A 144,179-nucleotide genomic window follows, 5' to 3' on the forward strand; every position below is an offset into this window, starting at 1 on the left:
TAAATACATAACTTTTAGTTTTTAAGTTAGCTCATTATTAAGTTGGTAATGAGATCCTTCTTGCTTCGCATTTTGTTTATACTTACCTGAAGTGACAAAACTATTAGTTATACAAGTTTAAATCAAATCTATTTCTACCATATATATATACATAGGCACTATTAAGTCACCAGCTGTATGCCAAATGGTTAAGTATGTTTACCAGTCAATTTTTTAGGTACACAGCTGCTGCAGATTTGTCAGCTGCACATTTATGAAGGAATCTCCCGTTCCACCAGATCCCAATGACGCTTATTAGATTAAGATGTGGTGACCGGGAAGGCCATTTGATTACAGTGAAGTCATCGTCATGATGAAAAAAACAGTTTGAGAAACCTATTTGAACAACTAAAGGGATGGAAATGGTCAGCAACAATACTCGGGTCGGCTGTGTGGGCCTAATTTAGTTAGTGCTAAATCAAAGTGTGCCAAAAAAAATATCCCCCACATCATTACAGAAACAGTAGCAGCAGCCTGAACTGTCTATACAATCAAGGATTAATGCATGGTTTAATGTTATTTAAATCCACTTCAGTTCCTACCAGCCAAATGTTACTGCAGAAATGGAGGTAACATTTTTTCAATGTTCTGTCAATTTTGGTGAACCCATGTGAGCTACAGCTTTAGTTTGATGATGAACATTTGAACAAGCGTACCTAATGAAGTGTCCAGTGAGTGCATATCATATCACATAACCATAAAAAACTTAACAAAGGGTAACTGTATAACTAAGAAATCCTAAGAGATCACAGTTCAACTTGCACCAGAGTTGGACTCATTGAACGTTTCAGCTTGAGAGCATTTTAAAGAGAAAAGATTAAATAATATTTTTGCATCAAATTAAAGACACAATTCTTTGCAATACATCAGCGAATCTCTCATTGCGATCTCTTCTTTCTTTTTTTAGAAAGTTGCAATAATACAAAAACTTTTGTGTTAATGTAAATTAAACTGAGGTGAAGCTGAAATTTAACATTTTGCAAAAACTTTAGTAGCCTAAATAGCTTAATTATGACAGGTTTTATCATTTTCTCTATGAGATGATACTGTTTTAGCCTTCAGCGGTAGGTGTGATCTCACTGAGCTTCATGGGTAAGTAGTTGATTTCACTTTCTGAATGACTGTATGGTGATTAGTTCATGATTGTAGAGCTTTACCACACTGCAATGTCTCCCTTCACTGTGGATGAACTCAGGTGGAGGTCACAGAGGGGACACCTGACTTGGGGGTGACTTCATATTGGACTGATGAAGAGGGAAATGTAGTGTTTGGCTCAAACACACCAAAGGAAAAGATGAAAACCACACTTACTGGAACTAAAATGCAGAAGCGAAAGGGTGAGGAGTTTTCGTTTGTTGTTTAAACACTGGCAAAATTACAGAATGGTGCAATTTTCCCATGACGGGCTGAAATGCTTACTAATAAATATTTCCTTACAGAATCTGTTTCAAAGGCATCGACTGTGAAAAATGTGGAAGACAGAGAGCAGGGCAAAAAAAGCGAGGCACAAAATGTGGGGGACCCTGCAGAAGTTCCTGCTTTAGATTCAGATCAAACTAAAGAGGCAAAAGTAGATTTGATCAACCAAACACTGCCTGTTGACCAATCAGAAGCTTCTGAGCAACCTGCAGACAGTGCAGAGAAGCCTGAAGCAGTGGCTGAAACAACCTGAAATCACTGAATGAATATAAACCCATTATATACTTTGCTGTGGGCTTATCATAACATATTAATAATAACAATATTCCACTTTACACTAAATGAAATGGGATGGTAGTATTTTAATAACCACATACTGTTTTTCAATATGCTGTGTGTATCTTTTTGCTGTATCTGCCTAAATAAAGGAGCTGTTATACTTCTTTGTACTCCATATTGTACTCTTAAGAATATACAGAGTGATGCAGGCTTTCCAGCTTAAAGAGGCGCCTCTCTAGTTTGCACGGACGAATAAAGCAAACATGAGAAATTCTTGTTGTGAAACAGAGCAGAAATGATCCAGATGAACAAGAGTAAAATTTGCAGAGGTCGATTAAGGCAAGGCAAATTTATTTGTATAGCACAATTCAACAACAAGGTGATTCAAAGTGCTTTACAGAGACATTAGAAACAAAAACAAATAAAAAGCATGATTTAAAATTGATTAAAGCAAGCAAACAAACAAACTAACTAAATAACAAACAAACAAACAAAACAGTATATAAAATCAAAACACATAAAATCACAACAGTAGATAAAATCAGTAGTTAAATGTAAGTTTTGAAATTTAAGCTTAAAAGTGTGGATTTGGTGCTTTATTCAAATGCAGCTGAGAATAGGTGAGTCTTCAACCTGGATTTAAATAAACTGAGTGTTTCAGCTGATCTGAGGCTTTCTGGGAGTTTGTTAGAGATGTATGGAGCATGAAAGCTGAATGCAGCTTCTCCGTGTCTGGTTCTGACTCTGGGAACTGATAAAAAAACCGGATCCAGATGACCTGAGGGATCTGGAAGGTTCATACTGGGTCAGGAGGTCACTGATGTATTTTGGTCCTAAACCATTCAGAGCTTTATAGGCCAGCATCGGAACTTTAAAGTCTATCCTCTGACGGACAGGCAGCCAGTGTAAAGACCTCAGAGCTGGACTGATGTGGTCCACTTTTTTGGTCTTAGTGAGGACTCGAGCAGCAGAGTTCTGAATGAGCTGCAGCTGTCTGACTGATTTTTTAGGTAGACCTGTAAAGATGCTGTTACAGTAATCAAGCCTACTAAAGATGAATGCATGGACTAGTTTTTCCAGGTCCTGTTGAGACATCAGATCTTTTATCCTTGATATATTCTTGAGGTGATAGTAAGCTGACTTTGTTATTGTCTTAATGTGTTTTTCTAAGTTTAGGTCTGCATCCATCACTACACCCAAATTTCTCGCCTGGTTTGTGGTTTTTAGGTGTATAGACTGTCTCTGGTGACCTGTAATCGTTTTTCTTTGGCACCAAAGACTATTACTTCATAACCAGTCGTTAATTTCCTCAATGCATTTACCAAGAGCCTGTACAGGGCCTTGGTCTCCTGGTGACATTGTGATATATATTTGTGTGTCATCTGCAAAGCTATGATAGTTTATTTTGTTGTTCTTTATAATCTGTGCCAGTGGGAGCATGTAAATGTTAAACAGAAGGGGTCCCAAGATGGAACCTTGGGGAACTCCACATGTGATGCTTGTCTGCTCAGATGTGAAGTTACCTATTGATACAAAGTATTTCCTGTTTTCTAAGTATGTTTTGAACCAGTTTAGTACAGTTCCTGAAAGACCTGCCCAGTTCTCCAGTCGTTTGAGTAATATGTTGTGGTCAACTGTATCAAATGCTGCACTGAGATCCAGTAAAACTAAGACTGACATTTTTCCACTGTCTGTATTCAGACATATGTCATTAAACACTTTGGTCAGAGCGGTTTCAGTGCTGTGGTTCTGTCTAAAACCTGACTGGAAGGCATCGTAGCAGTTATTCTGTTTTAAGAAGTAACTAAGCTGTTGAGAAACTGCTTTTTCAATGATCTTACTTAAAAACGGGAGATTTGAGATCGGCCTGTAGTTGTTCATTTGTGTCTTGTCAAGATTGTCCTTTTTCAGTATAGGTTTGATTACAGCAGTTTTTAGTGATTCTGGAAACACACCTGATAATAAAGAAAAGTTGACGATCTGTAACAGGTCTGACTCTAAAGTCTTTGAGACCTTTTTGAAAAAACTTGTTGGCAGGACATCTAAACAGCAGGAGGAGGAGTTCAGTTGACCTAAGATGTCCTCCAGGTCTTTGCTGTTAATCGGGTGAAACTGTTTCATGGTGTTTAAACAGTTTTTTGGTGGACACAGTACATATCCCGGATCTGCTGTTGATGTACCAATTGCTTGTCTAATTTTTTGGATTTTTTCTGTGAAGAATTTGGCGAAGTCATTGCAGGCCATGGTTGAATGAAGTTCAGCTGCCACTGGCACAGGAGGGTTTGTTAGCCTGTTTTGGCTTCCCTTCATTGGCTTCCTGTTAAATCCAGAATTGAATTCAAAATCCTGCTCCTCACATACAAGGTCCTAAATAATCAGGCCCCATCGTATCTTAATGACCTTGTAGTACCATATCACCCTATTAGAGCACTTCGCTCTCGCTCTGCAGGCCTACTTGTTGTTCCTAGAGTATTTAAAAGTAGAATGGGAGGGAGAGCCTTCAGTTTTCAGTTTTCAGGCCCCTCTTCTGTGGAACCAGCTTCCAGTTTGGATTCGGGAGACAGACACTATCTCTACTTTTAAGATTAGGCTTAAAGCTTTCCTTTTTGCTAAAGCATATAGTTAGGGCTGGACCAGGTGACCCTGAATCCTCCCTTAGTTATGCTGCAATAGACATAGGCTGCTGGGGGATTCCCATGATGCATTGAGTTTTTCCTTTCCAGTCACCTTTCTCACTCACTATGTATTAACAGACCTCTCTGCATTGAATCATATCTGTTATTAACCTCTGTCTCTCTTCCACAGCATGTCTTTTATCCTGTCTTCCTTCTCTCACCCCAACCGGTCGCAGCAGATGGTCGCCCCTCCCTGAGCCTGGTTCTGCCGGAGGTTTCTTCCTGTTAAAAGGGAGTTTTTCCTTCCCACTGTTGCCAAAGTGCTTGCTCATAGGGGGTCATATGATTGTTGGGTTTTTCTCTGTATCGCCTTGAGGCGACTTATGTTGTGATTTGGCGCTATATAAATAAAATTGAATTGAATTGAATTCAACTGTAGAAAATAAGACCCGAGCATTATGACTGTTTTTAGTGATGATGTCAGAGAAGTAGGACCTCCTTGCACTCCTCAGTTGTAAATTATAATTGTGAAGTTTCTCTTTATAGATGTCATAATGAACCTGGAGGTTTGTTTTTCTCCATCTGTGCTCAGCTTTCCTACACTCTCTTTTTTCATTTTTCACTAGTGTGGAGTTTCTCCATGGAGACTTTTTCCTTCCAGAGATAACCTTCACCTTAATGGGAGCAATAGTGTCCATTACATTTAACATGTTAGCATTGAAGCTATTGACGAGCTCATTGACTGACCCTCTGGACAGGTCAGCTGTTAATGGGAAGACCTGGTTAAAAATTGCACTACTGTGTTCAGTTATACACCGTTTTGTGATCACTGTTGTTGATATATTTATGTGGGCTGAGATTTTACTTTCAAAGAAAACACAGTAATGATCAGACAGGCCCACATCAGACACAGTAACCTCTGAAATGCTCAGGCCCTTGGAGATCAGTAGGTCAAGAGTGTGTCCTCTATTATGTGTGGCCTCTGTTACATGCTGAGTCAGCCCAAAGTTGCCCAGAGTGTTACTCAGGTCTTTAGTCCCTTTGTCCTGAGGGTTGTCCACATGGATGTTAAAATCCCCAGCAATAATTACACAGTCAAAATCAACACAGATCACAGACAGCAGTTCACTGAGGTCATTAAAAAAGTCTGTGCAGTATTTGGGAGGCCTGTAAACATTAAGAAACACAACTTTGGATGGGGCCTTCAGCTGTAAAGCCACATATTCAAAAGACTGAAAACTTCCAGGAGATAGCTGCTTACATTGAAATGATTCATTAAAGACAGCGACCCCCCCTCCTCTCCTGCTCACCCTGGCCTCACTGATAAAACTGTAGTTAGGAGGGGTCGTCTCGATGAGAACAGCTCCACTGTTACTTTGGTCCAACCAAGTTTCAGTTAAAAACATAAAATCAAGGCTGTGCTCAGTGATTAAATCATTAATTAAAAATGTTTTCCCAGCTAGAGATCTAATGTTTAATAAAGCCAACTTAAGTGTTTTAGAGGTCCCTCGTGTTTGGGAGCAGTCTGTGGCACACAAGGTATGTTTACTATGTCTAAAGATCTTTTAGAGTGCAGCTCTCTGTGTTTTGACCAGGCCACATGTCTCCTGTCACCTAAAAGTACAGAAATTTTAAAACCTTCTAGTAAACAGGGTCCCAGCTTCTCCTGGGAAAAGTCACCACTGCCATAATCCTCGCAGCCCGGACCCTTCACACATCACACATCAGACTGCGGAGACAGGGCATGAAGGTGGTAAGGAGGAACTAAGGGGGGCGAGGCTGGGCAATGTGACTTCGATTGCTCTGTTGAGGGTGGGGCTCGATGGCGAACCTTTGGCCGCTCTGGTGGGGGGTTTATGGGGGATTGGGACGGGGGGTAGATCTGAGCCCAGCATTGACCCACTCCATCATCTCCTCAGTGAATTTCAGGTGTGGGGAGGAGGGAGAAAGGGAGGGGGAGGAGGGTGATGGCCTGTCAGGGGTTTGGGGGACTGGGATTGATGATGACAACACAAACAGAATGACACTACTATAAATGTATCTTCTAAAAACTGGACTTTTACTGAGGCTGGAATTAACTTGGCTTATTTATTCAAATTTCCTTCAGGAAATGTAAAGCAGCTCTTTTACATAACAGACACATCAGTTCTGGAAATCCTTGTGTAAAAAGTGAAGCAAACTGCCTGGTGTTTTATGGGGAAGTGAAACTTGCCACTTCCTTTTCTCGAGCCAGTGGATGCTAGACTAAATTTGTTCCTCCTTAAAATTCATTTATAGAACAGTCTGATGGCACAGGGCCATTGAAATGAGTCTTCACATTCAGTCCAACTTGTGTTGCTTAATATGTATCCTGCTGATGTGTCCTGGAGCAAATCTTTGCTCTGTTGTGACCTCTGACCCCAGAACATAAATTATGGAGAATTGATTTTCCTAACATTTGATCTTTGAAGTATCCACTGAAGAAGAAGTATTAACCTTTAGAAATTAAAATATAACCCGTATGACTGTGCAGATCATCTACACTGATCATGCCTTGTACATTTTTGAAACAGTTTCATATGGATTGACTGTTGTTCTATTGAGTGCAGTGTCTCCAGAAATACCGTAGAAACCTCATAAAGTGGAGATTTGATTTTTATGCATCTTTATCCATAGCTTTCTCATTAAAATATGTTTTTTTCTTTAAAATACCTTCAGAAGCTTACGTTCAGAAGACAGATTAAAACTTGAATATTCTTAATTAAGCTGCTTAACATAAAATTTAAGTTAATTTATGTTACCTCTCTGGGGGTACACAGCAAACTGAGGACATTATACTTCAATGCTGTGCTCTTGAGTTATTGTATTACTGTCTAATCCTATAGCAGCTAAGGGATGGATCAAAATAAAACGGTCCATTAACTTCACCAAAAAAGAAAGATTTAAGCCTGATTTTAAAAGCAGAGAGGCTCCCTGTGTCCCCAGCCAAAACTATAGTCTGCACATTTTCTATAACAAGAAATCTAAAATATGGTGTTTCCAGGATTTTTTAATGGGGTAAAAAAGGTGGGAACTGAGAACAAGGTGGGAACATTCATGTAGAAATTGCTGAGCACAATTTTCAGGTTTATTTGTAACCCAGTGTCTTATTGCAGATTTATTGCATAAAAAGAAGTATAACCAAACAGTTTAAACAGAATTCGGTGTGGGTTAATTGTTTTGCAGAGTTGGAAGTTTGGACTTTTTTACTTAATTAAAGGTTCATATACAAATGTCCTAAAGTAAACATGCTCATTATATAGAATGGCACTTTTCAGTCATAAACATTACATTGGATTATCATTCTTAATTTATTGACGTGTATGTCACTTTAATGTTGCAGCTGTTGATCACTTTAATGGATAGATTTATAATAATACAGTTATTACAATAATGCAAACATAGAAACTCATAAATAAAGTACAAGTGCATTAAACCTGTACCTTTGTAAAATACTAGCTACATAACTGCTGGTCCTATCCATGACTTCGCCCAATATTGTAGGGCATTGGAGATTGCCAGTCACATTTCAGGGGTGACCTGTGCCACCACATGCCACTCTCTGGACACACCCCTGACCTAAAAGTCATATTCTGGCTATTTTGACAAAATATGGTTGCATTTCTTTTTAGGTTGGGCAGCATAGGCCTATTCTGATACCAAACCTTAATTAAAAAGTATGTGACTTCATTTTGAATCCTTTTGATATTTCTCTAAAAAAAAAAGTTGAGGCTGTGCACACCACATTTTACGCAAACTCTCCATTTTACCTCTAAACCTTCTTCCTCTAAACGGACTTCGCTAACCTAATCACCTGACCACCTGCGCTGAAATCACGTGCGGCCTCATGGTCACGTGGTGTGCTCCTTCTCCACTTAGCGGCTGTAGAGGCGGAGAGACTCGGCAAACTGCCGGCGGAGAGGCTGAGTGACGGTGTGTCTCCCTGCGGTGAGCCGGTACTCCAGCAGGTAGGATGATTTAACCGCTCGCTGTCCTCACTGCGCTCATTTAAGAGCTGGGGGAGAATTTAAAGAGGCACAACCTGACTTCCCGAGTTTAAATATTGCCCCGCTGCTGCGGAGTGGTTGAAGGAGACATTTAGCTTGCTTGTATGTAACTAATGAGTCCTGTTTGATTCTGAGTGTCGCTTGTGGACAGTTGATATATCGAGTAGAAGTCAGCCTGTGCAGGATAATGAAGGTTTGTGACGCTAACGCGTTTTGTTAAATTATAATAAGCGCCGGTTTTGTCAGGTTAACCGTCAGCTGTGTCCTTAAACGCCTCATAGGTTTCACTACAGAAATACTAAACTAAAGCTGGGTATTTAGAGACCAGAATTTGAATGTAATCTACAGGTGCACGGAGCCTACTGCTTGGAGTGACTAAATGTCAAACATAATTATTTACAGCTACTTAAACGTGGGAAATTACTAAATTAAAAACAAACAAACAGTTAAAATCATTATTTAATTGAAATAAAGCCCTATTTGAATTTTCAGCTTCAGAAAGTCAAGTGAAAAACACCCATACAGTGTTGCTATGTTTCTTTTATGAATAGGTGAAAGGTTTTAATGAAAACAGATCTTTAACACGACCTTGGTCAAAACAACACCTGGCTGACTCACAATCACGTTGGACAGTTGGATGTAGTGAGCAGTAGGAACGTGCCAAGACAGGGAAAGCTAGATTTGTCCTAATCTTGTAAACAGGATTAACACCTCTTTAAGTCCTGTCACCCCATACAGAGAGACGGGCCAGGATGAGTCCTGGATGTGTATCCAGCCATTTTTGTAATCAACCAAAAAAGTAAAGCTTTTTATTATATTATTGTGTTATATTTGTATTGTGCCATAAGTTACATCATATTAATACAAATTGATTCCTTTGAATGAGGAAGACGCCCACACAAATGCTGACATTTGAGGCAAAAGCCTGTTGGTCTGCTGACTAATTTGCTGATGAGCTGTTTACCATCGTTACCAGTTAGTTTTTATTTAATTATTTTTGGATTTTTGCTGAAAAAGTTAATCATTATATTATATTTTAATTGACATTTCTGATAAGTGACTCATCATTTAGCATTTATGTTACCAATCCTAAGTATTTTATAGTGTTAGCTGTGTGTTTTTGACTCTTTTGGTGGACAAACATGTGTGGCAACGTGGACATTTTATTAATCAAAATGGGTAATCCCTTATTCACAAGGGATTCCACACTGGGTAGTTTCCATATGTTTGATTTGGGGGATTTGTTTGTTACACATCCTGACACAAGCGATTTATGTCTCATCCCAGAATGGAACCAGAGACCTTTTGCTTGGTTGGTTAATTTGTAAACCTCTGCACTTGATTAATGGTATATTAAATTAAATTAAAGGTATATTTAAAAAATGATAAAGAGATGAATAAATATGAAAATAATTTAGTTCCAGCCCACCTGGAGGTGTAGATTTTTGTACTTGACATTATTCTTAGCATTTTCGCATGTTAAGACCATTTTTTTTTTTTTAAATTAAATGTGTATACGTGATTAGTTGTCCTGAATAGTCTTTCTGTTGTTTTTAAATGTCTCCCACTGGCAGAATAGCAGAGGTGTAAAGATTGTGAAACTGTGACTGAAATTGTGTTAATAAAAATATCAGAATGATGCTACTCTGTTTGTGCAAAGACTTCCTGCTAAGTTGAGGTTTTCTTACGTGACATGCGCACACGTGCTGTCTGCTCAAGAGCTGTCTGCCATATTGGATGAGATACGATCACTGGTTGCTAAGGAAATGCGTATTCCTCAACTGGTTGGCAGTGGTTACTGGAGGCGTCTGGCTGTTGCTTTGGTTGCTAGCAAATTGTTATGGTTATGTTTGTTTCTTTGTCTGCAAATACTCTCAAACAACTAGCCCAGTGGTAGCAAAATTTGGAAAAAGTACGACACAGATGAGAAATGGAGAAAGTTCCCCTAGTAGACAAGTTCGTCACTTACATTAAACTATGACCGCAGCAGTACGCTAGCGACCAAACCAATCACAAGGAGCTTTTTGGCCAACTTGTTGGGAAATACAGGTTTTTCCCTATCGACAGGTGGTTGCAAGGGAGTCACTAACCAGTCTAACTAACCAGGGCTTGCGTGACTGGAATGTTAGCGTTTTCCAAGTGGCTGCCATCAACCTCTGGGAACCATGGTTAGCGAATACAATTTTTCCATCATGACCAGTGGTTGCAAGATGATTGCAGACCAGTCTAGGCCTGTGTGTTCATTTACATATGATTTGGCACGTGCAGTGCTGCTCTCTGAAATCCATTCATTTCTATTGCTTGCGCTGCACAATGATGGTTTCTTGCTGCGCAGTGCCAGCGTGGCGTACTCAGGGATGTGTGGTCAAAGTTTGACCTAGTTCGACTGTACCTTTGCCTGACCAATTAAAAACAAGTCTAGAAGACTATGAAGAAAGCATGTGCGTATCCGAGTTTGGTGAACTTTTTGACACACATTTACGTGGATAGATAGATAGATTGATTTAATACAACACAAACTCTTGTAGAGGATACAAAGTCAAAGAGAGACATGTTTTGAAATGACAAGGACCAGGTGTATCTAGTACACGTAGAGCAGCCGCAAAAAATGACATACAAGCAGAGCGCAGCGGCCAGCGCAACACAAACTGTCCTTCGCTCTAGCTAGTGGTCAGCGCAGCACATGCCCTCTGCCCTCTCGCTCTTTCATGTCTGTAAACACTCTCCTGATGACTTTATGGACTCAATCTCTAGTTTCACATCATAGTGAATAAAATGTTAAGTCCATATTGAAAATTATGTTTTAGTTTTGTTTTTTTGGTTGTATCTGACAAGTTGTTGGGCAACAACTTATCAGTTACAAGCTGAAATGAGTGTACAGTTTCACATCCTCGTTCACCTCTTGCTTGCCACATCTAGTTTTAGAACATATGTGTATTCATAAAGGCACTTTGTAGAACAATAGAGGATGTCCATCTTTTATGCTGTTGGTAGGTATGAAGCAAATCATGAGTTTGGGTAGTTTTTTAATCACCTCCTAGTGGAAAATAAGGCTCCATATTGTTTTTGATTTGTATATTCTTGTTATGTTCTGGATGAATTCAGTTAATTTCAAGTCTGCACACTTTGGCCCCCCAGCTGTACAGAACATCATACCATTCTATCTTTAATGTGGGAACCTATGAGCTAGTCTGCGGCCAAATTCTCTGGGGATATCAGCCAGTATTTTCAGACTTTCAGTGCAGCCTGGGGATATCTGGGCCAAGACTTAACTTTCTGTCTGCAGGGAGAAAGCTTAGAGAAAAACTAATAAAGAGCTAGAGTATGGTGGCCAGTAAAGTAAATTGACAGTTTACCTACATGCAACCAGAGCCTGTTTAAATGTCACTAGGCTTTTGTACTTTTAATACATACCAGAATAATCAAATGTCTTGCCCCATATCTACATTCTGCAAATTCACATGCACATGTCTGTTTATAGAGCTTATGATGTGTGTGACGGAAGTGCTGTGGGAGTTGAACTCATTCTAAATTTGGTCATGTGCATTGCAGATAAAGCAGACTGTGGTCAACAGCACTCAACAGGGAGCTCTGATTGTTGTTTTTGTGTTCTCATCTAGACACTTCTGTTTTGAACACAACACGAGCGTTGCAGTTTTCAGGGTACAGCTTGCTTTGGTTGACAGTAGGACAGGAAGTCACAGGATATTACAGGAACTCTGTGCACACAGTGTAATGCTGTTATCGTATCATTAAACACCACGCAACATTCAGTAACCTTTGTGGTCTTCTCAGCACTGAACACCCAAGTTTGAGATACATTGCTGGTATTCTATATACATTCATGGTTTCCATAGAATGAGTAACGGCTATCTATGTCTTGTGCCAACAGATCAGATTTAGTTTAGTCCATGACCTACATTTGCATTCTTAAATATGAAATATTTGGATGGTGATGTGCTCTGGCACCTGTTGTTCTGCATAGTTTTTCACATTTTGTAGAGTAAATTATTATTCAAACCAAAATCCATTGGATCAAAGTGTTCCCTGAGGGTGTTTTGCACTGCTTGTAGACACATTTCAAGCACAGGTTGTCTGTGACTGGGGGCCTGGTGCTGGATTATGTAAGCGTTTTAGCTAAGGCCTGGGGTAATTTTTCCCTCAGTGCATGTAGAAAGGTCAGAGGAGCTGTGCTGCATGGCACAAACCAGGAGCAGGCTGCTTGAGGAGGACAAGGGGGGTAAAGGAGGAGGGAGCACATGGAGTCCTCAGGAAGGACACCTGTAGAGCAGCGGGACCAGCGTCTGCACCTGAAGTCCCTCTGGACTCTAGTGAGTTGGGGTGCTGCTTTGACTTCTGTCTTACTGAATAGTATGAGCAAAGGTGGACTTTTTCACCTTTACTCATTTTATAATAAGAGTAAAGGTTGGTGTTTGTGTTTTTGTGGTCATTTATTTAAGAAATGCAGGAGAGAAACTGATGGATCTGTGAATGATACTGTGTTTATTTATTGGTCAGTCTGTATATCATTATTTCACTTGACTGTTGAGTCAGTGGAAAGGGAGAGTGAGGAAAATTTGTGTAAGACAACAGAAATGTATTGAATTTTCATTGATAACGAGGAATATTAGAAGGTGAAATTAGATTCTATAGAAAAATTAGTTGATTAAGAAAAGGGATTAAGTTTTCCTTCCTTGCTTTTTCCAGCCAGTTCACTGTGTGATCAGCTTCCCAGTAGGTATCTTATCTAATGTGAATATATCTACTCTTGTAAACCTGCTCCAGTCCTTTAATCCTAACTTCATTTTACTTTCTGCTGCAATCACTAAACATCTTTACGCTATCTTTAGGTTAGGTTCATGATACTGATGAAAAGGTCCTGATGTGCAGAATTAATGGCTGTAGATATGACTGGATCTCCAAAGGACCACATTTTGCGTATTCATCATTTTCAGCTATTATCAGCAGATTGTAGTTCGCTGAGTATGTTTTTGGTCTAATGTCTAATCGCATTAGAGTTTAATTGGAACACTGGCTGCTGGTCTTAGAGGCTGAATGGTTTCAAAGTCCAAGCAGCTGGTAAGCAGCTCGCATCTAGTCTCTTAATTGTTGTCCCAAACACAACACAATAACACATTTTTTTTTTTTTTTTTTTTTTACCATTTAGGCCACACAAATATGAGAACTCCTTATCTGCATGTCATGTTTCCTGTTGCAAACCCATACATTAAAGCATCTGAACTCACATTAAACCGCAGTAATTGTAGGTGCTGAGCAACATGAGAACATATAATGACAATTGTATGACTTCGACTTACGTCCTGAAGGGATGAAATAAGGTTCAGTAAATACAAATTTGAGCTCTGAAAACATGGCCTTTGTTTGCTGTGGTGTTACGAACGTACATGAGAAAAGCAGGAAACCCCAAAACTGCATTAGCCGGAGTAATGACGTAATGTAACCTGGAAGTGTAATGTGATAGCTTGTGTACGAGGGACGCATGAGACAGTTCTGATAAATGTAACCACAACTGATTTTGTCAGTGATCTGAGTCAATGACATTGTATTTTTACATTGTCGTAGTGTTGTGTGTTGTTGTGTAAGAAGTTTCTTTTATTCATTGTTTACTCAATCTAGATTTAAAACTTACACACCGCTTAAAATGTTTAAATCAAAGGCATTAACCCTATTTTACAGTAAATGCAATAAAATAAAATTAGTGTTGAAATCACTGCATATTATTTAAGTTAGAAATATCCTTAAAATGCATTTGGTGGGTTTTTCTGAAGTGACTTTTGTGATTATAAACAGCATAGGCCAGAGTTCACCTTCAAACCTTTTAACCTAATCCACTTGGGTGTGAACTCTTTGTCCATATACACATCATGTTTGAGCTACGATGAGTCCATAAATTGTAAATTTTATGCTTTTATTTTAAACTTTTAAACCATCACAGTACAAGAATTGTGTACTGCAGTGGTGGTAAGTTGCAGTTCTTACTTAGTTGTAATATATCCGACTGTCCACAGTACAGAGTCCTATTACACTGACTGACTTGTGCTTTATTATGCAAGCTAATACAGGGGTTGTGTTCATGGAAGACCTCGACTGAGAAATATCTTATTACATTTGGATTCAGGGATAATGTTGTTGTATGAATACCAGTAGAAAAGGGATCCCGCTGTGTTAACAGTTTACAGTTGACACAGTTTGGACTCGTGCTGCACTGCCTCTGTATTGGGTTATCTTTCAGCACCAGTAGATAGAAAACCATCAGGTCACAAATCAAATTCATCTAATGCAAAAAGGTTTTGCCTCATCTGGCCGTCTCTCCTGCCACAGCAAATGATATTGAATCGTCAGCCGGATGGACTATGTCAATGATCTTTGGGTTGTGTTTCAAATTAGATTCCCCAAACTTTACCAGCTCATGAGTACCACCTTTTCACATCTTATTATTATTGTTATTCTCTTTCAGAGGTCCTTATTGTAATAAGGGACGCGTTGTAGTGTCCTTTCGACTATTCTTTGAGATTCATAGCACAAAATGAAAACAAAGAACAAAAAAAGAATGATTTTACTTTGCTTAGCTTTGAGTCAGCAGACATGAATGACCTGAAACATTCAGAGAAGATTAATAATATGGCTGTTAATGACATGTCATTATAGCATTGATAAACTCTGGTAGAAATAAAAATGACTGCTTAACCACTGAGTCAAAATACCAGAAATGTTTTTCTAAAGTGATCTGTGACTAATATAAAATGCATTCCTCATGTCCCCTTCAACAATAAAAGGTGATGAAGCAGACATGAGGATTTAAAGATGAGAGAATAATATAATTATATGTATTTAAGGCTTCAGTGCTGGTGATGATTAGTGAGTATGATGTGCATAAAAAGTACAGAAATGTTAGTAAAAATAAAAAAGTTATGAATATCAATAAAAATACAATTGTGCTACCAGTGTGTAACAATGCATTTTATTTTCATTGTAGCATTTTTTTGAATTCTTAATTAACCTAAATTTGAGGTTTTATCACTCCTTTTTCCTCTAACAAAGTCAGGCTGACATGTCAGACAGGTTTCGCTTGTTTATGTAAAACTGTACATAAAACTATCACAGATTTATTGCTAGCTGTACAAACTGTACAAAGGTCTTTTCTAACTGCTTAGGATTGTTATGTTGTTAACACTCAAACTGGTTACAGAGAGATTAACTAGATGTGACCCAAGTTGGGTCCCATTGATTGTAACTTCTGCTCCTTGTGGACACAGAAACACTTTCAAAAACGTGCTCTCTGGTCAATTCTACATCAGCTGCCTCGGTGCTGTATCTGAGGCACTGATTAAGTCTCGATCGCCTAGGACTCTTTAAGAAAATGGGACAGAGCCACTGTGTTTAGGGACTGGCATGCATTTCCTTTGCAGGCTATTCTGAACAACAGGGGCCTCACGACAGGAACCATGTCCTAGAAAGACACAAAAATGACCTCATGATTTTATTCTGCTGTTAATCCAGACAATATAAGGGGTTGGAAGGTAAAGTGTAAATTAACGAAAGCTATTTTTGCTGACAGGTGAACACCATGAACTATGTGGGGCAGCTGGCAGGCCAGGTGCTGGTGACAGTAAAGGAGCTCTATAAAGGGATCAATCAGGCCACTCTCTCAGGCTGCATTGACGTGATTGTGGTCCGACAGCCCGATGGGACGTTCCAGTGCTCTCCTTTCCACGTCCGCTTTGGAAAACTGGGGGTGCTGCGCTCCAGGGAGAAAGTAGTGAGTGTCTGCTTCAAGTAGAAGTGCACAGGTGTAAAAATCTGCAAATGTGTGCGGTGAATTTAAATGAAAGCGTGCTTGCTCTGCTCTGAAGGAAATATTTGAACCTAAACATTTCGGTATCCTGGAGCAGATTTTAAAATAAATGTAAAACATGTCTGTTTAAATGTTAACAAAAACGACCATAGAAATGTTTTTAGATAGATCATAATGGCTAATTTTATATTATGTGGGGTGTCCAAGGTTGCACAATGAACCTGTGTGTTATCAAGAAGCTGCACAATAGATTTTCTGGTCATCTGACTGCTCTTTGCCTCTCTCTTTCCATCTCAACCACATTATCATCCAATCCACTCTCTGCTTCTAACAAGAGCACACTGCACTCTCTCTATTTATAGCCTCTGTATAGTGGGTAACTGAGGATGGAGACAGAATACATAGACTAAAGCTCAATTCAGCCTCTTATTCCCAGCTGATCGAGCTTCATCCTCTTCAAAAACCTTGTCTTACATATAGAATAAGCCCGTCTGTTGTAGACTTGCAGGAAGGACTGACAGGAACAGGAAGTAGTCTGTGGTTGACTGAAGATGTTTTCACTTACTCTGTAAATCACAGAGAGGTTTAAAACATTTCTTACTACAAACCAAGCAGGAAAAAATAGAACACAGGTGTTAAATGCCCTGCACCGTGTGACAATTTAAAGGTGCTGGGAGTCACTTAATCAGCACAGCTGAGTTTAAAGTAGAAGAGAATTATGAAAAACATTTTTTTCATGGTTTAAAGAACAGGTTATTTCCAGTATTGGAGCAGATCAATGGAAAATTAAAAAATGAAAACCTTTATTTGAGTCCCTGGGTTCCTTCTGGAATTCCATGCATTTGTTTATGAGATCATCAGTGCCTCTGCTGATTCCCTGCACTGAGCACCAATACTTGAAGATGGCTTAAAAATGGAGGCCAATAATCACTAAAATCAGCAGATGACTGGATACCAGGAAAACACAGCTAACATTAACATTAGCAGGAGAAACACAGTTGTTTTTTCTTTAGTCTGACCAACTTTTGGTGAATGCGTGAAACAGAGCACTTACTGTACTTCACTGAACACACTTGGGTGTTAATACCAATAATTTGGGGGATTTAATGCTGAGAGCCTTTATGGCTTGTTTGTTTTAAATAATAGGCAGAAGTCATGGCGAGTAGTTTTCTCTGTGGCTTAACTCTAAAGCTTCTGTGACGACATACATATTGTGCTTTTCTCATTAGGGTTTGGTAAAAAAAATCTGAGGCCATCTGAGGAGAACAGAGTTTAAGCATCTTTTGAAATGTTGTTTGACTGCAGATTGATATAGAGATCAATGGAGAACCTGTGGAGCTACACATGAAGCTTGGAGACAATGGAGAGGCCTTCTTTGTCCAGGAGACGGAGCAGAACAATGTGAATTTTACCCACATAATATGAATAAAATTGAGCTGAATTATCTATCGTTGCTCTTTGTACATGTATTTATTTTTTTCTCTGAAACAGGAGATTGTTCCAGCCCATTTGGTGACCTCACCTATCCCTACAGAAGAGCCTCTGTTCAGGAGCAGAGAATCCAGATGTGGGGGAACAACAGCAGAGACCAGCCAGCCCCTCAGTCTGGAAGAGCCAGTCTCTGTAAACCTCCACCCCTGCTCCAATTCAGCTGGTAAAAAGAAGAAGAGACGCAGGAGAAAGCACAAAGCTGAGCCACGTAAGGAGGAGCAAACGACGGCGTCTGCAGCCGGGGAGCTGGAGCTGTGTGATCTCAGTTCAGATGAAGAGCAAAATGCACAGAGTGGACGGTGAGGAGACATGTTTACTCTGAAAATTGAAATTTGACCTGTTCTTCAATGTAACTAAATTATTCATTTGTTGTTTCCTGTCCTCAGAGCATCTTCACTGTCTGCAATGAAGGAAAATATGGACCACAGACAGCATTCCCCACTCACCGCCCTTGAATGGGACAGCTACCCATTCTCTGATGGCGACTGGTCGCCCTGCACTACGTATGGCCTTTTCTGTTTCGTCCATTCAGATGTTTACAGAGTTCCTACAAGCAGAAAGATCAAACACTTACACATTAAATCAGACTGGGCTGAATAAAACAAATTATTCCTACAGCATCATTAGAGCTTTTATTTTTCTTATATCAGGGAGGTGCCTGAGCCCATGTCACCGAAGAGTGACTCTGAGCTGATGGTGAAGCCGTCAGAGAGCATGCTCAGGACTGAGTCGCACATGCAGTGGACCTGGGGGGAATTTCCAGAATCTACCAGGGTAAGAGTCTAAAACTTGGACTAGTGCTAGTTCATATCATTCAGAATTCTAAAAGCTATTTATTGTGTTCAGGTCAACAAAAAGGAAAAATGGGAGCCAAAGACTTTGACCATCACTCCCTCAGAGAACACACACTTCAGGGTTATTTTGAGCTCTGAAGCTATGGAGGAAGAGTCCAGAGGAGGACGGGGAACAACAGATCCCGTTTGCAGTATTGTAAAACCTGAGCCCCGAACCATCAAACCTGATGAATGTAGCTGCAAAGCGCAGCCCCCTGCTGCTTCATCACATGGTGCAAACAATACAGAACCCAAGCCAGACCTTTCAAGTTTGATATCGAGCAGCTTTACACCAGAGCCCTGCCCAAGCAATGCTGACCTCAGTGCAAAAAATGCAAGCAAGGCCAGGTGGACATCTTCATCTCCCAGCCGCCAGGACAGCAGCTCGACTGCCAGCGCAGGTAGTAACCAGACCGGAGACTCTGCAGCTGTTTGTCCTGATCCAAGTGCCAATTCAAAAGCCACCGACTCACCCATCAAGAGAAGGGGTAACACTTTTACCTTAATCTGAAAATGTCATATATACTAAAGGAATTTGTTTAAACCTACAGATTTAATATAGAAAAGTTTAAACAAATCATTAGCAGGAGAAAGCTTTCCTGCAATTTCTGATGCAGAAGCATGTCTTCTTAGAAGTGTGGGAGAATTGTTTAGATGAGGAGGAGGGAGGCTTTGAATCTTTCATTTCATTTTATTACAAAGAGAGGTCCTCCCTTACTTGATCCCCCTGGCACAGTATAATATTAATCACAAGGATAAGAAAAGACTACAAAAAGAGACCCAGCAGTTCCCTGTTTTTGAGAGAAGAGCTACTAATAAACTGTTAAATCGGTCCCTGAAAATGTAAAGCAAATATCATAAGAAACAATCCATACAAATAAGTCCAAGATGAGGAAAAAGTTGAGAATTTTTCAGAGACACTCTTTCTGACTTGAACCCATTCAGAGTATGTGAATGCTGACAGGAAGGATGTGGTTTCTGTTCCGGCCTGAGTTCATACTCTGTCTGGGGCTGCATTTTGTACGCGAAAGTGAAGTGAAAAAAAAAAAGTCAGCAATTTCAAAGAAGTCAACCCTTTGTTTTCATTTCACAAAGTTGTGAGGAAGAGGAGCCAACATCAGGGACCAGAAGATATTTACCTGGAAGACCTCACCGCACTCGAGCCTGACGTTGCTGCCCGGTACTTCCCAAAAAGGTACATACCTGGAAACCCTTTCAGCTACCCTGTTCTGTCCTGCACCCTTAGACATGGTGAAATAAACACTGTATACTTTTGAAACACAAATATGAAAACTACTTTCTGATTTTAGTGTCTAAACCTGCACTCTTGTTTCAGTGAGTCAGAACAGGTCAATAAACACTGGGTGGAGACAGGACAACGCTCTGGATCCCAGTCACCCCAGTCAGTGGGGAGTGCAGCAGCAGACAGTGGCACTGAGTGTCTGTCTGACTCTGCTGGAGACCTGCCTGATGTCACACTGTCACTGTGTGGAGGCGTCGGTGAGAACTCGGAGATCTCTAAAGGTAGCTGTAGCTTTCCCTCCCTGGAAGTCTGACTCTGACACCTTGTGCTTGTGCCCTCTGGATTACGTGCTGGATCTCTGCCAGTGTGTCATTTTCACTTTGGGGAGGTTGAAGGCAGGCAAATCTGGTGTGTAGGGCAGGCCAGCACCCAATGACATGCACCGTCACTCTAAATGTTGTCAAGATGTTACAGTAGAACTCCTTTAGCAGGAATAACCGTCTCACCCTGAAGGACAAAGTCATTGTACGCAGCCGTGAATGTCGAAAAACAGCGAGCATGCTCCTGGTTGCACTTGTTACCTGTTGACCTGCCTTTAGCCTCTTGAGCTAAAAATTGAAGGTTTATAGCCAAGGACACATGTTTAACACAGAAGTTTATGTTTGAGGAAAATGCAGATGTGCAAGAGGTCAAACTTTAATTTTCCATATCAGTTATTAAACTTGTGCGAAACAAATAAAGCTTTGAATTATTTTGAAAAGAAAAGCAGGGTATATATGTTTTTCACTTACAGCTCCTCTGCAATATTAGTTTGCAGTATGGGTTGGCATCTTTATTTTTAGTGTGGCTCACGATGCTCTCTTTTCTTCCAGAAAAATTCATGGAGCACATCATAACCTACAATGACTTTGCAGAGAATCCAGCAATTATTGATAATCCTAATTTGGTGGTCAGAATTGCAAACAGGTGAGTCCTCCTGCTAACCAACAGGTGCACTGTTTCATCAATGTTTTTTATAATCTTTGGAACATCCAGGTGTTATACCTCCTTATATTTCAGGTATTATAACTGGACACTGGCAGCACCATTGATACTCAGTATGCAAGCTTTCCAGAAGAACCTGCCAAAGGTATCCTTTAGTGTAAAGTCTTAAGATTTATCTGCTTACATCTGCACACTTATACATATGCTTCTGTTGTTTGACTGACAGGCTACAGAGGAGGCCTGGGTGAAGGAGAAAATGCCAAAAAAGTCGGGACGCTGGTGGTTCTGGAGAAAGAGCAGCGTGAAGCAGGTGTGTTTCTATGAAATTAATAACTTCTTACTTTTTATGTAACACTCCTATTTTCGAGTGTAGCGGGCAGTAATCAGTAGCTTTGAATTGTAAATGACGTGAGTTAGATGAGAAACAGGTTACCTAAATGCATCAGTAACCATTACATCACTCACTGCTTTGCATCATTATGTAAAGACTCTTCACTACCTTATGAAACAAACTTTTACTGCACATTGTTTTTTTTGTTTTTTTTTCTATTTAGTTATCATTAGAGACCAAGTTAGAGAGACAGGAGTCTCTGACCACAGAGAGCCCTTCCCTCCACCAGGCCCCAGAAACACAGTGAGTCAGCAACAAAGCTCTGGCTTCCTCACAACACTACAGTCACACATCAGGACGAGCAGTGTTGGGTAAACATGTCCCACAGAGGGTGGATTAGCATGTTAGTCAGCATGCAGTGCTGTCATTACATAACTCTAAATCAGTACGAGTCCAGGAACCAAACAAAAAACAGTTTAAACATTAGTTTGAACTAGCAGATTCTATCTTTAACTATTGTAGAAATCATTGAAAGTGCTTTCAGTTTCAGTGTAAACTGTGTCAAGGGCAAATGAATACTTTAAGTAAATGAATTAGCAGGTCTGCTGCCCTCTTTTGACTATAAATGATGCTGCAAGGTGGAGTTTCGTTCCCTGAAAGATATTTGATATAGCATAAATATGTCACTGAATTGTCCTGCTATTGTGCCTATTTTGACGTTGCTTCACAATGACTTAACTCTTTTCTGGGCCAAGGCCCATTTTCTCTACTCTTGACACCATTTGCTGGTCTTCTTCAGGCTGTACTCTCCTCTACAGGCAGAAAGCTTCAGAGTGGTCCAGCGATGATGAGACTAAAGAGCTGAATGCTGCGGCTCCTGCTTTAACACCTACTGAGCGCGCGCAGACGGAAAATCAAGCACCACAACCGTGTCACTCTTACAAGAAATCCCTCCGCCTTTCGTCCGATCAGATAGTAAGACCTCGCACCGCTGAGTGATTAACTGGGAAAAACTACAAGCAGACTCATTTGAGTCGTTTAATTTCTGTTTCTGTGAAGTGCAGAGAAAAGCCCTAGATTAGATATTTTATTTATTTTGTTTACAAAACATCCCATCATTGACTCAATGCAGCTTTGAGCTACAGAACAGAGTTTTCTATGTTTATGCAAACTGTAGTAAAATCTTATCAAGATGATTTGTAAAATGTTAGAACACAAGCACAGGCATTCATGCAGAAAGTGACAGAGATAGCACACACATATATAAACATGCTGATAAGTGAGAATGTGAACAATAAGGGGGGGGAGCCTTAAATTACATTTAAGTTTATGGTCTCTATTAGGTAAATGAAATGCTAAGATTTAGTGGCCACAATAGCAGGATGTTAAATGAACAAATGTATTATATCCAGCATTCTTATCAAGCTCAGTTACTCATGTAGTGGAAGGTATCTTATATTGCAAGTAATACTTCACTTTCACACTTTTTGGTGTAGTATTTGTGTTTAAAAGAAAACTTTAATCATTGTGTCTCTTACAGGCCAGCCTGAAGTTAAGAGAGGGGCCAAATGATATGACCTTTAGCATAACCACTCAGTACCAGGGAACGTGTCGCTGTGCAGGGACCATCTACCTGTGGAACTGGGACGACAAGGTCATCATTTCTGACATCGATGGGACCATCACCAAGTATGGGGAATAAGTATACTGAAATAAATACTTTGTATTGTCTTTATTTCATGAGATTTCAGAGTGTTTTGAGTCTTATATGCTTTACGGCATATAGTAGAGTGCACAGGGCAAAATATTTATCAGCAACGGCATGCTAAAAGGGTACTAATTTGCCTTTCTGCACAGTCAGAACTGCAGTTTCTCTGCTCAGACTTTAGAGGTCAATAGACAAGCCTGTGGAGTTCATATTGCTAAGCACAAACCTTGTCACTTGGACCAGTAAAAGACATGGAGGCAAGAGTTCTGTTTATTTGGTGCTATAGATGCATAAATGCTAAAAACAGGCCATTTTAGCCCATTATGAGGTGGTTGCTATGCATCAGGATGACACCATTATATATGATATAGATGAGAACCTCCAGGGGCCAAAGATGTACCTGTGTGCCAAGTTTGGAGGAGTTTGTGGACAAACAAACAGATTTTGTGTATCATTGTAGTATTTAAACACTTTCCTAACATGCTTGTCTCAATCTCTAGTTTAATATCTAAATAAAGAAGTTCATTTAGTGCCAGTTAGTGTAAAATAGATGATAAAATTGTGTTTTCTTTACCTATTTAATTTGTTGTTGATCAATCGCTACTCTCTCAGGGTGCAGTGTCATCAGGCTCACTACACTTTTGTGACTTGTGGTCTTTTAAATACAGTCTGAAGTAATAAGCACTATTTTAACCAATTTTAAAGGTGAATATGCTCTCTGAGCTTTAATGTCTCATTTTAATTAATCACAGATGTTTTACTTGTATTGGCATTTAAATTTTTTATACTTGAGTGTACAGGTTGGAGTGTTATGATGGTAAACTTCTCTAATTTGTTTTGTTTGATAATACGCAGCATCCAGTCATCAAATATGGATCTGCAGTATCTATTCCACTCATCATTTTTATGCTCAGCTCTGTTATAGTATTTTACATCTACTTTCCCCACAGATCAGATGTGTTTGGTCAGATTCTACCTCAGCTTGGTAAAGACTGGACCCACCAGGGAATTGCTAAGCTTTACCACTCAGTGCATGAGTAAGAAACAGTAACAGTTTCCATGACTACACTCTGTTAGGCCACAAAGACGTCAACAAGTAACATGAACATCTTTCCACTGCAGGAATGGCTACAAGTTCCTGTACTGCTCGGCTCGAGCCATCGGCATGGCTGACATGACTCGAGGGTATTTGCACTGGGTGAACGACAGAGGGACTCTGCTGCCTCAGGGACCCCTCCTCCTCTCCCCAAGCAGCCTCTTCTCAGCCTTCCACAGGTAAGAAAATAATAACCTTCCTTGTCTTATGTACTGCTTGTTCCAGTCAACAGCGCTATTTGAATAGCTGAGAATGAATACATGATTTAAGATGCACAAATAAATGTTTGTGCTTCCCAAGAGAATAACAGTGACTGTAAAACAGAGTTATAGAGGAAGCCTTTTATCACAATGCAAATTACAATCATTTTGCTTTTTCTTTTCCTTTAATGAAATGTTATTTTAGCTCCAGTCACACGTTCTCACACTGTGGAGCAGCTGATGACCAGAAACTTGAAAAAACAAAACCTGCAAATATTATCTTTAGCCTGCATCATTAAAATGAAAAGTTTAACTCCTGTCGGTGTCGTGCATTGTGGCTGCTCATTAGATGATTCAGTCATTCAGTGAGTTTGAAAGTCATGAAAAATGAGCTCAGTTAAAAGAAGGACACTCCAGCAGCAGAAGGACTGAGGTTGATTCTTTAATTCTTTCTTTTCTTGTTAGAGAAATCATTGAAAAGAAGCCTGAGAAGTTCAAAATCGAATGCCTCACAGACATCAAGAACTTGTTCTTCCCAAACACACACCCCTTCTATGCTGCCTTTGGAAACAGAGAAAGCGTGAGTTTCTCAATTTTGTCCCTGTGCTGTTAGTACTTTTGAGGTTTTTCTCTTTGAGATCTGACTGAATTCTTATGATAAATGAATGAAATTATACTTTTTCTCATTTTGCTTTTGTATACAAGGATGTGTTTGCCTATAAGAAAGTGGGCGTTCCTGCGTGCCGAATATTCACAGTGAATCCCAAGGGGGAGCTGATCCTCGAACAAGCCAAAGGCAATAAAACATCGTAAGTAGGCGACCCATCCCTGGAGTCAGTTTGTGTCTGCCAGCTGTTTCTCTCAGACAGACGGTCATTGTTTTCACTGCTGCTGTCTTGTTTTTTGGCAGATACAGCCGGTTGAGTGAGCTGGTGGAACATGTTTTCCCTCTGCGGAGTACACAACACAACGCAACCTTCAGCTGCCCAGAGTTCAGCTCCTTCTCTTACTGGAGAGAGCCCATCGCTGAGGTGTGCCTCGAGGAGCTGCTTTAACTTGGACTACCAGACCCCCGAACACTTTAACTCTGGTTATTTTGTTGACTCTGCAAAGGCTTAATGCCAGTTACGTTCACATGTCCGAGAGCTTTGTAGACCACTAAGACAGTTTGGAGTATTGATTCACTCCATATTGCAAATATATTTCCTTCATGCGCCTCGTTATTTAAACTTCACAGAAAAAAAACTTTATCTGAAGGCTTTTGCAAAGTTTTCCTTACAGGAGCAGAAGTTTCTTAAGGACTTGTATAGACAGTGGAGCTATAACAGTTGGTGTGATCAGGTTGTGCGACATACGAAGCATGATCACAAAGTCCTGTGACTTCATGCAGTTTTAAAAAAACTGCACCTTATCTAAATTTGGACAATTTCCCATTCAAGGTCGTCTCCTTGTGCACCTCTGGTCTACTTCCAGCACTGCTGCAGTTTTATTTCACACTTTTTTTTTTGACTATTTACACTTTTGTGTTTTACAAGTTTAACCAAAACTTCGGTGTTGATGGTCGTCAGTGGTGTAAGAGCTCGGTGTCTGGGTACGAGACTTTTTTTTTTTTTTCTCCCCACGTTGTTATTGTATTTTGTACCTTGATTTTCTTTCCTCGGGATCAGACTGTCACTGTGGACTGAAGCACGGTTGTGTGCTGGCACGCAGCAGATTTTAGCTAAACCAACACAACCGATTCTGACCATATTGCAAGTTTTTCCTGAGAATGAAAATTTTACGTTAAAGATTTAGTATTTTTGACAAACTGGAGCACATTTAGGGCACATTGAAGGCACACGTACAAATGAAAAGGACAGTGTTGTGAAACCATCAGCAATGCTGGAAGTAGTTTAGCAAACCCAAGAAGACTACATATGAAGGGAAATCACAAATGTAAACTGGGTATGATTTGAATATTTTGTACGGGTGAGTCATGGAGTTATATTTGCAAATTTTAGTGGTGTATGCAGAACGGCTGCGTAAGCATCCTTTTGCCGCCTTATTTTATTTATAACAATCTTATTTAATGTGTAGTTTTAAAAAGCTGAAGGATTTTGCATTAATATGCTAAGAAGAAAATTGTGAAATGATTTGCTTGGGGTTTAACTGTATTACTGTGATTTTAAAAAATGCTGCTACTAGAAAATCATTTTATTATTTTCACTTCATTTTTAATTTTTTACTGATGTTTTGGCAGACGTTACTGTCAGTAAAATTTGTTGCACTCTTTCTATGAAAGTAATACACTTTGTGTGAAGAGAACACAGTAATTTTTTTTTTTTTTTAAGTTTTAAGGTAATTTTCCATTTAGAGTAAGGAAAGTTTCTGCTGCTTTGAGTTCTTTTCTGTAGATCGCTGTGATTACTTTGTGTTGATGTAACAGCGCGAGCACAAAGAATGACCAAATTTCTGATGAATACATGATACAAAAGCAGAAATGTAATTTTTTTTTAAGGTGTCAAAATGCAGATTTGCTGTACATAACTAATGCATAGTAGTATATTTAAAGTATGTATAGGACTGAAACAGTTAAAACATGTTGGATGATGCATTAATAAAAGAGACTTTAAAGGATGATCGAGACTTATTTTATACATTTAGCATGTGTGTCTCTGTTACCTCAAAGTCGTGGGGGATGCTAAGAGTAGGGGGAAAAAAAGTAACTTAGTGGTTTACTTGATTACTCTGTGAATGTGAGGAAACTTCCACTGCTACACACTAGCATGCTCAAGCAAATATTTGAGAACTATGTTAAAATTTTACAATAAAAATGCAGTGTAAACTATATATTAATACTCATGAAGTGAAATCATCTCAGTTATTTGGAGATTAAATTATATTATAGCTATAACATCACAATGAGCTCGAGTATGTCATCAGTAATGTGCACCACACTTCACTCTAAGGTGTCGGTTGTCTCTGAAAGCAGAGGAACTACCGCTTTGATGTGCTGGGGTAGAGAAGCGCAGCGCTGAAAGATGACACGACCTCAGATGAGGCTGAGACAGCGAGCTTTCCAGCTTTTAAGACGAGTCGTACTTGGTCTCCTCGCCTCAGTGAAAGAATCAGGCTCGCTGATGTTGAACTGGTGCAGTTACAGAGTTCGTGTGAATGCAGAGCTGTGACACCAGACATGAAACCAGCAGAGTTCAGCCTCTGGATGCTGCGACTAGACACAAATAGGACTGCGTCAACCTTCTCTCCTTGCTCGGGTGTCAGCACAGCGGTCACCAGATAACGGCCATCCATCGGAGCTGTGAAGATGCCTGAGAACACATAACGATGCAGTTAGTTGAGATTCTTACCAAACACAGTGGCACAAACTGCAATATTTATGCAACTATTTAATCGATTTGGTTTACATTTTGTAAAGTTACTGAGCTCCAGAGGATTCAGACTAATAATCTTGGCTTTTCCTGTAGCAAGATTATTTTCAGCAACTTCATAAGTTAAAGTCTTTCATTAATAACACAGAGGCGTAACTTTCAGGGGGGTTAGGGGGGTTATGACCCCCCCCAATAATCAGACCTAACCAGTATAACCCCGCCAATAAAATTATGAATTGTCTTGCATAAATAGGCTGTTGATTTTCTTTACTCGTTTCAGTTATTACCAGCAAAATAGTTGCATGTTTAATCATCTGGGAATTTACCCAGATTTATTCTTGACCCCCCCAATGTTCAGCACAAAGTTACGCCGATCAATGAAGAGATTCCTGCAAAATAAAATGTACCATCTTTTATCCAAATTCAAAAAGGTAGCACTTGCACTAAACTTCAGGAAAAGGGCCAAAAAGCCCAGTTTCATTTCATAATAATAACTTTTTTGACTTGCTTCTTACCTCAAAGTGTGTTTAACACTAGAACTACATTACTTGTGTCTCCGGTGCAATTGGGTCATTTATAGTTTGAGCTTAAACAATTTATCAATGAAAAATTGAAATCAACAAACAAAAAAAACAACAACTGATTTATAAATGCAGAGGAAAATGTGGGGTAAGACTAAAAAAACAGATACCTGTCTGAGGGTCGTAATGTCCACCATCATTGACCAGCACCTCGTTGAATCGGATGATACCGACAACTCCTTGAAACGGTGGAAGAGTCAGACCAGCTGAGAATGACACTTTCTCCCCTGAATACAGGAAAGGAAACATCACAGGCTGCCAAACATGACGATAGCAGAGGCAGGAATTTGAATAATCAAAGTCTGACCTGAAGCCATGACACGTTTCAGAGGAGGGGGTCTGAGAGGCATGCTCACATCTGTTGATCAAATAAAAACAGCTTCATTCACTCTTCCTGCGCTCGGCTGTAATGCAGGACATTTAAAAAGGAACACTTACCTGAGCTCACATGAGTTCTGGTCTGGAGGATGTCGGTGGGTTTTTGTGGGGATGCTACGAAATAAAACAAAAACATAAGTTGCGCGAAACAATGTTGTGTACTGCATGTACGGTTGTGGTTGTGTCTCCACCTGGAGCTCCAGCAAAACCCTGAACAGCCATCATGATCCCATCTGTTCCTTTGGGCAACTTGGATGAAGTCATCTCTCCGGGGGGTCCCGCCTCTCCGGTTTCCATCACAGGCAGCTCCGAGAGTGAGGTATTCATGGGGCCAGCAAATACCTTGGGCCCTTTACTTGACCCCTGGGGCTGTCTTGTGTCAAACACTCTAACCGGAGCACCTGAATAGAATAGATATGGAGTGAGGGTTGGGAAAAGGCTAAAGGTCGGTGAAAAACACATGTCTGGAGGGCAGATGCTTTAAGAGACGATACACAACCAGCTGATTTGTTAAACATCATGCCTATAACTCAGTGGCACATTCTTGCAGTCATCTTTCTAATATTACATTTGATGCTACTTTATCTTAACTCATTCACTGCCATTGACGTCTATAGCCGTCAATTGCAGTGAATGAGTCAATGGGTTTAACTCATTCACTGCCAATGGCTGGCAGTGAATGAGTTAAGAAACACCTTAATTCTTCATGGCACATTTTAAGCAAGGTGCTGGTATCTTTCCTCAGATTTTGGTCCTTGTTAAACATGACAGCACTGAGCAGTTGCTGCAGATTTGCCAGCTGCACATCCATGATGTGAATTTCCTGTTTCAGGACATCCCAAATGTGCTCTGCTGGGTTGACATCTGGTGACTGTAGAGGGCATTTGTGTGCCTAGAACTCCTTGTCATGTTCAAGAAATCGCTTTGGGATTTGATGTTGTTTTATCCTCCTGAAAGCAGACATCAGAAGATGGAAACCGTGTATTCATAAAGGGATGGAGAGGTTCACCATTACACCACCATCACCAACCTGCACTGTAGCTATAAGGCAGGATGGTTCAGGCTGTTTATGCAAGGTTATGACCCTAACATCTGAATGCTGCAGCAGAAATGGAGATTCATCAGATCGGAAAACACTGTTCCAGTTTTGTTGAGCCTGTGTCAACTGTAGCTTCAGCTTCCTGTTCTTATCTGACAGAAGTAGCAGCCAGAGTGGTCTTCTGCTTCTGTAGCACATCTGCTTCAAGAATCAATGTCTTGTATATTCAGAGATGCTCTTCTGCATACCTTCGTTGTAATGAGTGGTTATTTGAGTTATTATTTCCTTCATGTCAGCTTGAAGCACTCTGGCTACTCTCCTCTGACATCAACAAGACACTTTCACCCAGAGAACTGCTGCTAAGTTTTTTCTTTTTCTGACCATTTTCTTTAAGTCTTAGAGAGCAGATCAGCAGTTTCTGAAATATTCAGACGAGCCTGTCTGGCACCTACAACCATCCCATTCAGAGACACATTCTGATGCTGGGTTTGAACTTCAGCAGGCAATCTTCATCATGCCTGCATGCCTAAAAACAATGAGTTGGTCCAGTGTGATTAGATAGTTGGATTGATCAGATAAACAGGTGTTCCTAATAAAGTGTCCAGTGAGTATAGCATGTCTGTGAACAGAAATCTGCTATAATAAGATGATTAACACCTCCTGATATAAAACCGGTTATAATTTTCAGATGGTATAATTTTTATACCATCTAATATAAAAGCTACATCTACTGCTATATGTACATGCACATAAAATACAGAAATGTGACTGATGCATAATAAGCAATCCTGCACACTGATGAAGTGGCAACTTCTGGGCCTAAAAACTAATCCAACACAAAGTGCCAAAACTGCAGTATCTACACTTGAGGCTGACTCCATAAGCAAGTCAATTGCCAAGTTTTTGGTAGGTTTAGAGAACCAATCGTTACTTAGCCTTATGTAGCAAAAGTTGGGATACTTTACGAGGGAAGAAAGTCATGATGGGTGGAATCTGTAGGCTGCAACTGCAAATCATCAGCGTAATTTTTGTAGTACCCCCTCCCAAAGCCACTGAGAACAGCAGTTTCAACTTTGGGCCAAGCAATGCTGTGGTGCTGTGCTGGTGTCAGTTTTTTTTGGAAGCAGTGCTTTTAGATTCCCATGTTAAAATGTCCAACTTTACCACAGAAGGAAATATATTTATAATCTGATACAAAAGAGAGAATGGCTTTGTTATTGCTAATTTTCTTGCTCGTGACAACTGAAGGCAGGGCGTATTTTTGTAAAACGCAACTGCTTAACTATGAGGGTAAAAGTTGCACGATTAAGGGCGTGGGTGCTCTGAGTGGCAGGCCAGTGCTGCCAGCTGTCAGCTACATGTTGTACCAACAAATCTGAGTTATTGAACTGAACCTCTCAACTATATTTCTGGTACTGGTGCTTACTGGAAGAATGCTTAAGTGTTTGAGTGCCTAATGAGAAATGTCTGCACACCTGAAAGAACAGTAGGTGATTCAGAAGAAAGCAAACTTTACAAAAACAATTAAACATGATCCTGCCCACCTGTATTCTTGACAAAGGTCGAACAGGCGAAAGCGTTGCAGTCTGATGAATGTGCCAGTTTTATCTGAAGCAAGAAGACATGCCTGCTGTTTAACTAATTGGTGTGTGTCATCTGGCTTCAGATGAAGCTGATAAAGCATAGCAATACAATTTATGCTGTGCTCTCTAATATCTCTCTCTAATATATCTCTTTTTGCCTATGGGAAGCATGTATATTGTAAATAGAGTTCACAAACCAAAGGGTGAGTACGCCAACCCTTTTTTCGATAGTTGCCAATGGTTGAGTGCAGAGATCAGGAGTTTGGATGGCAGTAAACTTTATAAAGCATATTGAAAGTACACGGTAAGATGCTCCTGGTTGTGCTTCCACCATATGGGTTTCACATTAAGCAACACTAAAGTGTGTTTCCAGCAGTAACGCCTGACAGTCCATAGAAATGTTAAACATTGTTTATTCAGTTTTTTGACTTCCAAGAAACCTGAAGTTGTTTTCATGATTAAAGTACGGCTACTGCTGAACCCTCATTAACAGGCTAGCAGCGAGTGATTATCTGAGCTTGTTATTAAAGACATTAGCAGAGAAAAAACGAAAAAAAAAAGACTAATACCCCATTATCCATCATTTACCAAAACCACACATCTTGGTGCATTCACTAACCTACAGGTGAGGTGAACCGTTGGTGTTTATCATCTAGTGATCTTTCCAGCTTCAGGCACATTACTCATTATTGTTACTCTTTGGTCTACAACATCTAAGTTGCTCTACCAAAAAGGAAAACCAGCACATAAAAGACATACCAGCAGCATACCAAGATACGGCCACATGTTCAATCGCCACACAGCTTATCCCCTCACCCCGGGGAAAAGGATCGTTCACTGCAGAAGCCAGAGAAATCTGCTTGTTAAACGCAACATGTGCAGAGAGACCAGCCCGTGGCAGTAAAACAGCACAGGGGGTGTGTGTCTGTGAATGTGCACTGTTTCACTGGTCTGTGTTTCTTGGTCTTGTCGCTCCTCGTACAGGGCGAGGTAGATTCTCTGGAGAGTCATGTTTGATCTGAGGGACTGTAAAGCGTTTTCAGACGCAGTGTTACAAGGATAAAAGACGCGAACAAAGGATGTATGCCTGCACACGAAAATGCTTGTCCTGATGAAAGAGATTAGCTGTAAACAAATGCAGCTTGATCTACCATCCACCACAGATTTTCATTCCTCCACCAAAGCAGCATGGGAAATCCTCCCTCTGCTGTTATTCCCTTAACCGCCTGATCCAGGCTTCAACAGCCCCTTGTGTCACAAGAACTGCCACTTTCCACATTACATACCGCATTGTAATAACTGCAATCTGGTGCATATTGACTTTATGACTCACCAAAAACACATTAAGCTCTTAAGGATATGATTTAGAAATCAATAAATCCAGCCTAAGAATTTCATGCTGAAAGTACCCCCAAAAAAGGGTTGTTGCACAACATTTCTGTCGGAAATAATGTCACACCTCCTCCACCAGAACAATGAAGCATACATGAGTAGCCACAGACAGCAGCACACAAACAGTGCGGACTGTGTTTTTCTTGGGGGCTTTTCTACAGGTCCCATCTTGTTTTTGGTTCATGGGGTTATCATATTTGACCGCTGACCAGAGTGTGTGTGCCTTATCTCTAACAGGTCATTAAACTACAAGCACCAACCACAAGCCTTGTCACAATCAGGAAAGCATGCTTTCTAATCTCAAGAGGTTTCCATAATAGAGCTGTACTTTAAGAATCTCAGCTCTCCTTGTCAAAGACATGAAAAGGATGTGTTTTAACGCAAGGGATTGTGGGGAAATGGGTATGTTTAAATATGCAGACATACATGGCAATACAGTATATAAGGCAAAAACAGTGTTTGTACAATTCCAACTTTAACATTGAGCTTTAAAGGCTATGTTTGTTATTACCACCTTTAGTCTATTTGATATTGCATGGCGGTTCAAACTGTGTTTTTCTGTGTTCATTATTCCATTAATTTGGAGCAGATCCCCAACACCAAAGGCTGAAATGCAGCGCCAAACCATGACAGCGCATCCACCACGTTTTACAGTGTCTTCTTCTTTTCTGACCGCATCTGTACAAGCTAACAACCACTTGGAATCATCATTCCATAAAACCTGTTGCGACTGATTTTCAGTCCAGTTCTTTGGCATACCTCAGCTCCCGAGTTCACTTCCTTAAGAATGGAAGGATGGCTGTCAGTGGCTTCTTGACAGCCATCCTTCCACTGAGACCATTTCTGATGAGGCTTGAAGGAACAGTATTGGATCAACTTGAATTGGACGGCTAAAAAACCCAAACAAACCTATGTTTTTCTGAAAATGTTGAGGACTGGATTGAAAATGATTGAAAAAGCACCCAATGGCCATCAAAAAAACTCCAGAAAGCCTTGAGAACTATTCCTTAACAACTCTTTAAAAATTACAGTCAGGTCTGGTTGATTGGAGGCAAAATAAGAAGAAATGAAGCGGAGCCCAAGACATTTGCACAGCATATTCGGTTAATGAGAGAACGGAGAGGATGGGCACGTGACGCACAGATAAAATGCAGAGCTCTAAAAGGAGCAAACAACGGCTCATAACTGTGAGTTAAATCTCTCCTAAACAAAAACTTATATTTACATTCATTTTTCCTAACATCCAATGAAGCTGCATCGCTTGAGACAACATTTGTAAAGCCAGGTTCGTTAAATAATTACAATCATGCAGTGTTTATATGCGTGATTACTAGCTTGCAGTCTTCAGGGCTTTTGTAAGCTGAATTTAGCAACAATCAAGTCAAAATTATTTTAGTTAAAAACTAAACCCAAGAGTCAACTGTAATAAAAATAAGGGGAAAATTTCCAAAAGGGGAATGCAAAGTTTTTATTTGTAATCACTGTCATATAAACTTATAACTAGAGCAAACACTTACTTTGATCCTTAGTGGCTACTCAGCTTTGAAGAGATAAGAAAAAGTGCAATGGACTCCCTTGAGAAATATGGAGCTCACTGTTGAATGGACAACATCCATGTCATGGTTAGTATGCAGTGAAGAAATGACACATTACAGCTCTTTCTTTTTAAGGTTCACAACTTGTATGACATCATGGTAAACATCTTGACAGATGGCCTGTGGGACCTCAGAGGAGCTCACAGCGTTGTGTGTTTATTTCAACAGGAAATGAGCTCAACCATGTAGTTAAAAATGTGAGAACTCCATAAATGGGATTGACGAGTAAGAAGCAAAAAGAAAGTAACAGCACTGCAAAGACTGCGAGCAGCACTTAATCTGCACACGCTGATGCTCTTGGCTGCGAACGAAAGAGCAGTACCCGAGAGGGCCTTGGTAATCTGTGTGTCTCTATGACAGAGCATTTTCCATGCTCTTCAGATAAGCAGTGCGAGGCAGTACAAGGTAGCTCACAGAGCAAACACAAACTGAGAGCCAAGCACAAAGTGGCCTCTAATGTCTCTTTGAGTGGAAATCATGAACAACATTCCAACTTCCCAATGACATATTACAACACAAACCACGAGGTGGAGTGACAACATTTTCAGTCGTTAGAGACTATTTGGTGAAAAAAATTGAAAATTGGCACGCGAGAGTTGACTATAAATCAGATACAAAACCTCTGGTTTGACTTGAAGTGGACCCAGAACAAGAACTAGTGCTGCTTTATTCCAGATGAACTACATTTATATTCTGGCCAAGAATATTTTTGCTGCATCACCTCCTTGTAAACCGGTAACTTCTGGTCACAGAGGAGAAGTCCCAGCTCGTAAACGTCATGGGCGTGCTTCTAGTTCATAATTGAAACTGTCAGAGTCAGTCAAGTCCAGCTCAGTCTCATAGGTGCCATTAATGAGCAGACTCAGGCAAAAAGTATGCAACATATGCACCAATATGAAAATCTATACTCTCAAACATGTTCACAGCAACAAAGCCAAACAAACCACGCAGCACCAAATATTAAGTGAACAAGATCACCCTGATGTTCTAACTTAATGCAATAAAACCATAACACACTCAAAGATTTAAATGCACACAGGTACAGAGTTTATGGGCAAACACAGATACAAATAAATGCACACTTGGATGCACAAATAAGCCTGGTGAGTAATATTTCTTTATGCCAAAGCATTGCTCAACACAAGTGGGGTCTATTAAATGAACCATGTGTCTTCAATCAGGCCCGCCTGCTTTAACTGAGAACACGGTCAAATGAAAATCCAACTTCCCCTCACTCGCAGACTGAAACACACTCCAGTGGTACAGATTCTCTGGTATACAGTCAGTCCGGGATAAACAAATGAGTTCCAGGTTAGTAATCAAGCTAAAAGGCTGAAATTAAGTGTAGCTGTTTCATTGCCATCTCAGGCTTCGACCACTGAAGTGTCCGTGCATAATTAATAAAATCAACCCTTGTAATGTCCATACATCCTGGGGTCAAAAATGACCCCAGGACAACACATGGGTTAACCCAGAGAATCTGGATGGTTTTCCATTTAAAGCTGTGGCTCAGTCTTTTTGTGGCATGCACCATTTCAGAATAATGATTAAAAAAAGAAATTTGCCCCCACCTTCCACAATTTTCTTTCACTAATAAATAACAACTTGCACATTATTTAAAGGTCAGCATAATAGCAATGGCAAACTGTTACAAATTGAGCCTAATTTCCACATTTCAAAGCTGCTTGCTTGTTCAGTATTTCTACTTTAGGCCAAACTGGATCCAGTAATGTCCAAAAGACTGACTAATGCAAGCATGTAAAACTAGCGATAATGTGGAATCCACTGACTGGTGCAGGGTGTGTTTTTTTGCTGGAGGAATCAAATATTTAAAATAAGAAGAATTGAATCAGTCATACTTTAAGGCAATGAAAAGTGTGTTTGGATTACAGCACAGGCATCTTACCTTCATTACCAGGCTGGAGGTCTCTCTCCATATTTATAATGTGTTTTTCGAGAGTCTCACAGATTCCCCTCAGTCCTCCAATGTCTTGTGCATGAGCTCTTACTGTGCCGTTCAGCTGATTCACACAATTCCACAAACCAGTGACGTGCATGTTCAGCCCCTCTTTGATGCTCTGGAGATTCCTGGAGATAGGATCCAGCTTGCTGCATAAATTCTCCACATTAACAATACGACTGCCCATGTTGGCAATCTCCTTCTCTACATCTTGTGCCTTTTCCCTGCATTGATCGGCCTCGGCTTCCACCTCCCTGCCCAGCTCATCTAGTCGCTCTCTTAGTTTCTGGTGCTGGGCTCTGTGGAGCACCAAAAGATCCCTGGCCTCCTGTTCAGTTTCCATTTTAACCTGATCCCAGCTAGAGTTAAAGCGTTTGAGAGTCTGAGACTGCTGGTTCTCACCGCCTTTAAGGTAGCTTAATTCACCCTTTACATTCTCAATGATATTGCTGTAGTTGAGGAGTTGCCCCTCCAAAGCTGTGATGGCACTTTTCTGGACTATCAGATTAGTCTCCATAGCATCTACAGAGTTTGTGAAACTGTGGAAGTCTTGCTTGAGGTTTTCAACAACAGTTAAATGATCTGTGCACTCTTTTGAGCACTTTTGGTTCAAAAGATCGAGTCTATTCTCCAGAATCTGAACGGAGTCCTTTAGAGTGTTCATGTCTCTCTGCTGAACGTCAGGACTTTCTGGCTCACCACCAGATGGGGAGTTGGAGGTTGTTTTAATCAACAGAGCTGAGAGTCTGTCCTCCTCATTGTCCATAGTTTCCCTCAGGTCTTTGACAACTTCTTCCCTTTCTTTTCTCAACTTCTCCTCTACAAAGTGGCTCAGTGCAATTAAAGACTTCTCTGTGGTGTTCAAACGAATTTCAAAGTGTTCCAGCTGAGCCAGAACAGAGTCAGATACTTGCTTTTCATTCCCCGGAACAGACAGCTTGGTTTTAAGGTCTTGGATCTCATTGCGGAGGTCAGTTTCCTTTGAATCCATGAGCTCAGCCAGACTGAGGTAGTTGGCTTCCTGTCCTTCACAATGTTCCTGAACTGACAGAATTTTATAATCACAAGAGTTCTTCAAATCTGCCATTTTAATATCCATTCCCTCCATCAGCTCATCTCTCAAGGCGCTGATTTTATCGTCCAGGTAGGCCCGCAGGTCTGCATCATCTATAGAAGGAGCAGAAGAAGCCGTGGACAGAGGGGTCTGGGCATCCATTAATAGACGAATTTGTCCATCATGATGGTTGACGCGACCCAGCAGCTCATCCAAGGTATTGCGCTTGGACTCAAGATCATCTGTGACCTGGTTAATCTTGTTCATGACATCCTCCATTGGTGTTGCGCTGTGGTCAAAAGAGAAGCCTTGTACCTGAATGGTTTCGGTCCCTGCACCCTGTGCACTGGCAGGCTGTCTGACGTTATTCAGCAGTGTAGCCAGCATTTTACTGGCATCCTCCTGGAAATCCACTCTCAGGTTCGAGGACAGGTCTGTCATTCTTGCTTGCATGTCCAGAACCATCTGTGATAGTCGCTGCACTTCCTCCTCCAGGTGTTGGGAGCTTTGAGATTCTCTTTGACCATGTTGTGTTCTGTGACCTGTTTGACCTCCAAATTGCCCCTGCCCTCCCCGCGGATGGTTACTCTGGCCATCTGTTCATGGTTTTGGAATTGGAGCAATAAAATTGAAGAGAGATGGTTAGCAAAGCATTTTAAACTGTTTCATTTTATTTTGTATATTTTAATGCAAGACTTTCTTATGTTACAGACAAGTCTTTCACCATATGGGGCTGGAAAATGTCCAGAGGCAGCAGGAGCTTGAGGCAAACGCTCTGTTTGGACTGGCTTGGTGTCCTTCAACTCCATGCAGTCATGGCCCTGGTACCTCGGGCAGCACCTCCACGCCAGCTCTGTGACAGTCTTGTAGGCAATCTTGTACGTCGGTCTAAAGTGTGTTTGATATCTGGGAACATAAGACTTTAGTATAAAGTAATATTGCAAAAATCTACTAGAAACATATTCAGACAAATAAGATTTCTTGCTATTCTTCTTCTCAGCAATACAAAGTAAACTTGTAGCTAATTAAGACTAGACAAACCCCGGTCTGCTCGTTTCATTAATCATGCAGTTGGCAGGACTCAGAAACAGCAGTTTTCGTGAGTGGAACTGGTGGGAACTGTCACCCATGATTAACTACATGTCACTGGTGTATTGGTTGCTCAATAAACAGTAAAGCAAAACAAAGGGGAAGTCAGAGAAATGCCAGCCCATGTCTGCCTTTCTATGACCAGTGAAGGCTGGATGGGAAATTTTTTCTTGCTAATTCTGATATTTTGCTTACGTTTTGCTTTCTTATTGATTTTTATTTTTTATCAACAGTTAAAAACACCCAAAGAAACAAATAAACCCATTCATAGTATCCCCTGATTGCCTATTGTAAGACAGTAACAAAAGTATTGCTTCATATAACAAAATAAATAGACAAAAAAAAAAAAAAAGAAGAAAAAACTGACAAAAGCAAAGAATTTGCCGCCCTCCACCTAATATCCAGCACTTCTGGGAACTTACATCACTTGTTGCGCACAGTTTGGCAGCTCCGGTGGACACGGTAAAACCTCCGGCTGTACGAAGCTCTCAGTGCCTCCCGCTACAGCGCAGCTCACGTTCTTGTGCACAACGTAGGCGCACCAGTTTCTGCACAAAATCACTTGTTAATCACTCCTGGTGTGCAGCAAATGCCCGCGTGCGTATGCACGAACAATTAAATGCAAAGTTACGCACAGAAAAGAAAGAGTACTTCACTGACTTGCAGTCATGAGTTCAATAACTGATGTCCAGTTTACTTACTTGTTTCTTTGTCTCGTTTCGGCGCCAGAATATGCGTTTCCCTGAAACATGCTGTACTGAAAAGGTGAGCCAGTGATGAGAGGGAAAACCATTAACAAATGGATAAGTAGGAGTCCGCGCTTCATGGCTGAGATATTTTAAATCCTGCAGTATCCCTTCAGGTTGTAATCAGTAGTGATGATCTTTGGTTTGGAGATCAGTGAAGGCACTGCGGATTGCTCCGTCTCTGTAGCGCACACATCTAAACCAGCTCCTTCCAGCGTCCTTGGATGTGACGTTTCGGGAACCCCTCCAACGCTGACAGATGCGTTTTCTCCAACTTGGCAGTTCTCGCATATACACATGTAAGTGCACATTTCGCATATAAAACATTGTAATCGCCGTAAATAATATCCGGACGTCTAAATGTGGACAATGGTTGATTTTGTTTCAAAGGCACAGTGATTATCTCCGTGCGTAAAATGTGCGCTTAACACTGTCGGTATGCTTAAACTTAACAAGTAAAGTTTTCAGTTTTGCGTTTTTCAGAAAAGAAACGAACAAATACACAAAGTGCGATCTTAAGAATTTTTTAATGCATACATTCAGCAGATTCAGCATGCTCTGCAAAGATCATAAGCACTTTTTACCATTACAAAAGTGTTAAAATGTACAAAAGGCATCTAAAAAATAAAATACATTGTATCAACTCAAAGTTAACAAAGAAATAAAACTACAAAAAAGACTTATAGTAAAACAATCCATTGGTCCAATCAGAATCTCTTATGTGGAACTCTGTCTTGCTCTTTTTGAAATGCTGCTGGAGGGCTGACCACCATCCACAGCGCGTCGTTTCATTCCTTTTGCTGATGCTGATGCTAGAAGAAGAACAAAGATCAATTAAAATTCAACAAAATCAAAATAAAATCATCAACAACTGTCTCAAACAACATACCGAGTTCCTTTTCAATCTCTGTTAGCTGCCTCTTTTTGTCGTCCAAATCTTTTTCCATTTGCCGCACATCAGGAGACGTAATTTTTTTAACGTGATCATCTCGCGCCCTTTCTGTTTCCTCTCTCTTCGATACAGCTGAGCAGTACTGGCTGAGCAGGTCTGTCAAGCACACCCCAGAAAACAGAAATTACAGCATAATCTGAATCATTAAGGCTACAAAATCAAGCTTTAAAAATGTAAAATGTCCATGATTTAAGTCACCTATTTGTTCCTTTAGACTGTGGTACTGCTGTGGGAGGGGGGCTCCAAACATGTGTAACGTGGTCATCGGTGGGGCCCTGTTCTGTGCACCTCCAAACTTTCCCCTGCTACTGACCCTATCCCCCTGCCTGGTCAGTATGGTGGGACATTGGATCCTGTTCTGCACCACCTGTAAACAACAGCTTTTTTTTGTTAGAGGAAATTAACCAGAGTTTCCACCGATACAGCAACACTGCTGCTGCAAAGCCAGTTCTGTCCTGGTTCCATTGAGGAGCCAGCACACAATATGACAGGTTTGAGAGCCTAGTGGACACAATCTGCAAAGGTCATCGATGAATCATTTTGCTGGCCCCTTGAGTTTCACTCTTTGGCAGCAGTCCCTCTTTTTTTTTTTTCCTCCACTGGAACTAATAAAAGTCTAATCAGTTCTACATTAGGCACCAGCTCTGGCACAGTGTTAGTTTAAAAAACAAAATTGCACATCTGCTTCAGCAAAGTCACTCACCGCCCTTCTGTAGTTATTTGCAGAGTCCAGGTCATCAATCAGAATAGTATCTCCCAGGATGTTCTTAAACACTAGAAAGAAAAAAATAGCACGAGCAAGAAACTTTCAGACCTGCTGGAACAAATTTAAAACTAACTTTTTTTTAACTGCTACTGAAAACTTTCATAATCAAGTGGCAAGAAGCCAAGTGTTCATATTTCAATGTAAATCAGAGGCAATCAGTGTAAATTTAAAAGGTAAATGCTCTAAATCCAAACCGACAGAGCCAGCTTTTACCCACGACAAAGAAAATCACTACATAAACAGTCATTTTCATTTCGGGAAAGAGGCCCAATTTCTGCTCCAGCGACAGTGCCCCTGGAGAGAAAGCCCCCTTCCACCCTGTGAGGCTGGATCCCAGGTGGAAACATTTACCCCAATCTTTACAGGAGTGGTGGGGGCATAAGGGAAATGCCCCCGAAACAACAGCAAACACAGCCTGAGATGGCAAGCCTCTAAAAACCCACAGAAACGCCAGAGTCTTACTTCAAATCTGCAATAACCAAACAAACAGGCAGCGTTACGCTGAGCAGGGGAAATCCATTTAAGGCAGCTCACCGATGTCACAGCTCTCTGGATCACAGGGGTATATCAGCAGCTCTCTGGCGTACACCGGGTTCCCATGGGGTTCAAAGAGCGGGTAGCCATTTCTTATGTGTGGCAGCGGTCTGTAAGCAATTCAAATCACAACACCATGACACTTTGCTCCAAACGTAAAGGCAACATCAAACCACGCACGATCATTTCTCTTTGCATAAATGAACACTGCGTTGCTACAGTTCATGTGTAGCACACATTCAGTTTATGTGGATCGTTTCCATTTCATGTCAGAATTTGTTTTTGTGTGTCCTTCCAGCTGATCAACATCATTTCTTTATGATCTGGAAAAAATGTCTGCAGACCTTCAGAAGGTGTTTTAGATTAACTTTAGTAACCATTAAGACATCCGATGATAGATTAGTCAATCAGCTGTTTGGATTTGTGTCTTTTTTTCAGTATTTTGCAGAACAGACATGACAGTTTCTAGTGTGATGTTGACTTCATCTTAAATTCAGCAGTCGCTTCACTTTGATAAAAGAAAGACAAAAATGTGTTAAAAAACTTGCACATTACATAATTGATTACTTATAATTACATAATTAATTGACTGATAATTAAGTGTAAACAGCTTTACTGTTGCATTCTAAATTAGTGCTGAAACAATGACTAATATAGATTTATGTTATTCACGTGGGGGGACTACACTTAGAAGTAACAGTACTGCAGGGAGCACTGCAGGGTTTTTAGCACTGCTGACTTTATAAAAAAATAACTGTTAAAATAGTAAATTAGATCAATAACCCATAATATACTGTGTATTCAATATTCTTTCTCTCAGAAGCAACTAAAGCACTAATACTCAGTATGAGCAGAGAAACAGTTTCCAACTAAAAATCAAGAAAACTGTTTCTCTTAAGGGGGTGAACTGTAGCAGCAATGAAAACACAGAAACTAGTGATTCTTACATGTGAGGTCTCCTTTTCTGTAAATATGCCAAACAAAGCAACGAGAAAAAGAATACAGTGCCTGAATACAACACTGTGAAGAAGCCTTGAGGAACTCCTAATTTCTCCATCCTTTGCTTGGACAATGGGAAATGGGTGCCATGATTAACTGAAACATGTGGAAACATACAAGGAAATATAGCACACAAGACAAACAGCTCATTCTGTACAACACTAACGAGCTTGACAGTCAATTTTTGGCATGTCTTCATGAACAGTTCTCCAGGCTTCTTGAAGGACATTCAAAGCTACTCCTTGGATGTTGGCTGCCTTTCGTTCTGTGCTCCATCAAGATGATCCCAGACTTCTTCAATAATATTGATGCCCAGGCTCTGGGGAAGTTCTTTTGCTGCATTGACAGTGTGTCAATCAGTAATTCCATCAATTGATAAGATCTCCAACATAATGCGACCCCAAATTACGACAGAGCCTCGGCCATGTTTTACAGATGTCCGTAGACACTCGCTGTTGTATCCCTCTCTTGAACTCCTTGTACATATTGACAATGATTGGAAGTAACTTTGGCGTACCTCAGCCATTTCTCCCAGTTTTCCTTCTTTAAAAATAGCTTCTTGAAAGCCATCCGTCTACTTAGACCATTTTTGATGAGGCTTTAGTGAATCGCAGAGGATCAACCGAGGACCAGATGCATCTCTCAAGTCCTGTCTCAGATCTTTTCTGGATTTTTTTTCCTATTTCTTAAGTGCATGATGTTCAGATACTGTTACCCTGCTGTCCTGTCTTTACAGACATGCCTTCTTTTTTGTTCTCCACAAAGAGTCACTGCACACCAGCGAGATCTGCCAAGTTTTTGACTAATAGCGCTTTGGGAATCAAGTTGTTGGTGCAAAAACACAATTTTGTCTGTCAAACTGTGTTATCTTTGGCATTTGTCATATATTCAGCTAAAGAAATGGAAAAAAAATGATGTGGTTTTATGTGACAGGCTGTTAGTAACAAAGTTGCTAAAGATACAATTTAAATCAGTTCTTTGCTAAGTTGTCTGTTATGTGTCATCACAACACAGCCTCATTCCTTGACTTAGGATTCCTGAATGAGTTATAGACTGTGTTTAGTGGCTTAACAAACAAAAAAATACCAAATACCAAATACCTTATACCAAACCAGTGAAAAGGGTTTGGTATAAGGACTGGACTGAAAATTATTTAAAAACAAAACAAAAAACAAACAGAAATGAAGGATGTCTCAAGTTTTTTGCAAAGTGCTTTATGTCAAACACGCCCCAGATTCAGCTTCTCATCTCTGATGCTTTACTTTTTTCCTCCCCCGTGTCTCCAAAAGCAAACAAAGGCTTTCATCCTCACATTAAGAGACAAAGATTTTCATTATATTAAAATGATTTTAACAGTGAAAGAAACTTTTACCTGCAGCTCAAACAGAAACAGACATCAGATTTTAAAATTTTTTTACAATAAAAATCAAATCAGAATACAAAATAAACGCATTTAAAGTTAGAAAAAATACAAAAACTAAAAGTCTTATAAAAGAGGGATGTGCCCTTAAATCACTAGCTTTGCAAAAACTGACAATAACCTGCAGCAGCTGGTCGTTAAGTAAATCTCATTAGTGTCCAAACAGCCCCAACAAAGAGCAGCAGGATGGAGTCTTATATGTGCTAATAATTACAGTCACCATTATTTTTACAGCAAACTAAAGTGAGAGACCACCTGTGTTTACAGAGTGTTACACTGTACACTAAATGTGGCTATTTTGGAGGAAAACGTATTTCCAGACTCCCAAGGTTCAAAGCATACATTGATATAGTTCGACATTATTCTAGCTGACTTTCAGGCAGCCTGTTCAAAATGGAGCTGCCACAAGAGCTCTAAATTACTGTTTTTGAGAGACTTTGGGAAGGAAAGGGCTTAAAAGGAAAGACTTTAATAAAAGGACACATACATCTTCATCACACGTCAGTTAGACGCCAACACTAATAAAATACATCTTCCACGTACCTTTTTCCTGGTGGCACAAGCACGCTGTCGAGGGCCATGACCTGCTGCTTGCCCTGCGTGTCACGATAGATCTGCTGTGCTGCTTCTGTTGTTTTGGTGATGACACAGTCCATATCACCTCTGATGTGCCAGGAGATGACCCACGCAGCGGCATCATCCTGCACGAGAGCCAGGTGGCCAACCTGCATTCAAAAATTAGAGGATAAACACATCTCCAGAAAATTCATCTCAAAACAAGTACTGAATCTTTAAAAGAAAAAAAGAAAGTTACCATTCCCAAAACATCTGCCTGTCCCCTAAAGTTGTCACGGACGGAGAAAACTCGTCGGGACACTTTCTGAATTGCTTCTGCTTCAGTAGTCTTCTTTTTTATTAGTGTATCAATATGTTGTGCCTACAGATACATAAGAAATGTGATTTCCAGTTCAGTTTAAAAAAGAAAAAGGAAAAAAAGCTGAGTGTGGATGGACATAATAACTTACAGATATGGGATGAGGGATTGTCACTTTCCTCTGGCGCAGCTCGTTTTTAAAATCAGTCTCTTTCTTACTGGCAATCAGGCAAGATTCTAAGGGGAAAAATATTTTCATTAGCAGACAATTTTAATCACGTATGGGAGGAAAACCCAGATAAATCACAGATTTAAGACTATATCAAAGTCAGTGGTTTAAAAGTATTATTTCTGTAGCTATATCCATTTGCACTGACATGAGATTATTCAGATTCAGGTAACTTCATTAATCCCAAAATGAGCCGTTTGTTTGCAGCTTATCCACACGACCTACTAACACAACCTACAGTCTTTAAACACTAATCACTGTTGCATGTCAAGGCAGAGATCAACAAACAATGAAGTCTAGGAAAAAAAACTAGAACAAGGATATTTCAGATGAGACCTGGTTCAACATACAAACAGCACACAGTACATCTTACCCGTCAGCAAGTCAAGGAGCTCCTTGTATGTACGCAATGTTTCGTTATATTTCTCAATAGCACTGCTGAGCTCATCTTTTTTCCTGGTCAGTTCAGACATTTTTTGCTGGTTTTGTGAGTCTAAAATGGAGAAAAAAAAAGAAGAATTAATTGTTTATCAATTAACAGTGAATTGTCAGAAGGCAAATCTAAGCAATAGTACTATAGTAGTGTAACAGTAGTAATACTATTATTAATACTACTCTTAAGTATAATAGCTTTAAATAGCATTTCAGTTTTTTGGCTCACAGTTAGTGATCAAAGTGGGCTGGAATGGTTAGATCTGATAAATAGTTTAATATATTGTAATACAGAGATTTCTTTTGTTAGAGCTTCCAGCTAAAAGCATGCAGATACTTCTTCAACAAGTCCGAATCTAAAGTCACCCCACAGTCCTTCATTATATGTTCACGTGTAGTAAAAAAAGGAAAGAAAAAAGTTTAAAAGACATGTATTAATGAATTTTGTAAAAACAAAAACAAAACAAAATGTATAAAAACAAAAAAATTAAAGTAATGCTTTAATTTTTCAGAAATCTTAAGCTGCACGTAATAGCATTTACCACTCAGTTTTTCCATACCATTGTAAAAAAGGAAGGGGAGCTCAAAAGCAGTCAGGGTTATGAGATGGACAGACACTTCAGGTTTGAAAACAAGGATGTAGGTGCTGCTATTGTCACCGGGGCTATTCTCCCTGATAGCCAGCCTCTGAGGAGAGCAAGTGAACAATTATCATAAGCCCTGAGGGGCCCTTAAATTCCAAAACAAAAGCTGGTCCTGTGAAGAATGGTTACTCACAGGGATGTGGGCCTTGCCCTCAACTAAGTTAATTGCAAGGCTGCTGGCTCCTCTTTCAAAAAGAGGGAAGCTTTTGTTTCTCTCTCCATCTGAGGACTTTATAGTGATGATCACCTTCCCTCCCAGGTCCTGCCCCGCTGGGTTGCCATACAAATCCTGGAATCAACCATGGAAATTCACTCACTATGACTGCAAAGTTTATTTATGTCAGTGAAAAGTGAAGCCTGCCTCTGCTATTTTACAATAAATAAATAAATAGCTTACCATTATCCTCAGTGTCATATTCTCAACCAAGGTTCGGCTGGCAATGTCCTCGCTGTAGGAAACAACTGGGGTTGTAGTCTGAGAGACAGGTCCCAGTTTAACAGGCTGATTGGCCACCACATCTATACGAATCTAAAAGATGGGAAGCAGCACTGAGGTCAGTCAATTCTGTCAGTGAGTAACGCAACAGCTCTACAGCCCTGCAACAGCTCAATGACCAACTACTCTCCAGTAAAATACAGTGGTATGCAAAAGATTGTGCACCCTGATAATTGTCATGATTTTTTCTTCACAAATCATTGGTTGTTTGGATCAGCAATTTCATTTAAATATATCATATAGCAGACGAACACAATGATATTTGAGAAGTGAAATGAAGTTTATAGGATTTACAAAAAGTGTGCAATAGTTACTTAAACAAAATTGGGTAGGTGCGTAAATTTGGGCACCATTGTCTTTTAATTGATTTGAATACCTTTAGGACTAATTATTGGAACATAAAATTTGTTTGGTAAGCTTACTGACCCCTGACCCTACATACACAGGTGAATCTAATCATGAAAAGGTATTATTTAAGGTGACCAATTGCAAGTGTTTCCCCTCTTTGCATCCTCTCTGAAGAGGGGCAACATGGGAGCCTCAAAACAACTCTCAAATGACCTGAAAACAAAGATTGTTCAACATCATGGTTTAGGTTGAAGGATACAAAAAGCTATCTCAGAGATTTCAGCTGTCAGTTTCCACTGTGAGGAACATATTGAGGAAATGGAAGACCACAGGCTCAGTTCTAGTTAAGGCCCGAAGTGGCAGGTCAAGAAAAATCTTAGATAAGCAGAGGCGAAGGATGGGAACAGTCACAGTCAACCCACAGACCAGCTCCAAAGACCTGCAACATCATCTTGCTGCAGATGGTGTCACTGTGCAATGTTCAACTATTCAGCGCACTTTGCACAAGGAGATGTTGTATGGGAGAGTAATGCAGAAGAAGCCATTTCTGTGCACATGGCACAAACAGAGTTGCTTGAGGTATGCTAAAACACATTTGGACAAGCCAGCTTCATTTTGGAATAAGATGCTGTGGACTGATCAAACTATAATTGAGTTATTTGGGCATAACAAGGGGTGTTATGGATGGAGGAGTCCAAGAAAAACACCTGCTACCTACAGTAAAGTATGGTGGTGGTTCCACCATGCTGTGGGGCTGTGTGGCCAGTGCAGGTACTGGGAAACTTGTTACAGTTGAGGGTCGCATGGTATCCAAGTCAATATTAGCAGATTCTTGAGAACAATGTTCAAGAATCAGTGACAAAGTTGAAGTTGCACCAGGGCTGGATATTTCAACAAGACAACGACCCAAAACACTGTTCAAAACCCACTAAGGCATTCATGCAGAGGAACAAGTACAACATTCTGGAATGACCATCTCAGTCCCCAGACCTGATTAATACTGATATATTATGGTGTGACTTAAAGCGGGCTGTCCATGCTCGGAAACCATCAAACCTGACTGAACTGGAGATGTTTTGTCTCCACCTTCAACCAGAATCCAGACTTTCATGGGAAGCTATAGGAAGCGTTTAGCGGCTGTTATTTCTGCAAAAGTAGGATCTACTAAATATTGATGTAATTTTTCTATTGGGGTGCCCAGACACCTGCCTAATTTTGTTTAGGTAACTATTTCACACTTTCTGTAAATCCTATAAACTTCATTTCACTTCTCAAATATCATTGTGTTTGTCTGCTATATGATATATTGAAATGAAACTGATTCAAAATTGATCCAAACAACCAATGACTTATAAAGAAAAATCATGAAAATTATCAGGGGTGCCCAAACTTTTGCATACCACTGTAGGTACAAATAATGAGTATCTGGAGGGTGGCTTAATACGCTTTATGAGGGTTTGAAAACAAAATATGAACGTGTTAAAAATGTTTTGTGTTTTTTATTATGTATTAAAACCAACCTGATTGCTGTAGAGAACGTCTTTTTTGTCAATACGAAGAGAAAACTGTATGGTGTGCCTTCTAGCTTCCTCTGGGATGTCTTTGTCTCTGCAAAGAAACGCGCGGTCCATTATTTTTTTCAGCTATTATCATCACCATTATTCTAACACAAACCTACACTCTGGAAAATCATCTTACATGCTGTTTTATTGAGTCAGCTAAAATGACAGGACCCCTTGCATACTATAAATTTGAAACTACCTTATGCAAGTGATTAGCTTAGCATTGGTTAGCATAGCACAAAGACTGGAAACCATGAGAAACCATTAGTTTGACTTTACATATAAAACATTTTTACAGTACCAGCAGCTCTAAAACTCACTAGTTAACATGAATTTGTTGCCTATATTGGTACTAGGTCACTCTAGCCGTTTCCTCCGTTTTAAGGCTTTGTGGAAGCTAAGCTAAGCTAACTAGCTGCTTGAAGTAACTTAATAATATTAATATAAAAGCTATGCTTTAAAACATCTGTCACCAAGCCAAACAAAATAGAAACAGAAGTGAAAATTATCTTACCTGAAGTGAAAACAGTCATTCTTTTCATTTTTCGTGGGTTTATTACACTTCAGCTCAATGGCCTACACAAGAAATATTGAAAAATAAATAAATATTATTTTAAGAGAAAAGTTTACGATAGGAAAAAAAAGAACTCTACTTGCATAAATCTACAATTCTCCTTTTTAGTTTTCCTGGTATTGGTCAATCTAATGAGTTGTGTTGAACAAATCTTTTTTATATTAACAGAGAAACTAACAACTACAGTCAATCATTATCACTAATGTTAATACACTTGGCTTTTTCCAATTTAAAGACACTGTGCAATCTTCAGTATCACTTATTAATAGATTTAAGTGAGTATATGTATATATGTGAAATTTTGACCCTCTGTGGATTCCAGACAATCCACACTTCAAACTTAAAAACCCAAGAATTGGGTGCACAAGTCATTAAAGATGTATGCTGTATATTTAAACTGGAACAGTTTTTCCCCAACAAACACAACAATGTCAACGAAATGATTTGCATTGTCAAAGTCACCGTCTGAGAAAAGTGTATAAAGTGTGTAGTGAGGGGTTTTACAGCCTTATTTAAAACACCTATAATAATAGTAAAAAATAAAGTTGGCTACTTCACAGATTTTACCTGTCGGGTTATTTTTAGAACAAAACTCCTGCAATAAACAAGGAACCACTGTATATCAAGGAGACTCTTGAGTTTTAGTCACTCACTCTTTCTGGAGGCTTTTTCCCTGAAGATACCCCATCCCATATGAACATGGACACAGCAGCTGGGTTAAAAGTAGTAATTGGACTTCCCTCATCAGACACCACAGTCACTGAGAAAACTGAAGAGAAACAAAGACCTTCCCTTAGTTTGGCTGAACAGAGATTAAACTGATCAAAATACAAATAAATGAATTAATGAAACATTTTTTAAAGGAAGGAGAGAGAAAAACAAATGCAAACCTGGGAATTTGCTTCCAGCAAAAAACTTGACACTGGTGTCATACTCCACTGATAGGCTGACTGGTTTTTTGGGATCAGGGAGGACAGTGAGGCTCACTGATGGACCAGGGATGGGTTTTTTGTTGAAGGAGCCTTTAAACTGCAGCTGATAGCACCCCCTAGAGGAAGAACAGGCTATCAACACTTCCACTAGTGACTTTACAGTAGTGGAAACATCAAGACTGATGCTGTATTACGACAAATATAATTTTACTTACTTCGGCCCGCTCAAACCATTAACAATGAAAAAGGCTTTTCCTTCTGCGTTCACAGGTTGTGAAGTAACATTGGTTTTCACCTGAAACAATAACAAGACCTTTCCTATTAGATCATTGTATAGATTCCATACAGCTGCTACAGCAGCCAGATGTTGCCAAACCAATAAACCTGACTAAGTGATCAGCAGCAAGTGTGACCACCCCTATAAAAGCTGGTCTAAGCTAAGCTGTTACTCTACAGCTACTGTACTTCATTTTTCACAGGACTACATGGTGCTTTCTTTGATTGTGTTGATTTTCAAGCTAACCGTCAGTCCTGGAGGTGAAGTCTTTATGTCCACTACAACCCTCTGGTCTGGAGAAGGGTTTCCCCACTCATCACACAGCTGGACGACAAATGGTTTGGAGATGCCGTGATCATTTAACACCTGCAAAGGCTGAAAAAAAAAAACAAAAAAAAAAAAAACAGAAAAGGATGAGCTATACCTTTAGTTTGTCTCCAAAAAGAAATTAAATTAAGAATCTTTTATTTTTTTACCTGCTCCGGTTCGCTGATGAGCTTAAGCTGAGCAGGGAGTCCTGCGGTCACTTTAATACTGACATGCTCCACAAAGTCAGAGTAGCTGAAAGACAGTTCTCGGGGGCCGAGAGACCCTGATTGGAAACGAATTCCCGTCACCATGGCAGCACAGCTGCTGTCCTGGTACAATACAGAGCCGTGAGATTTATCAGCTTAGATCATCACAATCACCACATCTGGCCTGCTCATTATTCAATAAAGAAGTTACTGAATTTTCTCTTCATCATCTTCTTACAGTACTGTGTTAGACAAATACAAATACAGTTCACACATGAACCACATACAGTATTTACACGGGTGCCAGTTACTATTTTACCACTATAGTAAAATAGTAACTATAGTGGTAAAATGCAGGATAAATTGTGAGCACTTTAAGTACAAATTTTATAGCACACAGCTTGGTTCCTTCAAGAGTTCATTAACCTCTTCTAAAAGCAACATTATCTTTACATGTCCTGCTCTCCTTCAGCTGTAATCTGAATCAGCAGCTTTGTGGCACCATCTCTGAATTTATGAAGGTCAAAACCATCTCGGTCATATAAAATAACATCGACTTTGTTACCATTTTAGTGAACTTTGACCACAAAGACAAAAGCTTTTCGTGTCATCTACGGAGTGTAGAAAAATGTTTTGTCTCCTTGGTAAGGGAGGGTTCATTATCTGTGGAATTCCAATAATATGACCTTGCTATTTTAACAAAAGCAGGCTTTTTTTTATTGGTAGGGAGGAGGATTCAGTAGATTTATAGTGGTCATAGGGCAGGTGAAAGGGCAAATGCACACATGTATACCCTTAGCTCACCAAAAACACATAATAAAGGGAGCTTTGTTTGCTCAGATAATATTAAGATTGCATTAGTGCAAATTTGATTTGATTTAACTAATATTTGAGTCAACTTTTGTCTTAAATGCACATGGCTCTGGTCCCACCTGCCATTTAAATGTGATGGCTGATTTGTCCAGCCCCTCAGCTTCCACTTTTATGTGGTTCAAACAGGTGGGGGTAAGCGTCTTGGTTAAATTGTCATACTGGTCCACAAGCTCCAAGCCTGTGCAAAGAAAGTTATTCTGAGTAATATAGGATGCAACCGTGAATTTTAAAAATGTGATTAATTGTAAATGATCAGATTTATACTCACTAATGTTTCCGGAGAGGATCTCACCAAGCTTCACTGTGGTTTGGGGTAAAGCTACTTTTAGACGCTCTGGTTCATCTGGACGAGGTCTACAAACAAAAGAGGGGACTTTATATCTTCACACATCAGTGTGCAGACCGTATCAAATGAAAACACTGAATCAAAGCTTTGATTATAGATTCATGGCTTACACGATAGTGAAGGAGACGGACACACTCTGGTCCTGATAGGAGACCTGGTAGAAGCGCTGCTCTCCCACCCGTTTAGGTACCTGTAAATCCGGCAGCTTCCCCTTGACCAGATCTTCCAGAAAGACATCTCCTGTCCAGTTAACCTTCACAGTGAAAAGTTAACATCAAGTTAAGAAGTGTTAAAACAGAATGGCTCATACAAGTCTTTTTTTTTTTAAATCCTAGAATTCTTTCGCAAGGGTAAAAAATAAAAATAAAATATATATAATTGTTTTTTCATTTACAAAATCTAACACCTACTTAAAAATCTATTACAAGAGTAAACCGCAATGTTTGCACATTACACACCTTGATCATGGAGGCTATTTCAGCAGTGAGCAGTACCTCCCTGCCAGCTTCATCATACAGCTTGTAGAATAAGTTGTCTAGCAGTCCGCCGGCTATCCATTCGATCTTTTCACTGTTCCTCAGCACCAGATTCTCATTGTCCTGACTGTACAGCTCCATCACAGAGACCCTTGTGCTGGGCAGCACCCTCAGCTCCTTCATGACCAGCGGTATGTTTTTGTAACTCTAGAATGAAAAGAGGAGAGAGACACTGCAAACAAGCTACATACTTGGAAATTTTCTTCTGAGCAGAAGAATTCTTTTTTTTCTAACTCACAGGCATCACAAATTGAGCTTTGAGCTCTTGTTGCTCTCCTTTCATTATTTTCAGGTTAATGGGCTTTGTCACAAGCTGGCCAGCACCGGTGCTGCTGCAATCAGTGACCACCGGGGGGAAACCTTTAACCTGGAAATGTTTGAACAAAAACAAAAAGATTCAGCCTGCGTAGTTTTTTGCCTTACAGACAGAAACAAGACACCACTGAAAACAAATAGACCAACATATATAAACAGCTCATTATGGTCTTTCAATAAATACAGTTTTCTATGTTTTCACAGAGGCACCTGTGACTTCCGAACAAATCCATGTTTGTACCTCGCAGCGGACGATCTGTTTGGGGTTAGCGGTGATATTTCCAGCCTCGTCGTGAACTTCGACATGAAACGTGACCTGGTCTCCGTTCTCCACATCGATTGACGTTTCCTCCGGTTTGACGTGGAGGGAATTTGGGATACCTGAAAAACAACACAAAATCAGGGAATCTTTAAGAAAAATAAGACAAAAATCTAATTTACCTTGTCTTAATGTTAGCAGCCAACAGATTATCATTTGAACCACAGCTAAATGACATCTGTTACCTTTACAGTGAAGCTACAAAGTCTCCTGGGGACACTTTTTTTTAATCCTAAATGGTTTTGATGGCAGACGTCTGATCAGAGGTTTAAAACTCAATCAGTGTATCTACTGCTAATGTACTGCTCTCAGAGCCACGAGCTGCACACCATCAAAGTTAGATCTTTTTACCTCCCAAGGAACTTCAGTTCACCTTTCAGCTGTTTACGTCATACAGTTGGCCTATGACTATGGACCAACTGTATGACGTCATTATTGGACTTGAGAAAAAAAAATCCTGAAGCTGTCTTTATTGCGCTTCAACAGAGCCAACATGAAGAAAGTTCTCCGTAAATACTGCCAACATCTCCTTCCCTACAAGAGGTGATCAAATACTGGATCATTGCTACACTCCATTCAAGGACTGCTACAAACCCCTCCCCACCCAGCTTTTGGCAAGACAGGCCATTGTTCCATACTGCTGCTGCCTGCATACAGACAAAGACTTACAATAGGAAAAAACAGTTTCCAGGGACATCTACAAATGGGACAGTGAGGCTGAGGCTAACATCACCGAGGATCTCTCCTGGACCCTTCACACAGACACTGCAATCAGGAAAGCTCGCCAGCGACTCTACTTTCTGAGGAAGCTGAGGAAGTTTGGCATGAATGCCAACATTGATGGGTTTAGATTTTGTTACTGTCATTTGTATTTAGAAATATTTAACCATATATGCTTAGAGGTGTATAATCATTTGTAGATTGAAAGAATGTCTCATCCTAGGAGGTCTGTAACAGCTCTGTGTAGCATGAAGGGGGAGTGCGTTCACTCCCTCTACAGAGTGTTCCGGCGTAGATCACACCTCCTAGGAGAGGTCGTATCTTCTCTTGCTGATATATGGTTTAGCAAACACACGTATATTTCTTTAAGTATAAGAGCCTTTTGTTCAGAAGTCCTGGCACCAGCTTTGGGGAGTCTTCACAGGGTCACACCTTGACCACACACACACACACACACACACACACACACACACACACACACACACACACACACACACACACACACACACACACACACACACACAGTATTCTTTGTTCACATGTATACCTATGTAAGATGTTATATGTTAATGACCCTATGCATATTCATGTAACCACAATAAAAGGAGTGCTATGGGGGACCTGGCTGAGAGTCTGACGGTGGTCAAGTGGTGGAACGACACTCGGCCCCAGCCAGGTCTCCCTCATGCATGAGTAAACCAGAGAACTTTGGTGCCTTGTGTCTTGCTTTTTGCTGCGTAGCAGATTGTCCTTAACGTTCCAGCGAATAGACCTATCAAACATCACCTGAAATTTCTACAGAAGTGCGATCGAGAGCTTGCTGACGAGCTACATTACAGTTTGGTATGGAAGCTGCTCTGCCAGCAGCGGCAAATCACTACAGAGGGTGGTGAAAGCAGCAGAGCACATCATTGGCATGAGGCTTCCTGCCATTCAGGACATTTATCTTCAGCGGTGCAACCAAAAAGCACACAGCATCATCAAGGACCACAGCCACCCAGCACATCAGCTGTTCTCCTTGTTACCATCTGCCAGACGTTACAGGAGTCTGTCTGCTGGGAGCACAAGACTCAAAAACAGTTTTAACACACCACACTTCACAGGATGCACACAGAAGCTGTCCTACAGTTTCACAAGTACATACTACACTCTACACTGGTCACTCCATTTTTATTAGTATTTAAATAAAAATAAAAACCCTTACTCCGTGCAATACTGCACTAACTGCCATTCTAAAATCTTGTACTGCTGCTCACTCCTATCAATTTATCCCATGTGCAATATCCCATTTGCCCCCACCCCTCAATACATGTCAACGGTCACATTTCTATTTAAGATTTCTTTATTTATATAAGTGTGTATATATATTTACAGCGGTCCCTTGTTTATTGCGGTAGTTACATTCTAAAAATAGCCCACGATAGTTAGCTACTTCGCAGATTTCACCTATTTTTTACAATTATTATTTATTATAGATGTTTTATGGCTGTAAAACCCCTCACTACACACTTTATACACCTTCCTGCGACAGGCAGAAAAGAGTCACACTGCTAGCGATGGAAGATTTAGATAAATTTGACAAGCTGAATGCATTCTGTACTCTACAGGAGACACTGCACAAGATTGATTGACAATGGTCTACAGCCAACCAGAATGCAGAAAATAATTCGCTGTAAAAAACAAACAAACAAACAAACAAACCATGCAAAATTGCACACAAAAAAATCTGCGAAACAGCGAGACCACGTTATAGCGAGGTACCACTGTATATATATAATATATTTAGTCTGTTAATATTTGTAATATTTTTTACTGTACTATACTGCTGAGTGACTTGTCTTCTGCTCCTCAAACACATTTTATTGACATGTTGACCCTGTGCTAACTTGCATATGACAAACTGAAACTGAAACTAGAAAAAGTTGCATTGCCTGCGAAAATGCAGTGTGAATGCCTGGAATCTGCTGAAAACAACAGAAGAAGTAAAACTATGTGCTGAAAGGAGGTGAAGAAACTGAAAATTCTGCCAAAAAACAGGTGAAGAAGCAGAAATTTTTACTGAAAAGAAGTGAAAAACTGCAAATTCTGCTGAAAAGGGGTAAAGAAGCTGAAATTTCTCCAAAAAGTTGATTCTGTTCATCTGGACGCAGCGTTTTGTGGGAGAAACGTTTCGTCACTCATCCAAGTGACTTCTTCAGTCTCAGAAGTCACTTGGATGAGTGACGAAACGTTTCTCCCACAAAACGCTGCGTCCAGATGAACAGAATCAACTTTTTAGAGATTTACTTTCCTGGATGATTGAGAATGCATGAAGCTGAAATTTGTACTGAAGAGAGGTGAAAAAGTTTGACTGTCTTCTGAGAACAAATGGTGCCATGAGCGGGGTTTGAACCCGGGCCTCCTGGTCTCAAGGCGGCTAGAAGAAGCTGTAATTTGTGTTAAAAAGAGTTTTAAAAAAAAAGTTTAACTGTTAACTGAAAAAAAATGTTGCCATAAGCAGGATTTGAACCCGGGCCTCCCGCTCTGAAAACAGCTGCTCATCTCACTGAGCTAAAACACAGCTCACCTCAGCAAGCAAAATCAGTGACCACACTGATAATGTGGTCCATTCATTTCAATGGGACCAAAAAATTGCATAAAACATTTAATATCTCAAAAAGTATAGAAGTTATGAGCACCAAAAGTCATAGTCAGCATTAGCAGAAATAGCAGAATAGTTTAAAATTTGAACGGTTAAAATCGCACAAAAACTGTGAAAGTAGTTCCACGGTGAAGAAGCATGGAGCAACTAGAATAAAGTATAAAGAATAAAGAGAAAGAGGAACTCAATAGTGTGAATGCCTGTGAGGCATTAAGACAACTAGGGCTGCACTGTGATGTGGTGGTTAGCACTACTGCCTCAGAGCAAGAATCCAACCATCTCCAGGTACTCTGGCTTTGTGCTTGCTTTCAGTGGTTATTCTAAATTGGCAGCAGGGATGAGTACGACTGTTGGAAGCATCAGATGCTTGACTTTAGTTAAATGCGTTACTTACACTTTTAAACTGTATTTATATATCTTTTTTCCTCATCCAAGCAATCACTTCTGATCAAGAGAGTATACAATTGAAGCATACTTCAAATGCTGTCAACAAGATTGATTTTTTGCCAAAACCTTAGCAATGGATAAGTGAACTAGACATGAAAATAAATTATTTAAATATAATTATCAACGTTTAAGTGCCAAGGATGAATCCAGTTGTTTCATAAAGTGTCTCAAAAGAAGATGATGCTCAACCAAAACTGATCTTCGAATCCCTACGTCGTTGTTGTTTGCACAGTCTCATCAAGATTGGTCCAGTCGTCCAGGAGCAGATAGGAAACATAAATCTTCTATATTCTACGATTATTATAGTGTGATTTAAGCATTTAACAATCAAGATTTCTGAAAGGACATAATGCACATGAGAAACTAGTACACAAACTGTTCAAAAATCATAAATAAATGAGGGGTTACCAGGAAGAAGACTGATCTTGATGGACTTAGTGTGTTGTTTCAGGCCAGGCAGGGTCACTTCCAGGTCATAGCTCTGAAAATGCAGACAAAGCACATAAAAATAAATCACCAAATCAGCTAATAATTTTTTGACTATTGACTTTCAAGTAGTTGTTACACCTCTTGATAAAACTATGACTGTACTATTAGTAGTTTATTTATTTATTTTAAGCAGTCTTCCATGTGACGGGCAAATTTATGTTTTCGTAGCGTAGAAATCATTAGTTCTAACCTTGGATTGCTGGTAATTCAGGACTTTTCCTCTCGCTTTGACATTTTTGATGGTGAATGTGGTTCCACTGCTGGAGAATGTCCCATAACTCAGATCCAGACCACTAAAAAATAAATAAATAAAAATAAATAAATAACAATGGCCGTGTTACAACACTGTTAAATGTGACATAATAAAGGCACAAAGGCTTTCATACATGTTTTTTTTCTCAAGCATTTAAAAATTCAGTAGCATTAATGAGACTCACCAGCATTTGAGCTCAGGTGTGAGTTTAGAAGTGAGGGTCGTTGAGTGGCCATAACCATCTTTTATCTGCAGAGGAATGTCAAACGGCACGCCCACTCGCAGCGTGGGGCTCATTGCACTGATATCAAAGCTTGCTGCATCGCCCTCTGACAATAGAACAAAGGAGTGTGTCTGTTTGGTCAGAATGGTGGGAATAATGATCACTAGCTAAACACACAGCATTCTTTCTCCTCACCTTTAATGGTAAACTTCAGTGTGAACGTTGGAAGCGCTCTACCGCCAAAGCTGACAGCGTTTGTTTCATGGACCACTGTGTTCAAATTCAGTGTGTACTTTCCCAGCTCAGTCAGGTTCTCTGTCAACAACGGCTCAAATATGATCTTTCAGCAGACAAACGTCAGGGCAACCAAGATGAAGGATAAGAAAATTAAAAGAAACTCACCCATTTTTTTGAACCAGAAACCATTATTTCCTAAATGTGGGGCAACATAAGCAGCAAGCTCTTTGTCTGACTTTTGACCTACAAATGAAAAAGGTAAAATAATAAGAATAATTTAATTCTATAACAGGTGGAGCAAACACAGAGAGAAAGTAGGCTGAAAAAAAGAACAACTGCAAAACAAGAACCTGAACCTGAACCTGAAAAGTTAGAATTATGACTTTTTACACTTTATGACACATTTAATTTGAAGATTTTTTGGTAGTTTTGGCAACATGTGGGGCTGAAAATTAAAGATTGAAGACACTTTACTGTCATTATTTAGTTTATTGTACAATAAATTGTACAGTATTGTAAGATGGTGAGATCTAAATCTGTAACTGCAAATGTATTGGTGTTAATGAGGTTGGAGAAGTCACTTGAATGTGTGAGGAAATGTTTCTTCCACTGAAAATACGTCCAGATTAACAGAATCAACTTTGTACCAGTAAAGAACATAGTTTTAAATAGCTCAATATAGTTTTATTACCACTTTGACTTTTAGAAGTCAGCTGTGACATGCATTTGACCTCTGACCTCTGACACATCTTTAAAATCTTTAGTATTTTGACAATACACACCACACTTGTTAGAATCATAGTTTCTAAGTTATGAGGCTTTTTTTGGTCAATTTTTGACAAATAAATCATTAAGTTTAAGACCTAATGTAAATAAATTGTTAACATGACCACTCTCTACATCCCTACAAAGTTGAATCTGATTTCATTCAAAACTTTTTGGACTATCTCGTTTACAGACAAAATGACACCCATGCAAACGCTACCAAAAACATGACCATCTGTGAGGCAACTAGTTCCGTATTTTTCGGACCATAAGGCGCACCAGATTATAAGGCGCATTGAGCAAAACAAAACAGTCAGATATGTCAAACTTTACTCAGTTCATTCTTCTTGCTTCCTCCACTTCCGTACCATTCATAAGTGTCAGGGGTAGACATTTGTTCTATCACAAGTAAGAGAAATAAGACACTGCAGACCGACTCAGAGAGTTTTAAAAACGTGCGCACGGGTGAATGTCTCTGGGAAGACACACACATCGAGTGCAGGCTTGCTTGCTTTATTTATAGGAGAAAGTAAGTTACATAGTACTTCCTCTTCTGTAAGCAGTCGGGGAGAGGTTAGACGTTAACTCAGTGCTTATCTGACCTCACACCCACACACATACTGAAATATAACAATACAGAAGTACAGTGGGGCAAAAAAGTATTTAGTCAGCCACCGATTGTGCAAGTTCCCCCACTTAAAATGATGACAGAGGTCAGTAATTTGCACCAGAGGTACACTTCAACTGTGAGAGACAGAATGTGAAAAAAAAATCCATGAATTCACATGGTAGGATTTGTAAAGAATTTATTCGTAAATTAGGGTGGAAAATAAGTATTTGGTCACCTCAAACAAGGAAAATCTCTGGCTCTCACAGACCTGTAACGTCTTCTGTAAGAAGCTTTTCTGTCCCCCACTCGTTACCTGTATGAATGGCACCTGTTTGAACTCATCATCTGTATAAAAGACACCTGTCCACAGCCTCAAACAGTCAGACTCCAAACTCCGCCATGGCCAAGACCAAAGAGCTTTCGAAGGACACCAGGAAAAGTATTGTAGACCTGCACCAGACTGGGAAGAGTGAATCTACAATAGGCAAGCAGCTTGGTGTGAAAAAATCAACTGTGGGAGCAATCATCAGAAAATGGAAGACATACAAGACCACTGATAATCTCCCTCGATCTGGGGCTCCACGCAAGATCTCATCCCGTGGGGTCAAAATGATCATGAGAACGGTGAGCAAAGATCCCAGAACCACACGGGGGGACCTGGTGAATGACCTGCAGAGAGCTGGGACCAAAGTAACAAAGGTCACCATCAGTAACACACTACAACGGCAGGGAATCAAATCCCGCAGTGCCAGACGTGTTCCGCTGCTGAAGCCAGTGCATGTCCAGGCCCGTCTATAGTTTGCCAGAGAGCACATGGATGATACAGCAGAGGATTGGGAGAATGTCATGTGGTCAGATGAAACCAAAGTAGAACTTTTTGGTATAAACTCGACTCGTCGTGTTTGGAGGAAGAAGAATACTGAGTTGCATCCCAAGAACACCATACCTACTGTGAAGCATGGGGGTGGAAACATCATGCTATGGGGCTGTTTTTCTGCCAAGGGGACAGGACGACTGATCCGTGTTAAGGACAGAATGAATGGGGCCATGTATCGTGAGATTTTGAGCCAAAACCTCCTTCCATCAGTGAGAACTTTGAAGATGAAACGAGGCTGGGTCTTCCAACATGACAATGATCCAAAACACACCGCCCGGGCAACAAAGGAGTGGATCCGTAAGAAGCATTTGAAAGTCCTGGAGTGGCCTAGCCAGTCTCCAGACCTCAACCCCATAGAAAATCTGTGGCGGGAGTTGAAAGTCCGTGTTGCTCGGCGACAGCCCCAAAACATCACTGCTCTCGAGAAGATCTGCATGGAGGAATGGGCCAAAATACCAGCTACTGTGTGTGCAAACCTGGTAAAGACCTATAGTAAACGTTTGACCTCTGTTATTGCCAACAAAGGTTATGTTACAAAGTATTGAGTTGTATTTTTGTTATTGACCAAATACTTATTTTCCACCCTGATTTATGAATAAATTCTTTACAAATCCTACCATGTGGATTCATGGATTTTTTTTTCACATTCTGTCTCTCACAGTTGAAGTGTACCTCTGGTGAAAATTACTGACCTCTGTCATCATTTTAGGTGGGGAGACTTGCACAATCGATGGCTGACTAAATACTTTTTTGCCCCACTGTATATCATGCTTATCTGACATCACACACATTGAAGTAAGGAATGCATCATGTTCTCTTTAACAATAAGCTTGGTTATGTTGAAATATATGAACACATAAAATATAAGGCACACTTGATTATATTGTATTATGTAGAAAATCTTCTTACAATAAGTCTCTCAGTCAGAACATGGTATATCATGCTTAGGTGGAAGCAGGAAGTTAGCTCGCCAGTTAACTTCTGACTTTCTTCTCGTTTGGCTCTCGGCAAAAGGCAGTCGAACTTTTTCTCCTCTCCTCCTTCCCCTTATCTTCCCTGCTTAGCCTCTTGTGTCCTTGTCTTGTCTCGTGTGTATTACTTTCCCTGGAACACTCTCTCACAGTCTGTTCTCTAAACCTAAAAGAGAATTCTAGATTTGATCAACTGGTCTCTGAATGCTATTGACACCCTTTTCTCAACGAGAAGTCTGGGCTCGGGAGAGCCCGAGTGCTCTGGAGGGACTTTCCCTGCCGGATACACGATGGACGGGTGGCAGAAATGGAGGGTCGTGTGCCTGGCGGGACTGTCGATCGAGGACGCTGAAGATATCTACCTATTCGGAACCATGATAACAGGGTTCTTGCTGATCGGAGCTGGCTTGGCCCTGGTTTATCGGAGAATTAAGAAAGCGGAACCGGCTGTTCAAACCCCCCCCCCCCCCCCCCCCCAAGGCTGCCCGCTGGGATTGAAACGATGGGACGAGGCACGACTTCTCAGAATGGGCTCACTGAGTGCAGCATGGTTAAGACCTTGGAGGAGCTTACAGCTGCCGTGAATACTTAGAATAACACCTCTGAGCGTATATTGGGTTACATAAAGGTGAGGTCTGCTCAGAATAAGACCTCTGAGCGAAAGTTGGATTACATCGTGGAACAGCTCACTGCAGTCGTGAGTTCTCAGAATCGGCTCTCTGAGCACAAGAATGACAACACCACGGAACTGAAGGTTAATAACATCATGGAGAAGCTCGCGGCTCTCCAATGGGAGATTGAGAGACCAGTGTTGGAGTGTTAAAGAACAGCTTTGAAATTCTCATGAGCTGCTCGCATAAAAGAAAAATCAATAACATCAACATCATAATGCAGATACCCCCTCGGCGCCAGCTGTGGGCTCCAGGCTGGAGCCGAACAAAAACTCCCTGGTAATGACTGTGTGTTGACTGTTCTTCCCACTCTATGCAAGGCCACCTGGGTTGGCCGCTAGACTGTGTACTTAGCCTGATAGGGTGAAGGACACTGTCTCAGCTGAACTCTGGACACGCACACACATACACTTACACTGATAAGCACTCACATATCGCCCCTCCCCTTCCAATGCCTTCGATGCTTGTTGCCTCCTGGGAACACGAGGCGGGTCTGGGCCCGCGCAGTGGCAGGATGGCTGCTGTGTTGCCTGGGATTACTCCTCATCCCCTACCCAACCCTGTTGCTGGTCACGTGCTCTATAATGTTGTGCTGTGGACATTTATGTACTTTCTGTGCAGAGGAGTTTTTTTGTTTCCTGTTCTCATGCTGTCCTCCATAGCCCAGCATGAGTAGAGGTCTCTTTTTTTCCTCTTGTACTTTCCCATTGTAGTGTACATTTCAGTGTTTTTTCTGTAATGCAACCGTTGTCTGACTTGTATCCCCATGTGATGGCTGTGTTGTGTGTGTAAGGTCAGGGGCGGGTTCATTCCACTGCAGGGCAACCTGCCACTGCATGTGGCGAATAAAATTTGAACTTGAACTTGACTCCGGTAAATTTAATAAATTCTGTTTTCATGGATGCCTGGATGTTAAACTTAATTGTTACACCTGGTAAAGCAGCAACGCTGATAATTTTATTAAAGATGAAAGAATTTAGACCGTTTTTAAATCTCAGTGATGCCGCAGTGTTTGTTTGACTTTGGGATCTGAAGTGGATGGAGTTTTGGACCCAGATTACTCCGCGAGGCTCCTGACAACGGTAGCCATAATGCTCCGATAATCCATCAAGCAGTGCGGCTTCGTAGCGTATCAAAGTTGTAGTAAAACATGTTTTGACAGATTTCTGCGCGGCGCGTACTACATAAAATCGGTTCGAGTTCAGTAAACACAACCAGAATTCATACATAAGGCACACTGTCGATTTTTGAGAAAATTAAAGGATTTGAAGTGCGCCTTATAGTCCGAAAAATCTGCATCTTTGTTATCACCAATTAGCTCCTACCTGCACACATACAGCACTTTGATAACTGAATTTCCCAGCATTAGCTGATAAATAAAATAGCTGATAAATTGCAATCACCATATAGCTCAAGTTAAGGCTTTTAAAAACCAACTCCCCAGGGTTATGTCAATAAATTGTAGTCTTGGAAACTTTGTTATAAACAGCAGAAAGACTTTTTCCACATTTTTTTAATTAACCACCTATTAATTAAGTTATCATGAAAAGAAAACATATCAATAGGATATCAAATCTGTAATCAAACACTTACCATGATGGAGTAACGTGAGCTTAACACACAGTCTTGTCCCTTTTCCCTGGCCCACTGAGGACATCCGAGATAATTTCTCTCCCCTCTTGTTCAGGATGTCAATTTTAAGAGGCCCTGAAACGACACATCAGACAAAATGTGAGGAATGAGCTTTGAGCTATACGGGACAGGAATGGGGGAAGACTTTTTTTGAACACCACTGTTTGATGCAAACAAATTATCTGTTTGTTTGTTTTTCATAACATATGAAGTGCTGTGGTATGCAAACACTGCAAGATCTTACCTAAAGTAGTCCCAGCAGAAAGAATGGCATTATTTTGCAAGGGGTTACCATTGGGCCATTCCACATTCAGCTTATCTGGAAGCCTGAAACAAACACATGTCATTCACCTGAACTGAAAGTCTAATTTTTGAGTCAGAATGAGGAGAAAGATTTGCAAAAAATAAAGCAACCCAGGAAACAGAGCATCTACATCACAAACAAAAAGTGAATATTAGAGAGGAGCAGTTTGTGTAGAAAAAAATGTCTCCCTAACTGCTCACTCACTTCTCAGAGTCACTGTCGATAGTTTTCTTGATGGTTTCATCAGTGGCTGTCTTGTCGATCTTGGAAATGGGAACGATCTTGTTCATGTCCCAAAGTGCTTTGGGCTCCTGGGAAGAGATTTTTCTTAAATCAGTAAACTCAATAAAAGAACAAAGAAAAAAAGAGGGATTTATATAAGTGAATTTACTGAAATAATATGGAAAATTAAACCCCCCCCAACAAAAAACTGATGTTTTAATAGTGATTCAGATGACTGTCAATAGATTTTATTTACTTTTTCGCTGTTGTTTTTTGCCCTTTATAACATAGACACAAAGAAATTTTATCACACAATTTTTTATCACTGATATTATTCTTAAAACCTTCTAATGCGACATTTTCCAGTTTTGGAATTGATGTTCGATCAGTTTCTCAAATCAAAGTTTCATAATTGCCTTCTTACTCGAGACACTTCCACCTGTCCTCCCGTGGCATAGACGTCTCCATCGTAATTTCCATGCAGCAAAAATTGAACCACTTTACCGTACAGAATGGGATTTGTATTGTGCGTCTTCACCTGTATGAGGAAGCATAAAGAGATCAGAATGAATGTAGAAGAGGGAACAATAAGAAATTACATTTAAGTAGACAAAAACCAATAAATGCTCACAAGTTGGCCTGTTTTGTATGTCCTGCCTCCCCACTCGATGGCGGAGAAGACTGCCCACGGATGCTGCATTTTCTTACTAGACACATCTGTCCGTGTTTTAATCTCATTGAAGCCCACAAACTTGATTTGCTTGTCGAACTTTTCATTACAGTTTCGAAGCCATTGTGTGAACTCCTTCTGGATGTTACCTCTTGACGATTTCTGTTGAAACGGAAAGAAAATGTTTAGCAGAGAAAAGCAGGCAAAAACAAAGACCTGAAAACAGGACATGTTAAATATGTTACCTCGCGGTGTTCTGTTACTAACAGGTAGACAGAATGTATCCAACAGTCACTCATCATTAATACTAATATTGGCGACACACCATATGTCCAGTCATGAGCTGCTTAATTTCATGCATGTGCAACACACACACACACACACACACACACACACACACACACACACACACAGTGGTTAAAGCAAATAGTGGGACACAGTCTCTCTCTGGCACACACACACGGGTTTAACTTTGTGCTGAACATTAGGGGGGGGGGAATTTGTTTTAAATGCCAGAGGACCACCAGCATTTTTGCTTGTCGGCTCTCCACTGCTGTATTGCCAGATGGTAAAAATACCACATGGTGATTCTGCTTTTTTATGTATATACATTCAATCATTTACATCACTGTATTGACATCAATAAACTACACCAACAACTATACACATGACCTCATAGAGCTAAACTTTGCCAAGCCAAGTATTTGATGGAGCCTACAGTCTTCAATAATCCATGCCTTGCTTCCTCCTGTTGTCTGCCAACAGCTGAAGAAGGCTGTGAAGTTTTTTGAGCATAGGTGTTCATGGCCTGGATATGTAACTGACTTTTTCATTGTCCTGAGAACCCTGAACATAGCCTTTTTCCAATCTCTAAAGCCTACACTAACAAAGGCAGGGTCACACTTTGTTTTTCAGGGTTTTCCCGTCAGAATGTTATGTGGAAAACAAGTTCCTGTGTGTGTTGTGGCTAACTGTTGACGTCTCAGAAAGTGGTCAATTAAACGTCCTGATTAGGGCTCTTAGTTTCCAAGCATCATTATCCTGAGGTTATAACACAGTTGTTTGCTAATCTTGAGTGATTTGAATAAACTTTGGAACAGTGAAAACACTGCACCCTTTGTAAAGTGGCACTGTAATGCAACCAGGGGAAAGTTGTGAAGCATTTTTGTTGAAACGACAACACACATTTAGCTCGCTTCTGCACTCTGAAATAACTATATATTAAATGATTGTATTGCACATATTAACAACATTTTTGACATTGTTAAATTTTAAAAAACTCTATTAATATATCCTTGGATTCTCACCTGCCCAGTTGCCCGACTGTTGCCCTCACCATATGACTTTCTGTGAGTAAACCACACGAACCAGATACAAATCAGTTCAGTGCTCTGAAAGTGTGTGCTTGCATGCACAGTTATTTTTGTTTTTTTATGCCTGTTACCTGGAAATCTGTGCCTCCTGTGCAGCCTTTCTCTGTGCTTTATCCCCCTCTCTTTGGTCATCTGACCCACTGTCACCTCCTTTCTCTTGCCCAAGTACTACACCTCCTCTGTCGCCTTCTCCTGTCTCTCCTTTTTCACTTGCTGCACCTCCTCTATCACCACCTTCACTCTCCTCTGCACCTCCTCTTTTGCCTCCTCTCTCTCTCTCCTCATCTCTGCTTCCTTGCTTCCCTCTTTGATCACCTGCTCTGCAAACCTCTTGACCCTGATATAAAAAAAAGCTCAGTTAATTTTTAAATGGTTTGAGAGAGCTGGTATATATCACATCAGCATGTTCCCTTACCAAAAAGTTGGAAAGCATTTGAAACACCTTTTGCCCTCCTACCAGCACATTAACATAATTTTTCTTTTAATGTTGTTTCAGTGATTCCCACACAAGTTTACTGTAATACATTTAGACCACATTCTTTTTACAGTATTATATAATTATAACATGTACATATACACAACATTCCTCTATTGTTTGACCTGCCTTTCTCTTTCTCTCCTCCCACCTCTACATGTAGCACAATGCTCCCCACCCGACACATGCACACGCACACGCACACGCACACACACACACACACACACACACACACACACACACACACTAATGTGCTGTTAGGATGGACGTGCTTCATTGTGAGTGACACAAATTGACAGGGGGACCACCATGAGAACATTTGTAATAACAAACTTAGTCTAACACTTTAATCTCCCTCACTCAGCTGAATGTGGACATTTTAAACTAACATAAAAGAAGTGGCTAAAGCTAAAGCTATCCACAGCTCAGAATATGCCAGCAGCCTCGGTATGAGCAAAAGATGAAAGCGCTTGAGAAAAATTATGGAGATGAATGAAAAAGCAAAAAGGGTCCAAATTGTGTTAATATATAAACATACCGATCGTTTGATTTGTCGTATAAATCTGTTACACTTGCTTTTGTGTGTCGACATACAGTATGTCAGGTAAAGGTTCGGGTACAGCAGCTCATGCACATTTTTATTAATCACAGCACTTTATTTTAAGTTGTTTAGGTGAGAGAAGATCATCTAATGTTGAGTATTTTATAAATGCAACAACTCTGACCTTTGACCTATGTTAATATCTCTATTATACCAAAGCAAAACACTAGACAACAATTAACACTGGAGTGCTTAAAGGTAGCTTCAGTGCACAACACACTTTATTAAACACTGGAATATTACATAGGTTAGCACTAAAAGATCTTTAATTCTAGACAACATATATATATATTAGAATTAAGGTTTGGATATCAACCTAAGCTGAATATTATGTGTGTATGATGTGCTCCGTTGTATCCCAGGTTTTGTCATGTTTAAAAAGTGTTCTTTTGAACTGGAGAGGATGTCAGCTGGATTTTATATATTTTATATACGGTAATAGACCATCAAAGTAGCAGCCCTTGGTTTACTACCGGACACTCTCCATCAGTTGTTCTATATCCAGAGAAGCCGTTTGGATAAGCCATAAAAAATCCACAAAAAGTCCTGTCTTCATTTCAAGCCCTACCAGGACCCTAGATAACTGAGAACCTACACAGTCTTCAGGTCAGAGAACATGCTGAAGATAGTAAACACTGATAAAAATATGGGATTTTATAAACACCTGCCAGAATTAAGAACAGTGATGGGAAATGTTGTTAAACCTGAAAGCAGGTCACAGCTGGGTCAGCGTAATAAAAATAAGACCACATAGTCTCCGCCTGAGTGCATGTGCCGTAGGCAATTCCATACATTGGAAGTACTCATTCTGTAGCTCAGGATGTGATCTGCTATAAATGAGGACAAGACATTGTATGCTTCAGTCCTACTTTGTAAACTGCTCTGTACAAAATGAACAAGGTGGTTTTAATGTTGAGGCTGACTGATAAAGTAACCGTAGAACTCTTCTCTTCCTGTTAACAATTCTCATAATAAATCAGATCCATTTCAATCCTTTATCAATCATAATATATATCCGCTCAAGGGACTGAATGTGGTGCTGGAGTTCTGATTGTGAAAGAGCCAGTGAGAAATGGAGACGGTCACCTGTCCGTTCAGAACCAGTGAGAAGATAGTTTGATTGTTCTTCAGTTTCAGCTCAAGGTCCATGAAGGTCATCTTGTTTGTGGTGACCTGGAAATTGTCATCAGTGAAAAGCACTCCTGAAAGCCGACGGTAACACTCCGGGGGTATATTTGCTGCTGTTCTGCTGTTATGTTTACGAGAACACCAGTCAAACCTGTAACAAATGGAGCAAGACACAAGAAGGAAAGGATATTAAAGTAATTTTTACCACTATAGAATATGACAAATACAATGTGAGTGGCAAGGGGAAAAGGTTAACCTAGCTCTCTCTCATTTTTTGGAAGCACAGTTTAAAGCGATGCTGACAGCGCTGTCAGTCTGAACTCTCAGAAAAGTCTAGGGTTATTCTGTTTGTTCAAAGATTCAGTTCCGTTTAGTAATATCAGGTTAATAACATGAAGCATGCTGCTAGCAAAATATTCTCTGTTAGCTGAAAGTCAGTTTTAAATACAATCTTTTATTTTCTGACCTGTTATACATCTTTACACATATTCAGCTCTATACCTAAATGAATTATTTTTTTTAACTCGGTCCACTTAGTGAGAGGTCACAAAAAGAGTGACAAAAGGCATGGAAGGTTTAGCAGCTGATCTACCAGCAATGCATCTTTCAACATAGGTGTAGCCAGTCAATGTTAGTGATAACCATAATATGCCATCAGTAAAACTCAATCAAGTCTGAGAATATTATAACAACACATGAATAGCAGATTATGTGCTATCTGTTAAATACACAATCACCAACACAGCAATTCAAACCGCGGAAATTCAAAAGAAAAATAATCAATAAAGGCAAATCCTTCCCTCAAAAACAGGGCAAGTCTGCGGGGGTCTTAAGGGCCCATTATGTTCAAAGCATTGAATGTATGGCGTGCAAACAGTGACATCACAGAGCCGTCATCATCTAAAACACTGAATGACAGGTACTGCCACGCAGAGAAAACCTCCATATCAGTTGCTTTTGTTTTCTTCCAAAAGTCTCATCTTTTTGAGCTGTTGCATCTCTTTAATCTGTATAGTTTGGGAATATCTGAGCTTCTGCACTGACATATCACTGAAACAGTGGTAAAAACAAACAAAAGCATACATGTGTGTTTTCAACCCGGCCACACCGTTTGCACCAATTGTGTAAAGTTACGAAAAAACTGAACGTGAAGTGAAGTGAACGACTAGCCACAGAAAAAAGTTGCATCACTTTTGGCATTCGTGAAGACTGCAAAGGTCGATATGATAAAAGATTACAGGCTTTGTTTCCCCATTTTTCCACTGACACTATCCACAGATAGGTTCCTATGTGGAGTTAAACCGTATCCAACATCACAGCATGACAGGGACCTATATATGATAGTGGAATCAATTTTCTCTGCTGACTCCTAGCCGTTATGTTAAACTCTGAAGTGAAAAGTAACTAAAGGTAAAGCCTACTATTTTAGACTAAAATGGGACATTAGTTTTTGTGAATATAAGTATGAAATGAGTGTAATTACTCAGCCACTTTGGTGCCAGGTATGAGCCGTCCATTCCAGAAACACTCAAAGATCTTCCTTTCTTCCTGAGTCACGAGTCCAGGCTCATTTTCTAAATTGTCATTTTCAGAAGACGCTGCTAAAGAAAATTACCCCCCAAAAAACAACATAAACAAAAGCAACGAAAAAAACAAACAAACAAAAAAACACAACTTCAAAATATGTCAAACTATAAAATCCATGAATGTATTAAATATGTTAACAGTATGAATACCATTTGCAGAACATGTATCTTTGGGATCTTTAGGATCTTTAGGATCTTCAGGATCTTCAGGATATTTAGGATAAGTCTCCCTATCATAGAGGAATGGATGATAACGCAGCACTCCCTCCACTGTGCCACCACCCGGTCCAGAGGAGGCCTTGAACTCAAAGGTGTCCGCAGCAGAGTTAATGTACAAAGTTTGCATGTCATCGTCAACTTCCCTCAGGTTCAGCACACGGGGACATTTGTTTGGTTTTTCGCGTAAAGTGATCTGTAAACGAGTAAAATGGTAAAGTTAGCCAAAACATACAAAAATTTAAATAACATACAGTATTTTGTAAAAGTCTACATTTATCTGAAGCCTCACCTGAATGTCAATCGTAGGTTGTTGAGCTGTCTTTTTAGAGCCTTGTTTCAGGTCATTTCCATTGACTCCATGAATGTAATAGTGATATATGTGTCTGAAAGTAGGACAAATGCAGTTAACAGAGTTTAATCCAAAAGCAGTTTGGAAATGATTGTGTCAGGGCAGCCTTCAATTGTTAAAAGGTGAATTTCTTAAAACGGGAATATTGCAAGATAAAAAGGATGAAACAAAAGGAGGAATAAAATAAAATAAATTAAAAAACAGAAAAAGAATGCAATTAAAACAACAAAAAATTGGAGGTGTAAAAATAAAAAATATCACATGTACATAAGTATTCCCAGCCTTTGCCATAACACTCAAAATTGAGCTCAGGCGCATCCTGTTTCCACTGATCATCTATCAGATGTTTCTGCAGCTTGAGTGGAGTCCACCTGTGGTAAATTCAGTTGACTGGACATGATTTGGAAAGGCACACACAAGTCTATATAAGGTCCCATACTTGACAGTGTATCTCAGAGGACCAACCAAACCACAAAGCACAAGGAATTGTCTGCAGACCTCCAAGGCAGGTTGAGGCACCGATCTGGTCTGATGAAACAAAGACTGAACTCTTTGGCCTTCAATGCCAAGCGTCATGTCAGGAGGAAACCAGACATTACTTATTGCCCAGTCAATGCCATCCCTACAGAAAAGTATGGTGGTGGCAGCATCATGCTGTGGGGATGTTTTTTGGCAGCAGGAGCTGGAAGACTAGTCAGGGTTTGCGAATGTTGGTGAATTCTCAGTGAATGTCTTTCAGTGTCAGAGATCAGATTTAAACCCAAATGAACATGTCTGGGAAGATCTGAAAATGTCTGTGCAGCAACGTTCCCTATCCAACCTGCAAAGAAGAATGGGACAGACTGTCCCAAAATATCTGTGACATGGTTGTACCATCACACTCAAAAAGACTTGAAGCTGTAATTGCTGCCAAACGTGCTTCAGCATAATATTGAGCAAAGGCTGTGGATACTTATGTACATTTCCAAGAATTTAAAACATTTTTCTCACTTTTTTTTTTTTTTACTTTGTCAAAAAGTGGAACAAGTGAAGTGTTACGAAAACTTTCCGGATGCACCGTCTTTAAGATATGATGTGGATGAGTGAGCTCACGCTAGATGTCTGGTCCATGCATCAAAATTCTGTTTCAGGAAGGAGATATGCTTTTCCTTGAGTCCTGTAATAACTACGGCTGTGAAGCTTTCCTTCCCACGTTCCTCATCGATGATGGTACGAAGGAAGCGCTCATCTTCACTCACGTGTGAAAAGTCGCCAGGCTGTAGCGGGAAGATTAAACATCACTCAGAGATGGTGTTGACGCAGGGAGAGAGCACACCACAATCCAAAAATCATCAAAATCTTTAGCACATCTTTTAACAACATCTTAAAGTAGACTCACCTTCCTGTTTAGGATGGTGGTGCTATAAATATCCTCTTTGTTCTTTTCCTTTCTTTCAAATTCTTCTTCTGATAGAACCAACTCATGAACATCTGGTAACCCCACTGGCTTGCTAATCATCTAGTAATTTATGAAACAAAACAAACATATGTACTTAATTGACAAAATACCAAGAAATGCCCATCTAAAAACCACACATCTAATTTTCAAACTCAGTCCGCAATAAAGGAAACAAAGTTAAGTTACATTTATTATATTTTATAATTTGGGTTTTAGATATTCTATGAAGTGTTTCACTGAGTTTCCACACAGACTTACTCTGACTACATTTCCAAAGTGGAAAACAGCTTGTTTTCCTCCAACTCCAAAGTACGATATATCACTATTAAGACTTCGAGGTACAGGATCAGGGCGGACGTAGTCTTCTTCTCTTCTGTAGAAAAGAGAAATATAAATGCATGGCTTAATTTGTGCCTTTTTTAAATTAAGATAGATGTTCAGAAGAAGAAAAAACAAAAATGCAAAATGATTTAAATACTAGGTTTAATTCAAAAGAGGCGAATGCATCCCCACCATTTCACATTTCTTTTCTTTTAGCAGCACATGAAATGTTTTCATATTTTTGCCTCAGACAGGATTTCAGTTGGCCTCCTTTATGATATTTTTGGTTTGTGGTGAGCCAAAGGTTCACCACAAACCAAAGTGGTCTGCATCAGAGGCCCCTTAAGCACCCAGACTCTACTACAGAGGCATGTTGGTGTAATATGGGCAGAATGTGGTTTGTGCTTGTTTTTAAGCAAAACTTCGGTAAGAAAGCCATCTGCTGGATTTTGCCCATGTTGCTCCCAAACTTCAAAATGTCATTCAGCATCAAGGGTGCCTTCACAGATTTTGAGGTGATAAGAAGCTGGAGTCCAGAGGACACAGCGTTCAAGATTTCCACATTTAAATTTTTGATAAATCAGATTGCAGGACGGTTTTCCACTTCACTACTCCACTCTTAAATGAGCTCATGCCACAAGAAGCCAGCAGCATTTCTGGATTTATACTCTTTTTACTATTTTCAATTAAACACGAGATTTATGTGATTTGCAAACTTCATTCTACTTTTATGTATTTGTTTTGGGTTTTTTTTTTTGTTTTTTTAAACAGTGTCCCAACTTTTGGAACTACTTTTGAATAAAGAGCTGGAAAGCACCACACTACTGTAATTTTGGAATTTAAAATAAAACAAACCAACCTTGCAAAACTGCCGGTTTCTTTTGTAAATTTGGAGTGTCTGTAAACTGCCCATTTATTGAGCTGCTTTGTAGTCATGCCACGTCCATTGTCCAGGACAATGACAGCAGGTTTCCCAAGACTTTCATCAAACTGCTGTTAAACAGATACAAATACTGAGTTAGCGCTCCTCTGTATATGTGACATTAATCCAGTATTCAATAATCATGTATTTGCAGTTTCAGAACCAACCATCCTTATCTCTATTATCCTCGTTCCTGTGTTTTTAGCTGTGGCTGAAAGAGAGTTGTCGATGAGCTCGGCAAGTGGATAGGCTGGAGGAGAAGGAAAAAAAAAAAAAAAAAAAAAAGATAAGCAGCGAGAAACAAACAGATCGCAAAAAGCTAATCTGTGATCATCCCAAGTACACGACCATGATCGTTTTAGCACTTACCTAATGACTCCTTGTTCTCACTGGCATAGTACTCATAAGTGCCACCCTTTATCAGCGTATCATAGTGGGGCGTAAACGATATGTTTTCCACCGTTGCCGTAGGCAGAACCTGGTGCTCGTCTTGCAACAAGTAAAGGGTGCTACCATCCTGGAGTTCCTCTAGAATAATTAAAAATTATTCAGTGGAATTCCATTAGAAGAAAAGCAGGTTCATCTTGATATTTCACTTAAGCTCAAAACACTCATCAATATCTGATAGATTTACTTACTAAATCTGTCAAAATCGAGAACAATTCTGTCAGTTGTTGCCACCACAAATGTCTCAAATGAAGGGATTCCAAATACCTGTAACAGTAAAGATGTAGTAATGGTTAGTGAGTCGTTTTAGACATAGATTTTATTAAATCCAACGCTGGAGAAACTCATTTGTTACAGCAACACAAGGGACAGGAAAAAAAAAAGAAGTAGAGATATATTGGAAAAATACAAATTGAAATAAAAACTATGTACAGTAAAAAATAAAAAAAATAAAAAAATAAAAATCGGTCAATCCTTCAAGCTTGGGTCCTCTACCAGAGACCTGGGAGCTTGAGGGTCCTGCGCAAGTATCTTAGCTATTCCTAGGACTGCGCTCTTCTGGAAAGAGATCTCCGCTGTTGTTCTCGGGATCTGCTAGAGCCACTCGCCTAGCTTGGAAGTCACTGCACCTAGTGCTCCGATTACCACTGGGACCACCGCCACCTTCACCCTCCACATCTTCTCGAGCTCTTCTCTGAGCCCTTGGTATTTCTCGAGCTTCTCGTGTTCCTTCTTCCTGATGTTGCTGTCATTCGGAACCGCTACATCGATACTACGTAGGTATTGATGGCCCGGATCTTGTTCTTACCATTCAGCTGACTCCTCAGGACTTGCCTGACCCTCTGCAGGTACTTGGTGGTTGCAGCTTTCCTAGCGGCCTCTTCATGGTTCCCATTCGCCTGCGGGATCCCCAGGTACTTGTAACGGTCCTCTATGTCTGCAATGTTGCCTTCTGGTAGTTTGATCCCCTCCGTTCTGACTACCTTCCCTCTCTTTGTTACCATCCGACTACACTTCTCCAGCCCGAACGACATTCCGATGTCATTGCTGTATATCCTGGTAGTGTGGATCAGTGAATCGATGTCTCGTTCACTCTTGGCATACAGCTTGATGTCATCCGTGTACAGGAGGTGGCTGACAACTGCTCCATTCCGTAGTCGGTATCCGTAGCCAGTCTTGTCAATTATCTCACTGAGGGGGTTCAGGCCTATGCAGAACAGCAGTGGGGACAGAGCATCTCCTTAGTAGATCCCGCACTTGATGGTGACTTGTGCTATGGGCTTGAGGTTGGCCTCCAGTGTTGACCGCCACATCCCCATTGAGTTCCTGATGAAGGCTCTCAGGGTCCTGTTGATCTTATATAGTTCTAGGCATTCCAGGATCCAGGTGTGGGGCATCGAGTCATAGGGTTTCTTGCAATCAATCCAGGCAGTGCACAGGTTGGTCAGTCTGGTCCTGCAGTCTCGGCTGACTGCTTGGTCTGCCAGTAGCTGGTGTTTTGCGCCTCTGGTATTCTTGCCCATCCCTTTCTGTGGCCCGCTCATGTATTGACCCATGTGCCTGTTCATCTTAGCCGCTATGATACCTGACAGGAGCTTCCACGTGGTGCTGAGGCAGGTTATTGTATTGTTCTGCCTCCAGCCTTGGTGGTGCTGTTCTCATATTGTTCCCCTGCCACTGAGAGTACACCTTGGCTGGTTCCGTGGAGAACAGCTGGTTTATTCTCTTGCCTTCTATCTCTCTGGTGTACCTCCTCAAGCGGCTGGCCAAGGCTGTGAGTCGTTGCTTGGCAGTTTCCAAGGTCTCAGGTATGGACAGCTTCCTGTACTTCTTAGGCACCTTCCTCATCGCGCCTTTCTGCAACTCCGATAGTTGGCTAACCTCCCTCCGTGCTACCTTGATCTTAGCCTCTAGCCTCCTTCTCCATGGAGAATACTGCCCCTTGTGGCTGTTCAACTTGTAGCCAAGCATCTCACTGATCACTGCTGCCGTATTGTAGATCAGCTTGTTAGTGTCGGTAATCGTGGTTGTAGGTATTGTCCGTAGTGCTGCATTAACATCATCTAGCAGACCTTCTGAGGGTACTTCACGTAATCTTGGTAACCGGCTACAGGGGGTCCAGGTTTCAAGTTTGGCCATGATCCTATCTTTCAGGTCACTTCATCATCATTAATCATTATGCTGGGTAAACCATGTCAAGGATGAAGGATGAAGGATCAAGGAAGCTTTATTGTTATTCGCATCACATGTTTACATGAGGTGGAATGAAATTATGTGCACATGGTCCCGGTTATCCATAGAAGTGAAAAGAAACAAAATAACAAAGAAACACAAAAAACCCCAGAAATAACAAATAACAAGTAATAAAATAATATAATATAAATAGAGTGCAACAACCTGAGTACCAGTATGGAGTATAGATATAGAAATATAGGTATAAATATTTTAGCAGCAAGAGGCCATGATGACTAGCATTGATAAAGTGATGGTGTCAGTAAAGTATCGGTAGTATAACAGTTCTTGTCTGTTTATGCATTGAGAAGTTTCACAGCTTCTGGAACGACGCTGTTTCTCAGTCTGGTAGTTTTGCATTTAATGCTCCTCAGCCTCCTGCCTGAGAGGAGAGCAGCAAAGAATGAGTGTGCTGGATGAGTTTGGTCCTTCGTGATATAGGTAGCCCTCTTCCTGCATGTGGATGTCAACACCTCACTTACAATCATACCTAAGAAAACACTGGACAAGCCTCTGTTGCATCTCAAATATGTAATGCCTCACTCATTACCAATGAATACTGACCTATCACGGATGCATATCTATGTAATATCCAAAAATGTATTATTAAAAATGAAAACCAATTCAGATAAAGATTCTTGGCATAAATTCGCCAGCACAGTGGCACAGACTGCACCGCTTACAGCTAGGGATGGGTACCGGTATCCAGTGCCATTATGGCACCGGTTCTGACATAAACGGTAGTAACCAGACCGAAAAGCAGCGCACATTTCGGTGCTTCATTTCGGTGCCTTTTTTTCCTGAAATGTCACACACTTTGGATTCCAGCCAATCATTTTACCTTTGCAAGCATAGTAGGCGGGCCCAGGTACGTATGTTCTTTTAGAGCAGAGCTACAGATTAAAAATACCCAAGGCGAAGCGGTCAAAGTCTGGCTGTACTTCACAACAAAAGATGCAAACTCAGCAGCCTGCAACAAGTGTTTTAAGGTGATACTGTGCAAAGGAGGTAACTCCTCGAGTCTGATGAAACACCTGGCGACGTATAGCATTTTGTTAAAAGCCGAGAAATGCGCCGTATTTGATAGCTTGCTGCGAGACCTCACACCGAGCACATCTACTGCGGGTGGGTTGCCTGTTATAGGACCCAGAGTTATCCCAACATCCCCCAAAAACCCGAAGCCTGCCAGTGTAGCAGAAATGATGACGGATGATGATGCAGCAGCAGCCGTTCTTCTCTGTGTGAGTAGCTTAATGTTGTCCGTGTGTGATTTACGTTGAGTAGGCTAACCACGTTATTACATTAATGCATGTAAGGGGAACTAGCAAACAGGCATCATAGTTACATGAGGCTGTCTTCTTGTTTGATGGCAGATACTCCCTTCACCCTGGCCAAAAAAGCTAAAATGACCAAAGAAAAAGTGGAAAACAGCTAAACATGAGAGGTTTTTGGACAAAGTTTGTGTTTTCCATTGATTAAGCACTGCTTCCAGCCAAGAGTGATGCCATAAATCCCCTATAGCTGCAGAAAAGGCTAACATTGTTATCTTTTTACAAAAAAACAGCTGAACATGAGAGGTTTTTGGACCAATTTTGTGTTCTCCATTCTTTAAGCACCGGTTCGAGCACCGTTTAAGCACCGGCACCGTTTCAAAAGTACCGGTTTGGTACTGGTATCGGATAAAACCTAAACGATACCCATCCCTACTTACAGCACTCTCAGTAGTGTCTGCCAGTAATACTAACATCCAAATAAGTTTGCAAACATGTTGCAAATGTGTTTGTTACTGAAACAAAGGGCTCCTATGAACATAACTCTTACTTACTGTATATAATTTTCATAGTTTTTCCTGGTTTAAAATTGACAGCTGATAATGAAAATTAAAAAGTAAAGAAGCACCCTTCAATCATGTTCAAACATGTTTACATTGCGTAATTTGCTTTCCACCAGAGGGCACTTTAGCTTCCCTTTCGTTTATTTGGAAAACAAAACAAAACAGCAGAATACACACTGACACACTGGAATATCGGATTTTTAGATCACCAGTATTGGTATCAGTGTGAAATATCAGTGGGGATCTAGTTAAAAGTCTTTGAAAATCAGAGTCCTCATGTCCCTTTGGAGGAAGGCCAAACCCCCTGTGGCAGGTACCAAAATCAGTTTCTATTTCGGTTTTCTACATACAGAATATGAACCACTGCACCAATAACAGATGTTCTTTGGCTACCTCCTAAAATCTGACACTAATATCATCTACAAAGAACAGTTCTGCTTCTGCACAACATTACACAGAGAAGAGTTTCTATTATTCTAGCCTGCAGTCTTAATTCTGCGGACAGAATAACAGAACTACCTTGCAGGACACTTGCACTCCAGTTCTAATTTTGTGGCTGTTTACACGCTCTACAGTTATGTTGTATGTGTTTACACGCTTTGTTTCAGCAATGAATTCCACAGGAGAGGATCTTTTTACAGCTAAATTATAACGGTCTCGTCTTTATGATGGACAAACCGGTGACAATGTTTCCAAATCCATCTTTTTTACCGACATTAATTCCTTCATATGCATACACCTATGATAAGATGGTGCTGGCTGATACACTGGCAGTAGGCCAACCAATCATTTGGGCTCTAAGTGCCATGAAAATGTATTTAAGAACTTTCTGACCTCGCCCTTATAGCTTGACCTCAAATCAAAGTAGCAACATTACCTTGTGCAGAGCTTGGAGAAAGTCGTTGAAGTCCCAACCAGCAATTTCAAACGGCTTGCAGGTTTTCGCCTCCGTTTCTAAGCGGAGGTCGTAAACATGGATTTTCTTCTCTCCCTGCTGCAAGGAAGCTGCTGCAGACCGACGCTGGGAGGCAGAAGTCAGCATCGTCGCCGCTTCGCCTTTTCACGTTACTCTGAAATGAACGGTCGTCCTCGTCCAGACTGGAGTGAGAGACTCACATCCGCGTTGTCTGGTCTGGTATTAAAAGTATGTGTAGTTTCCGCGGGACTCGTTCCTCTCACTCCTCTGCTCTGCCCTTCGTGTAGCGATTTCATCCGTAAAGCGCTGGTGTTTCTACGGATCGTCATATGGGACAGAAAACTTGCGTCATCCACTTCCGCGATGATCTACGTTGGTTAACGACTGAGTTTTGCCGCGCAAGTTTCGGTTTTATTTTCAAAGAAATAGGCTCGTTTGCGCTTACGTGTCCGGTTGCTCTCAAGCACGAGCTTAAATCCCGTCTGGTTTCAAACAACACCCCCTTTAATTATGTCCGTGGTGCTCCACGGAAGCCTCGGCTGGGTTTTGGATTCATGCTCGCTTATCGATCGGGGATATTCGCCGTGCATACGATGGAGAGAGAATCAGAAGTCAGCTCTGAAGTGTAGTTTCAAAAGGCAGTGCTTCCAGGTTTTTAAGAGCTACTATAACGAGAATAACAGAGCAGATGTGGATGCAGGGAACACGGAGGTCCTGAAAAAAACATGCAAACCCTCAAAGGTAAATGCTGCTGCATTTTCTCAAGTGATGCATGAAAGTGCAAGTTTTTTTCATATTCCCACATGAATCAAATCAAAATTTCTAGAATATGTATGTGTTTGGGGGAATAAATCGTTCATATATATTGCTAGAAGGCAGTTTTGCACATTTTTATGACGTAAAAAGATAGAATTGCCTTTATAACGACGAGGAGTATACACCTTTTAATGAAACATGAAATATCTGTTGATATAGTGCATAAGGCATGAGGGAAAGCATAAATATTTAAATTTTAATGTTATTTATTTATTTATTGTTGTTGTGGTTGTTGTTTTACTAAAAGGTTAGTGACACTTTACACTTTACTTTACTTTACACTTTACTGTTATATATATTACTAAATAAGTAATAAATAATATTTACTTGTTATAATTGTCAGGGACTTCTGGTTTTTGCGGTAGTAAGAGTCCCACTTTGTGCCAAAACCAACAACAACCAAGAGTGATGGATGTGAAAGTTTAGTTACCCATGCGCCTGGAGTAACCCCGACTGCATTATGTCATCTTCTGACTACTATATCTGCACTTCCACCACAGCACATAGAAAAGGGAATGAATGGGCCCCATTGTACGATTTAGAAGTTTTGAAGAAGTCAATTAACGCACACACACATATAGACAGGACACATATTCTTGTTTTTGCCATTTTCAGGGCCCACTACTTGTTTTGCTTTTCTAACGGCTTTTAAGACCACCTTTTCAGACACATTCAGATATGTCTTGTTTTTGCCATCTATTGGGACACGCCTGGTTTAATACTTATGGAGTCCAATTGCACTCTGTCACATAGCCTCAAGACAGACCACATGGAGATAAAATATAACAATGTATTCTAATGTGGTTTGATAGGCTAATGAAACACAGTAATGTGATATTAGCGTATTAGCAGGGGAGACATAATCCCCTATGTCCCCCTTAAACCTGTGGTGATCAGCTGGCTCTTATTTTCACTCCAATTTCCAAAAGTTGATTCTGTTCATCTGAACGTAGCGTTTTCAGTGGGAGAAATGTTTCATCACTCATCCAGGTGACTTCTTCAGTCTCAGCTGACTGATCAGTGGTTGTTGATCAATGGTCATCAGAATTTTCATAATTAAGATTAAGGAACTCACCTTCCAGGCCATTGTTCCTTCGGTGGGCTGGTTTCAGTCATTATGCAAATGTACTGTTTATACGATTGGGGAAACCTGCAGTCAGCTGAGACTGAAGAAGTCACTTGGATGAGTGACGAAACGTTTCTCCCACTGAAAATGCTACATCCACATGAACAGAATCAACTTTTGGAGATTTACTTACCTGGATGATTGAGAATGCATCAAGACATTTTCACTACAATCTTCATCAGATCCTAAAGGAGGTGCGCCCACAGGAGGGCCTGATGCAAGCTACAGAATCTCCAAAACTAGAACAACCACATGCAAACTTTCTGTGTCTGGTGCTTTCCAGGTTTTCTGTCTCTTGAAGACCTGGCTCACATCTTCAGGTGGGCATAGTAGAGTCGTGATGGGGGTATTTTAGGGTGCGGGGTATGAATGTATCCCTCAAATCTGCAGTACAAAGCTTGTCATCCACGTCTTTGTCTCAGTTGCAGGTATGGTCTCCTGTAGTTCGTGATGTCTTGTCTATCTTCTGCTCCCCAAGATACTTAAACTCCTTCACTTGGGGCAGCAATTCCTCCCTAACCCAGAAATTGAATTCCCCCTTTTTTCATTTAATGCTCACTTGATGCTACCTCAGTTGTGTCTGTTTGTATAGCTACTTGCCTATTGAGAGCCTGCAGAGAGGACTTTTCAGCCTACACGAACATCATTGCGTGTTGAAGAAGGAGGAAACAAATCTAAAGAAAGTAGAAAGGTGTTCCTGAGGTCACCAAACTGATGGAAATTCTGTCCATAAAAGTTATGAATAGAATTACTGACTCATATCTGAATTGCCACTGGCAATGCAAACAAAGCTCTTACTATGGTTATACAGGTTGTACAAATAGTCTGTAACAGCATGACAGTCACCTCTACCAGGGGCTCCAAGAAGCCCGATGCAATGTAATTCAACACATAAGCACAAGCCATACCTGCAATACCAAAAGGCACTTGACAATAAGCACTTTTAAGACCAAAAAGATACTCAGCTGTCAAACAGTTCGCCTACAGCACCTGTAGCATGTTGACATTCACCTGGCAGGATCATCTGCTGCAGGGATTACTATTTTTTTTGCAGGATAGCTCTGCAGATAACATCTCACTGGTTCTCTTCCACAGTTTCCTCTTTAACAGGGTAGATTTCCCACTCAGCCCACATTCAGTGGCATCTGGCATCTTTGTGAGAGACATATAAGGTTTCTTGATCATTTCTTATTTCATTCTATCTTATATTATATATCCTCCATTCAACAGCCAGCTCCTATTGAAAGCTTTTTCACTCTTCACTTTAAGAAGGAGGTTGAGTGTGGCATGTGTCACATGACATAAGTACTAGTTTTATGTCATGTACTAGTACTGACATCAGTTTTGTCAGTGGTCATTATGTCAGGCTCTGAGGACATTCCTGTTCACACCCAACAAACCTACCTGGTTGTGCCAAAAGGTTGGTTTCTATTGTCGTGATCGTGTTTTCTGTTATGTGGGACATAAAATACTGATGTGTTGTAAAAGTTAATAAGGAACTCTCTTAACCATAGTGAACTTAAAGCTCAGGAGTTGCTAATACATTAATGCATTTTCACGTTGTTCTTATCAAGCAGTCCAGTAACATGCAACAGTGAGCAAGCAAGTAAACCAAGGATCCTGACACTGAAGCAGAAAAATACATTTAAAAAGTAGCATTTTATACCTGCTACTTTTATGGTGACTTACAATAATGAAGAATCCAGACTGATTGGATATATTTTAACTCACATAAAATCTGCAAACAGACTTGCACAAAGTTATTCTGCTTATTTCAGCACCACTGATATTTGTTTAAATATTAAAATGACAGACATGTAAAACTTAACTCTGTCAGCTCAGTTTAATGCCAGATCAGTAGAATTTACTTTAGAGTTTGACACAGTGGATTACAGTGGTGCTACTGCTTGCTTGGTTGGAGCTGTAAAGAACAATACCATGATCATTTTGCTCTTTGTTGTACTTACTCTTTATCACTTCATCAATTTGACTTACAGAAAAGGAAACGAAAACACCATGAACTCAACCAAGGGGAAATTGATTCACTGGTCTTTCACGAGAAGGTAGGCTGATACTTATTCTGAGCCTGAACTACAAATAAGATATAATCTGTCATCTGTCAATAGATTTGTTCTTGCAGGGACTGTATTGCCCCACTGAAGTTAAAGCATCACAAAGAGAAAAAATGATTGGGGATAATCAGAGTCACAAGAAGTCTATGGAAAAAGTGGTCAAAGTGTAAACTTACGTGTCAAACTGACTGATACAGTTATCCACAGAATCGTCCTGTTTGAGCCAATGTAATAGATCACACTTTTATTCATATAAGTCGATTATTAGCAGTATGATTGTTGTTAATTTATTCATTAATGCTTCTTTTAAATATCTGATTTATATATGGCTTAGTGTTATTTGTTTTTTATCTACACAATAATACACCATCCATAACAAACATAACAATGAAACAGACCTTTTTATTGTAATGTGTTATGATTTATAACTCAAAACATGACATCACAATGTCACTTTGTGATAAAGTAAACGTTATTTATACTTGGATTATAGTTTTCATTTTAAAATAAGTCATTTTAGTTAAAAGTCATATTGTTAGAGAATTTCAATATGCCAGTGCACAGATATGGGCTGAAGAGCACTACATGGACAAAGTGTTGAAGCTCTTTGTCCACATATTTCATGCTGATGTTAATGCCAGAGGAGGTTTGGAACTAGCAGTTATTCAGTCCGCAGAGTGTTGGCAACTTTTATGCATTCTTTTATGCTTCCACTTATAATCGATTGTGGAATATCTAGGAGGAAAGACATTTCACAAGCTGACCTATTGCAACAGTTACATCCAATTACATCAGCACGCCCAAATTCAGGGAGCTCTTTAGGACGACCCCTCCTTTTACAAATGTTTTTAAAGGCAGACTAAAGGTGCTTCATTTGATCCATCTATGGTGATGGGACTGAGAACAACTAAATTGAAAGATTAAGAAGTATGCACTTTTGTAAGATGTCCATTTTTGAGGCATTATAAAATAATTAAAAGACAACATCTCTACAACTGCTGCATTGACTTTTATCTCCAACACTTTCAATCAGTGGAGCTTTGTTTCAAGTTATTGTGCATTCATCCAAGTTTAAAATATTAGAGGTAAGAAGCTGGTTTAGTATTCAGACTAAATAATCTCTGTTATGTGCCATGACGCAGATAAAGTCTGTTATTCTGGAGGGAACCAAGTACTTGGTGGATTCTGCACAACCGCTCGGCTATCTGAATGGACAGACAAACGTGGACAAAGAGCCTCTTCCTTCACAGGAGTGCAACCTTGCTGCTCTTTGTGAAATGGCTAAAGATCTCCCTCTGGTGGAGGATGAGGAGCAGGAACGGGGCGCTCAGTTACTTGTTGGCGAGGATGGCTGTACGTCTCACGTCGACTTGTTCTCTCAGGTGACAGAGAACAAGGCGGACTGGGCTACCGTGGTTACGGTGATGGGAGAGGAGTATGTAATACCCCCCCACACGGCTTTCCTGCTGTCTGATTTCACGAGGATACAACCATTAGTCCACTGTGAGTAAAACACTGGGAGCAGTGCATGTGAACTAGAAAGAAATGTTAACTGAAACAAAGGTTATTAAAAAGTTTTTTTTAAAGCCTTACAATTCTGTGTGCTTGTGATACCATTATTTGAAAGGCAAAAGTTTATCTTTGTGTGAGGCAAAAACACGGGGACTCTTCCCTGAACTTAAGTGTTGTAAATAACTGTGGTATGGCTCAGTGTAATTTCTCATCGTCTCAAGAGAGATCTTGTTTGTTGTTTCACAGCCTGACATTCTTTGCTTGTTTCTCACACAGACGGAACAAGGTTCGACCTAATCGTTATGGATCCACCATGGGAAAACAAGTCTGTGAAAAGAAGTCGCAGGTAATTCAGTATTCAAGTACTTTTGGAGGACTGAAGCAAAAGAGGATAAAACTTTATAGATTTCTGGGTATGAAATTTACATGTTACAAGAGCATATAAAGCAGGGTGAATAAGAAGAACAAATAAGAGAGCTTCTAAGAAAAGAAACTGATAAAGTCCAGTGGTTTATAGTTATGTTTGCACATGTCCCCGTACTGTAAAATATTATGGTGTTACCATGGATATTAATCAAAGAGATATTTTCATCCCAGTCTGTTTTATGTAAAGGATTTTGAGGCCTCAAGAGCTCAAAGCATTCAGTGTCCTCTAAGAAAAAAGCTGCCTAAAGCCATAACGTAAGGAAATATCAGCATTATAAGAATTAATAATCACGGCAACATGAGATGCCTAATGCATAACAAATGTCCTGACAATCCAGCTAATCCTTTTTATACATTTCTATCAAAATTACTCACAGTGATTATAAAGAAGAAGTCATTCAATCACTAGAGTCAGAAAAATGTATCATCTGTGAACCAAAACTGTTTGTGCATACAGCAAATGTGAAGCTTTCTCACTAAATTTGCAAAAAACATGACCTGAAAAGTTCACATAACTCATTAAACTTGTAAAGGTTAATCACTCTGAATCTTCAGATTTCAGCCTGATGGTGGCACCAGACAAAAACTGGTTGAAGAAGCAAAAATGGCTAGAAAATAAAGAAAAGTAATGGGCATTGTATTTAGAATAGAATAGAATAAACCTTTATTATCCCACAGTTGAGAAATTTACACTGACTATATCAATTTTCTCACTGAAGATACGGCTCGTTGCCCTCATCCCAGCTAAAGCGGCTCCCTATTCCCCTGCTGGCATCTCCAAACTGTTTAGTGGTGACCTGGGTGACAAACCGGCCAAGCCACCTGCGTTTTGTCCGTGATGAGCTGTATCCACATTGGGGCGTAGAAGTTGTGGCTGAATGGTTCTGGGTCAAGGTACAGATAATACAGAACTTTCAACCGATTAATTGTTTAAGAACTGGAAGCATTACCTGCTAATGTCAATCCAAGTGTTTTTAAGACGATGCTATTTCTCCTCAGGTCACCACATTTGGGCAATTTGTGTTTCCGCTAGACTCACCACACAAGAAACCATATGAAGTCTTTGTCCTGGGCCGATATCGTTGCTCTGCTGATATCTCAGAGAGGTGTGAAATGTTTGAGTTTCATCTTTAAATTCCATATTGTACCGTGCAAAAATGTGTGAAAACATAAAGCAAAATAGAGTGTATGAGGCAAAAACTGAGTTTGTACAATTCTTTTTTTTTTTTTTTTTTTTTTTTTTCTTTTTTGCCTGTCCCGTTTGGCTCTTTTGCCATCAGAATTGTTGTCTAAAGGCAAAGAAAGATGCCCAACGGATTTACTTTACCAAATTGACCATCCCAGCCTTGCCGTAATGGTCCATTTGATTCACCTTTTATTGTTTATTTTATTTTCACTTACTGAATACGGGACAGACTTGACTGGGGGAAAGAAGGGGAGAAAGAAAGAGGGAAAGAGAAACAGCTGAGAAGAGGGACGGGGGAGAGGGGCAAAAAACAAAAACCAACAGAACGGGCAGAGAAAAAAAAATGCATATATCAATCACCTGGATCACCTGCTGAGAAAGAAAAAAGAAAACAAGCAGAAGAGAACAAGAGTAATAGAATAAACAACATCACAATGATATATGGGAATATGACAGTAAATACTAAATGTTAAACATTATTGTGCAGCACATAAGATCAACAGAACACAGTGTGCTTTGAGGTAGGAGCCAAAAAGGGTGTAGTTTGTGGGTGTGATCACCCGTGTGTACACCTGTGAGCATGGACGCGCTTGTTTTTTGTTTTTTTAAAAGGTTCCTTCATGTAATGATCTGCTAGAGGGTGTGGGGGGGCCACAGCCCCGTCCTCCAGGGCATGAAGCAGGTATGGAGGAGATCAAAACTCCAGACATCCAGAGGCCCCCAGAACACAAGAGACCAAGGAAGACCAACAGAGGGGCAGCCGCGCCACTGTCCCAGAAAGAGCTGAGGAGAGTCCCAGATGAGGGCTCACTCAGCAGCCGCGGAGCAGAAGCCAGGGGGAGTTGCAGTGACGCGCCCGTGAGCTCCGCCGGCAGCCAGCCGCGCCTGAGTGACCGAGCCCCAGGCCGAGAGGCCGGGGGCACCCCACCTCCGAAGTGGCCCGAGCGAGCCCCAGGCTCCAGGCCCCGATAAGCGGCCGCCAAGGAGTGAGCCGGAGTTTGTACAATTCTAACGAGCTTGAAAAGATAAGCTCTTAGATGAGCTTTCTTGTCAGTTCTAGTCCTCAGGAATAGCTCCTCAGGCAACTTCTTCTTCATTTCATCAGACCATAATATGGAGAAATGAGGACTGACTCAAGACTTTTGCAGGACTGGATATATAAATCATAGTTTCTCAGTCATCCAGGTCATGGTAGTGTTGAGTGTTTGAAGGAGAGCAGAATTACTTTTTTAGACCCTTGAACACATTTTCCTTCTCATCCAAGAGTTTTTTTCAGCTCCAAACTGATGGAGAGTCCAAGGTATTTGACCCTTAGTGGAGTTTGTCCCCTTGGACGTGGTTCTGAGGGTCGCTGACACACTAAAGGTGTCGCATGAACCAAAGTGTGAAAAAAGGCGTGGTCATTACCGCCATCGAGACTAAGGTGTGAAACCTCTGTAAGACATTGTTCCTCTCCACCATCATGCTGCACTGTAGGTGGCTGATAGCAGGAGGATTTATCCCTGAAGTTATATGGTAAGCTATCACAGGTGTTAAAGCAATGTCTAAGTATATCACTTCTTCAGGTTTGCATGTATCAAATGTAACATCTTGATATTATTCAAGGCAACAGCAGCTCTGGAATTTAAAAGGTGTAAAACCTCTGTAAGACATTGTCCCACACCACGATCAGGTGAACTATCTAGGTCACCTGAGGCAAGGTGTGAGTGGGGGTTGAAATGCCTGGGAGGAGATGATAGCTGGTGTCGTAAGCCACCACCTCTGTTCAGTGATGGTTGTTCGCATAGATGGCCTCCTTTATTTCTTCAGCTTTCCAAATCATATTTATGCTGACAGACTTGTGTACCCTCTTTCAGCCCCTCAGAGACATCAGAGGTGCCTGTGGAGGATCAGCGTTTGATTGTCAGTGTCCCATCAGCTCTGCACTCTCAGAAGCCTTCGCTGTCAGGTGAATATTCAAGTACAGTGTAGTGTCTTTGCCACCAGAGGGCAATAGTGTCACATCAATGATCGTTACCTTGATACACAACTTGAGTGATAAGCTCTGAATTCTGCTATCACAAGTGTGTGTGTGTGTGTGTGTACGTCGCTTCGTCAGTATATTCTTCAGTATATTCTTCAGTTCATGTATGAAATAGAACATCCTGATGTTAATAGCAGTAATTGCAGCTCTTGAATTTAAAACACCCACAATGTGGGTTTTTTTTGTAAAGGAAGAGAATTAACTACAGATTCATCACTTTACTTTTACAGCCACACAATTTTATGAATGAATTTGTTATCCACTGCGAAAAAACTTTGGTCTTTTCAAAATGTCTGCAGATTGGAGGAGAAAATACTGCTTCAGCTCATAACTACACTTAAATTCATTAAATCATCAACCTCTGACAGGACTGGCTCGTCAGAGCGGGCACTTCTACTGCTCACATTTCAGTTTTGTCCTGTTTGCACTGATTGGGTTAAACCTTGATTCCAGCACCCACTCTGCTTCTTAGAATCAATGTAAGACCTTGACAATGAATATGCAGAGACTATGAAAAAGAGAGGCTTGACGTCATCTCACTCCCTCTCAGGGGAACGCGATTTATTATTGTGCAGTATGGAGAGCAAAACACGGCCAGTGTTTGCTGGCGCCCTCTCAGCAGCACAGAAACGCCTCTGTCTCATGGCACTAGTTCAGTATTGTGAAAATAAAGATTTAAATCATAATGATTGCTTTTGCGAATCTGTGATGCCATAGAGATTAAGCAGATTAGGATACAATTTGTGTTCTGTCTACATGTGTGATTCTGTGTTTGTGGCAAAGCCTCTCAGCAGGTTTAATCAGAATTGGTTTGTTTGTTATTTGCTGCTGTGGAGGATTTTTATAACTTGGAATATATGAACTTGGAAAAACACCAATCATAGATCTAGTTATACTTTAAAAAATGTTGACCGCATATAGAAAATGTGTTGCATTTTTTTCTACTGCATTGCATACAAAGTAGTACTACTAAATGACCAGAATGAGCAGCATCTACGCTGTGTTACAACTCTAGCTGCTATGCACGCTCTGTTATTCTACACGAGGTGTGAAAGCGCCGTTGGATGTGGGTGTGTCTCAGATGTGATGGTGCAATGTGTAGTGAAATCTTGGGAAAGGTTTTGCCAACTCTTGCGGAGATGCCAACCAAAGCAGATAATTTCTTTTCATTTAGCCATTTGAGATGATAAGTTAACACCTAGAAGCTTAAGGGATGAGTTTTTCCTTTTCTTCACACCTACAATAGATTATGCAACTGCTAGAAATCTCAAAACCTTTGGTATTAACCAACCTGAGCTTCCTCTTTTTTTTCAGTTCAAAATGTCACCCCGGTAATTCTGCTGTACTTTTTCTTTCATGTAGCATGTCAGCATGTGAGCAGCCTTGATAGCGTGTTGAGAAAGTCTGACCCACTTCTGTTCCCCGACTCAGATGGGGCTCATATCACTGACATACTTGGTTGCTATGGAGAGATAAGGGACACCATTACTCCGCTATGGGTACAAAATGTCTTTGCCAGATGGTCACACTGCAGAAAAAAAATGGTTCGAGCTTCTCTGAAAGACAAGACATGTGTTTTTTATTAATTAGGCCCCCCTGCAATTTCAAAACTTATGAGAATCCCTTCCCAATTTGGGATTTTAATTGGCACCTTAGTAGCTGTGCCTAATATTCAAGAAAAGGCACACTACCAGTTGTGTTATCAAATTGCTTTAAATTGGGGTGTGGCTCACTGAGAGCAATCTGTGTGACATTTTGCATAGTTTTTTAGCTCTGCGAGGCTGTGAACCTGAAGTACATCACGTAAACATGCTGCTGTCTCTGTTTTTCAGTACAGAATATTTACATGGATGAGCTTACATGTTAATAAAATGTGCTTTTTTTCATTTGGTTATGGCAGATGGCAACTTCATACAGCTGGTAAAGCAAACATGTTTGCAAACGCACCTTAAATATCAGGAGATTACAACCAGGAGATACAGGGGAGCGCTGGTCTTTAATTTGGAGTCAAATATTTGCTCTTCTTTTGCTTTTTTACTTAAGGGGAAATAAACGACTCTTCACCTGCTTGTCACCAACTGTCACAACCAGGGAGTGACAGATACGAAAGCTACTGCGTTTAACGTATTACTCTTTATGGATCATACTAAATTTTGGGCTCTAATATTACTAGTGGAATCACCTTACTGCGCATGTGCCATTTTCAGCTAACTACGTGTTAATGCAAATATCAAATCAACAGGTCATATAGTAACAACTCAATGTATTTTATGCATGTAGACATGGTCAAGACGACCTGCTGAAGTTCAAACTGAGCAGCAGAATAGAGAAGAAAAATCATTTAAAGTGACTTTGATCGTGGGATTGATGTTGGTCTGAGTATTTCAGAAACTGCTGATTTACTGGGATTTTTCCACACAACCATCTCTAGGTTTTAAAGAGAATGGTACGAAAAACAGAACATATCCAATGAGTGGCAGCTCTCTGGGTGAAAATGCCTTGTTGATACCAGAGGTCAGAGGAGTGTCACTGCTGTCATCTAAGAACAGGAAACTGAGGCTACAGTTCACACGGGCTCATCAAAATCAGAAAATAGAAGATTGGAAAAACGTTGCTTGGTTTGATGAGTTATGACTTTTGCTGCAACATTCACACGGTAGGGTCAGAATTTGGCTTAAACAATACGATGGCATGGATCCATCCTGCCTTGTATGAACATTACAGGTCATGGTGGTGCTGTAAATGTATGGGGAATATTTTCCTGGCACATTTTAGGCCCCTTAATAGCAACTGTGCATTGGTATTAAGGGGCCTACTGCTGCCTACTGCTGTGTTTTTGCTGACCGTGTCCGTCCCTTTATGACTAGAGATTACCCATCCCCTGATTGCTGCTTCCAGCAGGATATTGTGCCATATCACAAAGCTCAAATCATCTCAAATTGAACACGACACTGAGTTCACTGTAAGTAAAAGGCCTCCACATTCTCAGATATCAATCCAACAGAGCAACTTTGGGATGAGGTGGAACAGGAGATTCACATCAGGTCAACAAATTGTGCAGCTGCTGTGTGATGTTGTCATGTCAATATGGACCAAAATCTCAGGGATGTTTTCAGCTTCTTGTTGAATCTGTGCCACAAAGAATTCAGCCAGCGCTGAAGTAAAAAGGGCTCCATTGTAGTAGCAAGGTGTCTGGTCAGTGTATGCTTGGCTACATCGTCTGCAACACAGATGACACATAAATGAAACTTGTTAAAAACATGCTTGAAATGAAGGGTTTGGATTCAATTCTTATCTTCTTTAGAAACAATGTAACAATAGGGAACAGCCTCTTGTTGGTAACGGACATAAAAATAGTCTAACTTATAGCACTTTGTGTCAAGACACTAGTTATTTAATTGGGTGTAGTAAAAACAAATGGAAAAAATATCTGTTAGTAACTTTTTTTTATGTTATTATGTATTTTCTTGCAATTATGTATCAATATATGAATAAAAAGCAACATGGTTCCAAAGCCAAACCCAGTGGGATGCCACAAATTAATATCTGAAATTAATATCTTAATAGTAGTCAATTCCATGATTATGTTGATGATATTTTATTCATAAATAAGTAGAATATAAACACAGTGTGGCTGAACAGCATATTGAGGAATCATAATGGAGACCAAGGACATTAGTTGTTACAATGTAAGGGAGCTAATGAAGAAGAATCAGTTTGGTTTTGCTTGGTTAATCCTGATGAGGATTTGGGAAGTCTGCAAGGAAGAATATCTAACAGCGAAAGTGTCAGGAGAGAAGTGAAATAACACCTTCCTTTGCCTCGGGTTATTCTTGGCAGAAGTTTGATACACTGTCCCATTTTAAAGGTAGGATAATTAGACCTTTTATTCTGTATTCAACTTTGAAAGCTGAGTCACCGATAGGAGCTGAATTACTTGCAGAGCTGCATGTTTGGCCTTTCCTCACCGTGACTGTCTCTCTCTCTGACGTGCATAGGAAGAAAAAAATGCGGGACAGCACATTCGGCAGGATCGGTTTGGGGATCTGGCTTTTGAGCTCATTAACTCCGTGAGTGTTGGCTGAGGCAAGTGTCAGGGTGGTTTGAGAATGCACAAGAGCAGACAGAGTAACAAAGGGGCAGAGGAAGTGATACGTATCTGTCAGGTGTGCCTCTCCTGGAATATCATTCCTTATAGAGCCAAGGTCACTGGCAGTCTCCACACAGAAAAATCAGTGCTATGGCGTGAAGGAGCTGGGAAACTGCCAGCTCTGTCCTCTGCCTATTACAGGGAAACAGGCAAAGTTTTGATTTTTCAATCACACAGAAAAGCACTAGTTTACATTAATGTAACAGTGACATATACGTGTAAATTAAGTGCAAAACATTAGAAAAAATGAACTTCTTTTGAAATATCCTATTAAATGCACTCAATTTAGAAGTTGTTACCCAGCTGAACATCTCTTATAGGCCCTATAGATGTCTCTAGTAGGTTCTGTCTAATACCAGCCAGTGGGCTCACTGAGAAGAACGCCTCATTGTTCAGTGGTTAAACTATTTACCCTTTAAAACAGCACCGAGAGTCTTCATAAGAAAGAGTGGTGGTGGTATAAGTCAGCTGTTTGAGATGCATTGTTTGGACTTACTTTTACTCACTGTTTCATTTAGTTGAGGTAAAAAACAGTTTGGGGTATAAAAGAAATGTCAATATTAAAATGATTATGTACATATTTTCATAACTTTATTTATATATTACAAAGCACACCAGAGTGAAAATGGATGGAAATATTCACGTGGCTAGAAAAAATTGTCCTCCATCCATCCATCACTGTTTATCTTGAGTTGCGTCATGGAAACAGCAGCATTCTAAGTGGAGACACCCAAACCTCCCTCTTACTGGCCACCTCCTCCAGCTTATCCACCGAGTGGCCACCGAGGCTTTCTCAAACCAGTCCAGAGACATAATTCTTCAGCGGGTCCTGGGTCTACCCCGGAGCCTTCTACCAGTAGAATATGCTGAAAACACCTCACCTAGGAAGTGTCTAATCAGATGCCCTTATCATCTCATTTGGCTCCTTTTGATGTGAAGGAGTAGCAGCTCCTCTGTGAGCTCCTCCCAAATGACTGAACTCCTCACCCTATCTCTTAAGCGAGAGGCCAGCCACTCTTCAGAGAAAGCTAATTTCTGCCACTTGTACCGATTGTTTCATTCTTTTGGTCCCTACTCAGAGTTCGTAACCATAGTTGACGGTGTGAAGGTTGAGGTGCAAAACCATCAACTTCTATGATCTACGATGCTGGGCAGTAATTAGCACTGTTGCCTCACAGCAAGGAGGTTTGAGTCTAACATCTGGGTGGGGCCTTTCTGCATGGCGTTGGCATGTTTCCCCTGTGTTTCCATGGTTTCTGTCTGGGTACTTACTCCAGTTTCCTCCACAGTCCAAAGAAATGCAGTTAGCAGGGTCATGGTGATAGGTGAAGTGAATTAATGTGAATTGACTGACTTTTTCTTGCTATTTTTTAAAGGTGGTGGCCACAGACTTGGTTTCCATCTTTAAAGCAACCATTTTAAAATCAATGAGTTTAGTCAGTATGAGATTTACATGTTCTTCTCACACAACCACTAAAGTCGTTTTACATAATCCAACATTTCCTGATTATAATAGACATTAACAGCTAACATAATCAATAGCACTGATAACAATGGGTTATACTGGCTAATTCATATATCATTGAACTCATGTAGAATGTAGAAGTTTTAAAATTTGAGCTCTTTTGTCAATGGCTCACATCTGCACACTGATGGATCCATAGGAAGTCATGTGGGTTCTGTAGCTTGTGTTAGGACATTTGACTGGAGGAGCTAGGTTCAAATCCACTTCACCACAGCCACCATGTAGAGAGGCAAAGACACAAGGTTTACAGCTTGTCACATCCTTTTATAGTAAATTGAAGGTAATATATTTTAAATATAGGGAACTCAAGAGCCACTGAAGCTTTAATTTTAAGTACTAAGTGTCTTGCTACAGGCATGTGTGTGCTGACATACTGGCTTGTTGTAAGAGAGGTATATAAGAAAACCTGTAAAGATAATTACGCAAAAGCTGGGATGAAATTCAGTGGCAACAGGTTTCAGCGATGAATCCGCATTTGAAATATTTGGATTAAGTCATTGTAAGGAGGAGATCAGGAGAGAGCTGCGTTTCAAACAGTGGTGTTGCTGATCTTGTCAAAATTGATGGAACTATGAACAAAGACAAGTAATGTTGGATTTTGAATGGAACAAAAGGCAGCCAAGATCCAAAGAAGAGATTTGAATGTCCTTCAAAGAAACCTGGAGAATTATTCTTGAAGACTAGCTACAAATTACAAGAAAGTTTATCTGACAGAGGTCATGCTGTGTTCAAGACTTTTAAACTGGTTCAAACTGTACACTGTTTTACTTTATATACTTTTTTCCCGTTTTCCTAGAAAAATCTAAAGAAATGAGGGATGGCTCAACACTTACGCACAGTATTTCATGTTGAGGGATAAAGCGGTATCGCCACATCTCCACTTTCCCCTCACTTCTCCTCAGTCCCATACAATGGATGCTTTCAAACATGCATTTCCTACTACGATCTCAGACTGGCTTTACGCATTCGTAGGTCAGAGTTCACCTTTGAGAAAGCTCTGTTCGGGAGGCTGTAGCCTCTCAGCAAATACAACACTACCCTATTGTTTGGAAGTGGTAGAAGTTGCCATGTGAGTGTGTTTTGACGTATTTCAGCTGACATTAAAGTTGTGTGTTGTCTTTTGTAATTTTGGCCACATGTAATTGTGATGCTGTACATACTATAGCAGAGATATGTAGGCTGGTAGGCGAGATTGTTTAGTTTAGGTTTCACATCATAGGTGTGAAACTTCAGGTTTGTTAGATCTCCAGGTGAAATATGAAAGGAGTATTTTCCAGTTTGCACAGTGAGGACTGTAAATAACAGGGCAGACACCGAAAGCCTTATAATATGCAATAATAACTCTCCCTCATTGCTTTCCCTTCACAGAGGTACTGAAGCCATACATTGGAGCTGACGCCAAGTGCTTGGAGCTGTTTGCAAGAAGTCTTCAACCAGGATGGACCAGCTGGGGCAATGAAGTGCTCAAATTCCAGCACGTTAGCTATTTCAATTTGACACCTGTAGATGAAAAAGCAGAAGCTGAGGATGACTGCACAGCCAAAGAAAAACAAGCACAAGGGTTCGATTCACCTGGGAAAACCTGACCTCCTGACCGGTGTCCCTCCACTGTGAGCCTGTGACTGACCTCTGACACCTGTTAGATCAGTAATTTAGTTTGTATTTAACGGTGATTCAGCGCCAAAATGTTTCTCTACCAGTTTCTTTTGATCTGTGCTCGTCATGCATGTGGGACCTTTGATTTCTTTTTTTTGGTCTGTGTGCATTTTTAAGGTAGCGAAACACAAGTCTGATGAGGCAGCTGGAGAGATGAAAGTGCTTTTCAGTGCAGCTGTTTTGAACCCAGCTTCCCACGCTGCAATCAGATAAACAACACTTTTGTTTTTTTTATTTGCCTTTTTAGTAATGTTTGGCACATTGTGCGTCTTAAGGATGATCAAAGTATTTCTATTTTTACTTATTTTATGCTGTTTTGAGCTGAATTTCAAAGAAGAAACACTTTCATAGTGAATGCATGCTGGGTTGCTTATCCTTTAAAGTTTTTCACACGAACAAGCCACTGATGTCTCCTTCACTCTGCCTTTTGCCCTGTCAACGGCAACCGGTTCTATCATTGGATCATTTGTCGCTGAATCCTTCCTCATTTTTCAATGAAAGATGAACTCGTCCCATGTCACACTTCTAACCAGCTAACCTGCCTTTTCCTGTTGACTCTCTAATGAGTTTGTTGGTGTCTGCATTTGGATGAACGCCGCTGTCTTTGAGACAGATCAGGATGAGTTATGGCCACTGCAGCAGCGTGCACATCACAGCTAATGAAGCCAGACCGTGTCTTCTGCAGGATTACGTATACATCACCTTGTCAAGTTCTCTACCTTTGAGTCTATAACACACACGGGCACATTAGTGTATTCCTTACACTGTATGTCACAGTGGCATCATCCATTTATTTGTGAAGTCCTGTTTTGTGGATCTTAACATTTTAATAGATTGAAGTGAGTAATAGAAGTGAGCATGTTCGGATATTTGCATATTTGAATAAGAGGGTGAAGTGCTGATTTTGAAGATGGGATGAATCGATGGTGCAGGTACATGTTGAGTATTGCCAAGTATGGTAGCCATTAACTATAGTGACCAAAGCCAGTTTTTATATTACGTTGTTAAAGTGCCTATTTACCTTGTAAAGTTGGGCATTTAAGGTTTTGTACAACGTGGGATTATATGGGAACTGACTTACTTTTGGTGCATGAACAGATAGAAAACATAGAATTAGCTTTCAGATCTGAAAAGTGATGTCAGCATCGAAATGCTTTGACCCTGCATTGTTTTCACATCCACCCTGGGGGAACGCCAGGCCTCGAGGGCCAGTGTCCTACAGGTTAGATGCATCCTTGCTCCAACACAGCTGATTTAAATGGCTAAATGACCTCCTTAACATGTCTCGAAGTTCTCCAGAAGCCTGGTAATGAACTAATCATTTGATTCAGGTTTGTTGACCCAGAGTGAGATCTAAATCCTGCAGGACACTGGCCCTCGAGGTCTGGAGTTCGACACCCTGCTCTGGTCCTATAGAAATCTATGTAAAAAACAGCCCCGTTTCCCTCTTTGCTCATGACTTTATAAGTTCAGTCACTCCTTTCAGGTCTTAGTCAAAAAATATTAACCAATTAACTTAAACATTTTGCACATTTTGGTCATTTTAAGCATGACAAAGGAAGATTATCCCAGATCTGCTCATTAGATAATAACTTGTTTACCAATGACCATGCAGTTTCACAGTCCCTAAGATGGCAACATGAAAATCCCACAGCTCAAAGCTCAATGACGGGACTTTACAAATCAAAGCGTGGCTGCAGCCATCTTTTAAACTCTGTGTGTTTTAGAGCCAGTCTCTTGTGGTCATTGGAGGAACTACAGTTTTTGGGACTGTTTTAAGGTGTTACTCAAAATAAGTAAAGCTGTTTAACATTAAACATGGTGCACATGTAACCAGAAGGTCCATATTAATATGACTCATAACTCCTGCCACTGTTGAAAGATGTAAATTTTCTGTTACCACCTTTGTGTGTCTTAAACTAAGCATTTTTTAAAACTTGAATTGAGAACATGCTGACATACTGTTTTCTTTTTTCTTAACACTGTTTGCCGACCTGTTGACAGTAGAGGTTGGCGGATCGATCCAAATATCGATCGTTTCAATACCAACTTTGATATTGGTATCAGATCGATGTTAGTGCAACAGGATCGATACTGTGTTTCTATCCCTAAAGTATGTAGGCCATGAACTGTGATAAATAAATGCATTTTTTTAGAAAACACACTATGAAAAATGTCTGGGCCTTTTTGTGTTGACTACCACATCACATTTTTGTCAAGCCTATAACACAAAGCACTTTAGAGATAGGTACAGTTACATTCAAGCGCTCCAAAACCCCCAGTTTCAAAATGAAAAGACAAGCTGAAAAGTGTTTTTTGTTGTGTTAGCCGATTATTGTGCAAAGTAAAAATCACAGGGATTTAATGGTCATTAAAATGTGTTCAGAATTCATAAATCATGGCACACAGCTCTCCCCTACACAAGCTGCCTTTAAAGGTCAAAAGTATTTTAATGAGTAGAACATTGAACCACATCATTCATCTGTCCGTCTGTACTGCAGGCTGGGTGACTTTCGCCTTTCTCCTGAAGGTACTCCCGATAGTATCCAAACTTTATGAGCTACAACTGACCACTAGATATCTGCATTAAAGTTTATTGAGATAGTTTTTTTTTAAATGGTAATGGGAAAGAGGTTATTGTATAACCTGCATAAAGCATTTAAATGTCATATTTTAACTCAACAAGGTGTTGCACTTGTACATCAGCTCTTCTTGAGAAATGAGGTTTTATAAAAGTTATGAATATATCTATGTAATACAAGGATTACTCCTTAAACTAAAGTAAAGTGAAACATTAACATAAATGAGTTTTGTGAGGTTGAAGGTGAAGAGCTACTCAATAGTGTAATTCAGGTCTCCAAGGATTTCTCTTTATTTTAAACAGCCAACATAGATGAAACCTGCCATCAGCTCTCACAATCAGGCATGTCACAAACACAAAGAGTGTGTGACGCATCATCCTTCAGTCTGATCAAGACTCACACACATTTTACTTTATTTGTAAAGGGTTTAAGTGGTCTTTGGTGTTCTTTTTACTTATAACCACTGAAGGAAAGTGCAAAGACGTAAAGCAAAAGAAAATATAGATGAACAGATGATAAATGAAGCTGACTGAAGTGTACCTTTACTGTATCACACTGTCACTGTCTAAGACATCTGTTGTTTCCTCCCTTTACCTTCTCTCATTACTTGCTTTTTGAATAGAAGCTGTCATCCTGGATGCAGTCGGTCTCTAAAAGCCTGCCATGTGCTGCTGAATGAAGTCACCACAGTCATCATCTCTCTTACAGGCGCCGGTGAAATGAGCGTGTCCTGTCAAACTCAAGATGAAGCACCAGAACAAAGACCTTGTCACCCCTTCTTCCTCCAGCTTCTCCTGTTCCTCTATTAAAGCCAAGGGGAAAAAAAGAAAGTTTTTGTTTCAAATCCTCAAAAACAACCCCAGTCTGCTGATATGTTTTGCTGTATTGGTAGCCCATTTGAAAAGTGAAGTCTGAGGATAACACACTGGAGCTTTACAGCAAATTGACTATGACCTCGCCGCTCGCCATTGTTGCTTTGTGGGAATTTGTGTAATAATGTACTAAACAGTACTTATAGATACAGTAGTAGTAGTAATAGTAATGACAGTAGTATTGAATCATGTATTGGTTCGGCTAGTAACAACAACAGCTACTGCTCGAGTACCTTTGTATCAGAATAGGAGAATTAAAATGTTTGGTTTTCTGTTAATTATGATTTTTTTCTTTTTCTACTAAAAGCACTATTGAGACAATACTGCATTAGTATGGATGACCTTTAAAATGAAACTTTACCTTTAAATGACATTTACCGGTTTTGATTTGTTATGGTCCAAAATAATCTTTTACTGTGTTTCTTTGCTATAATTTACACTCTGGTTGAATTAGGAAAAAAATATTAAGACTGTCGATAAACTGGTGACTCATTAGTTAAATTCCTTTCGACTTCCTGACTTCCACAGACTAATTATTGATCTGATTTGGCATCAGTGTTCGATATGCATCCCGATCCTTAGAATACTCCTTAAAACACATATCAAGGCAGAGGTGCTAAAACTACAGTTCCTTTAATAACCACTGGGGACTGATTTCAAATAGCAAAACAGTCCCTATAGATCCCCATGTTTAAATGCCTAACTTTGAACCATTAAAAAACATATTTACAGCCTGGTGCAAATTACAATTTTGGCCTCTATGGGTCATTTTCTCCTTTATAACAACTCTAAGGATGGTCCTTTTTTTTTTAAATATCCACCTGGATATTGCTATTAAGGTTTAATTAATAATGACTAGCAGCTACACACTGTGTAAACATCTCAAGCCACCCCTCATTTCTTTATATTTTGCTGTGAACATGCATAGAAATACAGTATAAGAGGATATTGTGGCTTGACCACCATTATTTTTTACCACATCCTATAGACAAGCTTTCACTGGCAGGGACCATATCCTTGACAATGTTTCTTGAAGGAGAATGATGGATGGAATAGAGATAGATTTAGGTTTCTGTGGTTTGGGCAAAGCTTCAATGAGGACTGGTGGTGACCCCTGGGCTGTGCTGATGGGAGACATGAGAACTGAGGAAAGGGAGAGAAGACGGGGCACAAAAATGACAACCAACAGGCTATTGTAAGGTATTATCAGCAATACAGCAAAATACTTATGTTTTAGCACTTTAAAATACACATTCATGGAGAGAGCCTGTTCAGTGCACGGTAGTACAAATTAAACAGTTTTACAGTTTTACTACTCTTTACATTAGAGTTTACATAAGAACTCAATTAGTAGTACAACTTCAACAATTTGTACTACTAACTGAGTTCTTCCATCTGGGATTGCTGACTTTGGTCTACTCTGACTGTCCAATAGGGAAATCCAAGATGAGAGGGTGCTCTAGAAAAGAAATTCCAACTGGGAACTTGGAATTTCCAACTTCTGACTTATTTAAATGATTGCCCAAAAGCAGTGGGTGATATCATGAAGGCTACATCTACCTGAAAGCGCTTGTGCAGCTCTAAAACACTATTAGATACTCTTAGTCTCCATTATTACTGAAACCTTTTGATTTCAACATACACTTTACTCAATGTAAGTGCTGTATTAAATCATTTTCTGCAGTCTCTCCAGTGTGCAAGCTGTCCCACACCATCAACCGCAACCCGTTTCCCATGTAGCCCTTGCTTTGACAGAGTTGAGGAAAAATGTTGCTCTAAATAGAAGCTTTGTCAACAACTCCTCGCACAGAGGGAAAAAACAAAGTCTTTGGTTTAGAGACAGACGGGCAGCAAACTGGCAGTCATCACAGCTAGCTGTCCCACAGGAGGCTGCGGAGGGATGACAGAGATAATTATTTCCTAAGAGGTGCTGCTTTCCTCGTCTGTCTCAGTCCCACAGCCCCGTCCTCTGTGCTTGCGTTGCTAGACACACTCATGAAGCTCATACTTCTAAACATTTGATGCCAACAAGCAGCAGCACTTTCGTCAGCATCATCAGAGAGAATGTGAAATACGAATAGTATGGAGACACGGAAACAATTCCCAAGGTATAAATTTATTATCACATACTCTTGATATTCATGGAAGCAACACAAGTATCTCGGTACATTTCTGAAGAAAAGCTCTGTGGTCCAAAAGATACGACTACTTGATATTTTTCAACTGAATGGGCTCTTTTCTCATGTTCTTTGTGCAGATATTCCTTTTGTTACTTACTTCATTGTGGGCACTTATTTGATATCCTCTGACTTCTCGGCACTAATCAGCGAGATGGTGATATTAAACTACACAAATGATTTTTTATTCATGCAGTTCCTCATGCAGGCGGCGTAGTGAGCTTTGATTTCCTCTCTGATACACATTCAAATGATAATTTCATTTCCTCAAAGGATTCATTTATCTCTAAATTTGAGATGAAAGCAATCAAAACAACTGTTTCGTTGAATTTCTTAAATATATTTATGAGGATGCAGACTAATCTGATTTACCGTAACATGTACTTTATGAAGTGTTTGAAAGCCACCCAGGGGGACAGGATATATCCGGCTGCTATTAAATATACATATGAAGAAAGGAGAAGGAAAGAGGAGCATGTTTCAGAGCTAAATCCAGGCACGCTGTGGAGCTTGTAATTTTACAAGAACATGCTTTTGCTCCAAGATTTCACACTTTTATCCTGAACAACCACCCAAAACTTCTGTTTAACACAATACACAAGCGGAACAAAAAGGGGTGAAATAACCAAACAGATTTTCCCTTTAAATTCAATGTGTGTGTATAAAGTCTCCTTTCCTCTTACAGGTTGCTGCAAAACCTTTGCCTTTTTTAATTGTGTCTTGTGAGTGTTTGTGACATGCCCGTGGGGTCAGCATGTTGAATTATCATAGTAACCAGGCATGGCAGAACAAGGTTATTTTTAATTCCAGGAACACAACCTGGATGTTGCTTTATTTGCTTCTCAGCAGGTGGCAGTTAGGAGGTCGTCTGCAGCAAATATGCAAAAACAAATGCCAGGATGGTTACAGCCTGGTTAAGGGAACTATTTTTGGGAATGCCATGCTGTCAAAATATGTTTGGTGTCCTTTTGATATTAATAAAAGAATAGCAAAGTAATTTTATTTAAACGTAAACACGGCAAAGCTCAAAATTAGAATGCACTGATGTACCAGATTTCCCTCCAACCTTTGGACAGCTAGTTGCTTACTGTAGAGTTGTCCGCAGTGCAAAAGTGTTACTGCAATTCATTGACAGTGCTTTGATGTCAGTGGAGGAGGGACTTCTTTCCGTTGTTCCACTTTAAAATACCCTAAAAGTTTCTGCTGAATTTTAGTCAGGCAACATCTTTGTCCACCTCATAGTTTTCTTTTTGCCGTCTTTAGAAGCTCTTGGGAGATTTTGGCCGTGTGCTGTGGATCATTATCATGCTGGAATTTTCCTCTTCGGCCGAGCTTCTGGAATCTCTGAGTCATTTTCTCAGCCTGTATTTTGGTATATCAGCAGACATTCATGGTGCTAAGTGTAAATGTCATCCCCCACCCACAGCTGCTCTAATGGAGCGGCGTAACACAGCATCTAATTGCTCCATCTGACCAAAACAACAACAAAAAAAAGGGAGCTTCTTTTTGTGTACTGTGAGTTTAACCCTGTGATGAAACCCCACCCTAACTCTATGCTTTGGAGAAAGACCGTTAGATTATTTAGTCTTTTGACTAAAACATCATTTAGCCAGGTGTACCGTTTCTCAGGAGGAGAACAAATGTGTGTGTCTAACCTTGCTGCATGAGGAGATTACGTCTGATTGGATCACTTCAAAACTTGTCCCGCCTTTCAAGACATCGTTAATTAGTTCTGATTGGATCTCATCTTTCCAGAATATTTGCATCTCATTTTTATTCATTTGTAAAAGTTTTTGTTGTCTTGTTTTCATAAAAAAAAGGCAGTTGAACTATGACTAAAGTCATTAGTCAATGAAATTAACACCGCTACAAAACAAATATGACATTTTCTGATAGCAAAGCGTTTGTCAAGGTTAGTAAAAATGGAGGACTCCAAATTCAGAGTCTGAGGCAGAAAGATTAAACTCATACGTGGGGAAAAACCAGAAGGCAGGGCAAACTGAAAGAAGTAATATGATAAATACAGTAGTAACTGCAACAGAAGATACCATAAACAACCTAAGAAAGAAACAGAAAACAAAGTCCAAAGAAAACCTAACATGTTAGGTCAATAAAAACCTCGACCCATGACGACGTTAAGGTTATGGTCATCAGTCATGTTGACCTCACAGGCCTAATCTTTCTGGGTTTTGTACCAAAAAGCAAGCAGAGTGATAACCCGCGTGTCGGTTTGAAGCACTCACCCCGTCTGTTTATGAGCTCGATTGTGCGAGTGCTCCGAGGTGGAGAATAGCCACTGCAGCTCTGATTGGTGCCACTATGCTTGTTCTATACCTCCTGATTACAGTTTCCACTGATTTTTAGTTGGCCACAAGTCTTCCTCAATGCTTTTTCATCTTTATGAAGTCTCAAAATCACATTTTTCTATTTCCTTTGGCAATTACTTTCAATGCAGAAGCCACGACACAGACATGCAGCCCAGGGGCCCTGTATTAAGACAGCCCACGGACTTCACAGACTATTTTTGAGCCATGTGTAGGTATTCACACTTACTGGAATTGACAGGCGATCTTACTTTTATTGCATTAAGTTTCTTCCTCTGAACCTCTGTTTTAAATATCTTTTTAAAAGTGTTTGTTTTTGATTGTTTATCAGAAGAAATATTCCACTGTCAGCTCAGAATTATACCAGGTCTCAATCATGACGTTGCACCGGGTTGTACTCACTCCTGGTGTATACTGTAAATGTGCCTGCAACTGTTCTGACTGCATTAGTCCTTGTTTTGTTTTTTTGTGTGTTTTTCTTTTTTGAGAAAACATTAGAGCCTCATTCACATCGAGTTCATTTTAAGATTCTGTTCAGCTGCTCTCCGAGCCCTGTCAGCACTCCGTGTCAGTGAAGGCTAATGGCAGATGGACGGATGGACGACTCCATCCATATTCATTCACAGGATACCTCATGTCTCACATGTGAAGATCTGTCTGTCAGCAAGCAGCATGTGTCAGTGAGTCAATGGAAAGGTGAAGAAAAAAAAAAGGAATGTTTGAATATCCGGACATGAGGAACGAGTCCAAAACAGTCACTGAAGGAGAAAAAAGGAGGGATATTAACAATTTAGGTGTCAAAATGGCTGACAGGTAGATGGCAGCAGGCAGGAAATCACTCTTTGCCAGATTTACAAATCTTTTGGCTTTGTTGAGCAGAAAGATTCATGACAGCTCTCTTTTCTTACCCCCCTCCCGCTGTTTTAGTCCTTCTTTTCGATTTATAAACTTCATAACACACTACACTAGGAGACTCGCACTGGCTCATGGAAGCAAGGTTCATTTGAGACAACTTTCACTAAGGATTGCTTTACATATCTTGATATTTTATTCAGAAGCTTTTCTTAAATTTTTTCGTGGTGCATGCTCAGTCATCCAGGTAAGGAAATCCCAAAAAGTAGATTTCAGATGAACAGAATCTACTTTTTGGGATTTCTGAAATGTTATTTCTGTGTCAGCGATGGGTCATGTTGCAGCAGACCGGATAAACTGCTGCAGGGAACTGCACTGTGAGAGGAGTAAACAAAATTATGGACTTTTGTAACTCTGTGGGAGGATGTTCAAATCATTGCGATGCCAACGGCAGCTGTTTAATACAGACGATAGTCGAGACTCATTGTGCGGGTGAAAACAGATGAAGTAGACATTGTTTGATTGTAAAGCTCAATGTTCTAGAGAGTCTTTGTGCTAAAATAATGATTTGTTAGAAAGCGAAGTGGAACTTCTCTGCTGAATTAACACTAACGAAAGGAATGGAGTAACTTAAAGATGCACAGTATAGATTTAAACAAGTGCAGTACCCCATTAATTGAGTGTGGCAGTATTTCCCTGTTAAATCTGGATCAGGATAGTGTTTTGTTTCATGTTTCATGTTGTGTCTCACACAGTGTACAGTACCCCTGTATCAGTATTTGAAATTTCACCCTTGAACAGTCACATTCGGCAACAACAATGGTTGGAGACTGTAGTGCGACCAAAGTTATTGCAACAGCGTTCAGTGAAGTTGCAATCTTGTTGCCTTTGAAATCATTCCTTTGAAGATAGGAAGAAGTCTTGGATTCAGTTGCTGTCTTCAAAGCAACTTTGGTGTGTCAATATGGCAATTAAGTCTGCAAGTTGGAAATGATACTGTCTGTTTGTGACACCACTAATTAACTCTGATAAAGTGTCAAAAATCACAAAGAAATTCATTCCGAGTCCAGCCAAAACAAATTTAATTGTTTATTTATGAGAGTTCAGATAGGTCACACATAAAATGTTGCACAGTGAAACTGAATTACTCACTGTGGTTCACCATTATATATTATTATTATTACCTTTTATTGATTGAAGTGAACTGGTTATTGAAAATATAGTATATGCAGTCTTTATATACTGAGTCATAAATCAGAATTTGTGCATGTAGATCTCCATGCCTGGTTGGTTTGTGAATCTTCTGTATTTTCTGGAAGAAGGGAGGCATGTTATCAGTTTCACCAGCAGAATACCAATCAGCAAACTCCACTAAGCAAAGGTCAGCAGTGGTAGTAACATGACGCAGACCATTCGTCTCTTCAACTTGCCACATTTTGCATTAAGATCCTTCTACCTTTGTTGTGTTTGTAGAAGGCAGAGGGAAGAAAACCAGATAAATGAATGCAACATTTCAGCAGATAACTGGACTGAACTGAATTGTTGCTGACTGTACAAAGTCTTGCTGCGTAGCTAAATAATAAAAAAGCTGTGCTCCTTACAAAAGTAAAACTATCCAACTGTGTGACAAACATTGTCACACTTAAACGTTTCCGATTATCAAACAAATTAAAATATTAGATAAAGATAACACAAGTAAACACCAAATGCAGTTTCTAAATTAAGGTCCAAACCTTCACAAAGTGATTGTCCATAAGCCTAATGACTGATTGGGCAACCCTTAGCAGCACAACTGTAATCAAGTGTCATCTTTGCAGAATTGTTGTAATCTAGCCACATTGGAGGTTAAGCTGTGGCATGACCTTTTTAATGTCATGCCACAGCATCTCAATCGGATTCAGGTCAGGACATCGACTAGGCCACTCCAAAGTTTTCATTCTGTTTTTCTTAAGCATTTCAAAGGTGGGTTTGCTGGTGTGGACAGGTCATTGTCCTGCTGCAGAACCCAAGTGTGCTTCAGCTCAAGGTCATGACCAAAAGGAAGGACATTCTCCTTCAGGATGTTTTGGTCGACGGTGGAATTCATGGTTCCGTTCACCACAGCGAGTCTTTCAGGTCCTGAGGCAGAAAAACAGCCCCACATCATCACACTACCACCATATTTTACTGTTGGTATGATGTCCATTTTCTGAAATGATGTGCTAGTTTTATGCCAAAAGTAACAAGACTCAAACCTTCCAACAAGTTAAACCTTTTTCTTGTCAGTCCACAGAGTTTTGGGGATCATCAAGATGTTTTTGGCAAATGTGAGACGAGCCTTTCAGTTCTTTTTGGTCAGCAGTGGCTTTCTCCTTGAACTCTCCCACGGATTCCATTTTTGCCCAGTCTCTTTCTTATTGTTGAATCATGAACTCTGACCTTAACTGAGACATGTGAAGCCTGCGGTTCTTTAATGTTGTTCTGGGTTCTTTTGAGACCTGGATGAGTTGTCGATGTGCTCTGGTTCACCACTGCTCCAAGTTTTCTACATTTGTGTAGAACGGTCAGATAGGGTCTATTTAAGTGATTCAACTGGTCTGCCAGTAATCAGACCTGACTGTATCAAGTGAAACTGAACTTGGCTTTCCAAGAAAATATGATAAATCACAGTTAACTAACTTAATTGAACAACAGAAGATCAGAAAAATATCGGCTTCTCTAATAAGTTTAATTTCTGCTGTACCATTTGTCTCTTAGAGTCAGAGTTTAGTGTAAACAACATGAAAACATGCATCCATTCTGTCTTGTGTTAACAGTTTGGGATATTGTTGTTGGTGTAACTCGAGGAAGAAACGTGGGGAATGTTTTCTTGGCACACTTTAGTGCCATTAGTACCAACTGGGGTAGATTTAGACTCTGAGGAAAAAAGTTACCAGTTTTTCATCTAATTAAGAAATGCAAAGAATAATTCTGCAGAATTGTTCAGTCTTTCAAGCACTAGACCCCACACCCTGCTTCTTGCCCAAAGCCAGCTGATGCAGGCTTCAACACCTCTGTGACCCTAGTTGGATAAGCAGTTGAAAAAGTGGCTGCAAGAGGGATAGGTGGATAAATATCATTCTTTTCCTCCTCATGTAACAGGACCAGTCATGCAGGCCATCTTGCACACTTCAGTAAGTGTAAGTGAATCATGCAGAGAGCTTTGAACACATAAGGATGAGTGGTATCCTTTGGCCCTGCCCACTGCCTTGACATTGCTGGAAACAGATTTCCGTGCATGTGGCTGGGGAAAACCCAGGAGAGAACACACCTGGAGTATTTTTTATGAGGATTATAAATAGAGCAGAAGAAGATGAGAGAAAAAATTGCTTCAGTCGTAATACCCATGAAATATTAACAGGGTATAAAGAGAAATAATGACGACTATCTCTGTGGCACTGGGAGTTTGGGAAACAGTAAATTCGTGAGTGTAGGATGTGGGTCTGTGTTGATGAGGCTGCAGTGCTGGCAGATTGCTGCCGGTGAGAGCCAGCTTCCCAGTCCTTTAGAGGAGCTTCCATCAATCACAGTCCAACTGGCGTGTCTGCAGCTGCCTAAAGTCCCACCTCTACGACACAGAAACAACAGCCTCTATTTCTTTTTATCTTGACCATCAAGGAATACATAGGCACAGAGAAACACGGGCGAGATTTAAATAAGAAAAGAGTGATATGTAGTTTCAGATCAAAACACATTATAATCATAACAAAACATTTATAAATGTGTTATAGTCAGCCTATGCATCAAAGGTGGAGTGAATAACTTTTGGGGACATAAAAATAACTTCAGTTCAATAAACCGTTGCACAAACAAAGCCAGCAGTAGGCAGAGTGTTTAAACAGGCTAGTCATACAGAGGTATGGATCGGAGCTCTATGGAAGAGACTATGATGGCTAACCTTTGTTGAGTATTGACTTGGGCTCTCGGTTATTGAACTGACTGCTTGGAAAATGATAAAATAGAAGTACAGTAGGGCTAAATGAGTTTTTTATTTGTTCAAAGGAGACTTAAAACCACACTGGACAAAAATGTACAGCAAACAAAACAGCTTTTTCCTGTGTTACGATGCATGCCTTATTTTTAAGTATACACTCATTGGCCCATATGGCATGATAACATCACATAGTTGGTGCACATTTTTCAGCCCCACATTCATGATGTGGATATCCAGTTTCACCATATCTGGTGACTGTAGAAGCCATTTGAGTACAGTGAACTCATTATCATATTCAAGAAACCAGTTTTAGATGCTTTGAGCTTTGTGACATGGTGTTATCCTGCTCGAAGCAGCCATCAGAAGATGGGGTACACTGTGGTCATAAAGGGACAGACATGATCACCAGTAATACTTGGGTAGGCTGTCACTGTGAAACAATGCCCAAAGTTTTCCAAGAAAACATCCCCCACACTAGTACACCTCTACCACCTTCCTGAACTGTTGCTATAATGCAGGATGGATCCATGCTTTCATGTTGTTGAGGTCAGATTCTGGCCCAACCATCTGAATGTTACAGCTGAAACTGAGACTGAATAGATCAGCCAATGCTTTTTCAATTTTGTGCTGTCCTGTTTTGGCAGACACCCTCTCTTCTACGTACCTTGGTTGTAACCAGTAATTATTCAAGTTGCTGTTGCCTTACTATCAACTTGAGACAGCCTGGCCATCCTCCTCTGACCTCTAAATGCTAATTACAGTCCATTCTCTGTAAACTATAGAGATGGTTATGTGTGAAAACTATAGTATACCTATAATTGCTTCTGAAATACTCAGACCAGAACATCTGGAACCAACAGCCATGCCACATTCAAGTCACTTAAATCACCTTTCTTTCCCATTCTGTTGTTCAGTTTGAACTTCAGCAGGGCATCTTAATCATGATGACATGCTTAACTACGTGTAGTTCCTGACTTATAATTGGCTGATTAGTTACTTTCATCAACAAGAATTTGAACTGGTGTACCATTGAGTGTACTTTTGTCTTTTTTAAAATGTCTTTACATAAAGCAATAAGCAGAAGTCCCAAGTGCGCAGAAGTGTGTGTGTGAGAGAGACAGGGCTTCAGTTGAAATCATGAAATCTGAATTCATAATTATATTTTGATATTTTGAGGGGAAAAAAAGATTCATTGAGTAAAACGAAGATAGCTTTTGAGACACTGTTTCCTCCCTGTGTAAAATGATTGCAGTTTTTCTAAATATGCCTCTTTGCTTCTTTCATGGTTTTATTGCATGCCCCATTCATCTACTCTGAATTCTACACCTGTGCTTAAATCATTAATTGCTATCCTGTTTTATTAAAGTAAGTTAGACAGCTATTCATATTCCTACATTAAAGCCACGGGTACGTTAATTAATCATAATCCCACATTTTACAACAATCAAAATGTTCAGGAGTTTAGAAATATCTCTTTAATCTGTGTTAAAGTTATCACCAATAAAAACATCTCCACCCAGGAGAATAGCTGAGGACACACTGCTCTCATCTTTAAAAAGACTTGAAGAAAAAAAAAACTGTAACTATTGCCATTTATAATGCCAAGGGATGATGAATACTCCACAGTGAATTTAGTGAGATGCAATGTAGTGTGTATCTTGAATAGCAATGAATAGCTAACAACACTGCTGAGATAGTCTTTTATGCTATCCAATGCAACTGCTCCGCCATAAAGATAACTTTTATGGTGACTACAATGATCAGGCTTTTCTGATCTGCTCCTTTCATGAGCATAAATAAAGACGAAAATAAATTAGAAACACATCTCAGTATAATTGTGTCTAGTACAACACCTTTTAACTATGACGTCAAGTAATAAACGTCCAGCGGCGTCAACAAAAACGGAATATTACAGCTTTGTAAAGTAAAAATTTATTGCAAAGCTGTTGTATTGAATTGCAATAGATTCCTAGGGTGTACTTAATGTGCTCATTGGCACAGTGTGTCGATTTCAGAACTGAAGAATGAATGATCCTCTGAAGTTTAACACAATTCTTCATTCCTTTTAAATTAATTAAATCCAAGACAAGAGGTTTATACAGAATCATAGTCTGAGTTCAAAGAAGTCGATGTAGCTTCTGGGTGAAACCAAATCAGCCTTAAACCTACATTACTATTCACCAGCAGGGGGCGACTTCACTAACACAGCAGAGGTTTATGTGAAATTGCTTTTACATTTCACTTTTTTTTGTTACCTTAGTAAACATTTACCTAATGCACTTTTAATCATAATTGCTAGTTTCTGGTCTCCTTAAATACAGCATGACTGACAAGCTATACATGGGTGTGCATAGTGTCCTTGGGTCCCACCTCTTTAGCTGCAAAGCACTTGCAGTTTTGAGATTTCAGAACAACAGTGGACAAACCAATGAGGGGTTCATTCTGTGTTTTTATTAAAGTGTGTGTTTCTCGTCTAAAATCTAACAGTTCCGAGGTCTAAGGTTAACATGTTCATAAATCAGTAGTTTTAGTTTTTGGAGTGAGAGTTTAAAAACTTAAAAAGAACATTTGAGAAAGAACATTGACTATAGAAACATTACAGTTAGTAATGCTGGTTTTGTTCTGTGTTATCTTTTGTGTTTTTCATACATTCAAATAAAGAAATGGAACAAAATTATATGTTTTTGTGATTGGCTGTTTGTAACACAATACCTGAAGATACTAATTCTCCTCTGTTATCTGTTATGGGCACAACACTGGTCCATCCCTTGAGTTTGGTGCCTTTTTCATACTTCCACAGGTCACTGTTAAGTGGCCTAACAAACCTTTGCTTCAGACCACTTTCAGAAAGTTAAAGACAGTCTGGTTCCTCAGAAGCAAGACATAAATAAATGATGGGTAGCTAAAGACTTTTGCACAGTACTGTTATTTTACTCTCTTTGATATCCATGAAAAAGCAATAATGGCAAGAAGTAAATGTACTTGTGTAAACTTGAACACAACAAACAGTGAGTTACACCTATTACTCACGTTTTGAGTATCAGACATATAACAGCATCCAATAATATGTGAAGGATCTTAAAGCTAATGCAAAAGGTTACATTAAATTAAATTGTTGCTGCTTTGTAAATTGTGGAAAATCTAAATTTCTATAGCAGATGGTGAAAAACTGTTTTTTTTTTTCTGTCATTTAATTCTTTACCATTACTTAATTACATTGGAGTACTATGAATGTTCACTCTATGTTGTGAAAATTTCCATCACTGCACAGCCTCCCACAGCCTCTTTTGTGTGTTCTATTAACATGAATTACCATTTCAAATATTTTGTTTTGGGGTCCAGATGCCCTGCAGTATCTGCCAAAACACATAAAGCTTTTCTTAATTTGGCTTACTTACATTTTTCACTTGCCTCCTTATTCCTTTATTCCTGACAGCTTGCAGATCTGTTATAATTAGTTTCCTCTAATGATGTAACATTGCTTCCAGCAGTTTAGGGAAATCCACCTCTTGGACTTTTGCAATTAGTCACTCGGGCTTGGAGGTCATATTGGCATGAACACATTGTATTTGGTGAAGGCTTGTGGTGAAAGGATGCTCAAAGTGACATCAGGAAAGACACAGATATATTCAAGGTCAAACTTTCTCAGGTGAGGTGTGGTTTTTTTTCCTTTAAGCTGGTGTTAACAACAGTGAGGTGGTTAGACATCACGCTGCCACCCGGTCCACAAGAGAGAGCGACAGGCCGGTGACAGGCCGGGGCACACGGGCCTCAGTGAGTCATTGATATGGGACAGCGATGACATGCCGTCAGTTCAGCATTCGCTCTCCAGGGCTCTGGAGCTCTGAGAGGAGGGACTTGCGTAGAAACTGACGACCATAGCAGGGTTAAGCATGAGAGGGACAAGGGAGGGCAAAAGGATACAGGAAAAGTTATATTTACATGTTAAAAAAGGGAGCTCTGAAAATAAAATAAAGATGGGGTAATACTAGAAAAGTGAAAGTCATGCATCTGAAATTACAACATCAAAATTTTAGCAAAGCGCTGTACACCTCAAAAGAGGAGGAACTGTATGATGTTACTCTAAATTTACAAAGTTCACAAACAGATGGGTTACTATTTGTTTTCAAATTGCTGTTGACAGTCAGCGTTGCCAAAACTACTGTTAATATTGTAAATGCATCACAATGAAGGTCAAGCTGTCATAACAAGAAGTTAAATCTTGCCAATTATATCATATTTCCAACAACATAAACCTCGGATGAGAGGTGAAACATCTTCAAGCAACTTAAACAAGTCCAGATGCTTTTCTTTCCAAGCTCCTTAGACTACAATGACCTGGATGACTGAGAACAGACAACAACATAAACATGTTTTTTCTAAAACTGTGAAAACTTTCACTATAGGCCACGCATCTGATCAGATCAATAATCCCTGTACTGGGTGGAGCATTGGCTATTGATATGTTTGGTGCACAGATTATGTCTGCCATTGTGGTTGTGTCTGTGGGGATACGGACATGTGTTGCTGCTGTTAGTATTAGCGTGTATTTGAATTTAGAAAGTCGTGGCTGCAGAGTGATTCTATGATTCAGTCATGACATCACAGTCATGTGAAAAAGGAATTTTTCACAGGAAAAGCCAAGTTCACACCATGATCCATGGTGTGTAGTACCACCTTTAAAAGCAATAACATGAAGCAGCGGTTTCTGTACGACTTTATCAGTCCCTCATGTCATTGTGGAGGAGCTGTGGTCCAGTCTTCTTTATCACTTTACCTGAGTTCATTAATGTTTGTGGACATTCATTTATGCACAGCTCTCTTAATATTATCCACAGTATTTTAGTCAGGTTAAAGTCTGGACTTTGACTGGGCCACTGCAGCACCTTCATGCTGTTAGTTGAGATTTTTGTGCTGATATGCTGTTGTTTCAGAAGTATTTCCAAAGTCTTGCAAAACTTACACGATGCTGACGTGTCCTCTTTTAGAGACAAGAGGTTTTCTTTTGCCGACCCTTAATGAAATTTAAGATTTAAGAGCTCTGTAGAGGCTGAGATGTACCTCTTGAGTTTTTTGAAACTTCTCTGAGCACTGCACAGTCTGAGCCTCAGGTGAATTTGCAGGAACATCCACTTCTGGGAAGATTGTGTCTTTGTGTTAATACACACCTGAATGCTCCAGGCCACCAAACTGCCAAAGTTTTTGCCTTTATAAAGCTGCTCACGCTCGCTGGTGATCAATTAGTTTATCAAGTTCATCTGATTATCAGCACCTAGCTGCTACTTACACTCTTAATTCCTATGAATGCAGTAAGGATGTTCTTAGACTTTTACAGGCCTTTTTTATTTTACTTTTACTTAAATTCATACTTATTTACTTTATAGTTTTGATTTTAAATGACTCTTTACCTCATTTAGCTATTTACTTTATCACTGTTACATTGTATTGTATTTTCACATAGTCTGTGTTGAACTACTCTAACAAATGAATTTCCTACTGTTTGGGATATATTTTTATAGAAGTCACATTTCCTTCACAGCTGTAAAAACCATGCCTCCGTGCAACAACTCACACACAGATGACGGGTCTGTAAAAAAAAAAATCACCTGGATCGGCTTCATTGTTCTATAAGAGCAACACACAGGGTATTTTTTTTTTTCAAATGCCAGCAGCAGTTTATACTGGAAACATAATGACTCTACGCCAGATGGTAACACGCAGCTGTTATGACTCAGTAAATAATTTACATTCAGCAAACTGATCCTCGGGAGTTCTCGACAATCAAAGCCACGTTAATGAATGACTTGATTTGTGCTAAATAGTTTACAAAAATAATTAAATGAGTCAGACAGGAGCTGGCTCGAATCCAGGCTATCATGAATAAGCAGGAGCTGAATCTGCTCGGTGGCTTTGCTCCTCATTACACGAAACATGTTTAATATCAAATATCACCTAATTGAGTTCATTTTCATTCTAATAAGCTTACAAATTCCTCTTGTGCTGAGATCTGAAACCACAAAGCGCACCGTGACCACTCCTGGCAATGGCCAGTACACTGTTCATAATGTGTAAATGATATGTAGTCATTTAAATGTGTTACTTTCAGTGTTGGTCAAGTTACTTGAAAAAAGTAATCAGTAACTAATTACTGATTACTTCCCCCAAAAGTAATCCAGTTACTTTACTGCTTACTTATTTTCCAAAGTAATTAATTACTTAGTTACTTTTTAAAAACACGATTTACAACCTGAAGAGGTGATAAAGCGATAGATCAATTCTACTTTTTCTGCATAATCCATCATACAAAATGTAATCAAATGGAAAAGTCTCTTTTTTTAACTTGTTTTATTAGTTTTCATCTTTTAACTTTATGCATCAAGCAAACATTAAATTATATGCAACATTCGCTGACTGGAAGAAATTTGTTTAACATTTAAACCTATTTTCTGCACATTCCAGCACATAAAATAAAATATTTTTTGTGTTTACACTCAGTCTTTCAAATAGATGCAAGTAAAACACAGCAGAAAATAAATAAAATCAAAGACTAGCGGTCCTGTTGCTCTATTTTCACCTGTAAAGCAGGACTGCGGTAGGCGGAGGTTTACCCTGGTGCAGGTGTGCCGCGGCGGTCAGTGGAAGAATCTGTGTTTCTCTGTGAATTTCCCATTACGTCGTTGCGCACTCGGTGCTTGCTTGGAAGTTTAGGGATTTTTTTCGCTGTAAAAAGACGTTTTCTTCCCACGCACAACGGACGCTAATTATTTTGTCACTTTTTATGGAATCAAACTCAAAATAAGGTCAGTACTTCCACGCTTTAAACGCTGCAAGCTCATACTCTCTCCGCACTCGATATATTATCCATTGTTGATCTGCACACAGCTGTTGCCACGAATGTTGCACTCGCTTATGTCACTGTCATGAGACATTCTCGCAAAAAAAAATCACGGGTTTAGTAACGCAGGAACGCAGCGTGCTTACGAGAAAGTAACGGTAATCTAATTACCGATTTTGCAATAGTAATCCCTTACTTTACTCGTTACTTGAAAAAAGTAATCGGATTACGCGTTACTGCCCATCTCTGGTTACTTTCAAATGCAAATAACCTGCTTGTTCTGTATGGAAGTGTATTTATCTACATATTTATTAGCGGAACAGACAGAGAAATACTTAGGCCAGCTGGACCTTATATACTTTTATACAAATACCAGTTTATTAAAATACTTATAGCATGTGTGTGTGTGTGTGTTTGAATGCACATAAAATATAAAAGTTTGACTATTTTCCTTAAGCAAATAAGACTGAAAAACATCTCAGCATCATAACTATAATATTCTAACAGATTGTAACTAGTTTGATCCGAGATTTCAGGTTTTTCACGGACATGCTGAAGCCTCCCATCTTTGGACAAACTCGGTCGATACATGATTGATGATGAACATGGTGGGGTATTTCCTCAAGGACTCATCCATAACCTTTTGGTAATCATTCCAGTCTTGCTCTCACACCAAAGGGGGGATCAAGCGAAAGGTGATGATATAATGGTTTGACCAATATGCTCTCTTTGCAGCCAGTCAGGGCCTTAATTAGACACCTTTTGGGCCACATTGGCATTTACTCTTTCCTTAAATAAAGTCTCGTCCAACAGGAACAACTGCCTAGAAAGTGCACACAGACACACACACACACACCTCCAACACCTGTCTCTCTTTGATTTTCCAGACAGCAAAGTCTAAACCTGTTTGTGCAAGCTAATGGGATGGGGAATTTGTTCACCCCATTAATGGGGATCTGCATTAATGTTTAACTAATTCCTCCATCAGCCACTGAAAGTTTGTTAGGAACTTCACTGATTACCCTTATACTAATTTTTAATCTTCCCATGGATCGGAGATCTCATTTACCAGCATATTAAGGTCAGGCTCACATTAATATGTTTGTGTTTTAAGACAAGGTGCATTTTATTTGAAATATACTCACCAGACACTTTATTAGGAACACCTGTTGTACCCCTCGTTAATGAAAACATTTAATCAGCTAATCACATGGCAGCAGCTCAGTGTATATCAGCATGCAGACATGGCGAAGATGACCTGCCAAAGGTAAAACCGAGCATACAAATGTTTTGTGGATGTTGATGTCAGAGGTCAAAGAAGAATGGCCAGATTGCTTCAAGCTCATAGGAAGGCAACCATAACTCAAATAACCACTTGCTACAAACAAGTTATGCAGAAGAGCATGTCTGAACAGACATGGTTACCCTTGAAGCAGATGGGCTACAACATCATACAACACCACTCCTCCCAAATAAGAACATGAAACTGAGGCTATGATTCCCATTGGCCCACCAACACTGAACAACAGAAGATTGGAAAGACTGCCTCAAGTTGATAAGAAGGCAACAGCAACTAAAATAATCACTGGTTACAACCAAGGTATGCAGAAGAAGGGGCTCACCAAAACTGGACAAGATAAGATTGAAAAGATTGAAATATTTATTTCTGGCAACATTCAGATGTTGGGTCAGAATTTGGAGTAAACAGCTTGAAAGCATGAATCCATTCTGCCATTCAGTATCAAGGTAAAGATGATGTTTTCCTTGCAAGTTCTGGGCCCCTTTGGGTACCAACTGACCAACCTTCAAGCCTACCTGAGTGTGATTGCTGACCATGTCCATCCCTTTATGACCCCAGTGTACTGATCTTCTGATGGCTACTTCCAACTGGATAACGTACCATGTGTCAAAGCTCAAATAATCTCAAACTTGTTTTTTCAACATGACATAGAGTTCACTCTACTCAAATAGAAATCTAATTTAACAAGCCCCTAGGTGGCTGCCTGAAGAGATTCACCCATAAGTCAAGAAAATTTTCAAATAACAAAACAAATAAGTAAATAAATAAAATCAAATAAAATTATTACATTTACCTAATTACACTTTTAATTTTCATATAAGGTAGACAAAAAATCAGTATGCCATGTCACGGTGTAGTGGTTTTCCTTTACATTATAGTCTACTTGTGATACTGAGATTGAATTATGTGCAGTGTCCTTAATGAGCAGTATATTATTTTCGTCAGGTTCAATAAACACTTCATTTTTAAAAAGGCAATTATGTCATGGTTCAGGGGTTAAATGGTTGCTGAATACTTTTGAATAGAGCCTTTTTAATACCCACAATAAACAGGACCAATAGAAGCTTTTTCTTCCAGTGGCAGAAAGTCTGGAAAGTATCTAAATTCCATGTAGAGGATTTTAATTGTCAATTTTGTATCTTCTTTGGTGCTTTAAAAAGGGAAGCTCAGCCCATTACTCTAGTTTGTTTGTTTTTATCCAAAAGATGTCTGAACAAAACAAGAGGCTCCCGCATCAAATGAGAAAATGATTAGTTAGCCCAGAGGAAACACCACAGCCGACAGCGCTGCGTGGGATTTCATAATGTGTTGAATTATCATGAACTACAAAATGTGGTGTACAAAAAGCAAACATGCCAGAGTCAATTTAAATGTGGAGAAAAAAATAGTTTGGATGAAATCTGTGCAGAGCCTACAGCAAAATCTGAAGATCTCCACGATGTTTCATATTGATCAAGATCAGACTTTAGCGAGAGAAGGGTGTGCATGATAACATGACTTATCGGCCTTTAAAAGAAAGCCCTCAAACAGATTTATCTGATAATGTGAGTTAGCAGCAGTCGGGGACCTGCAGAGAGCAGCGTCTCGTGCCCTACTTAACCTGTCAAGGCCAGTCTGAGAACTACTCAATCAAGTCTCTGTAGGTGTAAAAAGCAACACAGTGCAGAGGGGAATGAAACACTGAGGCATTTGTATATATTTTTACCAAGAGGTATTTACCATTTTTGCTCGAGTCATCAATTAGAATGCAAGAGGTTTTCATGTGGACTATTTCACTAACGCTTTAGAGAAAGGACTAACGTGGACGGCAGCAGGAAATGACAAATCCTCTTCTGAACTGTGCTGGGGCTGATGCGAAGTTGGAAAGAAAAGAAGAAAGTGCTCTCAGAATAGCTGCACCCATGGGAAAGCGTGTGGGTGATGTTTGATCCTGGCTGCTAAGTGGTTATTTCTGGAAAGTATTTCATAACGTTTCAAGGGTATCCCTTTGATAACAACTAGAGATGGACCGATCCGATATCACGTATCGGTATCGGTCCGATACTGACCTAAATTACTGGATCGGATATCGGAGAAAAATAAAAAATGTAATCCGATCCATTAAATATCACGAAAGCACCTCACAAAACTTGCAACACGCCGTAACTCACCTCAGAAAGTTAGCACGTCGGAGCAGTATGCATCACGTGATAGAGGGCTGTGGCATGCGGGACCTGTCGGTGGTCTGGATAGCATTTGGAGCTTCGCTAGCAACCCGGCATTTCATCTCCGACAAAGTTATCCCGAGAGAAGTAAAGCAAGTGTGTAAGTCCATCTCTGAATGTTTGTAAAGCATTCCTGCGTTAAGCTTAACAAGCGACTGCCTCTCCGGCTGCTACTTCAATCATGAAACTGATTAATGATCAGCTGATCGGCTTTTCTGTCGCGAGTCCGTCTCTCTGGTTTGTTTTTGGCCCACTTTGCACCAGAAAGAGGAAACCAGCGGCTGAACAACAGCAGCACGTTTAAGCTTGATCAGCTGTTGTTAGAATTTATTTAATATTACTTTCTACTCCAGGATCTTTTTCTACGTAGCTGACGGCTGGTAACTGTGCAGGGGCGGATCTAGCAAAGTTTAGCCAGGGGGGCCGATAGGGCATTAACAGGGAAAAGGGGGCACAAAGACATAGTTTTCTTTCTTATTCTCATTTAAAATGTCTAGCTTTTAATAAATAATTATCCGAATCTTACACCCAAAGTTTTAATTTGATGTAAAATGAATAGAAGTCAATTACTGTATATAGTGACTATTAAGTCTAATATATATACCCTAGTAAGCTATAGCACTTTTTCCTTTGGGAAGGTACCATCTGTGCAGTCTGCAATTTTGTTGAAGAAAGATGTTGAATCTATTTAATATTTCTTGAAAAATAATTGATTTCTGTGCATTTTTTTTTCACACTGCATCAAATTAAGGTTGATTACGTCGATTAAGCATCATGAGGTGGAGCGTGAGGGGTGGTTCCCTATTTTTTATTTATTTATTTTTGTTGTTGCTGGGAGTTGGAACCCTATTAGTTAGGTTGCTCAATATTTACGCTAAGTACTCTTTAAAATACCAGAATAGGGAGGATGGTGTAGGCTTAAGTTTATTAGATTGATCAGTATTGCTGAACTATGAAACATTTTTTTTTGCATACAGGTATAACAGAATAGCTTTAGTGTAGTTGTTGTTTTAAACTTGAGTATGAACTTATACAAAATGCAGCAAGATATTTAAAAAAACAGTTTTGTTGATTAAAAAACATTATATCGGATTCATATCGGTATCGGCAGATATCCAAATTTATGATATCGGTATCGGTATCGGACATAAAAAAGTGGTATCGTGCCATCTCTAATAACAACAATCACAGTAAAACAGCAACATCAGCCTGAAACCTGTAACTCTTTACTTGTTTTTTGGAACAGTGCTCGTTTCTTATTGCTCCTTCTATTAAAATCAAGCTGATGTTTGTTGCCACTGAAACTGATGCTATGAAAGCTGTTAAGACATTTAAACTGAATAATGATCTGAAACTATAAGGACACAAAGAACCAGAAATTAGTTAACAATACTCTACAGGTGCAAGCACCTCTTTCATACTGTATTTATGATGGAAATATGGATTATGGCCATTACAGAGGTTAAAAGGCATCAACAGGACACATTAATTCAATAGGGAATGCAATAGATTTTACACAGTTTTAGAGAAGAACTAAAGTTATTTTCTCTTGCTAAACTCAGTCAAAGTGGAGATGGAGAAATGTATTTCCATAGAGTTGATGACTCACAAGAGACAGATGTTCTTTTTATCCTTTTTATTATATTTAAATATCCATCCATCCATCCAGTTCAGGCTCATGGGATGCTGGAGCCTATCCCAGCTGACACAGGGCTCTGGACTGGATGCAAAGTTATGGATCTACAGGGACAGCACACAAAAACCGGCAAATAAGCATGTACTTAGAGTTTGAAGTAAGAGTACCCAGAAGGAACCCATGCAGGCACTGGGAGAACCTACAAACTCTCCAATGAAACGTCCCAGCTGATCAGAAACCATGAACCCTTTTGCTATGAGGTAATAGTCCTAACCATTGTGACACGTGCTGAATAATACATTTTGAAATTCTCAGGGTTATTGTTTTACACTCTTGCTCGCACTCACGTTCATAACTATGGCCATTTTAGAATACCTAGTTACAGTAACTTGACATGCATATCTTTGGATATAAGGGAGAAAGCAAGCAGCAAAGGAAAGGCCCTCGGGCCTTCTTCCTGTGAGGCGACCACTGTACCAACTCGCTATGTAAGTCTCCAGACCCCACAACCCTGACATGGTTAAGAGGAAGAAACTGATAGATAGATAAATGGATGAATGTGTGGATGGGTGGATAGATACTGGAAAACTTCTTTTTGTTGGGTAATAAAAGTGAAGCCAGTGCAGAAGGTTCTTAACTTCTTGACATTTGCAATAGTGGTCTAGCTTCGTCTCTTACTGAATATCACATCATATAAACCATATAAACCTAAATTATGGAACCTATTAGAGTCAAAAGTAAATTAAAACAGGGTATGCTTTGCAGTGGGAGTGCCTTGTGATGTGATGTGAGTCCCCTACCAATGACAATGCAGCGCAGTCCTCTGTATCACAGTCAGATCTGCTCCTACTACTGTTTGGGCCAGATCTGGATCCTCCCCTGAGTTTTTCCCTATCTGTGAAAAGTCTGTCAGGCTACTGCTTACCTATTAATGCTGGAAGAGAAGCGTCCACCCTTATTTACTCTGGTAAAGGCTATAAAACTTTGTGAAAGTAGTCAGACATGAGCCAGTGAGTCAGAGTAACTCGATTCCGACTGATGACAGACATACTGTGGTGAGTTGTTGAGGATATGCTACATTTTACTGCCGGTAAACACTGCTGTTTTTGCTGCTGTCGGCTGCTGGCATAATGTTAGCTTATAACCAGCTGTTGTTGTTTTTTCGGCTCTTGTCAGCTGTCTGGAGGGTCATGTTGTCTCTTTCCTTCATATTTCCTTTCTCTGGTGAATAGGACCTGTTCTCTAACTATAAAACATGGGTACCATCCTTCATATTTTGAGTCTGAAGTCATGATTTTAAATCACACATCTAAGACTTCTCTTCTATGTGCCTGGTCACACTATTCTGTGTATAAGGACTGACTGTACCTTTAAAGTAATTAAAGGCTTGTGGGTTTTTGTGGCACACCTGTTCAGGTAGGTATTGTGCCTACACAGATTTGTGTGCGTTCTCTGTTCCCCTTGAAGCTTTTCATGTTGGTTAGAGTACATGGAGGAGGAGAAATGGAGGTTTATATGGTACTATGTATACTATATTAACTCTGGATATGGCAGGACTATATAACAACATCCCAAAACAAATCCAATCACGTGTTATCTTCTGATTACCATCGTGATTACCACGGCAGAATGTGATGATCAACAAAGATTTTTAAAAGTTGCCCAAAACACCACATAAATGTTCTGATACTTATTCACACAAATACATCACCAGAAGCTGTTTGCACTTTGATAACCATTTTTTCTTGTACATTTTTCCAAAAGGGATAAGAGTTACCCACAGTCATCGCAGTGGGCAGGGACAAAAGAATGACACTCAAATGCTTCAATGTCTGGAGGTGTAACCTGACACAGAGCTGGCATCACTCGGTGAGGGGGTCTAGGTGACATTTGACTACAGCTCCAGGAGGGCCAGACGTGCCGTTTTGATGGGAAGGAGACGTGTCAGCTCAGAATACCAGCATGACAGAGATGACACGTATGAGGGGAAGACCCAGCGTTGGGATGCCGCTGTCTTTTTCTAAAAGCCAGAGGAGAGTTTAAAATGAAAGCACTCCCTGAAAACTCTTCATACAATTTCACGAGGCCTATAGTTGTATTTAATACACTGTTAAATCTGCACTGGAGAATCTTCCATTGTAGGAGACGATATAAAAGGAGGAAATAAATAAAGGCAGCCTTATCACTTGCTTGCTGACAATTAAAGCAGCGTCTTATCAAAGCCCTTCAGCTTTATTAAAATGCCATGCACTGACAGGCCAATAACCTCTGACAAATTAATTGATTTTTGACAGACAGTTCATGGTAAGAGGAGGGCGGTGGAAAAGATCAAAAAGACATCGATAAGCTCGGCTGTTTGATGGCTATAAAACACATTACACACGTATGTTTTCGCACATTTTGCATTTATTATGTTATAAATTCCAATAATAAGATGAGGTTTATGAGTCAAAGGAGATACTGCATATTATGCTCACTCCAAGGGCTGTTTTTTACTTATAGTTTTACTTAGAAGTGTTGCTGTGCATAATAGGTATTCTAAATTAATTTTTAGTTTTAGCTCAGTGTGATGACCCTCTTTAGTTTATCCAGGTAGTTTCTCACATGACCCAAGGATGTAGCTGAGGAGGTCTAGCCAGCTGGTATCTCCCAGTCTGTCCTCTTCTCTCCTCTGAATCATGTGACCTACTGTACCAAGAAAAACTGATGAGGGTTATCACAGCAACTTCAGTTACTTTCTACGGTGGTTGTGCTCATTTCAGTTTAGCGTTTAGTGTTTATTTAATGTTTAATTTTGGTTTACTTTTTATTGTTTTTTTGTTATTAGAAATTGGGTGGAAATTGAAAACCTTCAGAATAGTGAAATTCTCTCTGTTTCATATAGACATCCAAAGTCCCAATAAAAACTATTAGGACAAAATATATCTTATTTTATTTTAAGCCGTTTTAGGGGTGATTGTCAGTCAGTTATTACTTTTTTCTCCCAAAATATATTTTTTTATTTCAGTTAACTGCAACTTGGATCTGTTATGAACCTTCTCAGGAGTGACAGGCCAATCAAAATTACTTCACAAGTTCATCAACAGCCTTTAGGGGCGATCGTGGCTCAAGAGTTGGGAGTTCGCCTTGTAATCGCCTCGGCTTGGACAGTCTCTTGCCTACTGGTGGTGGTCAGAGGGCCCGGTGGCGCCTGTGTCTGGCGGCCTCGCCTCTGTCAGCATGCCCCAGGGTGGCTGTAGCTCCAATGTAGCTTGGATGACTGTTTGTGTAAAGCACTTTGGAGTCCTTAGAGACTAGAAAAGCACTATATAAATCCAGGCCATTTTAAAAAAAAGTACATTTTGTATTTTTTTTTTTGTCTAAAATTAAAAATCTAAAAAATCAGAAGCAGAGTAAATACTTTTTCACAGCACTATAGATATGTGAATGGTTGCTGTGATTGCAGACAAATTGAAATATCTCATTTTCTCCAGCTCTTATAACTCGTATCCTGTGAATAGGTGCTGTGAATTAAGGCTCTCACGCCATTTCCTTGGATACAGCTTCAGCCGCATCAATACCTTCAGACACACTGGGTTATCTTGTCTGTCCTGTCACCCAGCTGTCTCCAGGACATTTTACAATCCTCACTCTGAATGTGCTCATCCTCTTAAAAGAAGGATTGAATGGCACTAGTGCATAATTAAAAACACCCTTCTAACTTTATTTTAAAAGGCAGGTCTCAATACTTCTGTAAATGAGAGTTCATATGGAGGCTTGTGTTTCTCACCTTGTAAAAGAAATGCTGTCTTTAATTCATTCACTTCGACCGAACAAACTTTCAACGCGTTCTCATTTCCTGAGACAACCTTTTTTTTAATATCTCTTTTCACTTGAACATATAAGAAAGAAGAGGTGTTATTGTAGCAGCGTAACACTCTCCTATTATTCTCTGCATCACTCTACTATGGGTGTCAGAGAGATTTCTTTTGTTATGGAGGGTGGAGGCTAGAAAAAGACACTTTATTTCATTTATTAAGTAACAACAGCAAAAAAGTGAATTTAAAAAAAATTGCCCCTCTTTATGCAGTCCAACAATTGTGCTATTAACTCTGATTATGGAGATATTTATAGTGACACCAAAGGACAATGGAGTAAAATAACAAGTGATTGCACTGCATATCACAGAAAGACAGGAGACAAAAGCAGGGTAAGTGTGTTTTTAGGAAAAAGAAAGACTAGGAAAAAGAAAGACTATCTAATTTCTGCTTTTGAATAAAATACTTGATGTAGGGGTATTATGGTGAGAAGTACCTGACTGGTTAACCTTTTAAACAATTCCTTACGATGGATCTTGTTTTCCCATGTATTACATCTCCAACTATTACTTTCTGCATCAGTCTTCACCCTTAACTTCAGTTTCCATCTGTAAATGTGCTTCCAAAACTTAAGAAGCACCTTTTCTGTGTCTTTAAAGGCCCCTAAAGGCACATGATTTCTAACCCTGTGTGAAGGTGTGGATTTGAAACATGTGGGCGGAGTGTCCTTGCAGCCATGTTTGTTTGTTTGTGAAGGTACAAATAATCGTGAGTTACCTGCCTTGAGGGCTGTGATGTTACCTGCACTGACCTTTTACCCCTGCAGGTGACAGGATGTGGATTGGCGGGAGAGCGCGGCGGTGGCTCCATGATTAGACCAGATCAGAACCGCAGGGTGTGGTGTTCCCGATACCACTGTCGCACACATCAAACAGTCGGGCGTCCCCATCAGGTAAGAAGGAACAGCAGGACACAGAGAGAGTGGAGGTGGAGAGTGACTCAAAGCTTCGCTCCTCCGTTTTTCCTGTGTGTGTGTGTGCTATCCCTATCACCTCGCAGCTTGTTTATATCCTTTGCTGTATGTGTGTAGGGGAGTAGGCGTGTAAGCATATGCAGGTGTGTGTGTGTGAAAACTCGTGGGAGGTAGGGGTGAAAAATGAATGAGTGTGAATTAATTAACCCTGAGCGCGAGCACTTGCACCAGCAGAAAAATATTTTTACACCCTTTTCACACTAACCTGGATACATGAACTTCTCTCATAAGAGACAGACATTTCTATTAAAGCTGTAATTTACATGGAGTAACTCGTTACTCCAGATAAAAGTGATGCTGTTTTGTGAAACACATTCACAGTGCTGAACCGTGCTTCACGTACACTACATCCCAAAGATGCTCCGTTGAATTGAAATGCGGTAACTGTGAAAACCATTTACACTGTCATGTTCAAGAAACCAATTTGAGATGATCTGACCTTTGTGACATGATGGGTTATCCTGGTGGAAGCAGCCATCAGAAGATGGATACACTGTGGTCATAGAGGGAAAGGCGTGGTCATCAACAACACTCAGGTAGGCTGTTGTTTTTAAACAACGCTCGGGTGGTACTAAGGGGCCCACACTGTGCCAAGAAAATACCCAGCACACTATTACATCACCACGAGCCTGAACTGTTGATACAAAACAGAATGATTCATGCTTCATGTTGTTTATACTAAATTCTGACATTACCGTCTAAATGTCATAGTAAATATTCTAAACTCATGAGACCAGGGAACCTTTAGCCACTCTGCTGTTAGTCAGTTTTGGTGAGACTGTGTGAATTATAGCTTCAGTTTCCTGTTCTTGGCTCACAAAAGTGTCACCCAGAAGGCCGGCTGCTTCAACGATCGACATGTTCATTCAGAGATGCTGTTCAGCACACCTTGGTTTTAACAAGTTGTTTAATTACCCTTTCCCTCCTATCAGCTTGAAGCCGTCTGACCTTTATCTGACCTCTAACATCAACAAGGCTTTTTCGCCTTTTTCTGATCATTCTCTGTAAACCCCAGAGATAGTAGTGAGGTAGAAACCCAGTGAATCAGTAGATCAGTTTCTAAAATACTCAGACAAACATGCCACAATCAGAGTCGCTTAAAATCACTTTTTTCCCCGATCTGATGCTCAGTTTAAACTTCAGCAGCTCACCTTGATCATGTCTGCAAAACTAAGTGCACTGAGTTGCCTCTATATGATTGGCTGATTAAAACAAGTTGAACATGTGTACCTAATAAAGTGGTCATCAGTGTACAGGCAGTAGCAGGACTTTTCTTTCTTTTTTTTAAAAAATGAACCCAAACAAATCAAACGTCATTTAAACTAAGAGTTCTATAGCAGTAAATGTGTGAAGTCAAAAGGAGGACCCAAAGAGGTTTTAGCTTGTTAACCAGAGATAAATGGCTAACAGCATTTGCCAAGATGGCTGCAGAGCGGCAATATTTCTGTGTCCACTTCGACTTTGGTGTAACATCAGGAAAGTGGGAGGACTACTCCTAGAATGAAAGGAGATACTGTAATACCACTGGCAGGCACAATTAATTAGCAGAAACCCAACTGAGATGAAGTTGAATCCGTGACAGATTGTCCACCTTTTCCTTGACAGCTTCTCTCTCCCTCTCAAAAAAAAAAAAGAGTCTTAGATGAGAATTAAACAAAGCGTTCCAGGAAGTGTTAGTTAGACAGTTGGTGTTGACTTTGTCAGGACAAATGGATGAATTGATATCACAGGAGGTGTTAAAAGAGATTATCTTTCTTATCGTGTGAAGTCTGAATATTTGAGCTACACTGTTTCTGAAGTGGAATTTAAAACTCAAATCCTGCTTTCAGTTTTCTTCCATATTTTGGTGAGTCATGTTGCTAGGCTGACCTAAGTCCATTTTCTATTTGAATCAACATCCTAATGAAAGTTCCCAATGTTCATTTTGCATGCACCATAATTCCAGTCTGCCCTCAAGCAGCATGTTTTCTCTCTATTGTTCCCTTTGTTTCTTTTGATTACCGGACGCAAAACAATCTGCCTTTTTTGTATACGACACTAATCATGTCGAGAGTGAAAGCAATGAGAATAAAATATTAGTGAGAATATGAGAGGAAGGCATTTTTATTCACACATGCAAATCCTGGTTCATTAAGTGTGAAGGGTGAGGTGAAGAGAATTTCATTTTCAGACATTCAGAGCCCATCAGGAGTTTTCCTCTGCATGCGAGTATGTGGGTGTGTCCCCGAGTGAGACTCAGCATCTTCTGGCCAGCAGAGTGTCGTGCCAGAGCTCATCTGTTACACCACAAATGTGAGACAGTCACAGGAACATCTGGTCACACTGTCAAGTCGTGAAATTTTAAGCCGCCGGTCTCTGCTTGGATCACCGCGGGCTCCGTCTGTGCCAGACAATGAGAGCTGTCACAAAGTGTTTGCTTTAACAGGCTGAAATAAATGACTTAATGCTCTGTCCAACTCTGAATAAAGAATTAACATTTGTCTGAGCTGCACGGTGCTTGGAGGTGCGGGGAGGTAAAGGAAGACGTCATTTGGGAGGGGCTTAACACAAATCACGCTGCCCTCTTAGTCACAGTTCACACAGTGTTTACAGAAAGGCTCGGCCAAGCTACTCCCAGGTGAGAAACGACTGATTCTCTATTACAGAGAACAAAAAAATGAACATTTATAGAGAAGAGAGTTTGGTAGTGTGGCTCTGATTAAATGTCTCTGAAAAAGTGGATGAAGATAACAAAAAGATTAAAATTGAGAGTGCATTATCTTTTGCCAGATTCCTGTCCTCATTTAATAATCCAACTAAATGTCTCAAGCCGTGTTTTGGAAAGGGATAAAGATACAGAATAAAAACAGTCTGGGGACAAAGAGACACAGAGCTGCCTCACTAAAGTTCATCCAAATTCCTGGAAAAGGCATACTCTCTTACCCACTCTCCATTGAATCTAATGGCACAGGTAATTTTTGTTTTATTTTTACAGCTAAAATTGAGTTAAAAACAACAACAACAAATTAGTGCAGCTGAACCAGAGATATCCTTGTTTTTATTCAATTCATGCTTTATATTTGTCAAAAATTTGGCTACATAACACAAAGAAGCTTGAACACTGACATGCTAAAGATTTCACTTTATTATGCCGGAAGGAAGATATGACAGAGATGAGAAGCAGTTTATACAGGGAGGTACCACAGACGCTATAAAGGTAACTATGTACTATAAGAATATCAGGTTTACTAATCAATGTGTATGTGATCCTTCTGTAATTCCTGGTTGCTGGAGGTTACTCACAGTTGCTTGGGGAAGTTGGTCACAAAGAGATGAAAACCTCTTTGTGATGGCTTTGGTCATCACAGAGAGGTTGCCCATAGTTTGCACAGAAGACAATGGCAAACATTCTCTGTCTTTGGATTCGTGTTGCGCTTTTTTCAAGTTTTACTAGCTAGTAGTTTGCAAGTGTTTGCTTACAAGTTGGTTTTGTCCCTGCAAACTATGGGAACTGTGGAAATATGTTAGTGACCAAAGCATAAACCACAAGCTTTTTGGTGCAGCCCTTTTTGGGACCAGCTTTAGCTAGTGACATTCAGCAACCACCTGCTGACCAGTCAGGGAGTCCAAATTTTTAAATAATGACCAGAGGTTGCCAAGGAATCACTGACTGTGTCCAGTTCTGTGTGACTGAGGTCTTACTCTGTCTGACTGAGGTCATCACTCCTCTTTGGTAGAAGTGGCTGGATGTTGAAGAACAATAAAAAAAGATTTTTAAAAATGAACAATCACCTCAACTTTATTGATATCTACAGAATGGACACACGGCGTAGGAGAAAACAGGAAAAGGATAGGAACCACCACTCTCTTATACAGTCAGTAATTTCTTCCCCATACTCAGGACAATGTGTGGGGAAACAGGACCAGGCGTCTAGCACGTGTGCCAGGAGGAAGTGCTAACATGGTTAGCAGGATTGAGTAGGCAGATTAAATTATCTTACACATGCTCAATGGATCCTTAGTACAGAAATCTACATAAAAACCTTAATGTTAAATTTGTTCTGTTATTAGATTTGTGTTCTCACTTACACCACAGCCAGGCATGAAAGGTGGTTCAAGGCTGCAGTGAATGTTTTTGAAAACACCGTATGTTACTAAAGAGCACGAATCAACAGTCAAAGCCATCAACAGCACCAGTCACCGGGACATGTGTCAAGCAGCTCATCTGCATTTGAAGAATGCCCGTTAAGCTCCAATCGCATGCGACCAGCTGAGGCCCTGACTTTATCTGACGGGTGAGTGGACGAGACGTGACGAAGTGGGAGCTCAGACACAATCGCTGCCCTGTGATGTGCGGTGTGCCCTCTCCCTGTTCTCATTATCCTCTCTCTGGGTGTTAAGGAGGAGTGGAGATGGGAGGGAGGAGGGTTGTGGTGGTGGAGACTGGTTGGCTGGCCCAACATCCCCCGTGGACAGGGAACAGATGGGACCTGACTCCCTCCACACAAATCACTGCCAAGAAAGCTTCGGCCTGCTCCAGTGACCGTTTCAAAATGACGACAACTGTTTACTCAAACAAGGGGAGAGTCCAGGGTTGAGGGAATGAGGGAAAAATAGAGAGATTACAGTCCAATACAGGAAAAATAAACTCAAAGTTGGCATTATCCAAGGAGTATTACCCAGTTTGGCATTTAGGCTTGAACTGAAATTTGTTTTTGCACTGTTTGTGAAAGGGAGTAAAATGTCATGTTAAGGAAATAGGAGCTTGTTGGTAGATTTTTAGTGATCATGGCTGGCATTTGAGAGCTGTTAAGATGCACTGTCATCTTCTGCGGTGCACTATTGTGAGGAAAAAATAAACATATAAATGTGTCCACAAATACATCTTGCTGTGAAGTTAGTGTCAAATTATATCAACCATGTGTCATTAATTAAGCATCATTAAAGTAGGCTTTTCTAGCCCTTGGTTACTAATGATTCATTGTCTTTCTCAAGGCAGAAATTTGTAGAGACAAGGAGTTGCATTGCCCAGGATATGAACCTTGAACAATATCATGGTTCAGTGTAATTAGTACAACAGTAATAAAGCAATAGGAAACGTATATTGGGCAATTTGATTTGCCAGCCACTGTCCCAGTTGGGGCACTAATAGTCTTTCTACTAAAAACAGCCTCAAATTCTGTATCATACACTGTGATACAAACAGGCTGAGGTGAACCCCGAGTCCCTAATTTTTTTTTTCCAGCCAGCCTTTTCACCTTGTAGTCTCAACATTTTACACTAAAGGAAGAATGTGAGCCTATTAAGAGAGAGGAAACCCAAAAACGAGGCAATAAAAACGATGTAAGGTTCATCAAATAGATGTTTGGACACTGTAAAATGTAGACAGGACCACACATGTTAGTGCGAAGTACAGTTCGACTGATATATCAGCCAATATTAGCTATTTATCGATATATCGGTATTGGCAAAAACATTTCATTTAAATGAAAAAAGTGAAGATTATAGGTGTTGTATGATGTTTCATAGTTTGTCCACCAGAGGGCACTGTGTAACCTCCCTGCTGGCAACATGTAGTTGGAATGCCACAAACACAACATCCAGCTGATGAGAGCACAGTCAAGCAAACTGGAAACAAGTGATCTGCAACTTTTTGTAACAACAATAGAAGTTTGTTTTTGTTATCTGAGTAAGGACTTATAAATAACTACACATAACTAATGTTTGCTTTGTTTGGCGGAAAGAAAAAATATTGGCTCATATATCGGCTTTTTAAAAATCACCAAATGTCGGTATTGGTCTTAAACATCCCATATCAGTTGGGCTCTAATGCAGAGTATTACAAGATTCACCCAAGCAGTTTTTTGTCTTTTTGAACAAGAACATTGACAGAATTGGTGATAATTATGGAGCTGTTGTGGTTATGATTTATGGTCAAGCTGCACCTCTCTTCTGTTTGACACAGCAAAAGATGCAGCTTCACATCAGGGATGGCGAGGTCACAAAACATGGGAGATAACATTTTCTAGAAATGACAACTCATTATACTCATTACTGCATTACCTTTAAAGGTTAAAATACAATAAGAGCCCTTCAGCCACAGTAAAAACAAGCAAAATCAAAAGCTTCACCTTTATCAGATTCTTACAGGTAGCTGCAGTTTCTGTTTCTCTGTAGCAATGATACCTGCTACATGCAGGCATGTGCCTGAAAAGTGGACAGGATGTAATCCTGATGGATTTGAAAGCTTATTGGAGGATTCATCGCACTGCATTTGTGTCCAGTATTTGGCTACTCAAAGCAAAGGAGTTTTGCTGCACAACCTATTTAGACATGCTTGTGTGCAGTCCTCTAAAAACACCAACAGCACGTAACGCGATGTTGATGACAATGTGTGTAAGTTGAACAGTGATTGGTTGAAATGTGGGACTCAAGAGGAAAAGGAGTGACAGGAGTGTTCACATAAAGTTAGAGGTGAAATACAAATACAAATGAATACTCCTCTTGAATGTTTAGCTTTACAGGTGATTCTTTCCCCACAAATGTGTTTTAATATTGTTGTCCTATATAACCCACCATCACATAGTATCTCATTTTATGATCAGTTACAAGATGCAGTAAAATAATTGAATTGTTGTAGAGAAACAATATTTTATGGTGACTTTAACATCAACTGGCTGGATAAAACTAATAACCAAAAATTAAAAATTATTATGCCAAAATTTCAATTTAAGCAAATAATTAAAGGACCCACAAGAGTCACCAAAAATAGTAGAACTCTAATTGATATGGTATTCACTAACATAATAGATCAGATAACAAAAACATATAATTTATTAACTGGTCTGTCTGATCATAATATGATTTCAACTGTTAGGAAATTGACTAAAAAACGATTGCAGTCTTATAGTACAAATAGCCCTGACCATGTAAAGACATTTATTCCCTGAAGTCTGAAATTGTAAAGTTTGAACAGGAGCTTGCAAATTGCAACTGGGATCATCTTATAAAAATAGATGATTTGGAGTTGTGTTGCAATTCCATGACTAGCTCTTTGACTGAAGTAATATCTAAATCTACCATGGTTAAATAGTGAAATACATAAACTTATGAAAAAACGAGATTTGGCTTTAAGAAATTATCAGATTCTAGGGCAAAGGATATTTATGGCTTGGATACTTGTTTTATTAAAAAATAGAGAGTTTTATTGACAAAACCATTAACACATCTTATAAATTTATCGATAAGAAATAGGACGTTCCCAAATGACTGGAAAAGGGCTGTAGTTACTCCAGTCTTTAAAGGATTCTCCCTGTTCTTTCGAAGGTGCTTGAGAAGGTTGTGGCAGCACAGTTAATTGATTATTTAGAGACTAATCAACTGCTTCATCCAATGCAGTTTGGTTTCAGACCAAAATTTTCCACAGAATTGGCAAATTGCTATTTTGTTGAAAATATTAAGTGTAATTTGGATAATGGTAATGTTGTGGGTGCAGTGTTCCTTGACCTAAAAAAGGCTTTTGACACTGTCAGCCATGACATACTTCTTTCCAAGTTGATAAAATTTGACTTTTCAAAGCAAGCAGTTGATTGGTTTGAGTCCTATCTTCACAAAAGAGAACAGTGTGTGAGGGTTGATAAAGACAAGTCGTCTATGTTGGAAAACAGAATTGGTATTCCCCAAGGATCTGTTCTTGGCCCATTGCTATTTAGTTTGTTTATAAATGACTTGCCTGCCAGTTGTCCAAAAGCTAACTGCCAACTTTATGCAGATGATGCAGTTATACACGTACCAGCTAAGTCACCTGGTGAAGCAGCAGACACCTTAACGGTACATCTAAATTATGTCCAAAAATGGCTGGAACAACATCATCTTGTATTGAACTAAAAAAAAAACCCTGTTTCTATGTGTTTTTCGATTAGGAAACAAAGTTCATCTGATAATTTTAAAATCAACCTAGGGAACGAAGAAATAAAGGAGGTCAAAGATTTTAAGTTTTTAGGAATAATCTTAGATTCACATCTTAAATTTGACAAGCATGTAAAGAAGATCTCTAAGACGGTCAAGGCTAATCTGAATTGTTTTAAGTTAATTCGGCACTATATACCCACTTCAGTAGCTCAGTTATTTATGCATTCTGATATTTTCTCATTTTTCATATTGTATGACAGTTTGGACCCAAGCAGCACCATCTACAATTCAGCCTGTGGTATCCTTATATAATCAATCTTTAAAAATAATGGATAAAAAATCTGTTCGGTGGCATCACTGTCACGTTTTAAAGAAATATAAACTTAGTTTTAAGAGTTTTAATCATCTGTGTTTTCTTAAATTAGTTTTTAAATGTATATATAGGATGGCCCCAGAGTGTCTCAATAGATACATCCAGAGACAAGTTAGTATTCGTATTACTAGGAGTAAGGTGAACGGCAACTGCAAGATATTATATCGCAGATCTACATTCGGTCAGTCAGCTTTTTCTATAAAGGCTTGCCATCTGTGGAACACACTTCCAACCGATATCAAAATGATTACAGACATTAGATCTTTTACATTGAAGTGTTGTTAAAGGGAAATCAAAGATGTAGTCATTTTAACTAATGATTTTAATTTTATTTAAAATTATTGTCGAGTAACTGTGATTGTATTTATGATGTAATTTGGTTTTATGAAAATGTATGTTTTATTGTAAAATGTATCTATTTAGATTGTAAGCCCAACAAGGGACAATTGTTGATGATGGTGAGGTAAGTGGCCTCCAAATGTAGACGATGGTCTGCAGGCTCCACATTGGACCAATGCACAACCGATATAGATACATTTGAGAAGTTATTAATTAATTAAATAAAAATCTACTCATACAGTATGCTACATTATTACTATCCAGCATATATAAAATAAACAAAATTTGATTTTTTAAAATAAGATTCCAGTAAATTGGTGGCTTAGTAGCCTTTAGGGAATAATATTATGCTGGACACAAGCACACAACGAGTAACCATCTGTGTCTGTGCATCATTAAGCATATGAGAGGACAAACTGTGCTCTTAAGTTTTTATTCCACAAGCAAGGAAACTTCAGCACTGACTCTGTTACTTTTTGTTAGTGGATTTTTTTTAACACCTACTTTGTTGTTGTTGTTTCCCTCCCACAGCCTTAAAAGGTGTATGTTCTAGTTAGCGTTTCCATCTCTGTTGTGGGTCCAGATGTTGATTCAAATCACAAATAGTTCACACAAAGCATTGCAGTGAGCACTTTCTTCACAGGTGAGACTAAACAACAGCTAACAATGCCAGTCAGCTGTCGGATGGACCTGAAGTGATATTAGAGCCATTTCACAGCCTACCCACGCAGATACTGGATAACTCAATACCAGTATAAATTATATAAAAAAAGACTGCTTCCCAATGATTTTTGTTTCAGCTCTGCAGAGAAGACAAAAGCACAAAGTGATAAAAATTTCTGTTGCAATTAACAGAGGAGAAGCAATGGCCCACGCCCTTCCCTAATGAAATAACTGAGAAAATGAATCATTAAGATTGTCATTCAACCCACTGATTGTGCATCTCCCATCCACCCACACCTGTCACAGGCCTGGGGTACCTGGGTAATGTAGTCATCCACTTGGGACATAATTAGAGAGCTGCCACCTGTACTTCCTTTTCTTTCTCCTCCTCCAGAACTAGACAAGCCTCATTAGAGAGACCACAGCTTATCTGTGTGTGGGGAGAAATGTAAATTAATCTACAGTGGGAACCTGACACTAATTAGTATTTTTGGCCAAAATGCTTTAAAGGTCCACAGAAACAATAGCATCGAATGACTGAATACATTTTAATTGTGCTTGTTGAGTGCAAAAAGCAAAAACACTTCAAGACAGAGCAACTGGATTTTAATGAACATCTATTAACAGGACAAAACTGCCAGAACAGTGAAACCCCTAAATCTCCTGAGGGCAGCAAATCTCACACCAGTGTAGTCCATAAATAAAACATCAACTGTGCACATAAATAATATACATACAGTAGGCTTCCAGTTTAAAATTATCCCATCTTCACTGAAAAGTTAGAGGGTTATGCCAGTCTGTTGCCAGACATTCCCAGTTCATCTAATTTGTATCAGTTCTGAGAGAAAACAAAAGCCATGTATTATATTTCATGATGTGTTTCCTGTTAGGTTATGACGCGTGTCATGGCACATGGCTGCCCCTCTCTGAGCGTGGTTCTGAGAGGTCTCTTCCTGTTGAAAGGGAGTTCTTCCTTCCTACTTTTATCAAGTGTTGCTAGAGTAAAAGGTGATTTCCTGATTATTGGGGTTTTCATCACATTACATGACAGCTGTTGTTGTGAACTGGAGCTATATGGATAAAACTGAAATGAAATGAATTCACATCTCCATGATTGGTTTAAGTTCTTAGATGCACCCTGGTGGTAATTTATTTAGGATGTCCACTTATGATCAGATCAACCAAAATCCTAATGAAGTCTGGATCCTCTGAATTTAAGTTTAAACTTCCCATAGTGCGATGTACATGTGACTCATCACAAGTTGAGAAATGCATGATTTAATGCGTCTCAGTCTGTATGAGGCGCAGTGCTCCTCCTCGCGGGTGAAGTTGCTTTCTACGTCACAGCTCCACAACTGTTTTCCACTGAGGAATTTTCCATCACAAGCGCAAGCTGCTGATCTGCTTCTTTAAACCTGTCATGGAAAAAAAGAAAGTTCTTTACAAAAGATTTCAAATGTTGCAGGTTGAGTGCCCGGTTTAAAAATATACAGTAACCAAACACCGTAGTAGGATATTGGGCACAATCAGAGACATCAATGGCGTCATGACAGCTCTAAGTTTAGCTCCGGCGAGAAGCCACAAATCACCTCCTATGCTGTCAGAATATTTTATCAGAGATGAAAAAGGCTGAAGAGTGATGATTCCTTTCATGAGAGCTGTTAAATGATGGTGTAATCGGTGCATTGTGGTACAGTCTATAGACAAGATGTTTAATAAACGAACTCCACAACAATACAGTGTTGACAGACGATTCAAATGTCTCAGGGCTTACTGGATTTGTTGTCTATATTACACAGCCAAGACAAATCTGGTAACTGTTTCTTTATTCATCAACCAGTAAACCAGCAGTGATGGAACAGATGCTGCAAACATGCACACAGAGATGGAGACAGACTTTGCTCTGTCTGTTTGGTATCTCCTGCGAGAAACAGAGATCATGTTGTAGCTTATTGTAGTCCTGAGAGCAGAAATGGAGAAACAGTGAGAGTATTACTGAAAAATAATTAAAGAGCAAAAGGAAATGGCATCTCATAATTAATTTAATAACCACAGAGTAGAAGCACTGCCCATCATATAGTGCATATGGACTGATTCTCTCCATTGTCTGACCCGCAGCAACATAAAGCCAGCTGCATGCTGGTTTGAATTAGCTGTGCAGGGTTACTGTACTGCGGCATGAGAATATCAACAGTAAGTTAATCGATCTAAAAAGAAGTGATTATTTCAACTTCCGGTGAAACTCCCTAAACATTAACCCAAAAAATAATATTTACCTTGACAACCCATCAGTCAAATGAAAAGTTCAAGTTCAGTTCATACAAATTAATAACAGTAATATTAACATGATACGGTTTCTGAGTAGATTAGAATATAAAAATAATTCTTAAAGATCCATCCATCCATTTTCTTCCACTTTTCAGGGTAGCTGGGTGCTGGAATCTATCCAAGCTGTGATGATGACAGGTTACCAGTCCATCACAGAGCTCTGTCATTCAAACCTAGGACCAAATTACAATCAGCAATTTAAGTTAATGTGTATGTCTTTGGATTGGGGAGGAAACTTGAGAGAAATCACATGCAAACCACGCAGAAAGGTCTCAGCAAATCAGGAGGTTTTGAACCCAGAGCAATCTCACTGTGAGGCAAAGGTGCCGATCCGTCCACCACTGTGTGTGAGGCTGAGACTGGGACTGTGGTCCGGCTGCCTTGGATGAATTCATGCCACACTTTTTTTCCATCAACACAAATATTTGCACAAGTTCAACAAATATCAAACTGTGGCACTGGTATTTTGGTTGGGTTAGGGCTAGCTGACAAACTGTGATGGGACAAAGGATAGCTAGGAAACAGAGTTGCTAGGCAACAATTAATCAGCATGCCACATTAAAAGAACAAAAATAAACATCTTTAGTTCATAAAAGTGGGAAGACTGTGAAAATTTGTCGTAAATTTAATCAGCGATACTTAGTCTGCATATGACAAGAATAATCTATGCACATTATTGGATACATTTACATTACAGACTTCCAGATATTTAATACCACGAGATCACTGGCAGAGTATGAGGCAGGCGTCTGCTCTGGGTGACACAAACAAATCAAACTGCAAGAACAACCAGAGCAGGAGTGAGCGCTTGGTTAATTAACACTCTAAATTTAGCTTCGGCTCACACAATGCAGTTGTCAGCAACATTATGAATGCTCAAATGATGTGAATGAACTGCAAACTCAATGAAGACGTGAACAAAAAAGAAAGCGTGCTTGATAAAGTGTCCCCAAAACACTGCGTGTTCCACAAAATGGCCTGAAGAGTTGATTTATGGTGCGTTAGGATAGTTTCCATCTTTTGTACACACGCGAGCAGCTGTCTCTTTCTTGTTGTGGCATCTGGAGGTTGAGGAGGGGGCACGGAGAAAAACAGCCATCATGCCAGCGAGAGGAGAGAGGCAGCAGGGTGGCTGAGCCACTACAAAGAGAGCTAAAGATGTGGGAGGGGAGCAGGAGGTTTAGCCGAGGTTAAACAAATGTGTGAAGTAAGATGAGTTACATCAAGATGTCCACGTTATTTTTCCAACAGCAAAGAGACAATCCCAGTGAGTCTGCCAAAAAGTTGTGACAGAGTGTGAAACAGGGTGACTAAGTCTACATCTCAAGAGGAACACACTAATGATTTTTTGTTCTTGTGTAAAGATTTATATCTACAACGAGAGTGAACACACGCACAGTCCTTAATCTCCTGCACACTAGGACGCTGTCTGTTCTATTTCAATGCTGTTTATTCAACAAAATGTCAGTGGATGACTTCTTGTTGGCATTCTGCACACTGCTATCAGTCCTTCAGTTCCAGGTTGTCTAAAGCTATATTTCCATATCCTTTTTTGTTTTGTTCCTCTCATAACTATTACCAAGATGACAACTAAGCCCAGCAATATATTGAGCCATGAAATATCACTGCCTGCAATTCTATTGAGCTTAAAATGTTTTGGAGTCAAGCAAAGAGATCTTGAACATGATTCAAAAGGATCTCCCCTGAAACTCAGTAACTCAGTTTGAAGTGTGTTCACGGGGTGTTACCACATGAGGGAATGTCCCACTTCCCAGCACTGAGAGTGCAGGATGGATGATTGACAAGCCCGCTCCCCACACTGTGCAAACACCTGATTGGACAAACCCCTTACATGGGTTTTTTGCAAAATGTTGGAAATAAGAAATGAAGCCAGCACAGTTAACGACAGCAGCTAGCTGCAAAGTTGTTTCTAAATTAGTTGAGCTAGATCCTCCTGATTTTTTTAGGCCCCGTGTTCAAATCCACTATCTAGCTGGAGCATGTGTGGAATTTGCACGTTCTCCCCGTGTCTGTGGGACTTCCTTCTAAGTATTCCACCTTCCTCCCACAATCCAAAGACATGTAGTTAGTGGCCTTAGGTTAACTGCTGATGCTAAACTGCTCATAGGTATGAATATGAGTACAAATTGTTGTCTTTCTCTCTGTGTTAGCTAATTGACAACCTGACGACCTGTCCAGGGTGTAACCTGCCTCTCATCCTATGGCAGCTGGATAAGCTCTAGCCCCCTGTGACTGAATTTTGAACTTCTAGACTTCATGCCAATCCGGTGCAAGAATTATTGACAATATTTCAGTAAAGAGAGATGATTTGAAAGAACTGATCACAATTTACTGAAGTAAGAGTTTAAGTAATAAACTATTTGTTATTTTTGCAACTCTGATGAAGCTCCATAGCAGAGTTGCAGGAAGTAGGACAAGACACTCTGGAGTCTGGTGTTGGCACAGATGAAGCAGGTGGAGACTTGAACGAAGATCTTTAACTGGTCAGGGAGAGCCAGGCATGAATGAAGAGTCTGATATGCAAAATGACATGAATGATGAAGAGCACATGGAACAGAAATGATTGGCTCATAGAAGGCAGACAGAAATGAATTACTAGTGACCATAACACCCAGGACAGATGAATACAAATCCTCCTAGCTACACTAAAGCTTCAGTTACACAGACAATAACTGGGAAAAGTGGAACAAGTGGACTGTAGAATTACACACCTATCCACTATCCTTACCTCCATACCTTTTCCTCTTCTCAGCTCTCTCATGGATCACTAAGTTGGACAAGATTCAAACAGGTTCTCAGTTGACCAGGACGAAAAGGAGCAGCATAGTTTAACGCCATGCATTCAGAGGAGAAAACATAAGTTGCATTTGAACATTACTTTTTATTCTGATGCTTCCATCACGTTTAGTGCAAGAAAGTGCAACACTATGGGTGCCCCTGAGGACACACAGTCTAAAGGTTTGTGTTGTTTTGAGTATTCATCTTTAGTGTAAACAGAAGGCTCAGTGGTAAAAGGAAAAAGACGTTTCAGATTTTTGTTGGTTAACTGTTGACATAGTCTGGGGGCAATGTAATATTACAAATCTTAAAAAAAGAATTTTGTTTTGAGTCTGAATATTTTCCTGTTTCCTGCTCTTGCAGCGCTGCTTCCACCCACGAGCGGGGGGCTTCCTTTCTCATTTCACATGTTCTGAATCCCTAGCTTGAGGTCAACACCAGGCTCCAGATCTTATTAATCCCCTCTCCTCTCTGTTTCCCCAAGTGCATCACTGAGCTGTGTGTGTTAACAGCCCAAGAGCAGAAAACCAGAAGATAAATTGGCAGGTGAAAGGTGCTTTAAAAGGTGTGTGGAGCAGCACAAAACTACGTCATTGTACTGGGTTTTTTTCTCTCATGCTGAGGGCTCCATGTCTCTAAGGGTTAAAAATGGGCCAAGTCGTGAGTACAGGGTATGACTGGACTTTCTTGCGTCACTGTTGTTGTATGCCATTTAGACAGTGTTTATTTCGGGTAAAATAAATATTGAACGCATCACAAATTTTCTAAGTAGATTTATTTCTAAAGGTTCTGTTGACATGAAATTCTCACCTGGTGTTGGTAAGAACCCATCCAGTCCACATATGCAAAGAAATCAAACCATAGATGTCCATAAATTAAGTTATGTGTAATATAACTTAAGGTAGACCTGCACTGCCCATACTTATTAACATTAATGTTTGGACACCTAAAAAATGAAGTAAGCAACATTAAATACACATAAAATCAAATTTCTCATAATCCTGTTCTACTCACTGCCACTCATGCCCTGAATCATAATTCATTCTCTTTTAATCAAAACTTAATATTTCTCATTTTTTATATTCCTGCACATCAAAAAACGAAATTGCTTTTTCACTGAAAGACTTGTATGGACAATCAAAGAGATCGGACTTGCTCTGGTGCCTGGCGGGGACATGCTCATACATGCAATAAACAGGATTATGGAGTCTGAGATGGCCTGGTCTTTGGAGAACAGAGGGTATTTAAGAGGGATACTCACAGACATGCAAAGACTGCCATAAATGGCACTCTGTTAATGGATGGTATAGGAGTCAGGCTACAGTGACACTAATGTCCTTACGCCTGATTTAGACTTGCTGTGACGTAACCTATGTAAGTGGCTAACATTATTACTGGCATTTGTTCTTGTAGCGTGTTCGGTGTGTGTGGCGCATTTGGTGTTAAATAACTTGTGGTTGTATCCTGATGTTTTACATGTGGTACCAGCCATAACAGAAACAAATAAAATATCAGGACTTTGTTTCCTCCTGGGTCACCCACTCCTTTGTTTGTTATGATCAGTATTTCCTCAATTTTTTGAGTCCGGTACCTAAAGGTTTGCTTTGCTTAGTTTTAAGAAATAACGTATAAGAGTGGACATTGTTTACTAAAGTTGCTCCCATGGTTACAGTTTCTTGCACCTGAATTGCCCTCCGTTTGAGTCACAACCAGACCGATTAGCATTTATTCATGAGGCTGTGTAGAGTACCACGGTCCCCTTTTTTTTTAACCATATGAGATCATTAGCATGTCTTTGGATCCAACACTTCCCTGAAAGATGAAGTGACAATCCAGCACAATGAGCCTCACAGTAAAGTAATTAAAGCTTAACTGAGGTGGTGTGTGCAATTAACAACAACTAGGCTCAGTCGTATCCCTGGGTGGTTCCTGACATGAAAGATAAACAAAAATAGACTCCCCCAGCCTCCCGGCTAGTACCTAGTTCTTGAAAAGAGCGCTGCTGAGGCTGCTTGACATTCTCTGCAGGTTTCCCTGATGTAAGGTCAGCTCTGCGCTCTGACAGCCTGTGCCTAGACCACAAAGCTTTAGCGAGCCCTCTGCCTCCACAACATGTCAGCAATCAACGACAGGTTTGAAACTCTGTACACACATATGGTAAGGTGTGTTTACCTGGAAAGTCAAATGCAATATCCAAGTGTTTTTGATTGAAGAAAAACATGCCAGATCTTGAATGGGGAAGACACTGTGCATGTCTTAAAATCATCTCATAGATAGAGCTATTTACAGTATATGAAAAGTCTTCAGTTTAACAATGTCTGTGGACTCATGGACTGTGACCAACCCATGAGTAATTACATATCTCCCAACAATGCAGTTGCTTTCAGTTCAGTCTGTTACAGCTTATTTTTCAGTTTTATTGCTCTCAAACCTTTTTTAGTCAAATGATCAAAGTGATCTTATTGAGTTAACTCCTACATAGCCAGACCTTTCACTAGGGAGTAGGTGGAAACTAATGGTTTGAATACTGGTAGAAAAAAGTACCAAATGAAAAGTAATAGTGCTCTGTGTCTACCAAATGTATAATTAAGCAAATATTTGATAAGATGACTGTCCTTCACAAGAAAACAACCCCCACAGGTCATTTGTGCAAGCTCTTTCATGGCCTAAAGGTACCCATTCACTATCAACGTAACCTGTCATGGTTCGGAACTGGTCTGGAGGTCCTGTGCATGTTCTCACTAACCTTTTCCTTTAAGTAAACCAGCTGCAACATGCACGCTGGTAGAATTTTGAGAGATAGGCTGTTGAGCTGACCATGTTATATTTACATAAACTTACTTAGATGTTAATTAGATGTAGCACGACTGCATAAGTTCATCTGAATCCTGACTTAAGTCGTGTCCGACAGTAGGAGTCAATAACTGATATGATCGTTTAGTTGGAGGACTTGTTCAATATGTGGTAGCTCCAGCTGTGACTTTGAAGTTTAACTCTGAAGTCATTGCTGCCATATCCAATAAGAGCTTTGCACAGATAATTGCTTCAGTAGACCTAAAATTGTGCCATTATGTACCCATGAGATTCTCAATGACAATATGTGGATTTATTAAATCAATATCCTTCTGATGAGATTTGCGAGAAGCGTTGTATAAGACAGTTGCCGTTTTGAGCACCACTCAGCCAGCATGACTTTTAGAAATCAATTCTGTGGCTTAAATGTTTCCGGAACTTAATAAATATTGTAAATAAGTAATTGACCCCACATACTAAGTATTTAGTAAGCTTTCACTATATGGCCACACATCACTGAACAGATTCATTTTCAGTAAAAGATCTATCAAGTTCTGTGTTGAACTGACCATCAAGTATTTTCCATTTATTATGTTTTAGTGACTCAACAATCAGAACAGTGAGTTTGTGAAGTTCAAGAAGTTCAAGCTGGATCAAACAGAAACATTGTCATCCTAACGAACTCTTAAGAATGTGTGAAATAAATATGAATTTTCTTTTCCTCCTGAGACCACGCGTCCTCATATAGTGCAAGAGAAGCACATCACATTGTGGCTTTGCTGCCGCTAATTATAATTCATGCTATTTTCATATGTTGTAACTTTCATAATACGCAGCTTTACTGTGTTATGCTATAACATGAACCTGTTGTTGCCATGTGAGTTTTTTTATGTATGTAAAAATGATGTAATTAGGTAAAACTAATCCCAAGAAATTAAAAATGTACCCCAAACAAGAGGTAGGTCTAAGAAAGATTAGATTATCTTTATATTAAACATGGCTAAAATTAAAAAAGCTTAGTTATCAGGCCACTCTTGGCTCTTTATTACATCAATGAAAGCGCTCATTTCCTTATCATGGTCCTCTCAGACATACCAACCTTCTGGTGTTCAAACATTCTGTTTGTTATAGGCAGCCAATCAGAATAAGGGAAAGATAGGGAAAGAGAGAGGTCTTAAAACAATTTGTGCCATATTCACATATTCACTAAACCCAGGTAACTAGTTTCTCAACGACAGACAATTAACCTAACATCCATGTTTTTGGACTGTGGAAGGAAGCTGGAGTACTTGGAGGAATCCACAGTAAGAAAGGCTTCACCCAAAAAGCATGTTTGAACTCAGAGCCTTCTTGCTGTGAAGTGAGAGTGTTAACAACGGCACTAATGTGCCCCCAAATCTCCTCACCTTAAAGTTTAAAGTACTATAAAACCTTTCCAGTCTCTCGCTGATTCAAATGCCTCTTTCTAATAAAGTCAAAATGCAAGAAAATAAATATTTCATTCACAATTTTTATAGTGTTATTTGTTGCAGTTGAAGTGTTGACAACTGGGTTTCAGTTCATATCATCACTGCATAATAATACCGTAGATAATTCACAAAGAAACAACACAGATATTTGTTTTTTGTATGGTTTTCCAACCCCACCCAAGTGAGCTGTGAAACTGCAGACACTTTTGATATGGTAATTGAACAGCTAATTTGGTCATATATTTTAGTCCTGCGAGATTTTACCCCACTATTCAGTGGTCACGTTGAAAAGATGAAATATTTAGTAAACACTGACATTTCTGCCATGCAGCTCTTTGATCTGCGTTGAAATGCCAGAGGCAACACTGGTAGGGTACTCTTTCTTATTACGGAGTACTTGTATAAACTATATTTGGATGTGAATGACGGATGCAGAGTTCTGGTCTCATCTTGCACTTGGAAAGTGTCTGATTTCAGAAAGAGTAGATGTGATGACGAGTTTTTTGTCAAACAGAGACATCCAACAAAGCCCAACCAATCAAGAGAAAAAAAAACCTCCAACCCTGACAATTTTATACACAAACCTTCAACAGCCTCATTGTGACACTAATAGCAGCAATTAAATTTATATTACTGGAGTTAGCCACATTATGTTTGCTATTCAGGCCAACGGAAAATAAAGGGATTATGGGGACACTTTCAAATTTCCTGTTGTGCTTTGTGTGGCTTATTTGAGCCACTGAAAACCCAATAAACTTTGGTGATATGATTGCTTATTTGATCCCCAGGATTAGCACACATCTTTATCAGTGATGGAAAGTAAATACATTTACTCCTGTGCTGTGGATGAGGTCATTATGAGGAACACTGAATTTCCAGTTCCCCTCAGCTCTGAAGAGCTTTTTAATACCTCCCAGCTAATACTGTCGCTATAGCCAAGTGTCTGAAAAGTGAAGCCAATGTAGAAATTATAAAAGCTACAATTCTTTGAATGGCCAACATATAAGACTGTCTCTGGCCCTCACAGAGCTCAAAGTAAATTGCACAACTTTACGGTAGAAATAAGTATGCCTACAATTACTTACACAT

The 144,179-nt window shown here is 39.9% G+C and overlaps 4 protein-coding genes across 7 annotated transcripts; 2 read left to right on the forward strand and 2 right to left on the reverse strand.

Moving 5' to 3' along the window:
* Positions 1-8,255: 8,255 nt before the first annotated feature.
* On the forward strand, positions 8,256-26,690 carry LOC309714000 (phosphatidate phosphatase LPIN2-like). Its single transcript, XM_082546026.1, has 20 exons — positions 8,256-8,338; positions 15,957-16,157; positions 17,499-17,594; positions 17,685-17,983; positions 18,071-18,187; positions 18,335-18,458; positions 18,531-19,005; positions 19,613-19,712; positions 19,854-20,041; positions 20,633-20,726; positions 20,820-20,889; positions 20,971-21,054; positions 21,299-21,378; positions 21,894-22,050; positions 22,616-22,764; positions 23,734-23,820; positions 23,906-24,058; positions 24,545-24,659; positions 24,785-24,888; positions 24,990-26,690. The coding sequence occupies exons 2-20, from the start codon at positions 15,966-15,968 to the stop codon at positions 25,132-25,134; spliced, it is 2,829 nt and encodes a 942-aa protein (XP_082402152.1). The 5' UTR covers positions 8,256-8,338; positions 15,957-15,965; the 3' UTR covers positions 25,135-26,690.
* emilin2b (elastin microfibril interfacer 2b) lies at positions 26,666-39,099 on the reverse strand. The gene is made up of 9 exons (XM_082546025.1): positions 38,820-39,099; positions 38,541-38,666; positions 37,754-37,935; positions 35,922-37,625; positions 28,598-28,807; positions 28,467-28,520; positions 28,336-28,386; positions 28,139-28,255; positions 26,666-27,387 (listed from the first exon to the last, which is right to left on the reverse strand). The coding sequence occupies exons 1-9, from the start codon at positions 38,942-38,944 to the stop codon at positions 27,056-27,058; spliced, it is 2,901 nt and encodes a 966-aa protein (XP_082402151.1). The 5' UTR covers positions 38,945-39,099; the 3' UTR covers positions 26,666-27,055.
* A 273-nt stretch (positions 39,100-39,372) lies between these two features.
* Positions 39,373-78,701, reverse strand: smchd1 (structural maintenance of chromosomes flexible hinge domain containing 1). Of its 4 annotated transcripts, none has more exons than XM_082546018.1 (49): positions 78,342-78,701; positions 73,590-73,665; positions 73,321-73,479; positions 73,119-73,201; positions 72,889-73,022; positions 71,967-72,081; positions 71,649-71,768; positions 71,363-71,526; positions 70,211-70,304; positions 69,853-70,114; positions 69,600-69,714; positions 68,075-68,267; positions 65,984-66,249; positions 65,847-65,886; positions 64,501-64,701; positions 64,294-64,407; positions 63,852-63,958; positions 63,588-63,670; positions 63,305-63,418; positions 57,983-58,060; positions 57,776-57,895; positions 57,542-57,686; positions 57,295-57,397; positions 57,024-57,096; positions 52,730-52,869; positions 52,412-52,540; positions 52,096-52,320; positions 51,748-51,890; positions 51,560-51,645; positions 51,351-51,469; positions 50,380-50,541; positions 50,150-50,278; positions 49,842-49,921; positions 49,585-49,742; positions 49,348-49,463; positions 48,635-48,696; positions 48,079-48,166; positions 46,112-46,243; positions 45,848-46,003; positions 45,631-45,757; positions 45,012-45,131; positions 44,561-44,646; positions 44,350-44,472; positions 44,079-44,260; positions 41,117-41,226; positions 40,520-40,590; positions 40,015-40,183; positions 39,754-39,912; positions 39,373-39,676 (listed from the first exon to the last, which is right to left on the reverse strand). In XM_082546018.1, the coding sequence occupies exons 1-49, from the start codon at positions 78,504-78,506 to the stop codon at positions 39,582-39,584; spliced, it is 6,291 nt and encodes a 2,096-aa protein (XP_082402144.1). In that variant the 5' UTR covers positions 78,507-78,701; the 3' UTR covers positions 39,373-39,581. The 4 variants fall into 4 exon arrangements, with proteins under 4 accessions (XP_082402144.1, XP_082402143.1, XP_082402146.1 ...); XM_082546017.1 differs by having other exon boundaries at positions 69,600-69,717; positions 78,342-78,700; XM_082546020.1 differs by lacking the exons at positions 65,847-65,886; positions 65,984-66,249 and having other exon boundaries at positions 78,342-78,698.
* A 139-nt stretch (positions 78,702-78,840) lies between these two features.
* On the forward strand, positions 78,841-97,026 carry mettl4 (methyltransferase 4, N6-adenosine). Its single transcript, XM_082546027.1, has 8 exons — positions 78,841-79,121; positions 82,320-82,385; positions 83,537-83,897; positions 84,183-84,252; positions 85,052-85,226; positions 85,332-85,438; positions 87,375-87,466; positions 94,585-97,026. The coding sequence occupies exons 1-8, from the start codon at positions 78,891-78,893 to the stop codon at positions 94,800-94,802; spliced, it is 1,320 nt and encodes a 439-aa protein (XP_082402153.1). The 5' UTR covers positions 78,841-78,890; the 3' UTR covers positions 94,803-97,026.
* The last annotated feature ends 47,153 nt before the right edge of the window (positions 97,027-144,179 follow it).

This window comes from Aulonocara stuartgranti, assembly GCF_965226115.1.
Source record: "Aulonocara stuartgranti genome assembly, chromosome: 9".
NCBI classification, from domain to species: Eukaryota; Metazoa; Chordata; class Actinopteri; order Cichliformes; family Cichlidae; genus Aulonocara; species Aulonocara stuartgranti.

Bases quoted from the DNA above. Each gene is read 5' to 3' on its own strand.
- smchd1 (XM_082546017.1), bottom strand. From the start codon at position 78,506: ATGCTGACTTCTGCCTCCCAGCGTCGGTCTGCAGCAGCTTCCTTGCAG. The intron at 63,959-64,293 runs GTAAGAAGGCAA...ATCTCTTCCCAG, and splicing joins GACAGGTGGAAGTGTCTCGA to GAGCCCAAAGCACTTTGGGA. The intron at 51,470-51,559 runs GTGAGTATAAAT...TTCTTTGCACAG, and splicing joins GATCCTCTCCGGAAACATTA to GCTTGGAGCTTGTGGACCAG.
- LOC309714000 (XM_082546026.1), top strand. From the start codon at position 15,966: ATGAACTATGTGGGGCAGCTGGCAGGCCAGGTGCTGGTGACAGTAAAG. The intron at 18,188-18,334 runs GTATGGCCTTTT...TTCTTATATCAG, and splicing joins GACTGGTCGCCCTGCACTAC to GGAGGTGCCTGAGCCCATGT. The intron at 19,006-19,612 runs GTAACACTTTTA...CATTTCACAAAG, and splicing joins CTCACCCATCAAGAGAAGGG to TTGTGAGGAAGAGGAGCCAA.
- emilin2b (XM_082546025.1), bottom strand. From the start codon at position 38,944: ATGAAGCGCGGACTCCTACTTATCCATTTGTTAATGGTTTTCCCTCTC. The intron at 38,667-38,819 runs GTAAGTAAACTG...GATTTTGTGCAG, and splicing joins GAAACGAGACAAAGAAACAA to AAACTGGTGCGCCTACGTTG. The intron at 28,256-28,335 runs GTCAGACTTTGA...TCCTGTATTCAG, and splicing joins GAAACGTGTCATGGCTTCAG to GGGAGAAAGTGTCATTCTCA.
- mettl4 (XM_082546027.1), top strand. From the start codon at position 78,891: ATGTCCGTGGTGCTCCACGGAAGCCTCGGCTGGGTTTTGGATTCATGC. The intron at 85,227-85,331 runs GTACAGATAATA...ATTTCTCCTCAG, and splicing joins CTGAATGGTTCTGGGTCAAG to GTCACCACATTTGGGCAATT. The intron at 85,439-87,374 runs GTGTGAAATGTT...ACCCTCTTTCAG, and splicing joins TCTGCTGATATCTCAGAGAG to CCCCTCAGAGACATCAGAGG.